This window comes from Acanthochromis polyacanthus, chromosome 20 (assembly GCF_021347895.1).
Source record: "Acanthochromis polyacanthus isolate Apoly-LR-REF ecotype Palm Island chromosome 20, KAUST_Apoly_ChrSc, whole genome shotgun sequence".
Lineage (NCBI taxonomy): Eukaryota > Metazoa > Chordata > Actinopteri > Pomacentridae > Acanthochromis > Acanthochromis polyacanthus.
The window spans coordinates 24,505,110-24,647,756 of NC_067132.1; the positions used below are offsets into that span (position 1 = coordinate 24,505,110).

The 142,647-nt window shown below is 40.5% G+C and overlaps 8 protein-coding genes across 11 annotated transcripts; 5 read left to right on the forward strand and 3 right to left on the reverse strand.

The window, feature by feature from the left end:
* Positions 1-2,330: 2,330 nt before the first annotated feature.
* On the reverse strand, positions 2,331-10,919 carry LOC110950937 (inositol monophosphatase 1). Of its 2 annotated transcripts, none has more exons than XM_022193806.2 (9): positions 10,865-10,919; positions 10,412-10,525; positions 9,566-9,699; positions 7,928-8,032; positions 7,629-7,674; positions 7,336-7,444; positions 7,062-7,170; positions 5,565-5,716; positions 2,331-3,892 (listed from the first exon to the last, which is right to left on the reverse strand). In XM_022193806.2, the coding sequence occupies exons 2-9, from the start codon at positions 10,472-10,474 to the stop codon at positions 3,777-3,779; spliced, it is 834 nt and encodes a 277-aa protein (XP_022049498.1). In that variant the 5' UTR covers positions 10,475-10,525; positions 10,865-10,919; the 3' UTR covers positions 2,331-3,776. The 2 variants fall into 2 exon arrangements, with proteins under 2 accessions (XP_022049498.1, XP_022049499.1); XM_022193807.2 differs by having other exon boundaries at positions 10,801-10,901.
* Positions 10,920-19,035: 8,116 nt separating this feature from the next.
* LOC110950930 (ADP-ribosyl cyclase/cyclic ADP-ribose hydrolase 1) lies at positions 19,036-25,946 on the forward strand. The gene is made up of 10 exons (XM_022193797.2): positions 19,036-19,332; positions 19,687-19,808; positions 19,912-20,035; positions 21,098-21,224; positions 21,315-21,450; positions 22,279-22,361; positions 22,507-22,580; positions 22,664-22,756; positions 23,204-23,290; positions 24,256-25,946. The coding sequence occupies exons 2-10, from the start codon at positions 19,703-19,705 to the stop codon at positions 24,353-24,355; spliced, it is 930 nt and encodes a 309-aa protein (XP_022049489.2). The 5' UTR covers positions 19,036-19,332; positions 19,687-19,702; the 3' UTR covers positions 24,356-25,946.
* A 1,051-nt stretch (positions 25,947-26,997) lies between these two features.
* LOC110950938 (ADP-ribosyl cyclase/cyclic ADP-ribose hydrolase 1-like) lies at positions 26,998-35,001 on the forward strand. The gene is made up of 8 exons (XM_022193808.2): positions 26,998-27,320; positions 29,113-29,239; positions 29,332-29,467; positions 31,558-31,640; positions 33,770-33,843; positions 34,291-34,377; positions 34,481-34,564; positions 34,656-35,001. Exons 1-8 carry the CDS (start codon positions 27,136-27,138, stop codon positions 34,711-34,713), a joined length of 834 nt encoding a protein of 277 aa, XP_022049500.1. The 5' UTR covers positions 26,998-27,135; the 3' UTR covers positions 34,714-35,001.
* A 7,774-nt stretch (positions 35,002-42,775) lies between these two features.
* On the forward strand, positions 42,776-48,006 carry LOC110950931 (TNFAIP3-interacting protein 3-like). Its single transcript, XM_051940396.1, has 10 exons — positions 42,776-43,127; positions 44,816-44,907; positions 45,007-45,091; positions 45,336-45,410; positions 45,498-45,563; positions 45,657-45,779; positions 45,877-45,993; positions 46,087-46,164; positions 46,940-47,065; positions 47,163-48,006. Exons 1-10 carry the CDS (start codon positions 43,089-43,091, stop codon positions 47,295-47,297), a joined length of 936 nt encoding a protein of 311 aa, XP_051796356.1. The 5' UTR covers positions 42,776-43,088; the 3' UTR covers positions 47,298-48,006.
* A 4,410-nt stretch (positions 48,007-52,416) lies between these two features.
* Positions 52,417-83,002, reverse strand: LOC110950940 (F-box/LRR-repeat protein 7). The gene is made up of 4 exons (XM_022193809.2): positions 82,505-83,002; positions 77,567-77,656; positions 55,428-56,042; positions 52,417-53,864 (listed from the first exon to the last, which is right to left on the reverse strand). Exons 1-4 carry the CDS (start codon positions 82,539-82,541, stop codon positions 53,128-53,130), a joined length of 1,479 nt encoding a protein of 492 aa, XP_022049501.1. The 5' UTR covers positions 82,542-83,002; the 3' UTR covers positions 52,417-53,127.
* Positions 83,003-83,652: 650 nt separating this feature from the next.
* Positions 83,653-91,400, reverse strand: zgc:111976 (uncharacterized protein LOC553663 homolog). Of its 3 annotated transcripts, none has more exons than XM_051940334.1 (16): positions 91,130-91,400; positions 90,229-90,320; positions 89,060-89,138; positions 88,898-88,952; positions 88,616-88,742; positions 88,503-88,531; positions 88,256-88,327; positions 87,209-87,276; positions 87,066-87,128; positions 86,849-86,972; positions 86,608-86,732; positions 86,362-86,483; positions 86,043-86,241; positions 85,810-85,905; positions 85,244-85,346; positions 83,653-84,471 (listed from the first exon to the last, which is right to left on the reverse strand). In XM_051940334.1, the coding sequence occupies exons 2-16, from the start codon at positions 90,316-90,318 to the stop codon at positions 84,129-84,131; spliced, it is 1,695 nt and encodes a 564-aa protein (XP_051796294.1). In that variant the 5' UTR covers positions 90,319-90,320; positions 91,130-91,400; the 3' UTR covers positions 83,653-84,128. The 3 variants fall into 3 exon arrangements, with proteins under 3 accessions (XP_051796294.1, XP_022049502.2, XP_051796295.1); XM_022193810.2 differs by lacking the exon at positions 91,130-91,400 and adding an exon at positions 90,518-90,689; XM_051940335.1 differs by lacking the exons at positions 88,898-88,952; positions 90,229-90,320; positions 91,130-91,400 and having other exon boundaries at positions 89,060-89,116.
* Positions 90,809-97,375, forward strand: ralaa (v-ral simian leukemia viral oncogene homolog Aa (ras related)). Its single transcript, XM_022193811.2, has 5 exons — positions 90,809-90,977; positions 93,117-93,361; positions 93,458-93,666; positions 93,885-94,059; positions 94,170-97,375. The coding sequence occupies exons 2-5, from the start codon at positions 93,248-93,250 to the stop codon at positions 94,290-94,292; spliced, it is 621 nt and encodes a 206-aa protein (XP_022049503.1). The 5' UTR covers positions 90,809-90,977; positions 93,117-93,247; the 3' UTR covers positions 94,293-97,375.
* Positions 97,376-99,969: 2,594 nt separating this feature from the next.
* Positions 99,970-110,100, forward strand: cdk13 (cyclin-dependent kinase 13). The gene is made up of 14 exons (XM_022193813.2): positions 99,970-102,092; positions 102,806-103,372; positions 103,463-103,621; positions 103,729-103,868; positions 104,048-104,218; positions 104,330-104,519; positions 104,640-104,696; positions 104,833-104,934; positions 105,035-105,112; positions 105,575-105,691; positions 105,787-105,918; positions 106,018-106,214; positions 106,848-107,342; positions 108,554-110,100. The coding sequence occupies exons 1-14, from the start codon at positions 100,945-100,947 to the stop codon at positions 109,252-109,254; spliced, it is 4,254 nt and encodes a 1,417-aa protein (XP_022049505.2). The 5' UTR covers positions 99,970-100,944; the 3' UTR covers positions 109,255-110,100.
* The last annotated feature ends 32,547 nt before the right edge of the window (positions 110,101-142,647 follow it).

Here is a 142,647-nt window from a genome sequence, read left to right on the forward strand (position 1 = left end):
TGTGGATCTGACCAAAGGACAGTCGATGGCTCCACACACGTTTGAATGGCCCAACTCAGCTCCTGACTCCCACCTATTTGCTAATTTTTTTGATTATCTGGGAGTTAGGAGGCATCAGGCACTGCTAAGATGGCACTACCACATTGAACTGCAAAACTGCCTTGAAGGAAACCTGTGTTTGAAATCACCAAGAGTTAGTCCATCTGTATATACAGTTTATGGAATCACCCTTAGGTTAAGGTAAACTTTCAGTGTCTATTTGGGTCTGCTAAGGAGTGGATGATGTAAATTTCAACATCTCCCTTAGTCTGCAAACAGCTCAAAGGCCAACAGTGCATATGCTCAGCAGTCGTATGTACACATGGTCATATGGAGATATGACCCAGTGTGCATGTATGCTATGGAGTCTTTGCAGCAGATTCCAATACAAGAAATGCAGTATCACTATAATCACACTGGAGTATAATCATGAGTTTCATCAGGTCATGAGACTTCATCTTCTGGGACAACACGGTCTCACGGGGATTCGTGAAACTGTTACGTAAATTTTTTGTTTCTTTTTCGTGCGCACCAACACGATTTCGTCATGTTTTTCGTGCCGCTCACCACGAAATGTTTTTCGTGTTGCTCACAACGAAACCCGCTGTGGTAATCACAGCTGAAAGTGGTTTATACCAGCGGATTCATGACGATCTAAGCTGTCCATCGGCGTATACTGCTTGTGTGATTGCGTTTGCGGCCGCCGGCCGCCGGACATTCTTTAAATTCCTATGCAAATTGGTAAGTGTACCACCGGGTTATGGTTAGGTTATGGTTAGGTTATGGTTATGGTTAGGGTTATGGTTAGGGACGATGTCATGCAAAATATAGCGTTGGATTCGCCATGGTTTTACATTAAAAATATAATACACACATTCGTTTGAAATACGTTCTGGGTGGCACGAAAAGTCCGCCGTTTAAAATACATTGGTGCGCATTTCGTGGTGAGCGGCACGAAAAACATGACGAAATCGTGTTGGTGCGCACGAAACCGAAACAAAAATTTACGTAACAGTTTCACGAATCCTCGTGAGATCGGGCTGTCTGGGAACCATGAATATCTGTCCCAAATTTAATATTAATCCAACAGTTGTGGGTGCATTCACCCAAATCTTAAAATGTCATTGTCATTATAGAGCTTAAGAAAACTGCCCAATGATCTGTTGAAGTAATACGGTTCATCTTCTAAAGATTATGAATAAATGTGAATCAAATATACTGCGAAATCATCTAAAAGTCAGTGAGATACCAGACCAAAGTTGCGGCTCAACTGTCCAACTGACATTGTGACCTCCCCTAATAAAAGCCTGTGATAAATAATGGAACTACAGTACAAAAAGACATGCTGGGGTAATGAAACAAAACAGAAAAAAAAATGAAACGAAGAAAAGCCAGAAACCCCAAACAAAGGCCAAAGTAAAGTTGTTCAAACTGTCCAACTCTCCGATCTCTGGGGGCCCATTTTTGGTATAGAGCAGGAAAACACAGCCTCTGCAGTTTTTTAAAGAACAATGGTTAGCACTTCCTTACTGGCAACCAGACCATAGACTGTAGTAGAAGCATGAGGGCATGGTTGGCTGTGCCGTTAATAACCCTGTACAAAAAAAATATTACGAGAACATTTAAAATCCAAAAATGCAGGGAATTGGCATAGCTGTTGGTGCAAAGGATACGACTCCGAAAGACATCCCCAACACTTAAACAAGTCTGCAGCCTCCTACTGCAGACAAGCTTGCACCATTGACTAACCATTTGTTTGTCATCGGCAAACAAGTTGAAAAAAGTGGTCCATGGAGAGCAAAACTCCGGACTATTTCATAGAGCGGATCAGGCCGGGGGGCAGTCCAGCGCTCCGCATGTGCAGGATCTGCAGCACGGACCGAAAGGGCAGGGGAACTGCAGCGGAGAATTTTACATGGTGTAATGGCTGTGAATGCTTTTATGTCTCTACTAAATCACAACGCTAGCAGTGTTTTTTTTTCCTCTCCCCGTGTTTTACGGAGTGTCAGAGGCCTGTTTACTGTTTATTGGGTTTCCTGTTTGCAGCAATAGGCGTTTTTCTTGCTCATGCTTCTACTTTATAGATTTATCATTTTTTCTAGGTCAAAGCAAATATGGACATTTATGCCCTGAACGCATCGCAGATTCAGGCTGCTGTGGAGATGTCCCTGAGACGTTTAGGAGCCTTTCTTTAAATTGGATACAGAGGAGCCTCCATTTACCACAATAGGCTGGCAATCAGCTTTTGTTCTGTTCAGGAATATTTGAATGAGGTAGTACAAGACAGTCTGTACCAGAGTGACAGATTTTAATGCGCATTCATGTTTTATAAGTGTATTCTCACAGTTCACAGGGGACAAGTCATGACACTGAACTCCCATATGGGTACTGAAATGTGCTCTGTTGCCAAGGTATTCTGCAGACATCCTTGCCAATTATTGCCTTCCGTTTACAACATGTGCATGCATGCCGACGCCAGACTCTGCAGGGCTTCAACAGCAGGATTTTATCAGTTTTAAAAAGAGGCTGGCCATGAGTAAGAGATATTTATGGTGTTTTGTTTTTTTTGCGGTCTTTATTACATACTTACAAAAACACAAAACAAGCACACTCAACACATGTTTGAAGCTGGAGTGTGGGACTTTTACATTCCAAAAGGAGGGGCTAGGCAGATCTCTGTGTTTTGTGCTGGGTACTGGAGTTTTATACCCGGTGTCTGTGGGGACACTCTTGGCAATGATCGGTTTGCAAGAGCTGAAGAAGGGAGCAACTGTAGCGATGAAGATGGATGAGGTGACAGCAGCTGAGAGTACAGTGGAGCTTATGGTGGGGGAAAGAAAAAAAAAAAAAAAACAGAAAGCATCCAAGAAAGGTTTAAGATGCTGGAGTTAAAAAAGAAAGTCAGCACTACGGTGTAAAAAGAAATGGACTGATGGTGAAGACAAACACGGACTATGATTGGTGTGAAGAAGAACATGGATTTAAGGTGGATGTGGACGTTGTCTTGCTGCTTGGACGGTTTGTAAAATATTTTATGTGTGCAGTGTAGCTCTAACATTTATATAACAAGCTCATGTCAGTGTTTGTGTGTTCTCACTGCCAAAAAGTGGGGGACAAAAGTTTCACACTTAAGATTTCAGTGTATTTCACTTCGTATTTGCTAAATAAGCCATTCTACAATACAGTACTTCTATGTACACAGCTACTGGTGTATATACACTTGCTTTAAGTATAGTGCAAAACCAGTCATGACACTAAATTCAAGAATTCACCAAATGTATAAGCACATGTTTAAAAACATGTAACTGAACAACAACAAATCCTAAATGGAAACGCAAAATTATTGGTCAAAACTTGCACACTGTGATTCTAAAGTAGCTTTCATGATGCTGTGTTGAGGTATTTCATCTGTGACGTTCCTTTATCCTGTTCTGGCTGCATCCTTCACGTCAATAAATATAAATAACACGAAGTGGCTAAAAACAACACTGTAAACACAAGTGTAATAAGTATTTCACCTCATCAATTACAACACAAAAGAACGAATGGATCAGTGCTGGAATACAACAGTGACGTACAAAGGAAGCAGAAAGAAGGCTGAAAGTTTTGATTGTTTCACACTCAGATGCTCCTCAGAGGTAAGTTGTATCGTTTTGGTTCTTAAGGCAAAGATGAACTTGAGACCTGTTACATAGGAAACAGCTGAGTGTGTTTACGTGACTTAAATTGGCTGAAGTTTACTCGGTGTCGTCCCTGCCGACCTGAAACTCTGTTATCTCCTTGGCGATGCGTTCTGCTATCACCCTGCTGCTGGCCACGATGAGCCTGCGAGACATCAGATCAAATGGCCCACCTGGTTAAAAGAGAAAAATAAAACTGAGCATCAGACGTTCGTTTTTTCTCTCTCATGTTGTACGTGTTTAAATTATTAACCGGTTACTTACAAACTCTAAGCAGTGCATGCTTCAAATAAGTGTGCTAGGTGCCCCAAATGCAGTTCTCCTGAAGTTGAAACTATTTATCTATTTGCTGACCAACAGATAACTATTCTGACTATTGGATTAGACATTAAAATGCCAAACAATATCTTGTACCATCTTCTGCAATGTGAACATTTGGGTTTCAGCTGTTTTGTTTCGTTTTTTGAAGAAAACAAGCAATTAGGAAACAAAAAAAAAACCTGATACAAGATAAGTTGGTTAAGAAAAATAATCAAGTATTTTGATAATTGAGTCAGTTTTCGAGCAAATGCTGTGGGAAAAAAATCTGAAATATTTGCAATATTTAGTGTTTTTAAAGAGAACAGTTGTTAGTTTTTGTAATGTATCATTGCATATGGACTATTTGGGGAATTTTGGGGCTCTCAGTCAAAAATATGATCTCAAGCTCAGCCATTTTTTGGCTCTTTTTGTACTATACAGACCAAACAATCGACTAAATCGTAAATTCTTCAGCCCTTATTTTTTGATAAGAAACTTACTCTGTTTATAGTAATGCACTTTTAATATGGGAGGTTTAAAAGTCAAATATTAAGGCGGGTTCAATCTGAAAAAAAATCTCAATTTGTACAGCAAAAAAAGCGGCATTTAGAAGGTAGTTTCATCTCAGTGTTGTCCGTATGAACTGACAATATCCCAATATAAGGTCATGTATGGATGAATATATGACTTAGATTGAAGGTAAAAAGCATCTACACCAAAGAAAAAGTATTATGCAAGACAGATATTGGCCTTCATGTACTTGTTGCTCATTAAAAACTGGAAATTATGCCTCCATTAGTCACATTTATTGCATCACCAAATTAAAACAAGTAGAATGAAGCTAGCAGAAAGACGAAAAATGTTAGATTCTGCTCAGGATAAAAGTAGATTGTGAAGGCTGATGTCCTTTTCTCATTTTCTAATATCCCACTAAACAGGATGAGATTCTGGAGAAGAGCTCATTAGTGAGTTATGACCTTCAGTCTTTGTCCACATAAAGAGCAAACCGGTGGACACAGATGAACGTACCTCATAAATCTGCTCCACCAACTACATGAACTCCAACACGGCTTTTTAAATAAAGTCTGCATGAATCAAGGTTGTGTTTACTCTTTTAATAGCACTGCAATTGCTAAAAGTGCATGTTTGACTAGACAAACACGAGAGCTTCCTTAGCATACTAAATGTCAGGACAGCTGTTATGTCAGCAGCGCTGCGGCCCGAATTTAAGATCAAAACTCTCTGTCGCGAGTACAAAGCCAGTAATTGCCCTTTCCTCATCTGACTGCGCTTCACAGGCATTTATGAGGCGAAAGAAGGATAAAACCCAATAACAAGAAGGACTGGTAACAATAAATAATTCATAAACAATAACTTGTGTTGTGTCCTCGCTGAAAGAACAGCAGCCCGTTCGCGCCGCTTTGTTCTGTAAAGCAATCTCCTCCAGCAATCCGTCCTCTTTTCATTTCATCCAGTGACTCAGCAGCCTTTGAAAAGTTTAACTGAAGTGTTGTTTGAAGAGCTCACGGCTTCTCAGTGACTCACCTGAAATGTCCATGATTACTCCGCCGGCTTCGGTAACAACCGCTGCCCCTCCGGCCATGTCCCAGCAGTGGATGCCCATGTGGTAGTAGGCATCAGCCGAGCCGCACGCTACCAGACACATATTGACAGCTGCACTGCCCGGGGAGCGGATTCTGTGGATGGAAATGGGATGTTTGCCTCCAACTTCCAGATGCTTTGGTGAGAGTTCAAGAAGATTTTCATGAGATCCAAGCTCATCTGGGATATTATTTCTATGTTTTTCAGCAATCAATTTTTTTTCTCCTGTAATAGCGGTTTCGACTGTGGAGCGCCAGAGAGCGATATTTCCATGTTGGATTCAAATTGTCTTGTTGCCGTTTCTATATTTATACTCTCCAACAGTGGAAGGACAGCTACGGGGTGGCTTTTGTGATAAAAGAGCCACGGGAAACAGAATGTTCTGGTCACAGAGGTCAGCACTGACCACATTCATCTATCAAAAAATGTCTCGAAAACAGGAAAATAGTCATTTTCAGCATTTTTCTCTATTTTGTAAAGGCAGTAATGGAACAAGTAGCTGCAGCCACAGTGAGCTTTGCCCTGTGGTTACGAGGGAAAATACATGCTAGCACTGGGGCTGTGGTCAACCAAGGAAAATCTTTAACGACTGAAATCAATTGATTTCTCACTCGGGGAAAAAAAATCTGCACTTTATCTCTCAATTTACAAAAACATAACCACAATACACTGACTTCATGCTACCTGCTAGCCTTTTTAGCCTAAAAGAATAATAAATAAACCTAAACATCTGGTATTTGCAGCATATTAAATCATTTTAATCTTGTTTTAGCTGCCCATATTCATATGGTTTCTGAAAATAGAATTATATCACCTAGTGATCCCAACGCAAGAACTCGTGAGAAGCTAGCCTGCTGTTTTTCAACGCTTTGCCACGTTGAGCTGTGACTCAACTTTCTGCCCATCTGTCTGAACAAAATGCAGCCGTGGGATAATAATAATAATAATAATAATGCATCGAATTTATATAGCGCTTTTTAGGTCACTCAAAGACGCTTTACAAGACAGACAGATGATTGTTTTGACACAGTGTCAGTGAGTTTGGAGCTGTGCGAGAGTAAACAATCAGTTATAAAGGTAAATAGCTAGACCTGTGTAGCTTGTTAAAAGCAGTCTCTGTTAATTTGCATGAGTTCAAAGCTGCCAAATGCAGGCGTGTTCACAATTATCCTGTTGAAAAATAACTAAAATAGTACATTAATCCTGTAAGGCAGTGCTTCCCTGCAGCAGAATTTACGCCACCAATGAGAATTTGGTCAGATAAGAGCTTATCAATGACCAACTAGTCAACATTAAGACTACAGCTCTAACTTCATGAATACAACAATTCACCACTTGTTCATTTGTCGTGTTTCTGACAAAGCATCAGCTCAGAGTGTTTGCTGTGGTATTAAACTACTAGTAAGGCATGTAAGGATTGAAGCTTAAGCACATAGTTACCCATGTACAGGGATGGTGAGGATGGTCCTGATGTTGGCCAGCATTGTTTTGAACTGCTCAGGATCTTTCTTGAAGCCCATTTCTGTCAGCACCAGAGACTGGCTGATATCTTGGAGGGAAACAAAAAAAAAAAGAAAAAAAGAAAATGATCATTCATCAAACAGAAAATTCAGAATTACTGTGAGTTCTTGTTCCAGGCAAAGAATCTTGGCTCCACCTGGTGGATTTCTGTACAACTGCAGCTTTAAAGTGTAGTGGGATTACAAATATTTACCCTCTTGTCCAGACACTTTGATAGGAGATCCGTTGCAGAAGGCTCCCTTTCCTTTCCGTGCTGTGTACATTTTGTCCTCGATGCAGCTGTAGACGATCCCAAACTCTATCTGAGGACAAGAAGCAGTGCAGAAAACAGCAGTAATTATGATGATGTGGGCTAAAAATAGAGCAGCAGCTGTTTAAAAAGGAGAACTCCCCTGTACTGCTCTGTGTAAATTCACAGGGCTGCTATCATGGTAATGTTTGTATAATCAAGATATCACAGTGCGATTAGCGTAGAATAAATCCTACCTCTTTCTTCACTGTGAAGCCGATTGATACGGAGACAAACGGGAACCTGCCCAAAAGAAATTTACAATATAAAACATCCAGTTAAAGAACTCCCTCTAGATTTAGGCTCAGAGGAACTAATTCCTATTATCAGTTCAGTTTCATCTGGGTTGTCTAATTATCCCTGACAGAGAGGACAATCCACAAGAGAACCTAATTAAAAGATAAAAATAGTGAAGGAGCGACAGAGATAGAGCAAATCTGGCGCGGTATCGGGCTTCTCAAGGGCTCTTACAGTATTTAATCTCGGGCGGTAGTACCTGTGGACAAAGTTGGTGGTGCCGTCGATGGGGTCGATGATCCAGGTGGGGTTGTCGGTGAGAGCGCTGGGGGCGCCTGCTGCTACCGACTCCTCACCTATGACGCTTCAAAACAACACAGGAAAGAAAGTAAAATCAACAAATGGAAGCCTTCTGATTTGCTGAAGAAAATGTGGTCATCTAAATGCAAACCAGTACCAGATTTTCTGGGATAGTTCTGTTATTGAAGTACACAGTGCACGATAATACATATTCAGATGTGGAATACAACTAGATCATGAAAAAATGGCTATTATGAAGGAGTCCAGAATTAAACAAGCGGATGGACGTTGCAATGAATATTTATGAAATAGAAAAGTTAACAATTCTTTGTCAATTTCTCACTGGGAAAAATGGGTCAACTATGCAGCATCTCTACATGTCCACTAGATCCGGCCATTTCCCGCATCCTATTCATTGTCCATGTGAAACGCACCGCGTTGCATGCTGGTCCGGTTGTGGTGCGTCTCTTCGGACGCAGCTCATTTCCAAAAAGTAGACTGGACTTCTACTTTCTGCAAATTCGATGCGGCGTGTGGAGTTCCGACGCATGGTGAAACTTCTGTCAAACGTCTAAACTAGCCATCGGTGAACTAAAATGAGGACAGATTCAGCTGCTGCACAGGCTATTTCTCGCCTCAAATGCTTTCAGAAATACTTTTCGCTGAAGTGTTTTTGTAATACAAGAGAAAGTTTGCGACCGAGCCGCCGTGTTTGCATGTTTGAAACCCAGGAGCAGACAGAACCCGAGTCGATGCGTTTAAGAAGAACGTCAGCAGGAGATAAACACCGTCTGCTGGTCTCAATTACATGCACACCAAGTGGAAGATTTTCAGATGTGGCGTGTCTACATGCAGGTAAAACGCATCCAGTGAACACGTAGCATTAGGTCTGATCATTAGTTTGTCAACTGATGAAGAAACTGTACCATCTGTGTGCATGGAGTTGTAGTTTTTTTTTCATGCATCACATGATCTCAACTGAACTAAACTCAAATTATTAATAACTTTACACTTTATAAGTATCTTGATTTTCTTTCAGTATTAGGTACAGTTTCGGCTACAATTGAGACACAGCTGCAGCAGTCCTCTCTATTTTTTCCTTTACTTCTTGGCAGTTTAGTGTCTATTGTGGACATTTATATTCTGCATTTGCACATTAGGAACATTTTACATGTGGATCACAATAATTTAAGACTTTCTAGATTTATATTTTGACAACTTTTAAAAATAAATAAATAAAAAAGTAAAGAATTCTATTTTTTAGCAGCAGTTATATCTTAAGATTACAAGTAAAAAAATGCTTAAAATTTAAATTAGCTTAACAATTCAAGGCACAATATTGGCAGCTGTTTTTTTTTTATTATTTCTTGCTTAATTTTGTTGATACTGCATCAGTATTTCCAATGCTAACATCCTGCCCAAAGTAAAGCTCGGAACAAAGCTATGAAGATGTTCGATTCATCCCAAACTACTATGCACACTGCCAATAAAATGAGCAAACTGAAAGAAACAAGTAAGAGAAACAAAGCACCGAATAACATGAAACACTTCCAGAACAGTATGAGAACAAGGACTGCGTTTGCGTTAGATCCAGTACCTGTGTGTGGGATACTTTTCCTTGATGGAAGATATAATGAGCTGCTCCACTTTCTGGTCCGTCTCGGTCACCAGGTCAACCGGCGAGCTCTTCTGCATGACGGCCATGTCCCTCTGGAGCGCATCACGGATCATCTGGCAGACACACAGCGAGCGGAGAATCATTGGATGACTGACTACATCTGCTGCTTTAATTAGCGTAACACGTTATATTGTTGGCAGCGATGGGGCCACAGATGTCAAGGTGTTGAGGCTCCAAAATCTGTATACCCTTATAAGTCGTCTCTGTTGTGTCTAGGTAACAGCGCTGCTCAAAAACTGAAGTAGCGCTGCAATTTACAATTATTTGTAATGTCGATTATCTTTTGATTATTTTCTTAAATAATTAGTTAGCCGTTTTGTTTATAAAATGTCTGAAAATATCTTGCTTTGTTCACAACAGAAAGACATCAAATTTCTGTTTAAAAAGGAGTAAAGAAAGCAGAAAATATGAAAATTCAAGAAGCTGGAATCAAACATTTTTGACCATATTTTCTTAAAAACTACTCAAACTAATTAACTGACCATCAAAATAGTTGACATCTAATCAATTTAGATTTGCACCTGTGTGGAAACTCTTCCACCACAGGTTTCATGAGAAATATTATTGTGATAAACAGCCAAACTCTCTTTTGTTTCTCAGGTTTTATGTCATTTAGTGATATGCTGTACGTCAACATTACATCTTTCGTTCTTTAGTGTGATTACGTGTAAGCTCCTTTTTTGTTCCACTCTGAGCAAGACTTCCTGGCACTTACAATAAAGTGCGTTTCCTCTATATTTTTCATCTTTAAGAGTGTTCTCTTACCTCCCCAGCCTTTTTGGTGACATCCACACAATAATCCATGCACTCCTGCCACGGGTCACTCATGTTGATGTGGAAGATGAGAAGATTTATTCACAAAATACGGGCTGAAGACACCTGCAGGAAGAAGCACGACTGTCCTGATTCAAAGTAACATCCAGCTCGCTTTGTAACAGCTCTTACATATCCAAGCCAGTGAGCTAATGGCTGAAAATCAGCTAGGTTGAGTAATTATGAAAGAAAATCAGTTAGTAGCATAAATTAGCTTCCTACGTTAGCTATTAGCATTTACAAGGGGACAGCATGAATACAAACGTGGTGAGCTTAATGAGAATAACGGCTACTAACACAGCAATAACATTTTTACCAGGCAGCTACATAAGGGATTTTACCTGCGCTGTTAAAAATAGATAAAGTACTACACAGTCACAATGAGCTAAAGCTAATTCCACCCACCTCCGGACTCAGTACCTTCTCAGTCAGTGATGACATTTGGCCACAAGTGGGTGGGACTAAAGGAATCGCTCACTCTCATTGGTCAATCAGTACAAGGAAGTTCAAATCTTCTCTCTCATTGGCTACAGGGTTGTCATGTGTCTTTACAAGAACCAATAAACTGCCTCCAAGAGAGGAAGGACTCTGAGTTTAATTTAGTTGTAAAACAACTTTTACTGTCCTGAATTTTGAAGAAGTGACTTCAAAAATAGGTAAATTTGTGCAAATAGGAGTTTTATATATCACTCATCAATGTTAGATTTATAAATAAGTCGGTACTTCTTTCCAGGCAACTGCCACAGTCGAGCATAAAATCTCTGCCTGTCTAAAACCGTTTAAATTACCTTAAATTTAAAGTAAAAGTGCCTTTTTCCTTGGGCACGAAGAAAACAACGTGCTAAATGAGCATAATATTTAGGGAAAACAGGAATGCAATTGATATGTATTAGTTGTCTTCCTGTGATAAGGTGGTAAATTGAGAATCTGATTCATATATCAGCTTGTTTAAAAATAATAAATTTAAGTTATGGGTGGTGTGTCGTTTATATCTGAATTTGTATGAGTGTACTGTGTGTTTATGTGTATGTGGAAGAAAAATCTACTGAGTACAGTGACAAGAAACTGTAAATCCGCTGGGGTACTTTAGATTTAAGTAATAAAGTGTCTTCAGGGAAATTTTACTAACTTATTGTGGTTATTATAAGGGCTCATTATGCATGTTTTATCATTTTCTTTTTTCAGAAACTATCCAGATCATTCATAATGTCATATTATAGCACATGCAGATTTTTTTATATGTAAGTTTTTACATGCAGAAAAAATCGTAATGAAATAGTAAATAAATAAATTGAATAAATTGGTTTCAGTAGAGACATCTTTTCATAATTGTGTAGGGGGAGATAAAAGGATACTGTATGAACAAGAAATTACAACAGAAATCATGTTATTAATAAATGAAGGACTCGTCTCAATGGCTCCTCAGGGTTGTAACTGTGAATACATTTGTTGTAAATACAAAAATATTTTTCTCGCCAACACTTAGTCAGACAGACAAACCAGTTGTATTGCTGCAATACAATTGCACTTGTATTGCAATTGTGCTGTTTCATTTGATAGACACTACAACTCACTGCAGTAAACACATTTAGTACAATTCAACTAAGATAAAGAGTTGTTAATTTGGACTCAACATGCCCTCTCTGTGCCTTTTTGGGCAGCAAAAAGCTCAAACTAGAGTTTCTGGTGGCTTTGGATCAGACTTGTACAACGTGTAGAAGGGAATTTTGGACTGTTCTTCCTCACCATGAGGCTTCAGCTCAGAAATGTTCTCATGGATTTCTGGTTTGAACGGCTCTCTTGAAGTGTCTGGGCTGCTCCAAAGGGCAGCTTTTCTCTCCCTGAAGTCACTCTGCAGCAGATGTTAAAGGGCATTTTCCTGCTGCCCTGCTTGTCTACTGAACTGACATTATGCTACAAGAAAAACCTTCCTCTTGTCGATGGGAAGCTCTCCAGAACCTAGATCACGATGCTGCCACCAGCATGCTTCACCTTTGGGATTAAGTTTTCATGTTGTTGTGTGTGGTATCCTTCTTTATACCTCACATTATGCTGCGATCAAACAATTCAATTCTTTGTTTTGTCATTCACTGAACATTATCCTTGTGGTGTTGTGGAGCATTAAGGTCCTCCATGTGACCATCCACCATAATTTTCATACTAGGGGGCGGCATAGCTCAGTGGGTAGAGTGGCCGTCTTGTAACCGGAGGGTTGCCGGTTCGATCCTCGGCCTGTTGTGCTCGTGTCGAAGTGTCCCTGAGCAAGACACCTAACCCCTAATTGCTCCTGATGGGGTCGTGGTTAGCGCCTTGCATGGCAGCTTCCGCCATCAGTGTGTGGATGGATGAATGTGATGTATTCTGTAAAGCGCTTTGGGTACCTTGCAGGTATAGTAAAGCGCTATATAAATACAGACCATTTACCATACTGTTCACTCCAGGGAGTCTTTTAAACCTTTTGCTGTTCCCTGGGCTTCTTCTTTTTTTTTTTCTTACCTCATTGAGCATTCTGTATTGTGTGTCATCTAAGCTGCACTTCAATAGAGAGTAGCCACAGTACCAAATCCTTTTATACACAGTTCGTCTGACTGTGGACCGATGAATATCTAAGCTCTTTGAGATTGTTTTGCAACTCTTTCCAGCCTTATGCAAATCAACTATTACTAATTAGAAATATTCAGAGATGTTTTTTTTCTTGGCATGCTTCACATCAGCAGATGCTTTGAATGCAGCTGTAACCTCCAGTCATCTGTCACTGACTGGACTCTTGCTTTGCCAACTCATGGCTCTAAATAGCTTTTTTTCCTGATGCTTTTAGGGCTGTGGATATTTGAATGATATATTCAGCATCGGCAAACAACACAATTTCTTGTGTGTTATTAGTTCAGACAGATTGTGATAGATTGTTCATAACTGTGATTTAGATGAAAGGCTAATAGACTCACAAAAGTGAAGAAAAAGGAGTTCAGAGGCTTCACATACTTTTTCAGGCCACTGTAAATGTAATTTTAAACGCCAGTGAAGTCAATGATACTGAGGTGTACAAATGAGTCAAAAAAAGAAATCTGTATGCTTCCTTTTCATTCAAACTGTCTTTTTCTTCTTTTCGAAGAAAAGAAGATCCACTTCCACTACTGGGAGGCTGTGCAGCTAGAGCCTGGACGGATGCTGCATAAACAACATTCAGTGAGCATCTTTGTCCTGTTGTATTTTGGGTTTATGCTACACTTTCTTATTTGATATAATTTCCTTCTTCAGATTTGTGTGGCTGCACAGTGACTCAGTGGTTAGCTTTGTCACCTCTCATAGGTCGAAGATCCCCGGTTTGCCTGGGATCATTCTGTGTGGAATTTTCATGCTCTCCCTGTGCATTAGTGGGGTTTCCCCACGTACTCCAATTTCCTCCCACAGTCCAAAACATCCATCCATTCTCTGTACACCGCTTTATCCTCACTAGGGTCGCGGGGGGTGCTGGAGCCTATCCAACTGACTCGGGTGAAGGCAGGGGACACCCTGGACAGGTCGCCAGTCTGTCGCAGGGCTACATATACAGACACACAATCACACTCACATTCACACCTACGGGCCATTTGGAGTCATCAGTTAACCTCAGCATATTTTTGGACTGTGGGAGGAAGCCGGAGTGCCCGGAGAAAACCCACGCATGCACAGGGAGAACATGCAAATTCCATGCAGAAAGATCCAAGGCCCACCCTGGGAATCGAACCGGGGATGTTCTTGCTGCAAGGCGACACTGCTAACCACTTCTGCACTGTGCAGCCCAGTCTGAAACATGCTGAGGTGAATTGGTGATTCTGAATTTTCCATAGGTGTGAATGTGATTGTCACTGTGTAGCCCTGTGATAGACTGGGTGTCCCTGCCTTTGCCTTAAGTCAGCTGGGGATAGCTCCCCCATCCCTAATGAGGATTAGGCAGTGTAAGTAGGTGTAATGGATGGATGGAGATTTCATGTGCAGAATTTTAATGCAACAGTATAAGGGTTTCCCACTGTTGTGCATTGTCCAAGTTAGATACCTTTTTTTTTTTTTAAATCAAATCACAGCTATACCACATTTGCATTAATTTGATTATAAAATAAGTTGAAATTGTTTAAAACTCAGTTATAGTAATGTAACACACCCTCTAGTTGGTGAAAGTTTAAAAAAAAAAAAAGAAGCTATGTCTCAACATACAACACAGCCCATGATGAAGTAGAGCCAGTTTGGCTTTTTTTGTATTCATTTTTTGTTAATAGTTACCACTTAGCAGTATTAATCTGCAAATCTACAGAGCAACATGTTACAGCAGATTCAGAGGCTCAAATGCAGGTAAATGAGAAGACAGACAAGATTTATTGTACAGAGTAAGCCAGAATCAAAACAGGAAACGGAATTCAAAACCCAGAGACAGAATTCAAGATAATGCTAAAGGCATAGCGGAACTAGACCCCCCCCCAGAGGGATAGCGGATTAAGTACAAGATTTAACAAAACCAAAGGTTATCCCACTTATGGTAACACCAAGGCAGGAAAACAAAGAAACATGAACCCCAAGTAACTAGTGTCCTAGTCTGGACAGAATCCAAACATTTCCACATATCCTAAGCAGAAAGGCACAAACCCATAATCAATAAACAACTCTATTGTTTCGCCTAGCTTGAGCGAGAACTTAACTGTCTCTCGGGCAATAATGAATCCGGAAACCAGCAACTCCCAGTAGCAGATGTTACAAAGCCAACTGATGGTATTTTGGCGTAGAGGGAAAGTGAACTGCAACGGTGGAATTCCAGCCAAACAGAATGGTGTCCTCAGTAGTATGCCAGGCGAGAATCAGCACTGAACATCATAAACAGGATTAGCGCAAGTATAAGGACAAAATGGCTCAGACAGTTCTGGTCACAACACTAACTGTTTGTAAGGAGACAGTCCAGCATCAAATGACGAGTTGAGTCAAGCCAGGCTGCTTGATTAGGCGACTCCCACCTGCACACAATCAGCTGATTGGAATCACCTCCACCTGCTGCCAGCCTCTGCCACACACCGAGAGAGAGAAAGAGACGAGCACTGCCACCGAATCACAGCCTCCAGATGTAACTGTAACACAACATCATGAAAATAACACAATTTTGTTTAACACTGGTATAAATTCAAATGTACACCAATCACCCACAACATTAAAACCACCTGCTGAACTTTGTGTAGGTTTAAGAGCTTTTTTAGTGGATGGTGCAGGTTAAAATAACCTCCACATGAACAGCAGGTTATTGCATTTTAACAAGATTATCAGTGATTAAATCACTTTGCCAATCAGTAGTTTTATCATTATATAACACATAGTACCTCTACTTAACGTGTTTTTTTGTGGAGTTTTAAACAAATCCTTGGTATCAGGATCAAATTTATGGTAAGAAATTTGTGTACGAGGGGATACCATGATGAAAACTCATTATAAAGGATCGCCTTGTTTTACAAACTGCTGTTGCACATATTAATAAACACAAAAAGCCTCTTTAGGCCAAGAGATGGCAGCAGCAGCACTGTAAGTGATTAAACATAGCTATGGTGGCTGCTTCTTCCTCAAATATGATGTTGTGTGGAGTTTTTTTTTAAACTGCTGCAGGCAGTTTAGAGTGTTATAACCTTTAATTGATGGTAAATGATCCGTGTCAAAACCTGTTCCCATTGACCTAAAAAGCTTGAGATGCACATTCTTTGATGTGTAATTACTCTTTACATAAACCCCAACACTAACAAGGTGGTTTTGGTTGTTTTAGCTGAGAATATTTGCTACTTATAGCCTGGCAAATGTGATTACCTCCTTGCCTGCTTTGTTTTTGGAAGCTGGTCTCATAAAACACTTCAAGGAGTGTGAGGCCTGAGTAGCTTGTGAGGGGATATCTGTCATTATTTTGTGCTAGTTTCAGCCATAAACAAAAGAACCAAAGATGCTTGAGAGGAAAACTTTAGACGACAGTGCAGCACAGATCAAATGTGACTGGAGTGTTGTGCTCAGTGGCACTCAAGCGCCACACAGGCTTCTTTCCTTCAGCCAGTAAATCACTCTACAGTCAGCTTATTGGTTCCTCTCTACCTCACAGTAAACTCCAGAGGAGGACAATTAATCGTAAAATCGTACTTCTCCAATGAAGGAAGGGGAAATTGCATCAAAAATGACGGTGAGAATCAAGATAGCGGCTTCTTGAGTAAATGCAGGATAACGTCCGTATGCGTGCAAACGACTTTCCCAGCTTCTCACTGTGAAATATTACACATTCTGCTCTAAACATAGACAGAACTTGTTTTGTTAGTGTGACATCGTCGCCATCAAGGTTGAACTAATGACTGAGGTGTTATCAGTGCTGTATAAATGTACTAAAAAGCTGACTTTTTGGAAGCAAAATCAAAGCAAACTTCACTCCTCTTCATGTGTCTGTTGAAATTGATTGGGCTATTGCTTAAACGTGGCATAAAAGCAGTAGTGTTTGGATATTTATTGTTAATGTCTCTCTCTAGGGAATAATTAAACCTCTAAAAACTCATATCCGTGTATCAAAATGCATATTTAGACTTTTTTTTTAAGATCCATCCTTCAAATTGTCAGGATTGGTTGTTTAGGTTTGTTACATATGAAACCCTGTAAGCACAGAAATATTTTGCTCATGATCTGTCTCCCAGCATACAAAAGAAAAACACCAATCAACATGTTAGCTAGATAAAAAGCTTGATTGCTTACTGCATGGGTATTTTCCCAGAGATTTCCAAGAATAATGGCACATTTCAGTCAATATTGAATTTAGCGTTTGCTCTCCTAATCTAACAGCCACATCTCTCACCTGAAGGTCTGTAGTAAGTTTTGTGCTTTATAAGCATCTTATTCTGTTGCTGCTTAACCTCAGAGCATTTTTTCTCTGGTCAATAAGCTCAGACAGTCCTGCGGAGACACTCTGTTCTCCTGTGCAGAGTGCTAATAACGTCATTAGCTTTAAAAACACCAGGGCAAAATCCCATCCATACTGTCTTACAGATTTAACCTCGAATGGCCTTTTTCTGAGAAATTCCAAATCATCATTTTCTTTAAGCAGCTAATGAGATGTCTGGCAACAGCGAGGCATGTATTAAGTCCTCAGAGCACATTATGCTGCCTTGTTTCTACAGGGCAGGCTAATGAGAATCACACCTCTTCTACTCTTTACGTACACTGATGAGACACAACATTGAAACCACCCGCCTAGCATTGCGTAGGTCTCCCTTATGTCAGCAAAAATGCTCGAAACCATTGGGCCTGGACAAGAGAACCTCTCTGGGTGTCCCATGGGGTCTGGCACCGGGACGTTGGCAGTGGATCCTTTGAGTGCTCTGGATTGTGCAGTGGGGCCTCTGTGAATCAAAATTGTTCCACTGCATCCTGCTTGGTCACATTGGGTCTTGGACGTTTGGAGGTCAAATCAACATCTTGGGTGATTATCATGTTCCTCAAGATGTTCTTGATTGTTGGATGTATGATTTTGCCATGTGGTAGGATGCATTTTCCTGCGGGAGTAGGCCAGTGACATTTAGGATTGCCATTTGCATGAAGGAGTGTCTAAGTCTCATCAACATGAATGCCAAAATCCAAGGTTTTCCAGCAGAACACCACATAGTACCAATAGTATCAGTGTGATCCACTTCACCTGTCAGTGGTCAATGTTGTGACGAATCGGTGTACATATCAACACAAACTACAACAGAATTCAATGTGTTGCTGTGATGAGAAATCCTTTACATTGCTTAGTGCACAAGAGAGCAAAGATAACTCAGAACCTTCAACCTTTTTGAGTGGAATCAGGCCATTACCATTTTTATTGTCAGGATGCACTCTTCTCACAGTCACCACTTTTCATGTATGCTGAAATGTTTTGACCGTTAATTGCAGAACACCGCTGCAGGGAAATGAATCATTTCCTCTATTTTTGTCATAACCAAATAAGAACCTTTGAGTTAAACCTGGACAAGACTAATCTAAGCCTGCATATCTGTGCTAGCACTAATGAAAATCACATCCTGAACCTTTATTTCTCCAGCTTGTCCCCAACAAAAAGACAAAAAAAAGCCTTTGAACTAACTTGACTGGCAGTAGTTTGACATTCAGGAATCAGTTTTTTAAGCAATGGAATGATCCATTATTTGAAATTCAGGACCTGCATAAAATGTTTTACTTAAAGCAGTGAAAGTATAACATTCCTTGCTGCAATTTTGTGCTAATTGCAGCATCCCAGCGTTGCGTAACTCTTTTGTTAACCTCTAACAAATTTCTGATGATGCCATTGATCTCACTCCACAGTACAGTGTTCTTCACATAGAATGTCTGTGTTTTTGCCAATAAAACCCAAGCAGCTGTTTTTTTTTATAGCTGACAAAATGTGCAATATCTTCAACATAAGACCTCGGGCTCATCTTGGGACAAACAAGAAGCCTGTGACAGTGCATCCATATCATAATTTAGTGTGTCCAGTAAGAAAAATAGAGGACATATATGTTCTGTCCTGTTGCCTACATAAGAGTGTCTGAGAGAACAGCGCCCACTCTGTTTAGGGAGATTCCTAGCGGCACCATAATGGGAGTCATGTGGATCCACTCTTTGCAACAAGAGACTGGGGGGAAAAAACCCATCTCACCCGTCCTTTAAGAGCGTCTCCGGGTTGGTAAGGAGACGTGTTCGTCGACCTATGACGAACGTCCTCTCGAGCGTGTCAACCGTTAGCCCCTGAGAGGAGGGTACACATCGCATCACACCACAGCGGGACTCCATTTAAGTTGAAGTCAGACGTGGGCCAAGCATTTACCATCACAGCCATGGAGCCCTTTGTTGCAGCTTAACCTTCTGCATGGAAAGTGGTGAGTGTTTGCATTTTCTTGCTGAATTCCAAAGCAGATTTTGATTGCATGTGTTGTCCTGTAACCTTGATAATACTTTCAAAACAAAAGTGTTTATTTTGTGTATATCCTTCAAATGCAAGAAGATATTGTGTTAAGGTTAACCATCTCCTAGAGGGTGTAGGAGAGTTGCCAAGTTTGACAGTTCTGGACAAATAAAAAACGTGGGAAGGAGTTCTGTACATGCCACAAGATAATTAGATTCCAGTAAGTCGCACAGAGCTAAACACCCGTCTTTGTGAGTCCCGAGGAAAGTACCTGCTGGCCTGCTGCCACATCCAAACCTGATGTAAAATCTTATTTTCTCATCAACAGTGAGGCGGATTAGAACATGTCCAAACACGCATCTCTTCAGAGGAGCAATGAGGCGGTCCAGGGTCTCCCCATCTCCTCCTCTAAAACATCCCTGTCCTTTGTCACGATCAGCATCACAATATGTAAGTAATTCCTCCTGACGTGAACAAATCTTTGCCCTTTAAAGTGCCACTCCCAAATGTAATAGATAATGTCTTTTCTTTTATCTTTGTGCCCATTTCAAAGGGTTTATCGTGCTTCAGATCTGCCAGGGTCAACTGAAAGCACAGCTCGGGACAACCCCCAACATTAAACACATTGTGGTGGGAAGGTGTTACACCTACATCACACTAGTTAACCCCAGCTTAAGGTAACACACTGTGCAGCCATTATTTATCATGTCCAGCCTTCAAATCTGATGCACATTTGATGCATTTAAACAAGAATTCATTTCTCTGCTGTGATTTGAACTGAGCCTCAAAAGTTGAGAGACTTGATCTTCTTCTAAAGCCCAAAGCAAAGAGAGGGAGAAAAAAGTTTTGGCGGGCAGCAGCTGCACATCATCAGGCCAGTATTGAAGTCCAGATGAAGGGTTGTTTTGATGTGGTGTTCAGTGAGTGATGCTGAATGAGTTTCTTTCTTCTCATGTGTTTTGCTTCTGTAGAAAGAAAGAAAGAAAGAAAGACAGAAAAAAGAAAGAGGTGGTTGCTGTGGAATGAGGGCATGTACTGATGTGCTTTTCATGAAAAGACTTTTTTTTAAAATTGGGAATTCTAACTTACATGATTTGACTTTATTTAATTAAGTCCAGTGGCATTTGTTTTATACGTCATTTTATGTTACCATACATCATCAGTCTAATTGTAATAACAAAAATATCCTTAGAAGAATCTCTGTTAAGGCTTTTCATGTGTAGAAATGTACAGGAAATTACTGGATTACAGTCCAGTAATTTCATATCCTATCAACTGTTATTCTGTTTCTATTTTAAATTGACATTGAATTTAGCGAGGAATATCACATTAAGTTAATGAAGCCCAAAGGGTAGTTTGAAATGCACTAGTGATCTGCATAACAGGGATGTTTTTCCCCAAACGTGGCAAGTTTGATTAAAACCCAAAGCTAAGAATTACTTTTTACGATCAATTAATCAATTGATTGTTTTCCGGTGTCATTTAGGAATCATTTTCTCAGTTAAATGCGAGAAAACGGGGAAAAATCCCAGTTTCTCTTAACCCAGAGGGGAGAAATGTCCTATTTTCCAGAAAATATTCATATTTCAGAAGGTGGTACACAAGAATATTTGCTTATTTCTCTCTATAAATGACATATGTCAAAGCAAATTGTTGATTTCAGAATTGCTAGCAATCCATTTTTACTCCATTCCACTTTAAATTGTTTAATAGTTGCACCTCTGTCTTTCTGTGTGTAGTTATGACTGTGAGGAGATCTGGAGACAGTTTGAGGAGGCGGTGGTCCATCAGTCTTCTTGTAATGTCACAGTGGAGGATTATTATCGGATGTTTAATGTGATGCCACAAATCTGGCCTTGCAATAGGGTGAGCAGTATTTGTGTTTTCGCTCATATTTATTTGATCCTTGAATCTTTCTATTGACCTGTTTTGTTTTCTCTTTTTTTTCCTGTTTAGTTCCTCTTCTGGAGTAAAACCAGGGCACTGATGCACAGCTATGCAGCTGTTTTCCGGCACTTCTGGACGCTGGAGGACACACTAGTCGGCTACATGTTCAATGACCTCATCTTTTGCGGCCAAGACGAGGATTCCGGTATGTTTTTTCAGGTTTGACAAAATAGGGACACTTAGAAGATCTCAAAACTTGAATATATACTGCTTGTTCTAGAAAAAGTAACTTCAGTTAGCATTGTATATATCTAGAATTTGTGAGCAGTTTCACCAAAGAGAGTGTTTCCACATGAAAATATTGCAATGAATGGAGAAAAGTCATAAAAAAGTAAATTTTTATGTAAGAGAAAAACAGCTTTCTTATTTCCTGTCCAATGAAATATCTTTCAACACCCTCATTTATCATGATTCTTTGACCCCTGGTTCAGCACCACTGTATTACCTCAATAATCAGACAAAATCATGATCTAAAACATAAATTCCCTTTTTTTTTGCATATGACATTGTCCATCAAAAGGGAAACATTTAAGTAGGTATAAAGGGTTAATTATTGAGCTTTACAGATGCATGTAGGTGGATTTTGCAGCTTTTTAGCAGAACCAGGCCAGTTGTTTTTTTCCGTTTCCAGTCATTTTCCAAAGCTAAGCTAGCTAGCTGCTGACCGTTGCAACATATTCACCATATAGACACAAGAGTGACATGAAATTATTGTTTTATTCCTATTTTAATCACAAAAAATATTGAATGATGAACATGTATTTATACTGTGAGGAAATGTGGAAGTTGCACAGTAGCTCTGGGATTTAGCTAAAACATCATCGCTCAGGCAGCTGCAGCTGTGCTCCCAAATGTTTTTCTGATCCTTTTGGACTTTTGTTGCAAATCTGCATGTCAGCACATCATCTAAACTTGTTTTTTTTTTAATTGTTTATTCATGGGTCAAGTAATGACAGATGTGAATTTGACACAGGTTTTGATTTCAACTCTTGCCCGGAGTGGTTGACATGTAGAAATCATCCCGTCTATTCTCTATGGAGGCAAGCCTCGCAAAATGTGAGTTTAACGCCCCAGCTGGAGAAATGCTTCCATCCTGACATTCTACACACAGTTGTGTTGTTTGTCATTCCTCTGCGACATGCCGTTCCAAAACCGGCAGCGGAGAATTGCTCTCCAGTGATTATCTCCATCTATTTGTTAGTTTGCAGAGATGGCGTGTGGAAACATCACTGTATTACTGAATGGGTCTATTGTTAACGCCTTCAATAGGAAAAGGTAAGAAGCGATGAATGATGTTGATGTGTTGTTGTCCGTTTGTTGAGTATATATTGACAATACTCTTTTTAAAAATCTTACAGCATGTTTGGAAGTGTTGAATTGGACAGCCTCAATCCTCAGAGGGTGGATTATGTCAACATTAAGGTGGTGACCAACCTAGAAGGACCCCATATGTGAGCATAACAGCGAACAATCTTTACACAAAACTTTGTGATAAGTTCCCCTTTTTCTAAGCAGTTATCAGTTATATATAATGACTTTACTGATGGCTTATAGATCGTTTACTAATACTTTAGGTTAATGTTTCACCAAAACATGAGTATTTGTAGCTCTTTTGGCAGGACTGTAGAGTAAAATCCTTTATATTATTACCTTATAATTTCAATAAGTGCTAATGTTATGGTTTATTATAAAGCTTAAAGCCCACAAATATGAAACATTTATGATTGCATTTTCTTGGTTAGTGACCGCAGTTAAATAGATTCATTATCAGATAAAAACATTTTCCATAGCCTGGAAGCACAAATGTTGTTTTGAACTGTAAATGATGTCTTATCAGTAATTAGTATCCACAATAGCATCACATTCACAGTTGAAATCACTGATTAACTCTTCAACAGAGAATCATGTAGTCATGGATCCGTTGTGGACCTGATCCAGATCCTGCAGTATAGGGGTTTCCACTGGACCTGCACAGACAGCGACCAGTAAGTGACATCCTGAGGCCTCTTCACACTCCTGTGGCTTTAGCAAGATTTATATTAGGAGTGTGGTAAAATGTTTAGTCATCAATTCAAACTAGTAGGTTTAGATTTGGTTTTAAACTCTGACATAATGTTTGATTTAGACTGTAGCCTAAGCTGTAGCTTGATGTGCACCTACCTAGAAATATACAGCAACAGTTATTGCAGCAACTGAGATTGGTCCACTTGGTGCCAGCACAGGATATTGATTTGGAAAGAGAACACCACTGTGAAACAAAGTACAATATGTAGTTGTAACTACATTTGAAAATGCAAATGCAGTAGCCAGTGTTGTGCTGAAGTGGTCATATGCTGTTTCCTTGCTTTCATAGCTATGTCTTGACTCGGTCATTTCCAACGTCTTCATGCTTCTCTCCATTACACTATTTTTGCTAAAAGTACTGTTCATTAGCGCCAACTCCAACATGAGCTACTTAATTTCAGCCATCAGTGTCTGAAGTACGCAAAGAAACTCAACACACCAGCATTAAAACCCCACAGCTAACTAGCTAACTCGTGGCAAAGCGACGCAGACACACCAGTATCCAAGTATAAATACTTACAAGGATCTAGGCCACCTGTGTAGGCTGCACGCAGGTTTAAGGCTGGAGAATAAATCAAGCCTTAGCACCAGATTCTTTCAATATGGCTGCTTCTGTAACCCTTGTATACAGCAAAAAAAGATGCAGAATTCAGTAGCTGTTGCTACATTGTGGGTATTTCCGCAAAAAGAAACATGCGCTGACACAGTTTTAAGCTTTTATTAGTTCCATCTTACTTTGTCTTCATTCAGGCGATAGATAGATCAATAGACAGACACACAGATAACAATGTCTTCATATGATATTGCATTTTTCTTTCTACTGATGTTGAAAGAGAAACATCTGATGAGAACATCCTGGATTCACAGTAATCATGTTTGTCCACAGGGCCTTGATGATCCTTCAGTGCATGCAGGACCCCAAACACTCGTCCTGCCAGACATGTGCAAACAGCCTCCTACACAGAAAGAGCCTGCCATCCAACTGAATCACTGACATGCTCCACATAGTGCGATTCTGGTATTTTTTACTGGCTGAAGGTGAAATTAAGTTCATGGTAAATAAGTGAACAGCCAACACTGTGAATGCTGACATATTTAGACACATGTCAGAGCTCAGCTGCTGAAAGGATTTCTTGAATGAGGAGCTTTTGTGTGTTCTGTACACCAACATTGATCCCATTTCATTCGTAGATTAAGTGTTTGCAGAAAGACTCTTTGAGCGCAGGTGTGTCTGTCTTCTCAAGGCCAACAGCTACGGGCTTACTGTCAGCAGGATTGTGGTCATTTAACTGAAAATTTACTTGGGAAAATGCAACAGTGGAGCATGAAAATGGCTGTATTTTGGCGGAGGGCCGTGCCTTGAAGATTATTTCAATATCGACCTTATCAACAGCTTATGAGTGGCCAACCCTGATGAGTGGGACTCCAAAGCATATTAATAATAATCTCAAAAACTGCAATGCAACCCCTGAACGTCTTGTGTAAATACGATATTATGTAATATTTTGGAGTACTGTTTTTGAATAATCTGAAATGTGTGATATTATTGAAGTTTTTGCTGCATTTGGACTGTCAAGATTTTGTTTCAGTGGCAAATAATGCAATACAGTGTGCTCAGTTTTCATGAATATAAAGACTCAGGCTGTTACACACCCATGCGGATATGAAACTTGAGTTGTATGCTTTGTTTTGTTCTTTCACAATAGGCGTGTCCTGGTGATATCAAAGTGTGGAGTTTGATTTGAACCATTTGAACCATAAAATATTTATCCCCATTTATACCACCATAATCATCAATTTATTTCTTTATTTATGGTGCAAGGTAATTTAAGTTTGACACATCTATGATACGTCTGTATTAGTGGATCATTAAATCGTTATAAAAATGGACATAAAGCTGTTTACTGGAGCGGTTGACCTTTAGTTTGACTCCTGCGTTTCTCAACATGTTCACTATTGACAGCTTTTCCATGACCTTTGAATTGTAGCCTACAAACATCCTGCAGCACATCTATTATTACCCCCACTTTCCTCTCGTACACAAAACATTTTAGACGTGTCTATTCTTGCAACACATTTGCATTTTTGTGATTTCTGAATAACTGTCATCCTGCCGTGCACTGCAGCCAAGTAGGAGGTCTCTGTAGCTGAAACTGTAGCTACTGTAAATGAATGAACAGCAAACATCTGGTGGATCGATTATGGGTATATTTTTTGAAAGTTTAGATCTAGCATTTTTAAATTTGACTAAATTCAATGCAACAACAAAAGATAATGTAACCTATTTAGTAATGTATCATCTAAAATTCATTCATGTGATTAAAGGAGGTTAAAAGACAGCATTAAGACTTTCAAAGAGGAAATGGGACAGTCAGAAAATGCAAGTAACTGTACTAAAAAGAGGTTTAGGCACTATTTGAAAAGCACTATTTATTTATTCATGAATTGTGCTGTTTATTATTGATTTATTTATATGTTTTGTTCTCTGCAATCAACTTAATGATTTGTAATATCCAAGATATGGACCTGTACTTTCCAGACTATGACTAATTTGACAATAAAACAGTATTTGTTTCACTTTGAGATTTCTTAAAGGCAGTCGGTAAAGAAGTATTGAGAAAATAACAGCATTGCACATATCAGTGGTATTGCACAAGTTCTTTCATGAATAGAAAAGTATTAATATTGCGCTGATTTTTATCTATATTATACCTTATCTCTGTCGTATTCCCTGGGCCATTCCTGAGCAGTTTTTGCAGTGTGTTAGGGTGCATTGCCCTGCTGAGGGTGGCAACTGGCTTTAAGCACTGCTGTTGCCATGGGGGTTGGATGGTTGGGGTGTTGCTTGACCTGGTGGTACATGTCAAACATCTACATGAATATCAGGACTCAAGGTTTCCCAGCAGAACGTTGCATTACAATAAGAAGATCGACATTATTGACTGGTCATAATGTTGTGCCTGATCGGTGTAAACATTATTTTAAAGGCGAAGGTCTGTTTCTCCACAAACAGGAATTTTATTGCTTTGAAATTAATAGTTCTGTACTTTCAGATTAGATTAGATTCAACTTTATTGCCATTACACAGAGCACTAAGACAAGGAAATGCAGTTTTACATCTTACCAGAAGTGCAAAGTAGCAGTAAAGTGCATAAGTTACAGTATGATATCTAAAGTATGATACAGTGTCAACAGAATTAGCACCATTTACACAGCATGGTGACCACACTAATACATGAATATATAGATATATGGATACAATACAAAAGTAGATCATGTAAATATACAAGTATGTGCAGTATGAACAGCATGAGTAGTATAAATTGTACAGTATTAATGCTATGGGATATATACAGGAATAGCAGTAAGAACAATCTATAGATGTGAGATGGAGTATATACACAGTATGAACTGTATTAACAGTGTAAGCAATAGTAATGTGAGACATTTTACTCCAGTAAACTTCTGTATCCATGACTTTTACTTGTAACAGGGTACTTCTACAATGTAGTATTACTACTTTCAGAACAGTAAAACTCATTCCTCTCTAAACGAGACCTTATCAGTGTCACTTTGACCAAAGCAGAGGAGCCTCCTGATTGGAGCAGTGCCTCCGCGGTCACGAGCCAGGCCCACGCGCACGGTGTTTGCGCATCTCCACAAATAGCAGCGGGAGCGCGAGACACGATCCCAGTGACAACAAACGGGAGAAAGTTAGTCAGTCGAACTTCTGCGCATATTTTTTGCACTTTTTAGGTGTGTTTAAATGGACCATGGAGAGCCTCGGCGGGCGGAGAAGAGGCGCAGGAGACGCCGCGTCGCTCTGTGCGTCGTTGCCGTCCTGCTTCTCGTTATTATCGTCGCCGTGGTGCTCGGAGTGACGCTGCGTAAAGAAACAGAAACGAATCAATTCCAATCTGTGTTCCTTAGCAGGTGTGAGACGTTTAAAGGGTGAGTCCTGTAATGTTTAACAGTTTCCCTGCAGTTTGTTATGCATTTCCAGTTAAGCCCAGCCTGGAGATAAACTGAATAACTGAAACATAAATAAGAAATAGGAGCTGTGTTGTATACATATATGGTGACATACATGGGCTGAGGTTTCATTGCAACACTGGAGAGGAAGTATATATTAAGCAGGGGTCTGGGTGACCTCATTTTCCTTCATCTTTTGCTTTCTGGTGAACTATTCTCCGTCAATTTGTGGCTTCTGTACATCAGTTTATGGTGGAAGTCTGTTTATTTATGTAAAGGCAAACACAAAGTTCAAGCACCAGCTGATAATTCAGAATGTTATAGAATATAATACAGTAATGCACATATGAAACTCCTGTAGATCAGTTTTTATCTTTCAATATAATGTAATTTACACCTCTGTGCAGTTTTGTGTCACTTTTGTCTGCAGAATACCCTCTTTTAACTGTGACATCATTTAATCTAAGTGACTGTTTTAATTGGGATTTAATGAATGGATCTTTTTATGCATTTACAGGTGCAATTACAGGTGTTCACTTTTAGGAGGGGTGGCGTAAAATAAAACTGCTATCCGGAGAGTCTCAATGAAAGACTGACATGTAATGTCTGAAAGTCAATTTACTGTTAAAGTTGAAGTTCAGGCTTTCAGATCTGGCCTCAGTATCACCCGTCAATGATCGATCAACCTGTCTCCTCTATGAACTCAGCTGGGATGTCTACCTGTCTGCATAGCAAATATTGATCAGGTTTCTGAAACACCCGATGCACTTTTTCTGCCTTAAGCTGATTTTGACTGAAGTGGTCATACTTCATGGGGTGTTTAGTTTCTTAATCATGTGCTTTATAGGAGCTTTTCAAAAACAAGCTGTAGAGTACTTCACAATAAACATAAAAACAGGTGTTACACTCAATGTCCACAGTGCAGTCCAACAACTGTCAGAAATTCTTTTTTTATGACATCTGTAATGACCAGCTGTTGTTTCCATCAGAATACATCTGGTCCACTGTAATTTAAACTCATACTGACTCGGATGATATGAAATCGGCTCAGTATGTTGTGTGTTTTTCCACCATAATCGCTTGTTCAGTCTTGAATTGTATTTGAGTTTCAGGGTGACAGGAAATTTTCACATATAAACTCGTTGATATGATTCATAAAAAGCAATTAAACTGTATTTTAGGTACATGCACCATTCTGCAGTCAAACAACAGCTCGCGCTTTTCGTTTTATCTTAACAATTAGAGCCCGTCCTGGAGTAAAAAAAATTCCAAAATTGATATATCCGCTGATATATCAATTTTATAAGTTTAACTTCAACCTACTCCTTTTCGAATAATATGTTTTGTAATCAGTTTAATTTCTGAATTGTTTTTATTTGTTTTATTAATTATTATTATTTATTATTAATAAACATTTCAATCAATCAATCAGTATCAACAAGGGAAAATGATAAGGTCATTTTTTATTAACTTTCCAGCAGCATAGTTCAAAAACTAGTTAGCAACTTGGCTTGAAGACACCCCTTGACTCCGCACCACCATCTGCTCAGCTACATGTGCTGCATATTGGATGAAAGTATTGTAAACATTGGAGTTTTAGCGCCCTCTGCTTGGCATACTAGTGTGAGTGAATTTTCAATCCAGCACTTTTCATGTGAAATATCAAAATGTGTCACAATTTGCCACAAATTTGAGCCTACATTTTAGCTTTTTCCAACAAAATGAGCCTTAACCACATTTCAGATATTAAAAGCTGTCATTTATTTTTCAGAAACAACTGTCAAAAGATATGGGAAACATTTCAACAAGCCTATGTAAACCGGGACCCCTGTAAAGTTCCAATGGAAGCCTACGACCCCCTCGTCACTGCAGCCCCCTTCAAACCTACATGCAACAGAGTAAACATCAATCACAACATCATGTGTTTTAACCCCTCTCTGACTTAATGAATCTGTTTAACACTGTGATGATAACTCCGTTTGTGGCTTAGGTGATGTTCTGGAGCAAAACTAAGGTTGTGGTCCACGAGTTTACTGAAAAGACAGACTGTTTTGTTACTCTGGAGGACACTCTGCTGGGATATGTCCTGGATGGGCTGACCTGGTGTGGAAAGGAGGGCAGCAGCGGTAAGAGTTTGGAGTTCATTATTTGCACAAATGCAGCATTGTGCATGAAAAGATTGGGGTCACAGACAAAAGAGTAGTAGTAGTAGTTTACTTTGTACCATGCAATGCTCTGTTGGCAACAACTCAAATGCATTTGTCATGCCATTCGTAAATGATGATGTCAAATGTCAGAGGTGTTGTTTGTCTGGGCTGCTACTCGTTTTATATTGCACCATAAAGCCAGTCAGGTCATGTCTAGTTTTTAGACGGAAGCTTGGCTCGTACAGAGAAAATTCTAAGGAAGTAAGCTTCAGAAACAAACAAAAAACCTGAAGAACCGGGAGAGAAAGGTTTTTTCTGATGTGATTACATAGAGTCAAGATGCTCAGTTTTTTTTAAACAGCTTAAATCACCTGTAACACTGATGTTTAATGCAATTAGAGCATCAAGCAACTGTGCTGATATTAAGAGCATATCCTCTTTGCAAAAACTATGAGGTGCAGCGACACTTTAGCTCATGAAGACCACAGAAGGGACCAAGTGGCTTGCTAGCAAAACAAACAGTTAGCTTCCAAGCTAAGTGTGTGAGGATAGCTCAGCTAGCTGATGCTTTAACGTACTTAAAAGTTGGAATATTTGGCGTTGTCAGTGGGTTCTTTAAAGCGTCTTGAAACGATTTGACTGTAATTGACACTATATAAATAAAACTGAATTGAAATTGAAAATAGAAGAAGAGACATACAGTTCTATAACAGACTTCTCTCTGCCTGATTTGATCTTTTCAGCTTTTCATTAAATTTACAGCCAGATTCTCTACAAGCATTTCAAAGTCAAACCACCATAATTCATATGGTACATTCAAATTAACAGACGCTGACCAAAATGTTTTCATATCGAGAAATACGATTATCGTTTCAAATTTACCTGACTCAATCCAGGTTCACTGTCACATCGGTATACTCAGCATGAAGCTGCCACTCGAAGCTGGTTTGCTTAGCTCAGCCCAAAGACTGGAAACACCGGGAGTCAGTTAGCCTGAAATTGTTACCTTATGACAATGGCAAGACTTCAGGAAATGTTTTTCTCCAAGTAAATCATCTGAACCATTACCCCCAGTTGTTTTTTAAACTGGTTTGGTGCAGATTTAACAAACCACCCCCGTTCAGACGTTAATCTGTCGGTAGCCAAGCGTGTCAGCTTCATGTCTGAATAAACACCCTGCTGGTTTTTCCAGAGACGGTGCAATCTCACTAAGTTGGACCTTGTGACAATTTATCGCTTTCAACAAAGATATGTCTGAACTGTATGCAACAGCACTACCAGATAAGGATGCACAGGCAACACACTTCATGTTGTATGAAATGGTTTTGGTAATCACAGAGAGCAACAGACAATTTGAAGGCCAAAATCACAAATCAGTCACTTTGCTCTACAACTTCACATCTGTTGGACTGCAAAATGAAATGTCAATAAAGATAAAACTCTACTGTGACGTCAACAGAGAGGAAAAATTTAAGTTCACGAGACTTTTTGTTGTTGTTTTTTAGTTATTTGGACCGTTTGATAAGCTTTCTCCTAGTTTAGATTGTTTTTTTGTGTTCATTATTGTGTTATGTATTACGCATCGCTTATTGTACTGTCCAATCTCACGTGAATCACAAATATTGCCTCATCCCCTCTGTTATGTCTGAATAAAGCCTTGAGGAACAATAATGTATGTCTGAATGAAAGAATGCCATCACTTTCATTGACATGATTAAGCCAGCAATCTTGCAGACCCCATGTCTAAAAAGGACTTTAGTGGGATTTAGAGATGTTGGTAGTTGGATTTTGTTGCCGTTTGTCTTCATGCTAACCACATCTATTGACTCAGAGTGGAATCAATCTTCTTCATGTAGGATTTGTTATTATCGTCATACATAAGATACTGTATTTCATATATTCAAAGCTGTACACGACATATTTGATTGGTGGCACCCAGTGGGACACGTTATTTAGTGCTTTCTTTTCTTTATTCTCCTTGTTTTCTGCCCAGTGTGTTTACATGACATCCTGTGCTTTCAGTCGTGTTGTATTCGCTCACCAAACAAATCTGTGCGTTGCTGTTGCAGAAACATTCACCACCGACTGCCCAGTTTGGACAGACTGTGAGAACAACACGGTCAGCTCGTTTTGGAAAAGAGTCTCAGCTGCTGTAAGTCATGAACAAGGATTGTGTAGTTTTTGCAGAAAACACAAGAGTCTGTGGGTCGAGCAGTGGTTAAAGTAACACAGATGTGGACCTGAAGCTACGACAGATCTCTCCTGAGTAGAAGTGAGTATGATGGAGAGGAGAAAGAAAGAGGTCACGCTGCCTGGTTTCTTTGTCAATGAGGCTTTGTGTTGGTCTCCATGGAGTCGCATTGCTTAGCTCTCTCCTGAGTGAGCAGCGGCCCACACATCCGGAGGAACTCGGTTTTATTCTGTTATGCAACAACTCACACATGACAGACTTCTGAATATATTCAAGAAAACAAACAAAAATACTATAAATCTATCATAAAGGAGTGGTAGGCTCAGACACAAACATAAACTGTAAACAGCATAAATAATGTAGAAACTGGTGATATAAAATAAGAAAACAACATAATAAATTGAAATAAAGATTCATAGTATCAGCTGGTGGCTTCATCAAGGTAAGCAGCATCACAGTTGGTATGATTTGAGGAAATGATCGATCGATCGATGTGGGTTTTAGGGGCCAATACTGGGGCTGATTATTGGTAATCAAGTAAGGCCAATTCACCGATATTTAGAACCAATTAAATGTAATGTTTTGACAGCATATGACAGCAGAGAACCAGTCATTCATAACTATTCTTCTTCATTAACAAGAGTGATTGTAAGTGAAGATATAAAATAGAAACAGGAGTGATTAAATTAGGATGCTCTCCTTTGTTTATGTGGAATCAGCTCACGTTACTGCAGTTACGTCTACTGTTCACCCTTCTATCACTTTAATAGCCCACTAAGGGCAATTTTTTTTCCCCAGACTCTGATTCAGGTTAATCTGTGGCTTCCTCCTAACTTAACCGCTAGCCGTTAGCTTAGCCTTAGCCACTGTGAAAGTCTTGAATTTCCTGGTTTGTGGCGACAGCTTGTGTTTCTTGTTCAGTTTTTGCTGCTTGAGAGACATTTCTGACACCACAGAGTGACCCCAGACAGAGAGAGGAGGCTGCATCAGACCTGAAGTAGCACATTTAATTTATTGGGAAATACTGATACCAATAATCAAAAAAAAATGCCAAATATCGGCCAGGATATTCAGCCAAGCCAATAATCAGTCTATCCTTAATGTGAGGCCTTATAAAGTTTAAAGTGCTGTAACATCATTTACTTCTGCAAAGTTTACAGATGCTTGAGACTATCAGTAATAATAATACCATTTTGTAATGAACATATACTAAAATAATATTCTAGTAAATTGTGCTGTGCTAAATAAAGTACCTGATCTCAATAGTGGCTTAAGGGTTACTTTTTTAGCACATGGTCATTGTGAAATCAATATATTTTCAAATATGACTTCAAGCATTCATCCAGAGAGCACTGAAATATTACCATGCAATATTTAGAAGCAAGGAGTACTCACAAATGAAATACTTTTGCAGTGACTTGTGACAGTAACTCTAACCCTCAGGGAATAAGCGTTCTTACAGGGGGTTTTATATATCAGCTACTGAACCAGAGAGTAAAGTCTCTAGAGAGTATAAAGGCGTTAAACCTTTCGTGCTTTGAATGTGTTTCCTCTCACCTCCTTGTTATTTCTGTATAGTGTTTCCTTGTGTGGGAAAGTCCTCAAAAAACCTGTTTGTTTTCCCAAACGGTACCAGATATGAAATCTGTGAGAGGGAATTTGGAGGCAGTGCGACTTGTTTTGTTGCTGGAATTGAGGAAATACTCAGGATGGATTACAGAACATTAAAGGAGGAATTCCCAGTCACATTGGTCTTTGAAATGGGTAGGACAGTAAGACAGGGTTTTCTTTTTATTGTTGTTATTATTTGGCATTGCACTGTAATGAAAAAACAGAGATAAAGCTGACCTTTGCATTCAACATCCTACTTATCATCTGATAGCAACAAACATTATATTGTTCGTAAAATAAACCTGTGAAGTGGTTTCTCAAAATAAACTAATCCATATGTGACTCATGTTTATTTCTAGCATCAATACTGGCTCAAACCTAAATCTATTTGACAGTGCGTCTTCAAAATCTTGGTTTTTTTTAGCTATATGATGTGGACCTGCATTCTAAATCTAAATTGTATTTTTCTTTGTGTTTAGTATGCAGATATTGCCTGTGGTAACGTCTCAGCGATGTTAAACGGATCCATCGCCGTACCATTCAGCCCCACAAGGTACGTTCAGTTCATGAAAATAAGCCACATAAACTATGGCTTTAAATCTGCTTCGACTCACCTTTGGCTTTTTGCATTTTATTGTAAGTTATATCGCATTATTTATATACTTTAATACCCACATTGCATTATTCTTACTACAATTGGGCCTACATTGGTCACGACTATTGTTTCTTTGAGTATTTTTTACTCCTGGATTACGAGATGTGACGCTTTGTTCTCAAATACTCAGTATGTGGAAATGTCAATAAATAAACTTGAATTTAATCTTGAATTCAATTGAGATTAGCATAAATCCTTCAATTAGCCCTCTTCGAGCAATTTCGAAGAGGGTTCTGAGCAAATTAAAATGGAACAAGTGCAGTGAATTAGAAAAAGGAGCGCGTTGTGGAACTATGATTTCATGTAATTGTTTTAAACTTTATTTTTTTTAATTTTGGCGGTCAGTATTTTTGGGAGCATCGAGGTGAAGGGGCTTAACGCCACCAGGGTGAATAGCCTGACTGTTGTTCTTGTCACGGAGGAGGAAAATGTGTAAGAATTTCTGCATGAACATTTTATATCTAGAAATAGGAAGAAGCTTAAGAAAAAAATGATCTTAAAGTTTCTTTACTCTTGGTGCATGTTGCTTCTTCAGGACAAACTGTACAGACGCATCTTTAAAGGTCCTACAGAAGGAGCTGCCTGCTGGAATAAATTATGGCTGCGAGGAAGTGCCTGAGTAAGTGCAACATTTGTGCGAGAGAAGCTGATCACATGTATGTTTCTGTCCTCACACAGTATTAACTCCTTATTTGAAAATCTCTCTGCAGATCTCAGCTCCAGGAGTGCGGCTCTGATCCACAGAGACCCTGTGGATCCTGCTGGTGAAAAGTATTTTTTCCATTAATTACTAAATGTAATTTAAATGTTTTTGTAACCGTGGGCCAGTAGAAGATCGTGAGAAATGTGTCTTTGTACATAAATGTTTACAGAATGACAATGCACCTTTTCATTTTGTCAGGTGTGACATATGGGAACTTTTTATTCTAACAATTGTGATAAATGTCTAGTAGTAACATGTCAGTGCTGCTATTCATGTTCATCTCACAGTCTCACTTGAACCTGCTGGCAGAATGTGCTATATTTTTTAAATAAAATGTGAATATCTCTCTGTGAGATTGTCTGTGGATTCTAATGACAAAGCTCCATTCACTGAATACTGAGGTGGGGTGGAAATCTTTACAAATTTGCATCATTTAAGGCAATATATCTAAATGATCAATCCCTGCTGCACTACCAGCATGAGGCGGTTATAATCCTAGATAGCGTGACTTTAGGTGTTAGACAGACAGTCTGAACCCATGAAGGACAGATTATGTAAATGTAAAGCAGATACCAGCCTTCAGTGAGGATAAGAAACATATAGATGATCTTACACTATACAGTCAAGGGAGCCTCACCCCTACTTCAGCACAACTACACCATTCCTTATCTTGTTTTTTTTTTTTTGTTATTTTAAACACTCTACGTGACTTAAGTGACCTAAACAACAACTTTCATCTTTCATGTGGTGCCACAAATGTCATTTATTCATAGGCTATCATTAGTTATCCTATGCACAAATATGTCTGTGCTTTTGCTTATGGACAGCAAAACACTATTATGAACTTGGAAAAAAAAAAACAGGATCTGCACTTTTTTTAATTACCAGATATTGTGCAATTCATCTGCATGTTCCTCTTGCATTTCTTGAAAAATTTCAAACAAATATATGGCTGTTAAGTACTTATTTTTGGTTGAATCGTGATGCCTCACCAAAGTTTTTGCTCATTTTCTTTTAATATAAACATGAAGGGCAACACCCACCACCAGTTACAAAAACTAATACAAAGTGGGCAAAAACAAACTGAACAAAACTGGTGCCTCACATTCACACATAGACCACACAGGTAACAAAGACTCAAAACTCGAATGGCTTCTTCACTAAGCCCACAGTGTCTGTAGCACTCACCACGAGTGTATACAGACCAAAGTGGTCTGTGGTACCCACCAACCCAACCACACGTACCTACAGACCAAAACTCATCAAAACACAAACAAATGATCACACACTGAGAGGCACCAAGGCGGACTGGTCACAGATACCAGCCACCCCAACTAACAGCATGGTTGCAGGTATATAGCCTGCAGGTGTGCCAGTGGCTGTATCTGGTTGGTCAGAGGTGGAGGGTGGCCCAATCAGGAAGGTCGGGAGGCGGGGAGAACAGGGCTCCAGTGTAGGTTGTTAACTCCAGAGTCGTCAGTGGGAATGGCTGGCAGCTGGGGTGCTGGAGAGACTCAAACAGCCACAGCTGAACCCTCACATGCAATCTCCCCACCAAAAGGCCCAACAGGAAACCACCCAAAACCAGACGGCACACAGATACCTGTGGCCGCAACAATACAGACACGGCTTTAAAATAACAATGATAACGAAACGGCCTAGTAGTCAGCTCGTCTGTTTAAAGAGTGGGCTTTTTAGGTAATTTCCGGCTTGATAACACCATGAGGTGAAGAAAAGGTTACTTCTAACTGGTTTTATGAACATGGCACTGACCTTTATGGCATTTCTTATCACCAGATCTAAAAATCGGAACAGAATACCTTTAGAATGTGGTGCGGTAAGGGATTGGCAGCATTGGCATGCAGTTTAACAAATATTGTGACACAGTCATGTCAACTAGAAGAATATGCTACGTACTCTGTAGAATCCAAGAGGGGCAGCAAAGGGAGGCGTAATTAAGTGTTTATGAATATGAAAAACATGCTAATTATACAAGTTTATCCAGATTTCTACTTCACTGTCAAGTCATTTTTCTACACCACACTTGTCTAAATTGGATATTTAAGAGTTCAGGACAGAGAAACTTTACTTTTTCAGTAGATTAATGTAAAAACAGTTGAATTTGCACATACACTACCAGCCAAAAGATTGCAGTCACTGAGAAATGTCCTTATTTTTGAAAGAAAAGCAGCTTTTTTCAATGAAGATGACATTAAATTAATCAGAAATGCAGTCTAGAAAGACTAAATGACTATTGTAGCTGGATAAAGCTCAATTTTACTGGAATATCTACATAGGGATCCATTTCCAGCGACCATCACTCCTGTGTTCTAATGCTACATTGTGTTAGCTAATGGTGTTGAAAGGTAGCCTAGCCACGCTAGACCCATGTTCTGAAGGCACAAGGGTCTAGGCACGCTCGACAGGGAGGGAGGCGGGCTAAAAGGTTGTCTATCAAATCCCTCTGCAGCAATTGGGTAGGTATACAACCAATCAACGCAATGAATAGGCTGACGTAGTTCCGAGAGCACCGGCGGATTGTGGCTAAGTCCCATTAGCTTCCCAACCAGCGGAGCCAACTGGTATATTAAGGATTTGCCATATCCCGTCGGCATAAGTCCAAATACGTCTTTCTTCTCAATGAAACACTTCAGTGCCGTCCTTTGTTTATCTTTCAAGTTGAATTTTAGCTTCAAATCTTTAAGGGCTGTGGGCAAAGCCGAGTCGAAAGATAACTGTTTATTGTGCGCTGGTTGTTTCTGTCAGAATCGTCGCGCCTCTGTCGTCACTTCGTTACGCCCGCCTTCTGACTCTACACTTCATGGTGACTGGTCCGGCCAGTTTTAGGAGAATCCAACCTCGAGCCTTATGGAGGGTAACTAGACCCACCCTGGCAGAGAATTAAATTTGTTGTCGTGGGTTGTCTAGCGCGACTAGGCTAGTTGAAAGGCTCATTGATGATTAGAAAACCCTTGTGCAGTTATGTTAGCACATGAATAAAAGTGTGAGATTTCATGGAAAACATCTGGGTGACCCCAAACGTTTGAACGGTAGTGTGCTTTATTCTGCGCTGTGAGGTTTAAACACTCACAAGCCTGTAAAATTAGTTACCTGAGCGTAAATTTATGTGTAGTTCCTAGTCAAAAATGTTGTCTGTAGTAGCTTCTAAATCTGATTTAAGTGAAACAAAACCTGAAAAGTAAAAGCGAGTCATGACACTCGATGAAGAAGTTCACCTTCAGCAAAACTTTCTATGAACTCATCCCTTTCGTTTGAGAGAAAACTTCCTCTGACCGCAAAATCCAGCGAGCGTTTTCTTATCCGATTATCTTTGGTTTCTCTTTTGATTCACGTGAAACTGGAACCCGCTACCGAAGGCTAGATTAAGGTGTATGCAAAGCTGCTAAACCACTGAGGAGAAAAGAAAGTGCTCCTTAAAACATATCACGCCCGCTTTTTGTGGGTTTGCAGTGGCGTGGGTGTCTGGCCGCAGGACGTCTCATCCAGCATGTGAGCTCAAAGGCAGGTTCTTAAAGAGCGGCTGTGGCAGGAAGGAGGCGGCTCGTGAAGCAGAGTCAAAACCTCCTCTTTCCTTTCTTGCTGCTGTGTCACACGTACGGTAAACGGGGCTTGTGTCGGGTGCTGGGAAGAGGTTTCTCGGGGATGTCGCTGCACAGGTGTCACATGAAGAAGGCCCCTTGTGTGAAACCACAACATGGGGCCACTGTGAAAAGCACTGTAATGTCGGTAAGCACGGGGGCAGTTTGAGTCACTGCTGCTGCCGCTCACACCACAAGATTAATCTTAATCTTTCAATAGCACTTTAAGGTTAGCAGAAGTGTGGCGACAACAAATCTTTAGAGTGTTTTTTTATGATAAAAGCCCATTTACACGTATGATTGAAGTGATCTAGTTTGATTTTGGTGCCACTTTTCAGGTGCTTCTCCACATGTTGGCCTATGTGGTGAAGTATTTGCTTCATTTTAACCTCAGCTAGCTCTGATGTTTAGCATTTTTTAAAAGTGTAATCTAAGCTTTTCAGGGTTTTTTTCTCGGGTGTAGGAATGTAAACATATGTCGACTGTAGAGCCGGGAGAAGTTCCATTTGTTGGAGCCAACTGTAAATAGATCTAAGTGTGATAAAGGAACTTGGCAGCTCAGCAAACTTAATGTCCAAGCTGAGTCATTTCCAAGATTAATACACTGTAGAAGTAAGCACTGTAGAACTCCTCAAACTATTTCTTAATGGATCCATCAGCAATATGTGGAATTCCCAAAATGACAAACCACGCCTGAGAGCTCCGTTATGACTTTCTTTAGAAGAATCTCACTGCTCTTGCCCTATAACGACATTCTTGAAGACACCCTCTATGTGACAAATGCTTTTCTTTCTTTTTTTCGTGGTAGGATCTGTGTCACTTAAAGCATTTTACAAGGAATTTCATGAGTCAGAAAACAGGTTTGTCATCGGCTTCAATATAGGAAGTTACCAGAGCTGGAAAATTAGCATTGGTTGTGAGTGTAAATGGCTAAAAACTTTTGTCAGTCAAGTGGAAAAAGTCCTCAAGCGTAGCTGTTTTCAACATTAAAAAACGTGTTTAACCTTTTAAGGCCAAGGTTGGGTTTTCACCTGTTTTTCCACCTGAGGAAAAAAAAAAATGTCCCCAAATTCAGACCACACAGCTGTCAAGCCAAACGGAGCAACCTCAAGCTCTCTGTAAAGATATAGTATGTTAAAATATAAGTCTCTTTTTCCACATCACCAGCCCAGAGTGAAAAACTCCAACAAAATCTGACTTAATGATAACTTTGCGCAGGCATGTTGTTGGTTGAGATGTCAGTTAATTTGTTAACAAAATGACGTCAGTTCTGTTCATTGTCTTAAATACGATTTCGGCAGTTTTTAAAGTCAGCTTTCACCAAAATGAGACTTTTTGAAATTTGATTAAAAGCAGGTGAACCCCAAATCCTCCTGTCAGTTTCAAAGGTGTATTTTATTAAAAGATATCACCGATTGTCCTTGAGCTGATCGTTTGTGACGGGACGTTTCCTTGAGGAAAATTAAATAATGATATTTCGTCCGGCCAGCAGCAGATGGGTCCCCCTATACGAGCTGGGTTCTGCTCAAGGTTTTTTCCTGTTAAAGGGGAGGTTTTTCTTGCCACTGTCGCCTTAGGGCTTGCTCTGGGGGTTCAGGCATATGAGGTTCTGTGAAGCGTCTTAAGACAATTTGAATTGTAATTGCCGCTATATAAATAAAATTAAACTGAATTCATTCAAACATTCATTCAAAATATATGCTGTAAAATGAGGCTTTGTTGCTGTTTTTCATGACATTAGGTATGATTTTACATAATTCAAGTTAATGGCACGTATACTTTTAAAACTTGTTGGTAAGTTGGTTTGGAGTTTGTTCAACATCCCAGATATGTCGCCAAACACTGTTTTGTGCTCTAAACCAATCAGAGCTGTGGGTAAATTCAAAAGCCAATGACACTGATATCATTATTGATCCTGGGTTTTTCTGCCAAATACAACAACTTCTCCATCCATTTAATCCACAGTGGTACCAGGTGACCTCTGCAAACTTTAAAATGCTGTTTTCATAATGGATGGTTCCAGTGCGGGGAAATCCAGGGTGGAAAGAGTTAAACAGCACTTGGCTGACGCTGTCTAGTCATTAAATCAGTGGTTAGCATCGTCACCTCAAAGCCAACAGATTCAAACCTACAAACATCGGGTCATTTCTGTCTGCAGTTATGTGTTTTCTGTCTTTATTATATAGTAATTTTGCTCTTTTGATGACAAATACACGCTGTTATGCTACATCGGTGCGCTGAGCTGTCACTGCTCCCAGATTACTAATAATGAGCAGAGCTGCTTTGAATGCAGGACTTTCTGCTACATTTTGGTCTGAAAATCTTTCCACCCTGGAAGTTCCTGACCAAGGATCAGATGCTATCTGTCAATAAAACATGACCCATGTGGGGCATTTAATACAGAAGACACATTAGATTCAATCATTTATGAGTAGATAAAACTCAAAAATCTCAGATTCTAGCCTCTTAAAGTTGAATATTTTTCCAGTTTCCTTACTTCTCTATGACAGTAAACAGAATATCTTTCAGTTGTGGACAGAAATGAGACAATTAAAGACGTCATTTTGGACTTTGGGAAACATCGATTGACATTTTTTTCCCCCCATTTTCTGGCATTTTATACACCAGCATTTGAGAAAACCATCATCATGTTTAGTAAATCTCTACTATTGGCTCATTGCTATAAGGCTGTTATTTTTGTTGGAGTTTTTCCAATCTCACTCTGATCTGATGCATAATAGAAGATTTATTTTGTTTCTAAAGTTGCCTAAGTGTCTTCTGTCTTTAGGTTTTCCATTTGGTTTTCCAGTTATAGAGCTGGTACTAAGACTTAGCGTGGAAATAAAGCAAGCAAGCAAACAAAAAGACAGTTTCAGCCTTTAAAGGAGTTAAAGTGGTTTTCTGGTTGGTGTGGGACATCCTGCAAACCTTCCCAACATCTGCCAGAATAAGTACAAGTGGAAGCTCCCACTTCAGCCAAATAATCCAAACACACCAAAACTGAAATGTGTTATTTTGGTGTGAAAAGTGTCCCTGGGAAAAACACAACTTAGTATGTTTCAGGGAAGTTTTGTCCACTTGAAGGATGATGAGCCCTCAGTGAAGAGGTCAGGTGGTCCGGCTGAGAGTGGAAACATGGAACATGTTAGACTCCAGTAATACAGGTTTCCATAAGAAATAATAAATGAGTAGCCCCGAGTCCCCTGCAGCTGAGTGCCGGTTACTGGAGGAGGAGCAGTGGCGTATTTTCCCCTGACCTCCTTCCCTGAAACAAGCCGGCTCTGAGTCAACACCTTTCAGAACACACTGTCACCAGATTGTGTAAGAAGATAAGCCTGCGAGATGTGTGACTTTCCCATAACCCACAGCCCATAACATTTACATTTTTTTGGACAGTTTCATTTCGATATTAGTGGCTCTTGAAAGCTTGTTTTGGGTTCTCAGCGTGCTGCAGTTAAAACCACGCAGGAAGTCACAGGCGCTGACAAACCGACACGCTGTAAAAAGTGACGAGTTTCACACGTGTGAGCTGCACCTCATTCATTGTTATTATTTATTATTTTAAATAATATAAAGTAAGTTATATTTTTGAATTTTTAAATCTTACTTTGTTGCATTTAAAAAAAATAAAACAAGGATTTAAATCCGAAAATAACTGGATTTAGCTAATTTCAAGTTTTACAATTAAAATTATTTTTTACCGACTTTATAGGGACTTACTTAGTAGGGGATACATGGGGATTGTAAGACATAATTTAAGTTATATATTTATATTAAATGTATATTTGATTCATAAGAGTATTGCATTTTTCAACTTTTTTTGGTTTTATGTTTTAATTATATGACTATTAGTGTATTTATTATCTTATTTACATTAATAATAATAATAATAATTTAAGTATGCATATGTGTAATTAAATACATTTTAAATTATATGTGATTATTTGGCTTCTGCTGCTTTATTGTCTGGATGAATATATGTGAATATAAAGTTAAATATTTTATATGTATAAATAAAAATAAATTCTTTAATTTTATTTAATTAGATTTTTGTACAATTTCATATTTATTTAATTTATAAATATTTATAAATAAATATTTATATTTATGTGTATTACAATTATGTTTATATATATATATATATATATATATAATTTTAACATAAATATGTGTGTACACATAATTTTATACATATGCATTTTATTTTGTTTTTTGATCACATGAATATTTATTTTTTAATTTATAATTAATTTATTTTATGTTACTGTTAAAAGGTGAGCTGCATTTATATTCTAAAAAATAAACAAATATATTCATCAAATATAATAAACAACATCTAATACATAAAACATATTGACATTTTTAAAATAAATTTTACGTATTTATTTAATTTAATGAATATTTATGTATGTATTTCCCTATACATAGCAGTCAATGCCTCTTCTTTCCTTTTGTTATGATTATATCCATATGTATACATTCATTTTATTAAGAGCATGAGTTGAAATCTGTCTTAGAGGAAATGCTGAAGCCCACACAAACATCGCCCACCTGTTCACCTTGAGCTTGGTGGTGTCATTTTTTGCAGTGCTCATTTTTCTCTTAGTCATCTCTTCGTCCCATAAACTGTCAGCTTATTACCGCTCAGGCTGTTGATCAACTCATTGTACTTTCCTTTCCTTCAACAAACCCCGTCAGCGGCTGCGGCCTCACAGGCAGCTCGGCCCCCCGGAGGGAATCCCGGCCGCTGATTGGTCAGTTCAAGTTTTATGACGTCACGGGGGAGCCTCGGTAAAAAGTGAGCATCGGAGGAGTCAGAGCTTCATTCACAGCCTCAGTGGATGTGTACACACCGAGCAGTCCTCCACAGCTACAGCATGGTGAGTCTGCATGTGGGGTTTAGCTGTTTTACAACTTTTAAAAGTGATAGATTCATGTTAGGTTTGGGGACAGTCTGAGATTCTACTGAAATTACACAAATTAGCTTGATTTGTGGACATTTGGCTGCATATTCTGATGAAATACTGAGCTGGATTCACAAAACCAAGAAGAACAAGACTCATTTTATTTTATTTTATCTATTAAAACTAGTATTTGTGCTTATTTTTAGTTTTATTTAAATTTTTGTTTTATTTTATGTTTCATTTATTTTTACTTTGTAAGTGTTTTTAGTTTGTTACATTTTTTTAAATTCTATTTTCCATTATTTTGTATTTATTTGAGTTCTTTTAGTTTTATTTTTGTTTGTTTTGTATTATTTGTTTGATTTATTTTTTGATTTTTTCTTTCCTTTAATTTGAATTGTTTTCATTTAAAAAAAAATTATTGGCTTTGTTTTATTTTATGTTTTATTTATTTTTGACTGTTTTCTTAGTTTTATTTTATGTTCCATTTAGTTTGTGATTTTTTGTTTTATTTTCTATCATGTTTTATTTATTTGAATTCTTTTAGTTTTATTTTATTTTTGTATGTTTTGTATTATTTTATGTTTTATTTTATTTTATATTTTATTTATTTATTTAGGTAAATTTTGTTTTTTTTCATTTTCTGTTTTCTTTACTTCTGTGAGTTTTTTTTGTTTTATTTTCCATCAGATTTCACTTATTCATTTCTGTTCTTCATTTTATTTTTTCATGTTTTATTTATTTGTGTGAGTTTTTGATGTATTTTATATTTTATTTATGTGTGCGAGTTTTTGTTTGATTTTATTTTGGTTTTATTCATTTATTTGAGTTTTTAGTTTGATTTTATTTTGATATTTTTTGTTTATTTTATTCTATTTATTTGTTGAAGACAGGCTATTTGAGAACCCCGTACTGTGCAGCTGGAGCTTTTGTGACCATATGACTGTGTGGAAATAATTCACACCTTTCTATGAATTTGAGTCAGCTGTCACATCGCGTCATTTCATGCAAACTAACCCCACTCCGAAAGAAGCCAAACAAAAAACACCCCCGTAATGTACCATGAGATAATTTCGGAGCTGCGACAACTCACTGTTTTCATCATGTTTGACTCAATTATTATTATTATTATATCACTTGATTAATCATTTAGCGCAAAAAACACACCACAAAATCATGATCAAAACTCCTGTACAGCATTTAATTGAAGTAAAAACACACCTTAACCAGCAAATCTGACATTTTTTATTATTTTATGATCAAATTTGCAGTTGATTTATTATCTGTGAATAGATTATTCAACTCAGACTTCTTCACTGGCTTGATTATAGTATAATATTTGTCATTTCACAAGCATTTTATATATTTTTTTTATCTATTGTGGAGTTTTACGGTGTGATCTAATTACATATCACTGTGGTTGTTTATTGTGTGCCACTTACTGTAGGTCAAATTGCCCCTTGGGGCTAATAAAGATTACTTTAACTTCTAATGTATGCTTTGTTTGATACTTATAGAAGGGAAATGACTTTGGATGAGGGGGAAGAGATAAAATCTGAGGATGTTGTGGTTTGTGGTTGGCACCTTTAACCCTTAAACCACGGCAGGCTGGCAGGAAGAGGCTTTAACATATAAAATGTATGTTCTCCTTTGTGTTTTCACAGTCTCTGCATGAAAACCCAATGGACAGGCCGAGCAGAAAACCTGACAACAAACCAGCCCACAGACTGTATCCATCACTGCCAAACACAGACAGGTGAGACGGCATATCTGTTGCTTTTTGTAATAAAATAAAACCGGCATTAGAGTCAGTTTTCAGGAGTCTGAGGCCCTCATGCTTATCATTTCTTTCCAGGTATGAATTTTGTTTGCCTGTTCGCTCCGCTGGAGACAATCCCCAATCAGAGCTTCACCCTGAGAGTCTGCCAGAAGACACGCAGGTAATTCTGATAGACTCATGATGCCATCGTCTGATTCCTCTAACCGCGAGGAAATGCGCTGTTGTCTGCGTTACTAGAAACGGTGCACAGCAAAACTTCCAGAAATGTACAACAGGAAGTCTGTGGATGGAGTCGCATTGCATAATTGCCTATTAAGTCATGGGCATTTTGGCTGCTGTTGGATATTCTGCATGCCACATTTAAGAGCTTCCTCTTTTCTTTTCTTTTTTCTCATGTGCTTCAGCTGGAGAGTTCGAATCCCAGCAGTGATGTCAGGATGAAAGCACAGATTCTTCTCTTGGAGGAGCAAAGAAAAGAAGTGAGTGTATTCCAGACATGAGATTTGCAGTCACAGAAAAATCTAAATCACATCCATGTACTCATAACATGCTTTCTGTTTGCTCAGCTGCTTTGTATTAATGAGAGATGGGCTAAAGAGTACAGGACAATGGTGCGGTATTACAAAGAAAAGGTGAGAATTTGATTTTTGTTATTTTATTATGAAGCTCTTGCCAGTTATCATTTTTACTTTCTTCATATTAACGTTGTTTGCACTGCTTCCCAGGTTCAAAGTTTAACAGCACTGCAGCAGCACGAACACCTTGAACATTATGAAGAAGGAGAAAAACACGTCACATTATATAAAAAAATCCAATTCAAGACTTTAAAAGACAAACAGAACACTCAGGTAAAAGCTCCGAGCACACGTTAAAGCATTTCCATTGATTTGCTCATGTGATTTTTCTGGGTTAACGGTTGGCTTCCTCCTGGGAATTTTTCCACAGACAGGAGAAGTCGAGTTCCTCCGAGCAGAAAAGGAAGCTGAAGAGCTGCGAGTGCAGAACAACACTTTGACCCGCAGAGGGCAGCATCAGCACGAAGAGATCAAACGGCTCAACAAGGTGAGGAGTCACATCGGCTTCATGTTGGAGCGTATTCTAACCGCCCTGCAGTAACAGCAGTGTTCTAACAGCCGCTTTGATGTGTCTGTTCAGGCCTTACAGGAGGCTCTGCAGAGCTCTCAGCCTCTCGACTGCAGCACTGAAACGCTGCAAGACATCTGGAAACATCAGGTGAGTTTAGGTCGTCATCAGTCGTTTGCTTTCTAGGCAAGAGTCAGATGAGGAAGGAGAATTTTCTGACAGCTGAAGCTACATTTAGGCTGTTTTAGTAGTGAAACAATACTTATTTAACCATCATTTAAAAGGAAACTACATCTACATTTTAGCAATGTTGAACTAAAAATGGCAAAATATTGAATATTTATTTGGTGTTTTGACATATTTTACGAAACATGCAAATAAAATTACAGAGATAAACTCTTCCTAAGTTACTTTTAAAGCAAGTCTCATGGGTTTTCTTCTGAAATACGTCTGAACAGCGAAAAAATTCAAAATGAAGAAAAACAGCATCCCTAACATGCTATATATGAAGTATTAAACTGCATATTATCGGCAGATATTAAAAGGAATTATGCTATTAATGCTTTGTTCAAAATTAACGGTGCACATGTATTAATATGAATAAGGAAAGAACAAGAAAGTACAAAAAAAATCCACTTAAAAATGACAGTAAATGTGTATTTTCTGTTAAAAATTCCTTTTGACAATGTACAAACAGCAACATCAACAACAAAAATAAAAGGAAAGACAGAAAATGTCAAGATCCTGAGCTCTGGATTGTCTCTCGTGTATTTTTATGCTTTTATTTGTACAGTCAGACCATTTCTAAGCTAAACTAATCAGCTACTTTGACACAGGAGCGGTGCCAGTGTTTTCTGAGCTAAAAGGTAAATATACGTAGTTTTATGCAGTTGTGTTCTCATGTTATTCTTTCTTCCATGCTCAGGCTGAAGTCTACAAGGAAGACTTTCTGAAGGAGCGTAAGGACAGAGAGAGGCTGAAGGACAAGTATCTGGAACTGGAGAAGAAGTATAGAAAAGTTCACAGCGAGCTGCACGTCCTCAAGTCTCAGGTACTTACTGAAGTGTTTGTGCTTCCAAATGTCCCACGTTTGACACCGTAAATATAGAATTCATACGAGAAGATCTTAACATGGCCTGTTCTTCCAGGTGACTCGGACTCAGCAGCCTCAGCCTCTTCAGTGCGCCTGCACGAACCGAGTCAAATGTGCAAACTACGAGGTTCGACCGGTGAAGCAGCACCACATCCAGCTACAGAGGCGATACACTCTGGATAACAAATAGGGAAACTCCTGAGCTGTTGTGTGGTAATGTTTCAGTGCACTTTATAGAAGTATCCCCTGGAGTTTATCATGAGCAGAGTGACAGTTTACCAGTTTATTAAGCAGGAGAAACTCAAAGAAGTGAGCTCGGTTCTGCTGTTGGTTGAGCTTCAGGTAGTTTTCTCCACCTATTTGAGTCCACTTGGTGACTTATATGGAAGAAGCAAAGAGAAAAGTAAAGCTGGACGCTTCCCAAGAGGAGAAAAGCAGCAAAGCGAGCAAACATTTCTATGTAGACGTCCTTTTGTGACACAGATCTTTGGGGAAAGACCATTTACTGCACCGCCCAAACACTATTGACACTGATAATATTGATTAAAAGTGCAAAAAGAATGTAATCACAGTCTGTCTGCTACAAAGGGAAGCCCAGAGGAAGAAGAACCGAGCCCAGTATCACATGTGAGATGAATGTTCAAAGAAGGGCCACCATTTTTCTGGCTTATTACACACTATATTACCTCACGCTCTCTGGGCAGGAAGACGTAGAAACATGTTGCTCAGGATCTCTGAAAGTATCATTTCATTTGTACCAGAGACAGAAATCAAGTATGAAGGAACCTCCATTGTGTACAGTGTATTTATATACATGTTTGAATGTATTGTTGACACATATTTTCTGTTTCTTGTTAATTTATCATTAAAATAAACTAAATGAGTGAGTTTTGCTTTGACATTTTGGTCATGATCGTGTCCATGGTTAATGATTCACACTGATCCGTCCTTCAGCTGAATATAGTGACACCAGAGCATTCTTTTTTGAAAATGTCCAAAAACACTAAAGTCCAACATGCTGAAACACACACTATATTGCATGTATATATTCATGCAACCTTAACAGGAAAACCTTCATACATATTATACATTAAACTGGTGCTTTATAGATCACAGTTTATCAAAGAGAGCATCAATCCAAAGTCATGACTGGATAGATGAGCTTTTTAGGAAAGCCAGAAAACACTGAATATAAATAATTCTGATAAAGATGACCAGATTTGATGATAAAAGAGGAGAAAATGAACAAGATCAAGAAACAATGTGAGGTTTTGTTGATGGCTACACTGATAATTTTGTACCAAAAGATGGTAAACAGAGCCGACGTGCGGCAGACATTTAATCTTTAATCCCTTTAAATGCCGACAGTTACTTCCTATGGAAGCAAACTGGAAAACTCCATTCTCAGACCTTATTTATATGAATAAAACGGGTGTATTTTCACATCATATTGTGTCCTGGATATCTTCAAACAGGCAGCTGATAAATACCACTTTAATGTCTTTAAGGCAAACGTAGCCATCAGATGAAAGACAAGCCACAGTGCAATTAAACCAGAGCAGTTAGCTTCATTATAGCTACTTTCCTTTAAATATTGTTGAGTGTTTTTCCTCAGGCTTCCCTTTGATGCACTGGAAACATTTCTTGGTGTTGTTGGAGTAAAACTGGTGATTATCTGCATATGAAGTCTGCTGTGAATAAACTGAATCTCATTATTTTTACTTCAGAATACATTGGTACCTTGGCTGTGGCCCTTTAGTAAAAAAAAAAATGCGGGAAATGCTTTAAAATTGTATGTAAAATTGAAAATTAATCATCTAATGCCCTTCATAGCCACACTGATACCACCAGTAGGCTGTCCAATGATAGTAACAGAGTTTGAATCTCCATTATTATTAACATTACCTCACTGAGGACTGACTCTCTGATCCATTTACATGCCAACCTCCTGTACACATTAAGAAAACTGGAGGAAGTCACCTAGTTTGAGTAGAAAGATAACTTAACACCAATATCACTGGATGCTGAAGAAGCTGTGAGAAATGTCAGAGCTCTAGTGACCTCTACTGGTGATCAGCAGGAACAGCAACAAATACCATAGCAACACAGACCCAATGCCCTGAAATAAAGAGTGTGTAGTTAACAGATGCAACTAAACTACAGAGGAAAAGATAAACCAGCACATTTAATCTAGCTGCTGTAAGGAGAATTTGCAGGATATCAACAGTGTAAAAGAGGGAACGTATTGGTGCGTCCTGCAGTATACAGTTTATGAATGACTAAATATAATTATGTATATCGAGTAGTTAAAAACACAACATGAAATAGGTTTAAACCTGCTAAGTCGTAATCTCCAAAAGGTACCTCAGGAATCACAGAAATACAGAATAAAATTCATACCAGAAGGTTCCTTGTGTGGAGAACAGAACAACTTTTCACTTAACTGACTGCAGTTTGGATTGCATTTTCTAACTGTTTCCACCCCATATGCATAGCTTTGTTTCTGCACTCTGACTTTTATTTAATCATTTTTCCAGTTCAATAAAAATCTAAGAAACAGAGCAGACACATAGGATCAGGCATCTGTTAAAATGTACAAGTTTTAAATGATAACTGCTCAAAACATTAAAACAGATGAGTCTAAAGTTGTAAAAAAAAAAAGTTTCACATTTTGGCACCATAAAACTGCTGAAAAATGTCAGAAATAAAACTCGCACACAGTATACTTGTTTTGTTTTTGTGCCTTTGTGTACCAACTATTATATGAAATTTAGCTGAAACTTGCAGATTTTATACATTTTTTTTTTGTTGTAATTTCCGGGTCTCGTTTTCCTGGTCCAGTTAAGATGTTCTTGTATATTTTTTTAGCACATCCTGGCTTTAGTTTTATTTAATCGCCTCACAGCTCATCATTATAGGTTTCCATTTTAATGCATATCTAAGCATGTGTACATTTCAAACTTCCTCCACTGATGCTGTATCCTGTTCAAGCAGAAAATAAACTCAAACATGCAGAAGGATGCAATGTTCCCTGGGTTTGCAAATTTTTTTTTTTTTTAGTCAGCTAACCGCACTAAACACAGTGATGCTGGTGGGAATCTCATGAGTTTTGCAACCGCAGAAAACCAAAGTGAAACTTGCGGGTTCTGTTTATCCGAACGTGAGAAAAACCTTGTTAAACTTCCCGTTCACATTTGCAACAACAAAAACCCCAGACTTGGAACACAGCCTTGATGTTCATTCTGCATGTGCCATTTTAGGCACTACTTAAAAAATATATCATTGTTTATTCAGTGTTTCAGTTTTTGCAGCCTTGGATGCATCCGGGTTCCATCAGCTCCAGACTTTAAAAGGCTAAAGGTAGCTGCTCAACTAAAGTGGGAAATCTGTGGTTGTGCTGAAGGACAAGCGTTAGCTCAGAGCTATCTGTAGCAGCAGAACAGAAAGGATTGAAAAAGAGAGCAATGATAATAGGTAGAAAGTTGGAGAAACTGGCTTTGAGATGTGCAGGAAATTCTATGCATAAGAAGTTACAGTGATGGTTACAATGGGAAGCTGCATGTAAACAATTAGACAAAGTTGTGCCAGGCTTTAACATACTGCAGGTAGAACTTTTCAAGTTTCAATCTCCGATGGTCATTTTTTTTGGTCAGTAGTTGCTATGCAGACCTACATGACAACTCAAATACAGTATCGCAAGTTTTTTTTTTTAAAGCTACCTTCAGTGGATTAAAAATCTGGGACACCTGATTAGAATTAAAATTACACAAGAAAAGTATACATTACACTCGTATGGTAAAAGTTTTGGGTCTTGATTCAGCAAGAATCGGGCCAAGCAGCAGCCTGAAAAGATAGACTGTATATAAGGATGGACGTAGCATCTGGCTCCAAAAATGAAGCCCACCCGGAAGTGTGAAAAACTTGCAATATCACGCCGTCCACTAGGGTTGGCTCCAAAAAGCTTTTGCTCCATAGACCCCAATTCATCACCACAAAAAATAAAATTTGATAGACTGATTTTCTACAGCTCAGGATTTTTTTCCCATTAGTTTTCATGGTCAAAATGAGAGATCAGGTGGCCGATCTTAAAATAAATCAATACTGAATTTAAAAAAAAACGTTAAAGTTGGCGGAGCCAGGGGGCGTGGCTGTACTTGACAGACAGTCTTGTCTGGAATGATTGGCAGATCCTTTAGGGCGAGGCTTTCAGCAGTCTGGCTTCAGTCTGGCCCGCCCATAGACTGGTCCTGCCCTGAGTTGCTCTCCGGTCCAGTCTGTTTGATGACGCTTTTTACGTCACTGGCTCCAAAAAATCCAAAATGTCGACCAGGAAGTAGCAAAATCCGGGCATCATTTTCTCGGCGTTGAAACCAACGGGTGAAGTCACGGTTAGTTCACGCCTGCCTGAAAATAGAAACCAACGTGGAGTTTCCCTAAACTGCAGTTCCTCACATGACCACTCGAGGCTGGTTTCAAAAGTGAGTCGATCCCCATAGACCATGCATGGGACGGTTGAAGGTGCTATTTAGGAAACCTATGGATAACAACACAAAGGGTTAATGTCTTGGTCAAATGAGGATCTAATGATTGCAGTAAAGGAAAAGTTTGTTCTTAAAGGTATTCTCATAAACTCATACATTCTTTTACTTTTTTTATGGATCCTCCTTTTCAACAAACCAACAACATCACTGAAATTTGCCTCGTTAGTACCTGCACTGTGTCCAAACCATACATCCTCAGCCAAAGATACAATTAATTACCCGCTGCTTGGAACAAGTTCAGTCAAGTTTTAAAACACAACTCAGGGCTGCAACTGATTTACAGGAAATAAGCTGTTTGACAAGAGCCAGAGAGGCAGTTTGATGGCTTCCTTCACCTCTTCGTGAGACTCCGAAAAACCACAAAGGCCTCGCAGATGCACGAGATGTTCAAACGCTCATCCACCTGCTGCTTTGCACCCTTTGCCCAACTGGAACGTCTTTGCTGGTTTTAAAAAGCGAATCCAGAAGAGAAATGTGCAAAAAAATCGATTCATTAGCAGGTCATATCAATTTGGAGATGTTCTACTTCCTGTTGTATTCTATCACATACACTGTAGGAGGACAGGAAATGAGAGCAGGAGGAGGAGGTTTCACACAACAGACAGATTCAGAACAATCTCAGCCAAACATAACATAAAACAAAGTATAAATAAGTGCTTCTACTGCTGTGTCAGGTCACAAGTAGGTTCAGCAGGAAGCCCAAGCCTCACAGACTCCTCCATATTCTCCGTTACCTTAACGACTCTCAAACATGTGCAGACTTACAGATTGGATTTTAGAAGATTTTTATTGGCACAGTTATAGCAGCAATGTGTTCTTGTTTATCGTCAACAACGATTCCATTACACGTTGTTTCTATCTGCCAAGTAAAAGCCCTCTCAGGTAAAAGCAAACCTTGAAATAGCACAAATGTAATTGACAAAAAATGTGACATATGACACCTGGAGCTCAGTTGAAGTGATTGTCAGTACAATTGCATAAAGTGCATATGCACGCTAACACAAAGAAAGTGAAACTGAGTATATTTTCTGAAAATCACCGCTATCGGCTTTGTTGCTGCTACATTCTCAGTGGTTTACTCTGAAAGATACTGTTTATAAATAGCAATGTATGATAATGATTATGCTTCAGGGCCTTAAGGTGAGGACAACTTTCAAAATAAAATATATATTACAATGCTTCTAAATGGTAACGCAGCTGTACCCAGTGCTCAGTGTCGTAGCATGTTGTTACAATGCAAATGGTGATGCTGCAGGGGGAAAAGTAATATACGGAAATACTGTACGTCTCTGCCTTTTTACAGATAAATATGTTAAATACATTCTGTGGAAGGATCTTCAAAAGCACGGCATTAACAGCCACCGAGCGGATTTTTAAAAAGACAGATTCTGGCCAGTATTGTGCACCAGTTCTGACTCTGTAGCAGGAATATTAGAACATCCGCTTGTCAGAGGACCGGTCCAAGAACTCCCCACTGTCTCAGTAGAAAGCGGGGTTCGTGTGCTCGATGACGCAGCGCCGGCAGTGGCGCCTGACGAAGCGCAGGGCCTCCGGCGACACCTCGCAGTCCTGCACGTTGAGAAGCTGCAGCTCGCAGCAGTTGGCCGCCAGAGCTTTGAGTCCTCGGCCCGTCACGCTCTCGCAGGCTCTGAGGCTGACTCGCCGCAGGCCTTGGCAGTACATGGCCAGCTGCTCCAGCCCGCTGTCCGACACCAGCGGGCATTTACCCACGTCCAGGGACTTGAGTTTGGGGCAGCTCCTGGCCAAGTGGCTCAGGCCATGATCCGTGAGGCCCTCGCAACCCCTCGCGTTCAAGTAGCGCAGTCTCGGGCAGTAGCGGGCCACGTAGCGCATCCCGACATCGGTGATGCGGGTGCAGTGGGCCACGCTCAGGTAGCGCAGGCAGCCCTCCAGGCGGGCCACTTCGCGCAGGCCGAAATCCCCCACCAGGCGGCAGTCACTGAGGCTAAGCTCCCGTATTGAAGGGCAGTGGAGGGCCAAGTGGCGCAACGCTTCGTCCGTTAGTCTGGTGCAGCGGCGCAAGTACAGATGCGTGAGGCGGGGGCAGTGGGAGGCGATAGTTCGCAAACCCTCATCCTCGAGGGAAAAGCAGTCGGTCATGTCCAGGTAGTGGATGGAGATCTGCTGGCCATGCAGGGGGGACAGCTGGAGGGACGCCTCCTGGGTAAGACTGATGCACGTCACTTTGGAGCAGCCTGGAAGGAGACAAAGCAGGAATTAGAGATTTCTCACTCCTGCAGCAAAAAGAAAAGGTCTTAATCAGCTCTCACACGCCTATATGAGTTTTTAATCCTTACTGGCTTTGAAGAAACACCTTCATGATGCAATATCAGGGTAAGAAACATGAATCTTGTTCCTTATGCTGTTTAAAAGGGATTTCTTAAAGGACAACTGAAGCTAACAGGTGCATTCAGGTATCTCATTTATTCGGAAATAGCAAGAAAAACAGGGAATTTGACACTAGTAACACCATAACCACTTCATTTGTCTAATTAGACTATCTTCAGACACATTTTGGAAGATATTTAAATCAGCCATCCATTCTCTATACACTACTTTTATCCTCACTAGGGTCATGGGGGGTGCTGGAGCCTATTCCAACTGACTCAGGCGAAGGCAGAGGACACCCTGGACAGGTCGCCAGTCTGTTGCAGGGCTACATATACAGAAAAACAATCACACTCACATTCACACCTACGGACAATTTAGAGTAATCAATTAATCTCAGCATATTTTTGGACTGTGGGAGGAAGCCGGAGTACCCGGAGAAAACCCACACATGCACAGGGAGAACATGCAAACTCCATGCAGAAAGATCCCAGGCCCAAGCCAGGATTTGAACCAGGGATCTTCTTGCTGCAAGGCAAAAGTGCTAACCACTGGTCCACTGTGCAGCCTTGATCTGGAAGTTGTAATGTGTAAATCATAAACTGAGGCATAATGTTGCTGAAATTGAACTCATTTTTCTTAAGAAATTTCAGGTTGTTCATGAGGTTTTCTAAAAGACAGCTCCTTAAATGTAAACATTTTCAGAACGCACTTTTTTGCACTAAAACAAAGGAAACATTGGGGTTGTTGTTTATAAGTTATTATGCTCTGATTTTACTGGTCTGGTCCACTTGAGATCAAATTGGGCTGAATGTGGCCCCTGAACTAAAATGAGTTGGACACCCCTGCTCTAAAAGCTTATGTTTGGCCACTTGAGGGCGCCACAGTAAAACCTGCTGCCACTAGAGCAGCATGAAAATGTCTCAGTGCACACAACTCCAAGGAAAACACAATTGCGGTAACTTTTTAGGCAAATAATCAAAGCTTGCTGCCCTTAACAGTCAAAATAAACTTGATTTCATTAGTTTATTTCTTTCAAATGAAAACCCACAATTTTTTTAAAAGGCTATTTTAACAACAAAGAGCTGGCTTCCTGATGCTAACGGCGCAGACACTGGTCTGCCACCAGACTCCAGTCCAAGTCAGTGTTATTTGTGTCACTTCCTTAATGAAAGCAGCAGACCGCTCCTCTTACTCATGTTGAGGTAAGTTCTGCTTTCAGCTAAAGAAAGCCTTTCTTCTCCCACATGGGAGCTTAAGGTTGGCAGAGCTTCTCCTGCTCCTCTAATGATTTTACCAGAAATAACTGAAAAGGAGCGAGAAGGAATTCTTTGAGGTAAATCCGCACATGTGTGATGTAAGGTAGCCTCTTAATAAAACTGAGCGAGTCTACTCAAAGCTTATAATATAGAATGTGGTGTTTGTTCTACCCGAGAGGTTCAGGTGCTCCAGGTTGGGGCAGCGGGAGACCACCTCGAACACAGCCTCATTGGAGATGTTATAACAGCCGGCGACCTCCAGGCGTCGCAGCTCGGGGCAACACTGAGCCACCACGTGCAGCCCCCGGTCGGTGAGCCTCTTGCAGCCGTTGACCATCACTGTCTCCAGGGTCAGGCACACGTTCGGGGTGTCCTGGCACAGCCGGTGGGTGAGCACCCTGATGGCCCGGTCGGCGTGAAGCAGCTCCCCCGTTAGCCGGACGGTGCCCCACAGCCTCGGGTCCCACGCAACGTTGTACCAGCGGCGGCACACCCGAGCGCAGCGGCACAGCTGGTTGGTGGGGAGGTGGGAGAAGATCTGCAGCAGGGCGTGGTCGGGGAGGAGGTCGATGGGTGCCAGGTGGTGGGCCTTCTGTCTGGAGCGGGTGTGAGTGCCGGGCTGAGGGTGGATGACGGCCACCGTCTCGGCGGGGGCAGAAGACGAGGATGAAGAGTTGGTCTCATGGCCGTTGCTGGAGAGGGCGGGTGAGGAGAGAGAGGAGGACTTTGAGGGGAGGATCAGACCTGGGCTGGGGGTGCTCAGCGTCCTCGTACTGGAGTCTAATCCTGAAGAAAGAAAAGTAGGACAAGATAAGATAAATCTATTTTTGAAGTGTATGTTTACGACCTGGAAGCAACAAAAAACATGACATTTCCTTTGCTGAGGGAAAAGTATGCCGGTGTTATGTTGCAAAAATGATTTCCAACCTTGATAATCATCTATCATTTATCTTTCAGAAGCTCCTGAGGTCTCCAAAGCATCTTTTCATGCAGAACAGACTTTGAATGAGTTGTAGTAGAGACACTTAACTAGCTCCATTTTTGCAAAATGGCCAGAGAGCTGTTAACACAAAAATAGTATTTAGCAGATAAAATGAATACCCATTAATAAGCCCATAACTCATTTTTTGTTGACATTATTTTCAAATTAACTGTTTAGTTTACCAACATGTCGGTAAACTAAACATGTTGTAGTTTTGGAAGACAAACTGCTTCAGTGACGTTATTTCATCCTCCAAAAGTCAGCTGATTTCCGTGTGAAGGTGCTAAATTTACAACTAGCTACTGGACCGGATCAGTTGTGGTGGATTGTCATTTCAAAACAAAAGTCCAGCAATGTTTCTAGCCTCTCCAACATGAAGATTATTTTTGTCATAAACGAGGAATTCTTCTGTACTTCCTCGATAAATCAAGAAAAGGTTGATCAATAGTGACAACCATTATTAGCTGCAGCTGCTAACAGGAGATTTCTGCTGTTTGACAGGAACAAATGATGGAAGCGATGAAGAAAATCAGCTGGTTACTGTCGATACTGGTGCTCTCCTTGATTAACTTTAGTGGAATAGCCTCTGGACAAACCTGACTGTGGTTTGTGTTTGCTGGATCAACAGACGCCTGTGGTTAGCTTAGGTTAGCACAAAGACTGCTAGCCTAAGCTAGGTTAGCAGTCCTTGACCATTTAACTATAAAAAAAATCCCACTTAAAAACACTTGGTGGGCTGACCAGCATCATATAGCGGACAAAACTGGGTCTAATTTGGCTTAAATAAAGAAAAATATGTGGAATTGTGATTGTATTGTCTTCACAAATGGCCTAAGGTTTCACAAATTTACAAGTGTCTCCTAAACTCTGTGTGGGGTCTAACAAACATGCATGTAGTAGTTTTTAAGCGAATGGTTGAGAATAACCTTTTGATTCTCAGTGATAAATATGGAGGTTTTGGCTAATTAAAAGCAGATTTTAAGCAGTGATCAGGCTTTTGCTAATACTTTCTGACAACAACAAATGGTGCGAAAACCCAGACTCAGTCTATAATTGTTTACTGATCGACTGGGAATTGTGCTCAAATTTCAGCATCATCCATGACTGGATTGCACCAACATCCACCCTCGGATACACTGTTAATTTATTCCAGGAATGATTTTGCAATCAACGTTGTAATTTGACTTGTTGTACTTTCCGCAAACATGACTCACTCGCTTCTGCTTCAAGTAGGCATTTCCAACACTTCACAGAATTACTTTTGACAAGTAAAAGAAGAAAAAAAGCCCTGTATGCCTTGTTTCCATGCAAGAACAAACTAGATTTCCATTTTGAAAGGTTACCCAGTGTCGCATGTCGATTAAGTTTGTCGACTTGCAAGAGACAGATTCAAAGCCAGACTGGTTGAAAAACTGAGCGTGAACCTTACAGCATCCTGTTCCAAAAATAATATTTCGTGAAACCCATAACCTCTGTTTGTAACACATGTCTGTCTGATAACCCCCAATGACACCATCAGGGTTATTTTCCTCTCCTGAACAAAGCTCCTCCAGGGCCACAGAAGACATGATACTGGCCTGGAAGTTCTATTAATACTCACTTTTATGTGTATCATTCTTAAAGACGAACATCAAACCTGGCCTGTGCTGTTAGTGAAATGTTTTTTTATCCATCATTTTGCTGGAAAGGGTTGGGGTTAGAGTCAATAAGTGCAGAGTTCATCACGATGTCGCCACACCAGCTTTTATCATCAGTCAAGAGGAGTTTCCATGGATCTCGTTATCGTGTTTTGGGCTGTTTGGGGGGAAAAAATGTGTCACGTTTATCTGCCAGGCACTTGAGCAGCAGTCGCAGGGCCTCTTCATCAGATGAACTTTCGTGGCTTCAAAGCAGAGCAGCTGAGGAGTTTAGCGCCGGGCCTGACAATGTACGGTTATCCCTGAGTAAACACTGAGGCCCTTCTGACAGATGTGCGCTGATTGCCGCCATGTCTGAAGATGCAGCTGTGAGAAGCTGCTGGCTGGATCCCATCGCCATAGCGTGAGACGACAGAATCCCTCGTCGGGTGGGGCGTCGGATCTGATTCCAGGCGTCGACCCATCGCGCCGGTACGCTCTCCCTGATTCTATCGGTGTCCCAAACATCGCCCCTCGAATCAGTCTTGTGCAATTGTGAGGAGTTTAGGTGGACTGATACTCATCACTAAAAGCATTTCAAGAGTATGATGTCACATTACAGCTGTCCAATGTTGAGTTTCCAGACTTTATTGGCAAAAAAATGAGGTGATTAATCTTGTTGTTTGAGACAGTAACAGTTATGTGATGATAAGGACACGCTAGAAGGAATTCCTCCAGTGAGTCGTACTCGCGAAAGATTCACAACTGTTGAGGCGATTATTACAAAATGCAGTTTATCAGATTTGGACAGAAGTTTTCACTGAAGTATGTGGGCCAACTTTACTAAAAGGGAATATGCAGATTCAATTTTGGTCAAAAAGGCCCTTTAAAGCACAGTGGACACAACAGCAATTTGACGGCAAGTTTTCTAACAAACTTTTGAGGAACTGTTTCTGCTTTTCGCATTCAGAAATCTACTTGGCTCCTGGTCTGAAGGTTCCAACCCCAAAATGTTCCTGCCTTTTTTCCCCCTGTAGAGATGTACGCATACCTTTTCTGAAACCGTCAGTGCTGGATTTTCCAGACATGTTAAACACAGACATATATGATTTGTTTAGATTTTAAGTAAGCTTTGGTTGATGCTTGCGTCCGTATTAAGATTTAAAAATGTCAAGTTATTTTTGTGAGGTATTTGAGGTTTAAACATTTTTTTTTTTGCAAAGGCTGAATGTTGGAGCTACCTGATAATCTATTCATTTTTTTTGTTATCAATTCATCAACAGCAACTCTTTAAACATGTACAGAAAGTATTAACTTTTGAGGTACCAAGTTTTACCTTATGATTGTAGGAATGTAGCCACTTCCTGGTTTGTATACTTCCTAGCCCTACAAATGTGTACTCTAATGCACCTTCGGATTGAAATACAGAGCAGAGTAACGCTTGACTGGTCGAACAGAAGCCACAAGTGTACAGAATTAGTTCATACTTCAAGCAGGCCACAGTTGTTTCTGGGATCAATATTGGGACTCTGGATGAGAAACAAAATCATGGGTCCAATTTCCAAACAAGTAGAAAGACCAAATGTCTTATGTTGATGTTAATGCCATTGTTCTACAAGGCAATTAATCAACTTTGGTGAGCTATGTCACTTCCCTTCTAACTATTAAAATGTCGTCCAGAGAAGAAGGAGAATATACAACAGACAGCAGATGGGCAAAATCAAAGTCAAATGTGTGGAGCAGAGGGAGGAGAGGTTGTCCCTCAGAACAGATCATCATTCTTTGTTAGGAGGCATTTTGGATTTAGGGGGAAGTAAATGTTAATAAATAAGGAATCATATGCAAACAGTATGTGGGACTTGGGTCTGTGCTGAAAAGCAACAAGCCTGACTTGTTCACCACAAACTGCATTATAAAGACAATCTCTAATGGGAATCATTATCCCTGTCCATCAACTCAAATATCCGTTACACTGATGTTATACAGTATTAGGGATAGACAGATATTTGGCATTTTTATGATTGTCTGTATTTTGTTGGCCGATCATTGTGAGATGTGCTACTTAAGGTCTGATGCTGCCACTTCTGTTTGTAGTCACTCTGTGGTTTCAGAAGTGTCTCTCAAGCAGAGATTGCAAAAACCGAACAGGAAACACATACCAGGAAATTAGCTTCTCTCACAGTGGTTAAGTCTATGCAAATGGCTAACGCCTAAGTTAGGATTCAGCCACAGATTACCCTGAAACAAGATTACTAAACAATAAATAATGCTTTAAGATTTGGACCTTAGTGGATAATAAAAGTGACAAAACAGTGAAGGATTAAGAAAATGAAGAACAGCAGATGTAACTGTAAGAGAAACTGATCAATCTGATTGGATTCCATATAAACGGAGGATAGCATCCTGATTGAATCACTCCTATTATTAGTACTCCCATACGACCACACCATCTCTGCCTGAATTCCATCACGACTGGCAGATATTTCTTCATGGCTGAAAAGATGCCATCGTCAACTCAGCCTCTCCAAGACTGAGCTCCTTGTCATCCCAGCCAGTCCCTCTATTCAACAAGAAAACATCCAACTTGAATCAACCCAACTCAAACCCACAAAGTCGGTCAGAAACTTGGGTGTCATGATTGATGACCAGCTAACCTTCAAGGCTCACATGGCCTCTGTTGCTCCATTGTGTCAATTTGCCCTGTACAACATCAGGAAGATCAGACCCTTCCTGTCTGAAAATGGTACACACTCTTGTAATATCACCCATTGGCTACTGCAACTCCTGACTGGCAGGCCTCCCCTCATGCACTGTCAAACCTCTGCAGATGATCCAGAATGCAGCAGCATGTCTGGTTTTCAACCAGCCAAAAACATCACCCCCCTGCTCAGATTGGTTCATTGGCTTCCAGTTGCTGCCTGCATAAAATTCAAAACCACAATGAAAACAGCTCCCTCGTACCTGAACTCTCATTCAGGTCTACACTCCCTCCCGCTCACTATGCTTAGCCAACAAAATACACCTGACACATCAACCACAACAGGGCTGGTTGATAGCTAGACTCTTCTGTGGTCCCCGAGCTACTTTGATTTGCAGCATCCCTCTCAGGCTTTAAGAAAAGACTGCAGACTGCAAAAAAAATTTAAATCCTATTGCGCCTGCACTGCCTGTACATACCACAATCCTATCGCACTTGAACTTGTTTTATGGCACTTATCCAGGTTGTTTTCTCCTGAATAGACCCTTGCTTGTGTTGTATCTACTCTCGGATGTATGTCGCTTTAGATAAAAGTGTCTGCCAAGTGAATTTGTAGAATTTTATTTGCACTGGAAGTTGTAGCTTGTGGTTCTTGGATTTTAGTTCCTCACCCCAAAAGGTTCATCTTCAATTATTCTTTAAAGGCCAAGAAGTTAGTGAGGTAGTTTTAGCAGAATTCAAAATTCAAAACTGCTGATTGTACACAAGGCCTGAGTGTATTGAGCTCAGTCAGGTTTCAAAAAAGACTTAGTTGTCACTAGTATTAACATAAAGGCTACACTTAGTAGTTGACATCATTGAGCTGAATTATCAACAGGTCCAAAGAGCAGCGGGATACAGAAAGAGAAGGCTGTGGGAGCAGCTAAAGGTGACTGTATTTGGTAATTGTTTCAGTGTGTTTATGTGGAAAACAACAAAAAAAGTCACTACTTTGCAGACAGGACCACGATTACCCCGTTGTTGCCTCATTGTGTGCCAAAACTGCAGCTAAAAACAAAGCTGCGACTGTTTATGGGCTTTTGGTGCTTTTTCTTGAGTGTCTTGGGCTCTGTATTTTCAAGGTTTCATTTGGTGCACCAGTTGTAACAGTGAACAAAACCTACAAATCTAGTCTTAGTCATATAGACTGAACCGTGTTGGTTAACGGATGCTTTTGGACCAACAGTCGGCTGCTTCTGCACAGACCGTCTGCATCTGCATGACGAATGGACAGCATCCTGCCTGTCATGTGGATTTGTGTGCTAGACTGACAGCTGGGAAGCGACAGCGTCCTCATGGCCGTCTTGCAGATCTGTATTCCAGACCTTTCGGCTAGCTCAGCCTCCCGCCTTGCCTCTGATGACATCCACAGACTCATCCTCTCGGGAGCATGTCCTCCGATTCACGGCTACTTGAAAACCGCCTCCTGTGTGCCTTTAAATTCTCACTAGCATGCAAATTCAAGCGAAATGAAGCGATCCACTGTCAAAAAAATGCATCAAATATTAGAATTCTGCTTTTAGGAGGATGTTGGGTACAGCTGACCTCAGTCTGGGTTGAAGGCATCACATTCTTGTGGGTGGTCTGTCTATGATTAGTTCAGGTTTCCCTTTAATGTGTAGGATTACTTCCTTGAGGTCACCCAGCTTATTTTGGCAAACATACCTTTCCAATAATAACCCATTTTTTAGCTTAATACAAAAGATTTAATGTTTTTTTTATAGGTCTGAGGTCTTTTTAAACACTTCATCTGTTTGAATTTCACACATCTGTCCAAATATATCATGACAATAGTGCAGTTTTTTTTAATGTTTATTCAAGTACATTATGAATATTATAATTTCCCTGAGTTAATACCTAGTGTGCTATTCATTTCCACATTATGCAGCACAAAACAGGTGGAGATCAGTGCATTTGACATCTCTAAAGAGGCCAGTTTAGTTTCACAATTCAAGTTTTGCTGTTCATACTGTAGTATCACAAAATCTACACAAGTCTTGCAGGGGAAGATCAGATTTTCCACAAAGCGCTGTGCAGGCAGTCTATGCAGTCATTAGCTGAATGAGGCACTGCTATACTGTCCAATTCGGAGCTAATGCGATGGGTTGTGCATGCAACTCATCTGTCACTGGTTAAGGAGCAACTTTCAAATTGCGTAATTACATGTGTCACTGATCAGAAGAGTGCTCCAAGCCTGGAGAAGCACGGTGCTACTAATTAGACTACACCCTCCACCCCCTTCATTCGGAGACACTTTCACACAGCTGGCGGGGAAACTTAAGTGAAGTCAGCTTTACAGACGCCGGGTTTTGGAAAGTTAGCACCTGGACGACTTTAAGGAAGTCCAGGTGCTAGGTTTTCCCCATCGAGCGTGGATTCTGTTCGGTCGGTTACTAAAGATCTCATGATGTCATGTCTACATGCTTCCGTCTTTTTCTTCTGGACATTTTTCACATGTCGCTACATTTTGGAATTAAAAGAAATTGCTCCCGTAGCATCTGGAGAGTCCATTTTGGGGTTTTGCCTCCAATGTAATGGGCCATTTCTTTCTTACAATGCACTTCAGTTTGGATTTTTGTCATGGCTTTACTCCCTGTATCACACTTTCCACCCACCAGAGGTCCCTCAGTGCATAGTCTGCTGCCTGCCACGCCCACCTCACCTGTTCCCACTTCTCCACTCGCCTTCCCTCTTTCCTCTCAGCATGTCAATCCCTCAGTAAATATATTCCTCCAGCCTCTCACATATTCATTTGCCAGATTGTCTGTGCTGCTTTGTGCCAAAGCTCTCCAGCAATCTGTTCCTCAGCTCCTGTCTTGTTTTGTTTTATGATCTTCATTTCCCTGCTCCCCGTGTTTGTTTGCTTGCCTGATTTTTGTCTGTTAACCAGCTTGTAGCAAGTTAAGCTTGCTGCTTGTTGTTTTCACCGGCCTCCTGTGTTGCACATTTGGGTCCTCTGAGCTGAATTCTAACAGTATATTTTCCAATGCAAGTCTTAAAAACAAATTAGAAAATGTACATGAAGCCCAAACTACACTGACAGTCATTAAAAACTTTGAGACCATATTTTTCAACATAATTTTTTATTTTGAAGCCCGAAACTGGATTTTCTTCATATGAATCATTTGTTTAGCATATTGGCATACAGAAACAAAAATCTAAAGTTTCAAGAATGATTTCAAAATAAAGAATTTCACAAAAGAAAACGGCACCTGCCAAACACAAAGTCACAACAGTCAATCCCGAGTATGGCCTCCATTTGCTTCGATGCAGGCAGCAATCCGTCGGCGCATGCTTTGGATTCTTCTGATTGTGGGTTGGGAACAGCCCATACGCCTGGCTACATCACTGTAGCTCAAACCGGCCGCCACCATACCCAGTGCCCGGAGACGTTGTTCATGTGATAGACACGGCACGATGCTGTTCACTGGACTAACAATGGTGGCCTTTTTTGGGCCTTTATATAGGCCTTCAAAACCCATTCTCAAATTGTGCAGATACTCACTGAGTATTGCTTGGTGTGTATTTGGTTCACTTTTGCAAAGTGACCAACCCATGTGCAATGAATCATGACAAAATGACAACTCATCATTATCTCAACTACCAGGGCACTAGATCATCAGTAAATCCACAATGAATAATTACACCCCCCTTACAAGCAGAATTCTGCGTACATTTCTACCTCAAAGTTTCTATTGACTGTCAGTGTACATTGTCATGCCTCAGAAGCACTCTCGCTTTGGAGTCTTTACATTTTGAACCTTAAACCACATGTACCTCCCAAATCTTCTTCTAGTACAACTACTGTCAGGGTCAAACTATCCATTTCCTAGAAGTTAAATTTATTCTGACACCAACTCTCATATATCTTGGTTGTCAACTTAACAAAAGTTCATTCTGGACTTAATTAGCAGTTTTCTATAACAGTCACAGCTCAAGGTTCAATTACTAACTTTGAGTTAGCCTGGAGCTTTCAACACAAGTGGACCAAGAGGTGGAATTGTTTTGTCAGTCTTTCATTCCCAGGGTCAGAAATGAACTTTATGCGTAACTTGTAAAGCCAACAGAGGGATGAGAAGTTCTAACAGTGTTGTGGATGAAATTATAACAGCTGCTGAGCTCATATGATAACAAGAACACTGCTCATTTGATACAAAAGACAGCCTCTAGTAAAAGCTAGTCACTAGATCTTCAGTTAGGAATGTTCAAAGAGTTTACTTGCAACTCCAAACTCTTGGCATGAAAGAAGAACCTTTCCTGTAATTTCCAGTTGCTGCAAAAACCTTTGAGTTAACCAGCGGTGTCGTGTTTTATATCTCTGCATCACTGCAAACCTATCATTAACAGAACAAATACAATGCAGCTGTTAAAGTTCTCTTGAAGGCTCTGCAAGTGCAGATGGTGGAGGATTCAGTTTGGTTTAGGAAATCAGAGGAGAACACTGGAACATCTGTTCATTACTCTGGACAAAGAGCAACTGAGTAGTGGTGAAATGAAAGAGAAACTCATGCATTCTGAATGCACATATAGCCACAGCAAGGCATACTTGGCTGAAATCATTTTGCCACTAATACCCAAATCTGAGCTGATCCACAGCAGTGCCGCAGCAGGATCCCATTAACATCGACTTAGCCTTACTTCTGAAGCACATCTGGATCGTGCTTTGATACCAGAAGTTCAATGTAAATCAATGGGAGTGATCACGGCAAAGACAAGATGCCCGAGTGATGAAGAGGTGCAGCTGGATATTGGCAGTGATGTCGTCTTAATGACAAAATCCTGATGAAGTTCGAGGGGAAAAAAAAAAGTAGCACAAAAACAGACTTAAGGGAATCATTTGAAGGAGAAAATAGGGGCAGGAGGGAAGAAAGAGGGAAGATAAATTGGCAAAAGAGCCTGCAGACTTTACCAGAGACAGAGACAAGTGCACAGGCAGGGTCAATCCAGACTTTGACGCAGTCTGGTCATAAACTAAAGCTATAGGGATTCTACTCAGGATCTTGCAGTGCCGTGAAGCTCTGCTAAGACCCCGTCTGGGGCTCGCAGGATTATTACCGCTGCATCTGGCAGAACAGACCAATCCATTACCTCAATGCCATTAGCCCCGTGACATGTTCCTGCTCTGCAATCCTTGCTGCCAAGAGTGTGAGGGAATCAGAGATGCTCATTTTCTATCCATAAATCAGGAAATCGCATCCAAATTTAGTTGAAAAGAAGCATCAGCTAATAAAAAAAGAAACAACAACCAGGCAGCAGGGACCTGACTGAAACTAAATCAAAAGCACAATTGATTTATCAGCACTAAACGGTTACGTGCTCCAGTTTTTGAAGGGAAATATCCGACTGAGAGGGGGAACTGCCGGGATAAAAACATCTGGGTCGATCTCAGGTTTTATTGAATACATGGAAGTTGATATTACTGTACAGTGGGGCGGCTGGGCTATCAGCAAAGCCTTCACTACAGGAAGGTGTTACGTCACCGCACGACCTGAAAGACAATAGGGCCTGCCGGTTCCTTCACAATGTGCACACTTGGACAGGAAATAGACTCCTTCACTCCACACATCCCCCATCACTCCTCGACTTCTGCAGCTATTCTCACACTCACTCAGTCTCAAGATTCATTTTTTTGAAGCTCGCGTTGCAACAGATTTGGCTGCACACACAGGCCAGGAGCTGTAACACGTCCCCCCCTCACAATGCGACTAATTTCCTCGAGGGAGTTTTCCTCCTATTAAAGCCCTTCATGCTCCGCTCTCGTCACTTTATAAATCCTCCGCTGAGGAGGACAGCAGACGCGGAGATATCCTAAAGCCAAAATTTTTTAAAGGCGAACTCGCTCCTTCAGAAATGAGCTTTTGTGTTTGTGTGTTCATGACAGCACAAATTTTCCAGAATATAGATGACAGTTTGGACTCCAAAAGTAATTTGGCGTCACGCAGAGCTGATCTGGCCTTTGGCAAATGATTGAAATTCAAGATGATGTCATGTTTTTTTTTTTCTGTTGTTTTTATTTTACAGGTTGTTAAATCAGGATGTCAAAGATGGGGTGACCGAGTTTGAGGAGTCGTGTGCAAGACTGGCCTTTCTGTACAGTTTATCCTTTTTGGCAGTGTTGTGCGTGGAGGGCGAGAGTGTGGAGTGACAGTCATGTTAAATGACTGAGGAGGGTAACGTGGCTACACAACTGCACATCAGACAGGAATGGAAAAGTGAACGCAGGCCCAAACTTTTCATTCGGCTGTGATGAGGAGCAAATGTAATGATCTCATGTGGTTAAAGCAACAGAACAAGGGAAGTGCTGGGACTTCTGCGGTTATAAGCGCCTGACAAAGTTCACTTCAACTCCAGAAAGAGGGTATTTTGACTCATCTGGTAGAAATGAGTTTAGTGAGAAAAAATGTTTCATAAAAACTACCTTAAATACGGCTGCAGCTACGCACTGGATATATATTAATGCTTATGTACGAATGCAGCCACCTCGAGGAAAAGAGGTATTTTTAGTGAGTTGGCAATGTTCGTCAGCTTTAAAAGGCAACAAAATGCACAAACTGAATTGTAACATCACTGTTTGTGTTTGTCTACACAGGTACATGTAAAGCATATGGAAAAAATAAAAATCACATTGTGAGCGACTTAAAACACCAACTGCATGATGTTAAAGTTTCATAGAAGGGAAGATGCTTGTTTTGCAAAATATCTACATTAGTGTGTGGACAAGACTGAGGAAAGTCACCTGTAAAAACCAAAAACTAGTACAAGGATGGAGGTTTCAACATGCTGCAGTCTTTATGCGAAACTTTCAGCATGTTTGGTGTAATTTAACTAGCATGCAGATGATTGCAAACTACTAATTTTGAGCAAGAAGGCAAGAAAGCATATCTCCCAAAATGTCCCACTATACTTTTAGCACACGATGATCCCCTAAGAAAGAATGAATTTTTTTTTTTTTTAGCCCTTTACCAACATGGAATAAGGAACATTGCTAGCTTCATCAGTCTGTTAAGGTGATAGCATTCAGTCATTCAGATACAGGCTGCTTTTAATGTTCCAAACAGACGACAGTGACGGAAAATTTAGATGCAATATTTGTCATTCAGATTCAGAAACTTTATTTGTTCCCAGGGGGTAATTAAAAATATATGCGCAAGATTGAAAAGTGGATCGAGTGACGTGCAGGGCTTCCAGTGGGATTAGGATGCAGCTTTTACAGCACAATTTCCTCAATGATCACATTCCCAGCTACAAATAATGTTTTGCATCTTAATTGTGTGCATGCAGTTGCATTAACAGACAGGCACATGTGGATGGGTGGTTTTAGATCCATGTTGAAACTGATACGCAAAGGTTCAAGCTAGTATGACTGCAGTCAGAAAAGTTACCAGGATTCTCATTCAGACATCAAGCTGAAACTTTCAGAAGCTGTTGGACTAATGGAAATTACTACATGTCTGAAATGAGCTTTGCTTGTCCTCGTTAGGTCTGCATTTATACTGGTCAAATTTTGTGGAAGAGTCAATTCATCCCAATTGAATCATGGCAAAGAAAGTCCAGGCACGATATTTTCCCTTGTATAAAAAGCCCTCTGTTAAGTTTCCTCCTCCTAGAACACAATGCAAGACATCTAAGGTTATAAATGGGGAAACTAACAAAAACTGCACAATCAAAATAAAAATGGGTCTTCATTTCTGAAAGGTAGTGTCTACAGATACGGACCCATACCCGTAGCCTGTGGCCTACGGATACGGGACTTTCCATTTGCCGACAGATACAGACCCGTATGAGAGTCTTGCAAGCCAAGAAGCTGCTAACCACTGCAAACTGTTGAAAGGTAAGCAAAGGTTAAGGTTAGGGTCTGTACCTGTAGTACTGATGCTACGGGTCCGTACCTCTAGTGTCTACCGGGAGTCACGTGACCAGATCTCGCGTATCTGATTGGCAAATGGAAAGTGCCGTGTCCGTAGGCCACAGGCTACGGGTACGTACCTCTAGCAACAACCTTTCAGAAAGGGGATAGTGAGATTTGTCCCAACTACTTCAAACCGAATTAATCAAAAGGACAGAACAACTAAAATGCACCCAAAACACAACTAATGTGGGAGTCACTAGTTTTGGAAGAGGTTGTTTGAAAAAAAGAAAAGCAAAGAACACCTTCATTCTCGTGTGACAGGGTTGGTTTTATGGACAAATGCATGCTTTTTTTTCCCCACGCTAACCTGCTGTGTGGACTTTAGTGGCTTTTATTGCATGAATTGTTTTATCTGCATGATCCTGAATGGCTCACAGACATCAGCAATCAGCAGCATTAGCATTAGGTGTGGAGACAGCACTTTTTAAACATTTTAGGCAGCGCGGGGGGGGGGGGGGGGGGGGGTCCTAGGCTCTTTCTAACCTTGGTGGCGTTTTCAGCTTTTATCCTATTTCAAACTGAACTCTAAGTTTTTCAACCTTGCCAAAGCCACATTCATTCAGACACTCAAGTTCCCAAAGAAAGCCAGCTGATGGTGCTGAACCTTCTGAACCACCCTCACCATGTGACGCGAGAGCCAAAACCCTCTCTTCATATAATCTCCCAGGCAGGCTGATCACCAACAGCCCACAGCTGAGCTCTACTGCACAGGTGCAGCTGATCTACCTGATGAGCAGGGTGAGCTGTGACCTGGTTTTTGTCCAAGAAAGAAAAACCTTTTCATATCAATCCATAACACATCTTGACAGGGTTGACCTCTGCAGGAACAGAGACTTGGAGATACCTAAACATAGGAGGCTATTGTAGCTTACTAGCACCACGTCACCATCCAGGTTTATTTAACCTTCTTTGTGAGTGTGTATAGTAAATTGCTCCACAAAAAAAGCAATAACTAACAGGAGTCAATATTATATAGATCATTTGTAGAACAGCCTGTGCCAACTGATTGTCCCATTGACAAATAAGCTCAATTAAGTAACTTGTTTCCATCTTAAATAACTTTTTTAGAAGGGATAAACTGGGATAAACATGAAAATCTAAGCGTGAGTGTGTTTCTGGCAGGCATTTTGACATGTTTAATGTTTATAGATACATTTTGCAATGTCTTTCCAAGTGTAACCAGGCCTCGAAAATCTCAAATTTGTATTTTTCAGCATTTTCCCCATTAACAAGTTTCATTCAAGGCTTCAGATTAGGACTATGGTTGTAGTTGAGTCACAAATGCCGAAGTTTTGACAACCAAAACTAATTATTATATTTTCAGCTATCATTTTGCTGTGTATGACAGAGCCATCTGTTATTTGCAAACATCATTTCTTCAAATAAAATAAGGCATTTATGTGTTTTTTCTGCGGTTTCCTTTAAATTGTGGTTATATAAAACATAATTTATCCAACCAAGACTCCTCGGAGAACACTGTCTGGAGAGAAATGTTCCTCTCATTTTTGTACCATTGCAGCTTCAGCCACAACTGACACTTCCCTGCTTACGTAATGAAACAAACCACAGCATGAAAAGAGGGGAGGGGAAGTCGAATGTGTCAGTTCAGCTGGTCCACAACTGAGGTCATATTGCCACATAAAAGCCCAAAGACCCAGGTGGATCGCAGTAAAAACATCACTCGCGAGCCAAAATCCGACAGGAAGCAAGCCTTTCAGCCAGGTGGCGTCTTTCCCAACTCCTGTCAAGCGGGCTCTTGTAGTAGACCCGAAAAAAAAAAAAAACGTGACCCCGTTGAAGAAAATGGCAAACGCATTCGAAACAACAAGGCCAACAGTTCCTCCCTCTGCATGGAGAATGAGAAGACCGAGCAGTAATCAGAGAAGAGTTATGAGATGGAGAGTTGTGCTCACTGAACTACCTTTTCCTTCCCCTCCTCCTCCTCCTACTTCTTCTTCTTCGGTAAACTGCTTTCACTTGTTTTTCTTTTCTCTTTCGCCGCCTCGTTCTGTGCTTCTTCGCTCAGATTTCCTGCCTCTAGGAGCGATGGAAAGGAAAGGGGAGGAGCGAGGACAGCTGATGGAGAAAATCTGGGGAAAACAGCATTGGCATTCTTATCCTCCCTGTGTTTTGTCTTCACATCTCCAATGAAGGAAGGGTTTGGAAGGAAATCAGTGATATTTCTTCTTGCGATCGCTGTAAACTGCTGCTGCTTTGCGTCAAATAAAACCTGTGAAACGTGGCAGAAAGTTCTTGTGAATTTCTGTGTGTGAATTGAAAGTGATCTCCATAAAATCTCTACGCAAAAACGGACACTTTATCATCAAAACAAACTTCTCTTTCTGTTTGAGAACACAACCAAAGAGCTGCGAGAATGAACGCAGCACTCAGTTTCGAGAGATAAAAAGTTACAATCGCAACTCAAGTGGAGGATAACAACTTAAATCTTCCCTCCGCGGTTAAAAAATGTCCCAAAGGCAATGACACATGCAGACGTCTCCGGCACAGCAAAAATCAACAGTGAAACACTATATATCTGGCTGAGTAAACACAAGTGAATGGGCCATCGGCGTGTGAGCAGTTTACAGATGAAGTGTGAGGGATTTGTTGCCCCTGGGAAGGCAAAGAATATTAACATGCTGGAGACAGGAGTTTTCTGAGCGGGGCTGTTTAGACTGCACATCTGACCCTCGCAGTGCCTGCAAGACAGCGATGTGGGAATATGTGGAGTGTGTATTATTTTATTGGAGCATGTGACTATCAGTAATATTGGACGACACACCAGTGATGGAAAAGGGTAGGCAGATGAAATTTCCATTAAAGCTTTCATCTCCCATAGATTCAATGGTGGTTTTTAGTTTTTAAAACAAACTCTAGGTGATTGGCTCTCTTCTCGTCTTGCTGCAGTGATGTAAGGCTGCACCGTTGGGTGAAGACAAGGGCAGATTTTGGGAGGGACTTAGATTAAATTAGCTGCATTTGTCCCCACCAGTAAAAGCATAAAAGAAGCAAAGCTGTCAGCAGGGATAATACTAGATGAAAAAAGCTGCTATATTTGAAAGTAAAACAGAATGCATGACAGCCTTACTGTATTATATTCCATTTCATTTTTGAAATGTCAGTTCCTCCATTTTGTGTTTTCTTTTACACAAATACAGATATTTCCACCATAAATCAATGCAGAAAAAGTAAAAAGTGATGCATGAATATGACATTCAAACAGATAAACAAGCACTGTGCTCACTGCTGGGTTCAGTGCGCAGAGCAAACACACCTATTTAGATAGAAACAGGCTCCCAAGGTAGAAAAACAACACAACTGTTTTTGTATAGCACATTTCATACACAAAAGTGATTCAAAGTGCTGTAAATGAGCAATAAAATGTCTGAAAACAGTGCAAAATGATAGGGAGGTAGGGCTTTCTTCTTCAGGGCTCAAATAAAGGCAAACTTGACATGCACAAGTTCCTGGCTTGATGCTTTATTTCTGTTGGCCATACTGTATTCTTCACAGAGCGCAGCTACGCCCACATGAGCTTGCAGAGCAACACACTGCTCATGTACTTTACTTAATGCAGCAATAAACAGTTGTGCAGTAAAAGCCATTGGAAATAATGGGCTTTAGAGTGCACTGGTGCCACTGTTGCATTAATGTCTGAAAGCCCCAAAAAGTATATCAAATCAAATCACTAAAAACATTATTTTGACACAAAAAAGTAGCAATAAAAGCGAGCTGTTATCAGGTTTTCTCAATGGTATCCAATGGAAACATTTGCTGATTTCCAGAAAATGTGTACATTTTGATGGGAGTAGCAACTTAAATTCCTGCCATGACTTGCCTGATGGATGTATAGAGCCACACAGAGCCCCAACCAATCTTTGCTAGTGTTATTTTGGCATTGACTCCTATAGGTAGGCTATGCCGACCTCATGCAGGAAGTAGAACTACAATCTAAATTACACACTGCTTTTGATAAGCATATAGAGAGCTGCATATAAATCATGCCGTGTTTACAGTGCAGCCTTGTACTACGGTGCTGGAAGCGGTTTGGAAGGGCAGATTAGGCTTTTCCTCATCACTGTTATCACTGTTGCTTTGGTCCTTGGCAGACAGGCAGGAAGTCGGCATGTTCATTGTTCCCACCGTTCTCCTGTGTCTGAGCCACCTTCCTGGTGCCATTATAAACGGGTGAAGGAACTGACCCCAAAGCATGGCTGCTCCGATGAGATCGGCTCTCTTGTGAATCTGTGTTACCTCAGCGGTTGAGGCTTTGGCTCCAGCTGATACGACAGGATCAAAACAGAGTCACAACACACAGGCCCAACATCTCGGGGTGTTGTCGGCTTAGTTTCTACTACGTCTGAGCTGCATTCCTAAAGCACCCAGAGCTCTGCTGTGCCAAAGCAAACCCTTGAGGCCCAGACAGGGTCACAGCGTAACCCCTGCTGGGAGATACTCAATTTCATCCCACAGGAAGGATTTACTGTCCTGGACTGTGCCTTTCAGTCTGCAGCTAATAAGCGACTCAGCTGGGTCAGGCCACCACAAACTTGTCTAAATAATAACTGAAAACAGAGACAAGTCGCAAAATCTTGCCAGACGACTGCCCACCTCGGTCTGTTCTCAGGAGGAGAATGATTCTAACTTCCTCATGTTGATTTTGTGGGCACACATGATGGATCAGTGAAAGAAGACAGGCAACGGTCTACTTTCCATCTGATATTAAGGCTGGACCATAATTCACTATTATGGGTTTTATTGAGTTTTGAGGTGATTATGAGATCTTTGCAATTCTTGTGATGATACTGGTTTTTGTTTACAGGAAACAGATTCAGTCCTGGTGAATGCTGGTGCAGTCTCCAGCCATTCAGAGTCTCTGGTTTGGATCCTTCACACAGGGCCTTTAAAGACAAACTGCACCACAATAAGCATTTGTAATCTTACAAATACATTTAATACAGCCACCGTGAAATAATAAGAAAATTATTTGCCGTTTACAGTAAAGCTAACTTTACGTGGTGCTAACATCAAGCTAACATTTGGGAAACTAGATGGTTAAGGCAACATTTATGTAAAAACAAGTGTTCTGACCAAAAAGCTCATATTAGCGACCTACTTAGTGGTTGTTTCCCTGACAGATACTTAAAGATAGATTGATTAATCACTCGGCCAAATAATCAGGCTAATTAAATGCTATTTTGAGATCATTTGTATTTGTAGATTACTGTCGATCAATGTCAGTACTGGAGCTAGCTAGCTAATGCAGCTAAACAGTCACTTTCCATGTTATGCAGCCACAATTTCACTTAATTTTTCATTAATAACTTTATGCTTTGATTACATGTCAACATTTATTCAGCTGATGCAGTTTTTCAAAATATAAAACAAGTGCAATGTAAACAATACCAATCTGCTAAAGCAAGCCTATATTTAGGTTCAGTAATTTTGTGTCTCATTTGGAATTATTATACAGTTGTTGTATTTTATGGGATGCAAAAATGAAAAAAACAACAACATGATATTAACATTATCTATGAACCATCAGCCATTCTGATTGCTCAATATTGGCACCAGTCATTAAAATATCCTAATCGGTTGACAACATAAGCCGCACATAAGTCGCTCTAGCTACTGTTTATGCATGCTCGCTTTAGTGTGACAGTTACATTTAGCTTATTTGTAGCGTAAATGTGTTGTGGATTGATTGTAGCATAAGAACAAATTCATTTTTAGTGCAGTAGAAGGTGGAAAGCGTGCATATGTGAATGCACTTCCTGGGAATTTTGTCAGCGTAATCTTACTTGGTCCCGTATGTCCACTATGTTGCTTTGAGTAACTGACATTAGATTAGAGTTTGCTAAGTAGATTTTGTTGCTTAAGTAACATTATTGAGTCAGATTAGTGACTTGTTGGCTGGTCAATACTCTTACTGTATTTCAGAATCAACTATTATGTTGTAACATGCAGACTCTGTTCAGTTAAACAGCAGCTTTAAGTGGAATCATAGTGATCACATCATGCTTTCCTTTACACAAAATTCAGCTGTCTGATTCTATTTATACTAAAAAAGAATTTACGATTTAAAAATTTTACAGCTAGTTAACAGTTTACCTGTGCACAATTTCCTGCACTGCACTGCTTTTTGTTTTTAATTCAACAATACCAGTTTCAACCACATCAACATGCCTGCGTCTATTCGAATGCATTTATTTAGAATAAAGTTGCATACCTTTACAATATATTTACAATGTGGACATTGCAGTCCGTAATAAAAAATAGTGTCTTTGTTCATTGTGCAACCTCTCTGTTGCAGTAAATGACTTTAATTCTGTTTGCTTCAGTGCAGTAACTTGCTTACCCTGGGTTGGATTTTCACATTTAAAACATTTCAATTGGTCGGTTTCCTCTAAGCAAACATGATCTAACTGCTAGCTGCGCAACAATTAAAGAAAGTTTGAATGTTGCGGTACAACTGATGTTTTTCTTTTGTGTTCATATTACCAGAGTAAATCTTGTTACGTTCTGATGTTTGATACAGTGGCTGAGATCAGAACTAACAAACAGCAGTGACCCTCCAGCAGCACGGGGACACTGCAGGCCTCAATATGAATACTCCCAGTGTGTGGTGTGGAAACAGGCCAGACTGCTTCCTGATTAGTTTAGTGGACCACAGGACTAGGTGGGCAAGGCCTGTGTGATCTGCCACTGTGTGCAGGTCTGCATGTGTGCGTCTTTGTGTGTGTGCATGCATGTGTGTGTCTTTCTAAGGAGGGGGGATTTGACTGTGGCTGTGGCGGTTCCAGACCATGTAATTACTCCCACTTAGCATGGAGAAAAAAATAACAATTTCAGTCATAACACAGGGGGGGAATTATGGTCTGGAAGCCACTGACTATGGCCTATACTCTGTCTATATATTTCTATCTGCACAGGTTGCGCTCCAAGAAGACACATTCAGGACAATTATCAATTTCCCCAAAATAGCCCGGATTTACTTCCAGAGGCTCCACAGCGGACGGATCCAAGTGAGTCAGCAGTTCCAGCGCATGAGTAATCCGCCTCGACTCAAAGCACACATACATCTGACTCTGTATTTAGGTTAATCAGCGCATTAACCTCACTGAAACAAACTAACTGGCGCATATCTTATGTGAAGCCGTGCTGTCTCGTGACAAGTTGGTCTGATGCTTTCCGTCCGTCCACGCCTTCTGTCCGAGAAACACCTTGAAACTTTCAGCTGAGTGACGTCTATAAACACAGGCTGTAGCTGCTATTTGTTTTCTTGTGGACAGCGCCGAACCACAAGAATACTACATTTACCGTGCCAGAGCAAATTTAAGATTGGTGATGACAATGCAGGAGAGGAACGGGGTGTATGTATGCGAGTGTGAGCATGCAAAGGAGTCAGCGGATCACTGGTCAACCCAGAGAAACTGAGACAGAGACCACCGCAATGTATCTGTGGCAGCTTTTGATAAGGTTTTTGATTAAAAAAAATCATAAATAGTGAGTCAGTGATTACTTCACTAGGGTTTAGGATTTCATTTTTACTGCCTGACTCATATCCTTCCTGCCCAGTAGAAGTCTAACACATTCCTCTAATCTGTAAATCAGGTTGAGATGTGCTGTAAATGAGCCATAGCTAACTATATATCATCGTGATTTTACACATAGGAGATAATAGGACGAGGTGCTGAAAGGTTACTGTCCACTATACCAGTGTCTGGCTATGTGAAGTGCGAAAAGAAAGAATCATCACCCAATTTGCAGTTTTCGCTCAGCTCTGTGGAGCGATTTACCATCTTCAAGCTCCTTGTTATGGTTTAACCCACAAAAACTTAACTGCTGGTTCACACTCGCAGCTCTCTTCGACCTTATTTCCAGATGGCAGCGGAGCGTTTAGCGGGTAAAAAGCCAAATATTTCCCCTCAGGAGTTGGTTGAGACCAAATAAAGAGCTAAAAAGTGAGTCAAAACTCCAAATGAAGGGTCTATTTACACAACCGATCACTAACACATTGACCGTATCAGATTTATAAGCTGATACTATGGTGATGTCATGTTTTCAGCGTGGCCCCCCCCACCAAATAAATCCAACTGGTTCAGGTTTAAATATAGAATTTCTGCAGATATATAACTCTCTCGAAGACATATAAATTGACATGAAAATGAAATTGATCGGTCGGGTTGAGATCATGTGGGCAGAAATTCTTCAAAATGTAAATCCACATATTTTTAGAGTGCAGAAAAGCTCAAAGGCTTTTTCAAGACACTGAGATCACAGCATCTATATTACAGTACTTTTGAACCATAACGCTAGTCGACATGAAAATACATTTTTTTGTGTTATGTTCTGTTCCTCTGTAACAAAAAACTGCTGCTTTGACTGACAAATTGTTCAAACTGTATCAGACCGATCCGCATTAGAGGCAGCTGTTGACAGGAGGCTTCAAAAGCCATCTGACAGCTGCAAAGTATTTCTGAACCATTACAGTGAGCATACAGTTTACATTTGCAACACATACACTCCTGACAAAGAGTTCCCTGCAGTAACTCTGCCAGGGCTGGAAGGCTGCCTGGGTAGCCAGAAGGCCGAGGAGGCGAGAGGGAGCCAGAGAGCTGCATGGAGAAGCAGTAACGACGGCGTCTGAGCAGAAGGTGAAGCTCTCCTGCCCCGTTTTCACTCCCCACAACTTCCTCGCCTCCAACAAAATCCCTCTCGCCCTCCTCTCCCGAGCGAACGCACCTCCCTCCCTCTCTGGCAACGCTTTGAGCCTGATACGACCACAGTTTAGATAAGCATTCTTCCACAATGAGAAGCCAGAAGTGTGTTTTTTTTTTACCCCCCACCCCCCGTCTTCTAAAACAAAGCTCAAGAAATGCCTTTGGTTTTCTGGGTTCTGATGAGAGCCGTGAGTTTGTTTTCAATTTAAGGTTATCCCAGGAACACACAGGTTTCTCTACCAAAAATAGGCAGCAAAGAGAGTGGATGAGGAGAAATGAGGAGAAGAAGAGGGAAAGAAGAAGAAGGGAGGGGAGTTTGGTTAATGAGCACCAGATGCCTTACCTTCGGTGGTAGCCACATTCTTTGGAGCTTTAGTTGGTGTGTGATCTGTGCTCGAACTTATGTCAGAGGAGATGCTTGAGCTCCCTTTACCTGCAGGGAAGAAAAACAAAAGTGCTTGGACATAACAGAGCAAGGCTCAGCTGACAGAGTTCCTTTTAATTTATTAAAATGACGTCTTTTTTTTTTTTTTTTTTTACCCTGCAGCCTTTAAAAAGCTAACATTTTTAGGCTTAATCCCTGAAGAGGGCCTGTCAGAGATGAGGTGGGATCACACTGTGATGATGTATTTAATACGGTAAGGAGGGAAGACATGCAAGGAAATATGAAGCCCATCACTCACTGCTTTCATGACTTTTATGTTCCTCAGGTTTGGATGAATGGTTAGCCTTGGCACATGCACAAAGTCTCTGCTGCTTTGTTTGAGTTAGTGTCCGTTTTTGATATTTGGAAGTGGAATAAAGTCTCCTGAAATACCCTTTCAGCCTTCACTTCCACTGAAGAAGAGCAAGGAAGCACCCCTGAGTAACATACAAGTGCTTAATAACCTCAGAGGCGTGCTTCTTGGGTCAAAGAGTTTGTACTTCATTTATAAGCTGCTTGCATTATTGGATTTGGGATTTTAATTTGTAGTAAGTCAAACAGGAGGGCTGAAACTCAAAGACGTCTCTCTTTTTAAATGTGTGCCTCTCTGCTGCCAGAGTACAACAGGCTTGACTGCCATGGTGACTGCAGGCTTCCTGTGGAGAAGTTGTTTATGGCATTTCATTCCTCTGTCAGATCATAAATGCAGCTTTGTGGCTTTCCTGAGAGTGAGTATGCGCCTTTCACCCAGCACGACAGGCCGGAGAGGTATTCCCAAACAGTCACGCCCACATGCACATCAAGGGCAGCCACCTAATCGGACCAGACAGTTCCCAAAATAGGCAGAAAATACAAAAGCTTGAGAAAAGAAACGCAACCTGAACAGACACATCTAAAATAATAGAAAACCAATGCGGCTCATATGGTACGAGTATGACTGACATTTTGCGGTGACATCACTGAGCCGGCACATCTGCTAAGGATCCTTCAGGCCTCAGAAATGACTCAGATATTCACGAAGCGCTTGCAGATGTCAACATGAGAGCACTTTTCTGATATCTAAGCATAGCATAAAGCATAAGGCTGGCAAATGTGTTTTAATATTATCTGGTTGCAGGATTCCTTCCCTCAGCGTGAGGAACTCTGCAGGGCTGCAGACCCATGTGGATGTGTGCGGGTTCGATTGTTTTCGGTCTCTGGTGGAAAAACAAGTTTCAGAAAAGCTCCTGCTTCCTGTCTTATGCTTATATAATGTGCTGGTGGATGGCTGCTGCATATTTGCGACCAGTGTGTAATTAATCATGGAGTCACACTTGAAAACAGATGTGGTCTGATTGACCGCAGAATTCTGCACTTGTATTAAAGACACTAGTGAAAATTTTCTATCAAGACATGAAAACTTCAATGCCATGCTATACATTCAGTAATTTGCATGTATAACAGCATCAACATTAATAGTAATATCTGTTAAAACAGCCCCAGTATCAGATAACACTGTTGGGCTCAACAAAAAGAGAATCAGTGCAGCAAAAAGCAGACATATTGTCTTGTTTATTCCATGCATTAGTCATCTGTGACAGAATCCAGTGCCTACATTACAGACAAATCCACCACTGACAGTTGGAGTGAGGAGTTTCGTGCAAGTAGCAGCTATTCTTTCTGCAAGGATCTGCTGCTGATCACATTTACAAGGGCAATAATGTGCAAATTCAGCAGTAGTATGCACCACATCCTCCACGCAGACTAGAAAGCAGAAAAATCTAGAACAACAATGCATCCATGGTGTCCTCAGGTGTTCCTGCATATATCCACAAAGGGCATACTCCCGGCTTTAATGTATCCTTGGCCACAAGCTTCAAGCAGAAGAAGAGTTATAGAGGTCTATAAGCCCCCCTACTTTGAACACCACTCCCCCAGTTTTAGTCTTCTGACCCAGCTGACATTACTCGAGGAAATTCGTCAGATGTATTTTATGCAGCCTTTTCTGGAGATGCAAATGCCTTAATACAAATTGACGTCCATGAGAGAGACCTGTAAACACACCTAGATGTGTCCAAATTTCACCTGTAAGTACATCACCATTCTATGCTTTTTTATTGTTAGCACTGGACGCTATCATGCTATCATTTCTGCTTTTTGTCTACTTTTTTACTATAGCTAAAGCTGATGTATGTGAAGCATGTGATCAGATTATGGTTGCTCATGGTATGATGGAAAAATAACCAGTTGCTGACTGTTATTAAAACAATGCAAGTGGTTAGGGTGCAGACCCTATAGGTGCTTATGCCTTGAGCAGTGACCATTCTGGCGCTTCCTTACTCTCTCATCCCATATTTTTGAATTGTCGCTGTCAACATAGGCCCAAAACAACAATCAAAAACAAACCTATGCGTGTCTGTTTGGCTGTACTGTAAATGGATGCACCAGTTACTCTTCTGGTGTGTATCTAAGTTGCTTAAAGTAGCCAACAGTGGCCATTAGAGTCACCAAATGGACCAGGGCTGAAATCTTAAAGGGGAACTCCATATTGATTTTGCACATCAAAGCCATATCAAGCCTTCTGTGGCTCCACAGGGAGCTCTGCGACGTCTGATAAATTGCCTGAACCGATGTCCTTGAGGCTGCATTGGTTTAAAAATGAAAGAAAAAAGATCTTGGGGTCTAGAGCAAGACAGAAGTGGCTTTACCAGACTGCTGAAGCTGCCTGCTCCTCTTCTGTGCTACTAGCCACCAGCTAGAGGCGGGATGAGTTCTTTTTAAACTGTCCACTATGTTAAAGGAGTGCAGAGCTAAAATGGATTTAAAGTTAAAGATGCATCTTGTATGTGAAGTGATTCATCTGAAAGCACATAATGCTACTTTTAATGCAGTTAAACCAGAAGTTTGAGCTCCAATAATGGTGGAAACTCATCAAATACATCCTGAGCATAAATAAGATTAGCTTAATGAAGGGAAATGAGACACCATCATCATCAATAAGCTCAATCCTATGACTGTCGTGCCTGTGTTTGTCAGACATTAACTACATGCTAAGACAATCTTTAATGTTGTTATTCAGTTTTGCTGCTGCAGCCTGTGATAGATTATGTTCACCTTAACAGGCTGAATTCCTAGGTGGAGCTGGTCCACGTGTTATTTTTAACATCACGAGTTCCAACCTTTTTTCTGCAGTTATTGACTTAAGAAGAGAGCTCATTGGAATGTTATTTATACAAACACTTCTGCTCTGGAGGCCGAAATCCTGTGTTTGGGAGAGTCTGCGACGTTTTCTGCACAAGTAACGCTGAGGATTAGGCCTCAGATGAAAAATGCATGCGATGGATGAGACAGGTGCTAACACGAATGTTAATATTTTGGAATAAAATGCAGTCAAACCGCTGCTTATGGCTTTAACTGTCCTGCTGAGCTGCTTCCAGGATCATTAATGCCACATGTTGGAGATTTTATCAGCATCGTGGTATGAGAGTCAACAGATTCTGATTTTTTTGTTACCGAACGTCATAAAAAGGTACATTCAACGTTGCATTTCAGTGGCTTTGAGCTGCATTCCTGTTGGGTGAAACAACTTATCTGCCGGCCTCTCATTTGTGCATCCACACGCCAACACTCTGCCTAATTATTGATGCTGAAGCTAAACATGGTGCACGTTGTGTTGCAAAAAAGTTGATGCTGTGCAAGAAGAATCTGGCATTTTGTTTACTTGTCCTCTAAGAACCCTGAAGCCGAAGCTCCACCCAAAAAGGCAGCATTTTAACAACCAGCAGCAGGAGGGCTACGTAAAAGCACAGATTGGAATTAAAAACTGCAGGAAATCATCAGAAATCCATTGATTTTACGGTGCATGCACAAAGAGAGTTGTTTCAACAGAAGCTGCAACATGTGTGACTGCTGCATTTTGCACATTTATGTCTTTTCATGGTCTCTAATGCATATTTTCATGCATACAGATCATAGAGCGTTCCACAAAAGTGCTTTCCACTTCAAATCACATCAGGCTGTGGAGGAAAAATCTCTGGAATTGGCTCTTATCAAGATAAGAATGACTGAGTGCCCACAAACACTCACATCCTTTGACCCACCTCTGCACAACCTGCACAAATACACTATCTCTCAAAACCAGCCATAAATTAAGCTACCAGGCGTTGTCTGATGAACTTGTTGCCCTGCTAAGTCAGCTGCTGTTGACTGATTATGGCATTTTATTTAAACTGACTCTTTTCTGCTACATTTCAAGCTAATACCTGTGCTAGACATGGAGCCTCCACTTCACTTTTTACATTTAAAAAAACATGTAAAATGCTTTTAAATGAAGCTAAATTGACAGTAAGCTTTAGAGGAGGTGAAACAGTCTTAATACCAGCATTTAATAACGTTTTCTTTCAACTTTTAAAGAGTTTAAAGTGTGTAAGCACCACCAGCAGATGTCACCCTCCATCTCGCATGAAGAATATAAATGTAGCACATCTTTAAAAAGTATAAAAAGTGAGCAAACATGAGTCAAAAGTAGCGGTTAGCTTAAAAAACACACATCCTGGACGATTTATAGACTGTTAAATAACGTTTGGAATGAGTTAAACTCCACACAAAGGGAGAAAACAGTTAATTTTAGACAATTAAAGCTATAAGTTAGGAGGGAATGGAGCTAGTTTGAAGCTAGCTAACTGATGTGTAGGAAGCTACACATACAAGAAACTATTTTTAGTTTACTCGGACACTAAAGGGGAGGAAAAGTCGCAGATAACGGGAACATAATAGCGACTTTTTAGCACGAGAGATGAAGAGGTTGGTGAAATAAAGACGAACTTCAAAGTGGAATTCAAATAAAATGAGTTATAAAGTTATTATTGCGGCACTTACCCTCGCTTCCATACTGTTTTCCATTGTTCGCACCCATTTTTGGGAATACATAATCTATTGCGCAAAAAAAAAGTTAAATTCCAGGGTAAAAGGCAAGTCTTTCCATAAAGAGACGCTACACAGTCAGAGTTTTGTGCAGGGCCGCTAGCTCCGACTCCAAATAGTTAATCCAGATGTTGAACAGAGGACGCCTGAGCATTACGCAAACCTCGAATCCAGACTCCAGCGGTGCAGACTTTTCTATATCTGAACATCCACTCGGAGCAATGTGCGCGAAAATACACAGACACACATGCACACACAATCCAAATTCGAGGAGTTTTGGACCAAACTTTGTGTGCGTGTGTGTGTGAAAGTGGCCTAAATAGTAAGCAGCTGTTTATCAGGGCTGAGTGCGGACAATCATAGCGGCCAGACAACTTGGTGAGGACGCGCAGCTCTCCTCCACTGGATCTGGATTTAAAGAGACCGCAGACCAGGGAGGGAGATGTGGATATTTAAAAAAAAAAAAAAAAAAAAAAAAAGAAGAAGAAGAAAAAAAACAGATTAGCATAAAACTGACCAAGATTGTGGCTCAGAAACACTGAAATGACAGCATATTACAATGCATTTTTGGAGAGATATGCACTTTTTTTATGCAAATCCTCTCCAACAACTCTCCACATATATCCTTAATACCTCTCTAGGTGTCCAGATTTATTCTTAACCAACACATTATAGATTCTGCCCCCACTGAAAGCAGAGAGCAGTTTCACCACACGTGTTGGAATGTTTCTATGAATAGCAGCCATACAGGTCATTGGATATCCAGGAGTAAAGGCGCAGGACAAAACCAGTTGTCTGCTGATGACAGTTGACTTAATATTCTAAATACATGTTGAATTCCTTTCTAAATGCACACAGCAGACAGATCTTCAGCACTAATGGTGGATCTATATCCCCTTGGAGTTCTTTTAGAATGCACGAAATAAATTACACAAATTCCTCTCTGCATTAGGTGGCAGAATATTCCTAATGATCTACAGACTTGTCACATTTCTGCTTTATTGGTAGATGTCTTGGCTGACACCCAGAGAAAGCACTACCGTGCTCGACACTAATCAAGAGATTTTCCACTCCACAGAGGTATTCCACTCCCACACCAAAAGTCTTTATTGTGAAAAACTTTATTTTCTTAAAAGGAAAAAGTGACTGAGAGCGGTTAACAGCTACATGATACATTTTGGAGCTGTGCACGCATTCAAGCCGTGTCCTTGATGATATTTATGTGTCCTCAGGAGCTATTTTTTATGCGTAGATCTCTAGTTTATTCTCACAAGCCATCGAGAATGCACCACGGACTTTAGCTATGTTTGATTGGCTCACATGGTACCAATCAACTGGGCTCTTGGCTGGCTGAGGTCAAATGCCAAACCTCAAACCTTTACAGCCAGCAATCTCTGCCACACTGGAATGCATAGTAAGAAACACTTGGAGATGGATGTGATCATGCACTCACAAATTCAACGTTGTGCAGTCACAAATCAGCATCTCTGAGCCAAAACGCAAGTTATGCAGCACAACTTTGCTGTGTGTACTGATCTGCTGTGTGAAGAAACTGCATTTTTGGGCATCACATACGGGTTCAGATCAGATCTTGCTTGTCAAAGGTGGGAACACCTCCCGCAGGAGTAAGTGGGCGAGGGTTGACAGGAGGGCTCGTGCTTATTTCAGGAGGAAGCTCGGATGTGGCTACAGATGGCGCAAAGCAAGCCGAAGCAGAGACACTGAAGCCGTCCTCTGGCACAGCTGAACCCTGAGAGAACGTGTCCGAGCCTCGGTTGGTGTCCGTCGCAGCTGCACTCGAGGAAGCCGAGTGGTCATTTTCGGCTTCTGTGGTGGCCGGGCGCCTGGGAGAAAGTGGGGCAGAGGTGATCTCCTCTAGCTTGCTGTATAATGTCTTCATTGTCATGGGAATGGACATACACCTGAGGAGGGAAACAAAACAAAACTGTGTCTGAGGAAATCAGGCCGAAGTTAAAATGGAAACATGGCAGGGTTTCCACATTTACTTAGGCTACATCCAAGCTAATTTTCATTTTGAAAAACGCACAACTTCTGCCACGTTTACCCCTGGCGTCCACACTGCTCTGGAGTTTGAGGATCCTTAAAATGGAGACGTTTGGAAACAGTGCTGACCCTATTTTAGTTTGAAAACTCTGGGGTTGCATTTCAGTCTGGATGGAGATTTTAGGAAACGATGACGCAGACACCCATGTTCACTTTCTGATTAGGCCTTACCGTCAATACATTCGCTTCCAGATTCATCATGGTGATATCACAGGGCCAATTTATAGAAGAAAATAAAGGCATCAACCTCGACTACCAGTTGTTACTTCAGTTAAAAAAAATGAAGCTTCAGGTTAAGGAATCTGTGGACTTAATTTTCTTAATTGATGTTCTTCCGTCTTCATCTAGGCAACCAGTCTCTTCCTTACTGTAAACCAGCACTGACATTCCATGTCAACAGTTATGTGATAAGCTTTTTCTTGCATGTTAGTATAGATTGAGATTATTTTTGAAATGGAGTTAAAATGCTCATCTGGATTGAGATTGCTTTCCTTTTAACCCACTGTTAAACCACTTTTCTGGTGGAATTTGCATTTTTAAACTATTGATTTTGCCATTGAGGCCCATTATTTCATCCGTATGTTGTCGCCTTCTCTGAACTGTAGCGCAAGTTTTATCATGTATACATACCTGTTCATAACAGTGGAGATGTGTTCATTTATGGAGGGATCAAATGTTCCTCCTCCAAACAAGCTGCAGGTAATCTCATGAGGACTGGATACGTTCACCAGCACTGTGGACACAAATACATGAGTATGTCCTAATACAGCTGCCGGTGACATCATCTTTTTAGTATGACCAATTCCTTAAAACAAAACTACATAAACCTATGCTGTTTTTACAGAATCTCGCAAATTGGCATTCAGGCTGCATCGAAAATTTCAGCAGATTCTTTATGTGACTAATAAGTGCATCATTATGTCACTAGAAAATAGACTTATTTATTCAACTAACAGTCTGTAAACCAAAGACGTCCAGTTTATTGTTAGAAATGACAAGAAAATGCATCAGATTCTCCCATGTGACCAGCTGGAATCAGTTTGGTACCTGTGCTTGACCACCACAATTGATGCTTGTACTTATTTTTTGTCAAATAACCAACTAATTATTGCAGCACTAATTGATAATTCTCAGATGTTGAAGCTCAGAACGACCACGATTCTTTGCAATAGTTGACGAGTATAAAAACTGCTTACAAACAGCAAGGGAGTCAGTGATGGGTTGGTGGAAGGTCACAGAAAAGCTGCTGTCAGACTCTGGCCGGACTTCGAAATGCAGATCGCAAAACGAACCTGATAGGATTAATCAGTTAAGTGTTACATAACAAAACAAAAACAAAACAGCAACAACAAAAATGTTGGCTGCCCACTTTGCAAGAAAGATCATCTCCATATGGGCTACGATTCTGTGGTGTAAAAACTCCTCCTACCTGGACCGGAGCATCGAACGGAGAAACAGCTCCTCAGCAGGGTGTTAATGGCACACTGGTGACGCAGCACATCCACGAGTGCCGAGACATGAGCGGGGTGGGTGAACGCAACCCCGTCCACCACGATCCCTCTGTGAGCAGGCACGTCCCAGGCAGCTCCAGGAAGAACGCAACTGTGCATCATACCACCAGGAAGAGGCTGGATGTGCAGGAATCGATTGATTTGTGAGTCATTAAATCTGAGTTTGCATAATAAGCTAGCTTGAAACAAACCCACTCTGGCTTATTCTTTGTGTTAATGCAAAAAGCATGTACATACCACTGCGAAAATACTCTGCCGTTCATCTAATGTCTCACAATGGGTGTTTGCATTTAGTGCAGCTCCCATCAGAAGCTTGGGTAAGGGTGCCCACTGCAGGTCAACATCTGATACAGCCACATCTGTTAAATATCACAGGAGAAAAGGACTGATGGTTTGGTAAAAGAAAAATTAAATCACTTTTACATTGTATGTTAAATGGAAAAAATGTGTATTTTCTATGCAATATGTACAGTGAAAAGTTACCAATAATTTGGTTGAGTTTCCTCACAAAAGACAACATCACTGGTATCGCTGGCTGCAGTCTGAGCAGAAAACAGGCCGGCAGCATCTCATTTGGCACCTCGCTCAATGGAGCAAACACGGGATGGCTGCCACAGGACACAATTGCACGCCATTAACACCACTAGCGATGACATTCACACTCGTTGTGGGATGCGAAATGAAAAGCGTCCTGCTGGGTGACAGATTAAAAACAAGAACACACTGCCCCTGAGGATCCAGCTGTGGAGGCTGCGGGATCAAAGACGCCATCTGAAGCTGGCGAGTCACGGCGCTGGAGCCAACGGTAACCTGGGCTGCCTGGACAACCGCTTCCAAATCTGTCGTTTCTGTGAAATGCAAAAGAGGTTTTTCGAAAAATCATAACTCAGAATGGAAATAAAGTGGCCTATTGGCAAAACACTTTAACAACTGCAACTTACGTGAATCTGACGTCTTCATTGAATCCGTTGGGGGCACATAGAACTGAATAGTTACAGGATAATCTAAAATAAAGACATTTTATCAACTTAACATTTAAAAACAATTAATTATATATGCATGGTTGATATTTTTGTATCTTTACCTTCTTTTAGATATCCAATCCTGCCATTGTTAATCATGTCCATTTTGGGGTCACAGTATGCCGGTGGCCTAAAAGCAGAAAAACTGTGCTGATTCCAATTTGTATCAGGGCTGCTACTGAGTCATTTACATTATCTGATGGTATCTCAAATGTTTAATATATACAATACATAAGAAAGTAGTGAAAAATGCCCTCAAATTGCTAATTTGAGGGCATTTTTTAAAACTTTTTTTGCCTGAAAAATTGCAAACAATTTGATTACTGACATAAACAATAGTTGTTGTTTTTTTTTTGGTCAGATCTGTTTCTTTGCTCAATCCAATGACCTGAATCAACTCTCACCCTCTCTGTTGATAGCTTAAATACCACCATAAATCGCACCTTACTTAATTTTTTTCATGTAAATCCAAATGAAACTCAAATTCTTTTAACTGGACTTGAGAATTTGATGAGTTTATCGATCCATTTCACCAAAATATCAAAGCCAGCACTAAGAATCTTGGTAACATCTTTCATCCTTCTAAGCTCATCCAGCTCTGTTCTGCATCTTGGGTTCCACAGATCTCAAAACATTAATTTGTTGTTTTATTTTCTCCCATTTAGAGAGTTGGAATTCCCTCCACACTTCTCTCCATCAAGCTGCTCCAAATCAATTGCAGTTGGTTCAAAATGCAGCTGCCAGGTTATTAACTACAATTAGTTGCACCGCTTTGTTGGCTTTTTGTAAAAATTTTAAATAAACTAGAAAAATGAGTACTACACAACAATATTTGCTTGTGTGTGTGAAGCATTTTGTAAGTGTGTTTTAAAAAGTGCTAAATGAGTGAAATGCTTGAGTAACACACAAATCAGCTAAGCTTTCTGTGTTCTTGTTGTTTTTTTGTTTTTCACTCACCTTGATAACTGTGAAATTTGCTGCAAGTCTTTCCCGAGGTGTTGTAGAGATGCCAACAATTTAAATTTGATTTCACTGAGAGAGGGGGGGGGGAAAAGTGATAGAAACTGCTAAATTACCACAAGCGGCTCAAATATTTTAAGAGCACGTACTTGTCTCCAGGGATGCTGTAGTGGGCGAAGAGGCCACCCAGCTTCACGGCGAAATCAGCGAAACATTCGCACCTGTGTGTATAGCCAGAAAGCAATCCCAATGTGAGGCTAAAATAATTCACCTTGAGGTAGCAATTTAAATATTAAATATAATACTGTCGTTTATCTCTATAGTTTGGGGGATAGCTGTACTGCTTACCGCAAGTGAAATGTCAGATTTTTAATTTAGCATCGCTCCACCGCTTACCTCAGCAGCTGAAGAAGAGACTCACTGGGCTGCAAGACAATTTAATTTTATTAGCATGCAGAGAAAAGGGGAGAGCTTGAAATGGGTTGTTGGAAACATTACAGTCCACTTACAACAGGGGATTGTCCATGTGGGGCCACCTTTACCTCCTCCACTCCTCCACGCGGCAGCAATAAAACTTCCAGGTAGAATAAATCAGCAGTCAGGTAGCACGTGGCCCCGGTAGAGTGAAAACCCATTCTTGAGGGGGAAAACACGAATATAGATTAAAATGTATCACTTCAGGATATTAACAGAATGGACAAAACAAATGACAAAGATTAAGCAAATTAACACATGAAGAGACAAGACTTTTAATATATTATAATATATTTAATGGTTTAATAAATCTTTACCGTTGTTGTCTGGCAATTATTTCAAGGCGGGACCTCATGGTATTCATAGAGGACACTGAAATGCATAGAGGTGCAGTTGTTTACATCTGCACCTCTATAAAAAAAAAAATAAATAAATGGACTAAAATCCAAAACAGAATCATTGGTTTATTGTTTATTTACCATCAAACTCTTCTTGAAGTCTTTCCAGGCATCTATCCAGTAGTTGCTTACAGGGTACGGCTTTAGCTCTGGATTTCTCCTATTATGGGACAAAGAGGAGGAAAAAAAAACAACAACAATGGGCCAGTTGTGTGTCAGTGTGAGTCTTGTGTAAACACTCTTTGGTCCTGTCTGCCCATGCCGCCAGGCAGGCAACACAAACTGCATGACACCATGGCAAGCGAAGTGTTGACTTTTTAATGCTTTGCACTTTGGGATAGGTTGCATTTATTAAAACAACCTTTCTGGACGTTGGTGTGAGAAAATATGATGCGTTTTGCCCTTTTTGAGCATGCAAGTTCTATAAAAGTCCATTTTAGACTCACTGCTTGCATGTCTAGCCCTGGATGTCTTATCCCTTTGGACCACACATCACTTCAGACCACCAAGTAATCAAGTTTCTTCAGCAGACTCCAGAGACTGACCACTGCCAAGCTCCACTTTGTATTAATCCAAAAGTATTATCTACCCCGCTGCTCCACCCATGACAAATCTTAAGAAAACTAACCCACCCTCTCCTCACAGAGCCTTAGCACAGCAGTGTTAAATACACACTAGCTTTTTTTGCTGCATGTTTGACATTGCATGTTTCGACCAACAAAACTTTAGCCCAAAGATGTACATCTGCATCTTCCAAAGCATGAAGAATAAAGATTTTCAATGTAAAATCCAAATAAGAAAATGGCTAAATATAAAGAGAATACAGTCCAACAGCCATGTTTTGATTCAAAGGCCTACTACACACTCTGTGCCATGTGGCTGATGAGTGAATCCGAGTCAAGATGGGATAACCGTCAATGCAAAAGCTGCTGATCAAACAACAAAGGCTTGTGTGTTCCAGGATGAATGATCTCATTCTGAGAGCTTCACCACACCTAGTTCCTGATTCACACCACATCATCACATTAGAGGAGCAATCCAGTGACAAGTCTAATAACTATTAGTCATGCCATCAACACTAGTCTGCTCACACAAATGAAGAGGAACACTTTTGAACAACCCTGCCAATAGAAATCCTGGGTGATCTCAGTCATTTGCATATAAACTGAGGGAGTTAAAACTAAGTAAATAATGAAGGTGATAAAAACAAATAATGGGAATAGAGGAAAAGAGGTGTTGAAATGTCTCACCACGAATCTTCGGACAAGCTGAAAAGTGTCCTTCCAAGGCTTCTTTGCAAACTTCAAGTGCAGCTTAGAAATTATGGCTTCTTTCTCCATCACTAAAGCATACAAAAAGAAGAAAAAAAATGGCACACACATTAAATCTTTAATGATTTTCCTGCAGTTTTAGGCTATTTTAGCATATTGTCTGAACACTAGAAAGCCATTTTTAGAATTAAAAATAAACAGTCAGTTGATGGTTTAAATGAGAAATATGTCATTTAATTAGGAAAATAAAACTTGAAATCTACATTACCTGGCTTCTGAAAGTGTATTTTATTCCTCTCTTGAGCAAACGTGCCACCATTTATGTGGATTAGCTAATTAATCAATTAGCTGACATGTTCAATCCACTCCCCCTAATCTAATTTGTAAGTTCAACTACGAGGCTAATGAGCTCAGTAACTCATGTTATTATCATTGTTCACGACTGTGTGCCTTTTAAAAAAAAATCAGTCATAAATAAGTGTTACATTCGTGGACAAAAGTAAAACTGAATGTTGTCTGGTTCTCCCAGGCGGGCGGGCGTTGTCAGACGGAGCCAAGCCCACAGGATGTGCAGTCAGTCTGCTGCTAACAGCTCCCAGCCAAGTCTCTGGAGTTAGCAAGGGAGCTAGCCATGAGCTAACACGTAGCTAGCTGAGTCTTTTCATCCTGCCACCATAATTCAGACTTCGCCAAGCGTTTTGCCGGGGGGAACACGATTTAAATTGCCGGTAGGTGATGTTATTTTCCCAAATGGCGTCGGTGTAACGGCTCTCACCGGCCACGTTAGCTCCCTTTTCGCGTCGCATCATTTAGTTGTGATTAGCTGCTTGTTATCGCTAGCTAGCCTTTTCGCCTGTGTGTGTGTGTTTGGTCAGCCAACCTTTAGCCTGCTAGCGAAGAGGAAGCCGCTGAGTTTCAAGGCATTGACCGATCATCTGTTGCTGGATTTCCTATGTTTAAAAATCCGTCTTGTGTGCATTATTTGAACCGCCGCCTTACTCTTCAACGTTAACTTAAGGCGTTCACCTGCTCGGGAGGTTAGTTAGCTTGTTAGCCACATCGCCCACTTGTCAACCTGCTAGCTAGTTTACTGGCAGTTAAAATGTCAGCAGCTAACTTGCTAATAAGTTAACATAATAATTACAGTCCGTGTTATTTGTGATCGTGCTTGCCTGTTATCGTAACAACTAGGTAAAATGGTAGCTAGGTCAGCTAATACACAGATAATATTGTATTATTAGCGTGCTTGTCTTACTAGCATTATTTAGTTGCCAGATAATGATACGCTGATTAATTTGTTAGTTGTGATGACGTTACATACTGACATTAGTGGCCATGATTGTAATGTAAATGCGTGCTATTCTCATTGGATTCACTTGTCCTTTTATTTAGTCAAATTTACCTTTTTTTTTATTGTGTAACTTTGTTTCGAAATTGTTATATTTTAAGCGTTTCTTCATGGACATTAGAAGCCTTAAACTGTCACCAGATGTCCAGTTTCACAGCTGCTGTTTTCACTTTTACTTAGAACCAGTTGTTAAGAGATTTTTTGCTGGTTTAAATGGTTAAAGTCAAACGACATTACCTTAATTACTTAATAGTAATATCGACTTTTATTGCATAGAGCCATTTAGTTAATTTGTGTAATGAGGTACTGGCTGCATTCCCGTGTATATCCCTGATTCCCCCCCCCCCCCCCCCCAGCGGTCTGTGCTGGCCTCCTGCAGGAAAAGGCCTTAGCACATCATGCTTTTCCCATAGTCGTCTTGGACAGTCGGGTTATAGGAAACTGACCACTAAATCGCTTTAGCATGTGTCACATTCTATCCACTCCTGTCAAAGATTGGAATATATCGCCAGATGTTACCTAGAAGCTTTAAAAAGTTTTATGTCTTGGCTAAATGGGTTTAACATGTCCCTGGTGGGTTACTGGAATTTGCCTGCTGTTTGTCACGATGTAAGGTAGTTAACTTTGCATATCCAGATGTCACTGGTTGCTAGAAGCAGGTTGCAAATATTCTTGTGGTAGTTTGACTTCTAACACGTGAAACTTGGCTCAAGGTAGCTTATTGTTTGCTGATCTGTAAGCTTTTTCTTTTCAAACCTTCCTGTTTATGCTAGCGTTGCAACAATTAGTCTATTAGTTGTTAACCATTCTATTAATTGTGGGCTATTTTGTTAAATGAGATTTTTTTTTTTAAGGAAGAAAAGTCACAATTCTCTGATTCCAGCTACTTAAATTTGAAAACTTTCTGGTTTCGTCCTTCCCCAGCAACAATAAACTGAATATCTTACAAGACATTTGAGGACATTGTGTTTGTCTTTGGTAAAGACTAATCAACATTTTCTGACATTATATGAACAAAACAATCAGTTAATAAAGAAGATGACTGACAGATTGATCAATGATGGAAGTAAATGTCGTTTAAGACATCTGAAAGTATCCCAAATTATTTCTGTTTATATTGTGTTGAAATGCTGCTATAGGTACAATTTCTACTACTAAAAAAAAAGAATATTATTTTTTTGATATTGCAAAGAGCATAAAGTGAAGGGATTGTATTTGCCTTTGCTGAATTAAGGTAATATTTGTGCAGAGACAAGAAAACTCGCTTTACACTAATCTTCAATCTAGTGCTAGTGGTTATCACATTGCATTTGCTGCAGTCTCAGTAGGGTAAAGAGAATCACTCATTCCCTGCACTGTCTGTAGTGTGATGACAGTTCCTCCTATTTAAACATTTTACAGTGCTAGAATTTATTGCTTTGATGGCTGTGCAGTGTAACGGCAGAAATGGAACCTGAAGGCTGCGGAAATTATGATGCAACGTCTTAGGATTCTTTCTCTCTGTTTTTCTTCTCCGCAGGAACTCTCATTCAGCCCTTTGTTTCACCTGGAATCCTTGGACTGATTTTTACGGTCTTCATTTCACAATCCCTCCCGCCGCCTTGAACTTTTTTCCCCTTTGACAGTTAACATCTCTCGGTACACAGAGCCATGGCAGCTGCGAAGCCAAAAGGGCAGAACTCCCTAGCCCTTCACAAAGTGATTATGGTGGGCAGTGGAGGAGTGGGGAAATCAGCCCTCACTCTCCAGTTCATGTATGATGAGGTGGGCAATTTACATCACAGCAGTCGAGTATATTCACTGATGTTAAGATGAAAAGTGTCTTATTTTTGGCTGAATGTGTTTTTTCTTTCTTCCAAGTTTGTTGAAGACTACGAGCCCACTAAAGCAGACAGCTACAGGAAGAAAGTGGTGCTGGATGGAGAGGAGGTGCAGATTGACATCCTTGACACAGCTGGGCAGGAGGACTATGCAGCCATTCGGGATAACTACTTCCGTAGTGGCGAGGGCTTCCTCTGCGTATTTTCCATCACAGAGCTGGAATCATTTGCAGCAACAGTAGATTTCAGGTGCAGCAGCACAGATTGTTGTAATGAATCACTCGCCCATCCATTAGGATTTAACGACAGCTCTTCTTCCTCTGCTTGACATTTTGGTGCAACATCACAGTCGAGCTTTTTTTTTTTTCTCTCTACAGTTTGGATTTCATTGTTTGAAGTCGACTTAAAGAAACAGGAGTGTGTTTGTTTACATAATTCATGCCTGAGTGACGTTTCCTGTTTCGCAGAGAGCAGATTCTGCGAGTGAAGGAGGACGAGAACGTGCCCTTTCTCTTGGTCGGTAATAAGTCAGATTTGGACGACCGACGGCAGGTTAGCGCAGACGAGGCCAAGGCACGTGCAGAGCAGTGGGGAGTGTGCTATGTGGAGACTTCTGCCAAAACCCGTGCCAATGTTGACAAGGTTTGTTTAATTGGCTAAGCATAAGCGCGCCTGGCTAAATGAGTTTACTCTGCTGCCATCGAGCAAACAGAGAAGCATGAACCTTTGCCTTTTTATGTGTGTTTTAACAGGTGTTTTTTGACCTGATGAGAGAGATCCGGGCACGGAAAATGGAGGACAGCAAAGAGAAGAACGGGAAGAACAAAAGTAAAAGTTTGGCCAAGAGAATTAGGGAGAGATGCTGTATTTTATAGTCGTGAAAGAAAGCAGGCTAGCTGCTTATGTACATATGCATTTCTCAGACTTTTGCATTTATTTTGTGCCCATACCTGACCATGACTTTCTGCTCCTGGCTAACAGGACATCTGACCATGTGTCAGGAAGTAGTAAGGTGGCACTCCATACACCATTTATAGCTCTAACTTTTTATGTGCTGACACTCCAAATAATTTATGTACTCTCTCTCTTACTCTGACCACATTACAGAGTGTAATAAATGGATGGTGTTTTAATTTAGGCCTAAGCTTGACAAGAGGCTAAGCCCTGAAATGTTCCAAAACCTTTTATTGTAAAGTTTGATGTGTATAATATATTCAGACAACTGTGCAGTGCAAGTTTCAAAAGAAAAGAAACTGAAAGTGTCAGAGCCAAGGTTTAAATGGGGAAGATGTTAGGTGAGCTTAATGCTGGAAAGACCCAATCCATGTAATTAATCCACCATCTTTGTTAGGGGAGGTAACAGCAGTGTAGTGTCAACCCAGAGTTCATCAAGTGCCACCAAGGAAATGTACATTGCACTGGTGAATCTATGAAATCTTTTGATTGAAAGAACGTTGCATTCTCTAAGCCAGAGCCGAAATTTGATGCCATTCCTATTTGTTGTTTTTACACCTCAGTTTTATTATATAGTATGGTTATGGACACTTATTTCTACCTGTCACGTCAAACTTTTTCCTTCTTTTCCCCTCCCCTCTCACGTCCACCGGTGTAAGATAAGTGCACTATGTCTCCATGTTTTCCCCCACATTTCAGTCACTTTGTTGAGTCTTCTCAAATGCACAAACATCGATCATTACCCTTAAATCTGCGAGGGATTTTACTACACTTGAACTTTTTTTTTTTTCAATTCTAACATTTCAGAAATTTTACCTCACTTGGCTAATGACTTTCCATTGCCTTGTTTTGCGATTAAAAAGGAATCCCTGGTGCTCTGATAAAAGGTGATTCCATGACACTACATCCTTTACATGCTTTTCTGACATCTGAAACAAATTTGCTTCCAGACATGTGAAGGTTTCTTTTGCCAATTTAACTTTACCTGACTCAGACTTTTAATCACCAACCTTGTATTCCCTTCCCTTTTTTATTTAAATGTATTTCTTAATTAGGAATAAATTAATGGGTAGATAAAGGTCAAGGCTAAAATATTAACAAAACAAGGCTGCAGGCTGTATTGAAGTGCGGTGGAACCTGTCCAAATAAAAGTTGCTCTCAGTCACCAAAGAAAAAACGCTAGCTCGTACAAACAAGTGCCCACTTATCAATTGAAGTGAATGACAGCTTGCTATAGTGAGCATCAAAAGTAAGCACTACGATGTTTGTGCGCAAAAACTCTGTCAAAGCTATCGAGGCAAAGGTTGAAAAGGGCGCCAGGGGAAGGAGCGGATTTTATTCTGAATCACCTGGAAAAGAAATGCGAGGTTACGAGGGCTTTAGTAATTCTCGTGCAGTGCGTCACCGTTGCCTCTCTGTCCATTGTGAATGTGAATAATCCCCACATACTGCTCCTGTTTGCCTGTAATGCTGGACTGCAAATGATGTGCAGAGTTTAGAGGTCACTGACATTCTACTTTGCTTGATTTTGCTCCATTCTGTGCAAGGCTACCCTGTGTTACAACGCTGTAGGAACATCTCAGTGAAATACCCTGATGTGTTCATTTTCTCTTGCTCTTGTAGTTGGATCACTTAAGTCAAGGTTGAATCGGTGTAAAATAAATTGGAAAAATATAAATGCAATATATGACTAACGACTAAATTGCATAGACCAAAACACACTGTGAAACCTGCCCCTTGATTCTTAGTTTACAACTGAGCCACTTTTTTTTTTCCCCCCCCTATAACTTAGTTTACATAACTTTTTTTTTTTCAGTTTTGTTTAATAAAGTCTGACAACCCTCCAGAGGTTGCTGCCATGTTTCACTCCAATCCAGTTTAAATCATTAATGTACAAATAAATCCGTGTGTGCATACTGCTCACCATTTACACTAAAGGATTTCTGCCACCGGTCGAATGCCCAACACTGGAGTCTATGCAAAATGGCAGTTGTAATTACAAAGAGGAAATGTGAAAGTTGGAAACAGCTCAGAAACACTGTCTGTAAACTACTATAAAAAGATAAGAGTGTAGAAGAAACACTTAAGCTTCATCGCTGTGGGGAGATTTGACCACAGCGTCATCTTTATCACTATTTTTTTCCCTTCTTTTAAGTGCTAAACACTCATTATTCCCCACACTTAGTGGGAGTTAATCCATAAATATTTCAGTGTTTTATGAAAAAAAAGATCGCGCAAATGAATGTCTGTGGGATTTCTTGTTTACTGAAAAGCACACAGCAGAGTTGGACTTTAAAAATGAGACGAGCTCGAATCCCAAATGTCAGGAACTCAGAATACACGGAAAGCAGTTTTAAGGTTCTAAGGGCTAACCTCCAGTACACCACACAATGATTGGAACCCCCTGAAAGTTAAAGCGACAGGCACAGAAACAGACATCCAGTGTAAGGACCCCTTCCTTCACTTATCAAGGCCATTACATTAACTACTGTGTCTTTATTGTTGAGGATTGCAGAAGCTACTCTACTTAACGTGACCACCATAGTGCTTGCTTACTGTAACATTGGCTTAACACAGTCTCATTTCAGTGCTTTTTCAGAGGCAGACATTGTTCATAACCATTGTACTTGTTTTTTTTTCCTTTGTTTTCATGTACACTTTAATAGACTTGATGGCCCAGATATTTTCAGCAGCATACTAAGACAGATGTTTGTGTGAAAGCTATGAGCAAACTGTCCTACTGGGTATTCAGATAACTTGTTTTGCCTTTTATAAACATAAATACCCTTGGAATAATAATTAAAAAAAATCTAGGTATCTATGTCTTTGATTGGATGGTTGTATGTATGCCATCAGTTCAATGTTTCCTTCATGTTTACTTATTTTGAACATAACCACTAATGTAGCCTATCTGTTTGTGAATGCAAGAGGTGAAGCTTACATTTCAATTCATTTTTTGTGAGTTATTTGGAAATGGCAAATAAAGTGGATATTACTAATAACATTTTCCAAACGCATTTGTATAATCTTTGTCAGTCTTGGCTTATCTTTTTTGCACCGAGCAGGCAGACTTATCTTCAAAAGGAGGGCTCCTCTGGGACGGGGTTGAGCTTTTTTTAACGCGCCTTATCTCGACCAATGCAGGACTTCGACCTTTCTAAAAGGGCCAGGACTATCTGAAGATCAGAAAATTTCCAGTGAGTCGTATTTTCATCAGATATTGACCGTGTACGTCATACAGATGTGAAACTGCATCACAGTGATGTCAGCTGCATAACTTCCTTTGAAGTCTGCTGCAAATCAGATGGAGCTGAATTTAAAGACTGTTTTATTATTAGTTACACTATTCAAGTAGTAAATGCATTGATTATTGCTTTCGCTTTATTGTTTAATTGGATTATGCCTTCGTCTTGTGTCTGCAGGGAGTTCAAAAGGCACAATTTGATGGCGCTTTATTACTACAATGAGCATAGAAAGCTCACATCACATCATTCTTTGTGTTGCATATTTGATGTCTTGACTGCTCCAGTTTCAGTGGATTGAAGAGGGAAGTATTGATTTGTCATGGTACAGATATAGCTACTGAGCAGTTTGCAGATGTTCTTTAATGAAAAAAAAAACTATAATGTTTTGTATTGCACAGTTTACATCAGTAGCAACATATTTCCTGAGAATCCATCGTTTTATACACTAAGTAGGGAAATGGAAAAACAGGATAAGTTCACTCATTATTTTTGTAAAAATTACTTATATTTTACGCCTCAGTTTTACCATGTAGAATGGTTATAGACACTTATTTTAGCTAAAAAGTCAAAGCTTTTTCTTTTATTCTCCTCTATCATGTCAGCCAGTGCAAGCTAAATGCGCTATGCTCCCATTTAGAGTCAATTTGTAAATGCACAAACAAGATTGATCGTTAACCATTAATCTGCGAAGGATTTTACAACACTTGAACTTTATGAACTCTTACATTACTATTTGTTTTACCTCACGTGGCTAATGATTTTTATTGCCTTATTTTGTGATAAAGGAATCCCTGGTGCCTCGTTGATACTTTGATTCCATAACACTGTGTCCTATACGTGCTGTTCTGACATACTGATAAAACAAATTGTTTCCAGACATGTAAAGATTACTTTTGCCAGTGTAACTTTTCCTGGCCCAGACTATCAGAATCATTAACCCTATATTCCCTTCTGTTTTAGTTTAATTTATGTATTAACTTGGAATTAAGTGGGAATAAGTTAAAGACAAATGAATTTTGAGTGTTCTAATTATATGATATCAGTGAATAAATCTGCATATCACAGCTTTCACTTGTAACTGGGCCGAGAGACCAAAATATAAATAAGTTCTATTACCTTATAGAGTTTTTATCCTTTTAAAAAAAATCCACTTCAAATAATTCCGTAATTAATGTTCAGGAAAACATGAAAAAGGTTTAGATGGCATGAAAAAAGGTGCAAAAACTGAGAAAAATCGTAGACCTACTGTAATATGCTTACTACATAGTAAAAAATGCACTACTTTTAAATAATACCTACAATTAATACATTTGGAAGTCATAACTTTCACTTAAGCATGTAAACTTGGCTTAGAGACCCAAAGGGAAATAAGTTTTATCAGCTTTGACAGTTTTTATCCATGTTTATGCTTCATCTTTATCTTTCTTTCCTTGTATGTTTTTTTTTAAAAATTTTATTTGATATATTGTATATTTACACTGCATAAATGTTTTAGATAACATGAATGAAGTTAAGATCACATGAAATAAGGCGCACAAACTCTTCATGCCACAACATTGATGGCAGAATATGTGTAGTACGTAGTAAAACTGTGCTGTTTTGTGATAAAACCTACAATTAATAAATGTGCAAGTCACAACTTTCACTTAAGCCAGCAAACTTGGCTTAGAGACCGAAATGGAAATAAGTTCCATCAGCTTTAGAGTGTTTATCCTCTTGCACGCTGCAGCTGAATGCATAACACCTCATTTGTGTCACATGCTATAATTTATTTACCACACTATATTTAAAAATATGTGGATATGATAGTATGTCTTGACTGTTTTGTATGATAGAATCAAATCGGATAGTTCCTTGCTAATATTTAGAATTGGAATAGGTGAGACACATTCCCAGATAACATGAAATAAGGTGCAAAAGCATGGAAGGACACATATCTTTACTACCTAGTACAAATGTGCTGTTTGTGTGATTATAAGTCACAACTTTCACTTAAGCCTGTAAATTCAGCTTAGGGGCCAATGGAAATGAGTTCTTTCAGAGTTTTATTTATATTTTATGCTTGTGTTGCACGATATAGTATGATCCATATAGTAGTAAAGTATGTTTTATATGCTGCTAAAAATAAAAATATGTAAACATGACAGTGTGTCCTACATATACTGTATGAGTTCTAATAGAAAGACAAATGATATAGTGTGCCGTTTACGTGATGCATGGAAAGAACAGTTTTCTTTAATGTCACATTTTGTATTTGATTTGATCGTGGTGTTATCTGTATATTTTGAAGGTAGGGGTTTCCCTTCGTGTTGACGTAACCGCTGATCTGGATTACGCATACGGGTACCATTGGTTGACGCCGACGCACAAGGCCTGTAGTTTGAAAGCTGTCTGGGCCCAGGCGAGCTGTACCGTTAGCCACATTGCGAACAAAGTTATAATATTTTGAAAGAAATTCCAGGGATTTCGGAGCCATCTTACGCGGAGGGATGTTTGCCACTTTTGGATAATGCTGTTATCAGGGGGAGAACCGGCCAGGCGGGATACGTGAGAGCAGACGTGTTTTTGAATGGCATTGTTTTCCTGCATATTGACTGAGTTGCCTTGAACTCCACGCAAGGAGAAAAGAAAGCTGGCTGGCTAAGATGCTAAGCGGCTAGCTAGCTAGCGGCGACTATCCAGCCAACTCGCGTGCTATTCACTTCCTTGTTGCACATTGGAGTGTGATGGAAGGCGAGAAGAAGTTTGTGAGAAGGAGACGGAGTTTTTTACTCACACTTTAACACTATCCGGTGAATGGATTTACATGCTTGGACTGACTGTGACATTATAGAAAAACTGGATTTAAAATTTGGAGCTGCTTTGGGCCTGTGCTTTGACCATGAAATGGAATGCGACTGTCTAGCTGGACACAGTTAGCTGGCGGAGACTAGCCGGCTAAATCGACTAGCACTAGCTAGCAATCCTGGGAGATGTCCGTCCTGGAATACAATGGTTGAGTATCGACTGCCTCTATTAGTAAGCAGCATATTGTGAATTTTGTGCGACGGAATCTGCTGGCACCAAGTGTCATGAATTACCGTCGGGAGTAACTCACTTTATCTGGAACCTCAGACGTGCTAGCTTTGTAATGCTAATGTTAAGCTTGTGATCTAGCTAGCTAGCTGGCTGGCTGTGTAATTGTGAATTTGCTGTAACGTTAGCTAACTAGCCTGTTACACAGCTAGCCCAATGTTTTGTTTCACAACACAGCAAGGGACATAGCTTAGGTGAAATACATAATATAATATTATTCTCGACGTGGTTATAGTGTTTATTTGGTAGATAAATGCCTAATTCAGAGGTGCTTCGTGAGGGTCGGGGACGGAGCCCCTCTGCACAGAGAAATGCTAATAGGCAGGACAGGCGTAGTAAACCTGGGAGCGGTGCCGCTCAGCGAGAGAGACACCGTGAGAAGAGGCGGTCATCTGCTTCTAGGAGAAAGAAACGCAGGCAGCCGAAGGAAAGAGACTTGTGGCACACCGGTACAACAGGAGATGCTGACAATGACCGAAAAAGCGTCTTTGAAAAAGAGGTTGAACTTCGGACATTGGTGGAGTATGATGACGTGAGTTCCCAGTCAGAGCGGTTTTCTGGGAGCCCCTCTCCTAAACTTGACCCCCACGCTGACAGTCTCTCCGTGGACAGACTCAGCGATGTTGACTTTGGTGACTATAACGGACCAGCCACTCCGGACAGAAGTCACCCGAGAGACCGGGAGGCTCTGTGCCTCAGCAAGGACGAACAAACTAGGGGACCATCCGAGAGGAGCAAGCCAGAGAAGGAGCTGAGCAGGAAAAAGGACCGTCAGAGTCGTGAGAGAGACTCTTCAAAAGCCAGGAGTGGAGGTAGCCTAAGTGGCTCTAAAAATCACAGAGACACTACAAGGAGCAGTGACAGAAATGGTAAAAGGACATCTACAACCCAGTCCTCACAGTCTGCAGATAAAAGGGATTCAAAAAGGCACAGAAGTAAAACAAGATCTGACAAAGAGCCCCCGTCTGCATACAGAGATGCTCCACAATCCTACAGAGATGACCGAGATGACCTCAGGGCATACAGGAGAAGTCCTGGTTTTAAAGCAGAAAGTCCCTATGGGACATCATATTCATATAACTACCAGTCTCCTGGTAGTTATAACCAGCTGATATCTAAAAGAAGTCCAACTTATGGGAGCAAAAGACTTTCTCCCAGTTCCACATATTACAGTCGGGATGCAGATATGTATGGGGCCTATGGTGTGCCAAAGTCACCCAGTTCATACTCAAGCAACAAGCGGAAGCGATCCCCTACGAGCCCGGTGACCTGGCGCAGGTCACCAAGTTATGGCCGACACAGTCCATACGAACAAGGCGAGTTTGGCTCAAGTCCTTATGGAAACCGCAGGAGATCACGAAGTCCATATAGGAAGTCTCTAAGCCCAAGTCCAGATGTCAGGTGAGTACTTACAGTGCAACTAAGAGGATGATGTATGTGCAGTTTGCTCAGTGTCCTCTACTGGCATAGTGAATTTATTGGATTTGTTCATCACATGCCAGCACTGCTTTAGATTTGACCAGACAGGACTTGGGGTTTTTCTAGGAGTCTTGCCTCATAATGAAACATTTGTATGCACAAACTCCACCAAACTCAGCACAGATTGAATTTTTTAATGCTTTATGACCAGCTGGGTATGAATTCCCAGCATTAGCTGTTTGGAGCTACAGTAATTAGCTGATTAATTGTGTAGCCGTGGAATTTACTGCCACATATTTTGATAATCTGTTTGAGTAATTTTAAAAAGTCAATCGTCTGAATTCCAGCTTCTTAATTTTGGAAATGATCATGTTTTGGTTAAGTGCAGAAGACATTTGAGGCTCTTGGGAAACGTTTGTCATCATGTTCTGACCTTTCAATTTACCAAACTACAATGACATAAATGACAAATTAATATTTGTTATTTATATAGTTTGAAACCCAACTCAAATTCATTACATTTTTATTTGTGGTTTCTTACTGTATTTATTGGCATGCCTGGACTACCTGGTGTGTTAAATGACCAAAAGAAACTGCATATGAGACTTCAAAAGGTAGACCGGCTGGAATACCTTCCCATATATGTGCTATTCTTGGCAAAATTTAACAAGTAGTTAATGTCCTTTTCTTTTCAGACGATCTGCTAGGTCACGTAGCAGAAGCCCATACTCCACCTCAAGACATTCGCGTTCCCGCAGCCGCCACCGCCATTCCCGCTCCCGCAGTCGCCCCTCTAGTCTTTCGCCGAGCACACTCACCTTTAAAACCAGTCTTGCTGCTGAACTCAGCAAGCAGAAAAAGGCTAAAGCTGCAGAAGCCGCTGCCAAGGCCAAGAACTCCAGCAACACTTCGACTCCAACCAAGGTTCCCTCATCCGCTCATCAGCCGAGCCCGAAACCAAATCACACAGTCAGAAAGGGCCGCCCTCCCTCTCCGCCTCAGCCTGAGAAGGGACCCAGAACTCCCACATCGAGCCAGCCTCAGTCCCCCTCTGACAGGTCGTCAAAGAGGGCCGCGGATCACCAGACCAGCAGGGACAGAGAAGGAAAGGGGAAGGACGACTCCGTGCATCGAGACAAGAGGAAAGCACCAGCACCCGGACAAGCGAAAGACAAAGAACGAGCCGCTGTTCCACTCATCTCCGCTCTGTCATCACTTCCATTCCCCCAAACAGTTCTTGAGCACATGGACAAAGGAGAAAGGTACAGGTGACGTCGAAGTTGTATGCATTTGTCATTCTTTTTACGTAATAGTTTTGTGTGCTCATGCCCTTTCTTGTGTAATTTTTGCAGCTTGAAGGACAGCTCACTCTCAGGGAAGAAAAAGTCAGAGAGGAAGTCTCGTCCACTTCTGACCGACCTGCCTCTGCCCCCTGAACTTCCTGGTGGCACATCTTCCCCGCACAGCCCACCCGATGATAAAAAGTCCCAAACACTTCGCAGAAGACCCAAGTATGTCATAGTGCATTTAGATTAAATCCTTATTTCCACTGCTACTGTTTGTTTGTTTGTTGTGCTGATGTTGCTTCTTCTCAAATATTGTTTTTTGTAATTCACAGAATTTGTGGGCCAAGATATGGTGAGATTAAAGAAACTGAGATAGACTGGGGAAAACGATGCGTGGACAAGTTTGAGATCATAGGAATCACGGGGGAAGGCACCTACGGTCAAGTATACAAAGCTAAAGACAAAGACACTGGTAAGTTTTTGTTCTCTTTTCATCATTCGTTTGTAATGTTTCACTGTGATCTTTAGAGGTTAAAACAGGTTGATGATACTAATGTTTTTAAAAGTTTTTTTATTTAACATAAGAGTCTGGTTAGGATGACACCGGCTCCTGATTCTGTCTCGAGTTTCACTTCTCTCTTTTGCCCTCAGCTGAAATGGTGGCTTTGAAGAAGGTTCGACTGGACAACGAAAAGGAGGGCTTCCCAATCACAGCTATCAGAGAGATTAAAATTTTGCGACAACTCAACCACAAGAGCATCATAAACATGAAAGAGATTGTTACAGACAAGGAGGACGCTCTGGATTTCAAGAATGACAAAGGTACTGTATGTTTTTGTTCACATATATATGACTTCCATTAGCATGTAAACAGTGCTGCTAAATATGACAAGTTTTGTTGGATAATTTATGTCTTTTTTTCCTTCATCTCAGGTGCTTTTTATCTTGTATTCGAGTACATGGATCATGACCTGATGGGCTTGCTCGAGTCAGGCCTGGTACATTTCAACGAGAGCCACATCAAGTCTTTCATGCGACAGTTACTGGAGGGCCTCGATTACTGCCACAAGAAGAATTTTCTGCACAGAGACATCAAGTGCTCCAATATTCTGCTCAATAACAAGTGAGACTGCTGGATTGTTTTTTCACTAGGCCAGAATTAATGCTCTTGTTATGCTTATTACACTGTCAAGGATGTTTTCTGAACTTGGTTTAATCAGTGGTGTTCTTTCCTTCCAATCAGAGGTCAAATAAAGCTTGCAGACTTCGGTCTTGCTCGGCTGTATAACTCTGAAGAAAGGTGAGCATTCTGTATTTTTGCTACATGTATTTCACCTGTAAATCTTGCCTTATGAACGATTTTAATGCATTACTGCTACATTATTGTGTGATTATATGAACAAACAGATGTTGTCTTTTTGTGTTTTCATTTTCAGTCGACCATACACCAATAAAGTGATCACACTATGGTACCGTCCCCCAGAGTTGCTTCTGGGAGAAGAGAGGTACACGCCTGCTATTGATGTGTGGAGCTGCGGGTAAGAGCAGGACGGACATTGTTTTTAAACTAACTTATGCTTATGATTGTCTGCCAGATCACTTGTTAGCATAATCATGATCTTGCTTTGTCTGCCACAGATGCATTCTTGGAGAACTGTTCACAAAGAAACCCATCTTTCAAGCTAACCAGGAGCTTGCCCAGTTGGAGCTTATCAGGTAAATGTAGGCTAAATTCCTGAAGCAAAGATTGATTCCCATGCAGCAATGAAGCGATTTCAACCAGAGACATAGATTGAGAAGTTGTTTCAGCTATCTAACACAGGAAGCAGAAGTGGCGCTAATTTTCCCCACTGATAGTCCCCACTGTTCTTTGATTAAAAAGCTTCACTTGTTTTGTCATGACTCCCTTTGTTAGAGGAAAGACTAGAAGACTTAATGCGGCGGAGGCAGGCCGCCTCTGCAGCTGGAAACCCTGAAATTTTGCCGTGAGCTATGAAATTGAAGAAAACACAAGTGTGACATTTTCCTTGTTTTCTGATTTACTCTCCTCACTTCCCACCACTTATTGGAAGGCTGGAGAATGAGTTCTAGTGGAGGCAGATGCGATGCACCGTTCCATAGCCTATTATGTCCACATTTGCTGCATTCTGCTACAACAAATGCTTGTCTTTCTTCTAGCCGAATATGCGGCAGCCCCTGCCCCGCTGTCTGGCCAGATGTAATAAAGCTTCCCTTCTTCAACACCATGAAACCAAAGAAGCAGTACCGGAGACGGTTACGAGAGGAGTTTGCTTTGTAAGTCCATTTTCGTGACGTCTAATTGCATGTTTATGGAATCAGTTTTCCAGCATTGCATTTCACAGTGACCTTGCACTGCTGTTGTCGTTCAGCATCCCTCCATCTGCTCTGGACCTGTTTGACCACATGCTAAACTTGGACCCCAGCAAACGCTGCACGGCTGAACAAGCACTGGGCAGCGAGTTTCTCAAGGACGTGGATCCAGACAAGATGCCTCCACCAGAGTATGTTATGGTTCACGTTGCATCAATCTATTGATCCTATAGTGTGTAACCATGCGTATGACTTTCTCCTGCCCGCGTTAACTGTTTCCGTCTCGACAGCCTTCCACTGTGGCAGGATTGTCATGAGCTGTGGAGTAAGAAACGCAGACGGCAGAAGCAGATGCCTGAAGAACTCGCAGCCCCTAAAGCGCCCCGCAAAGAGCTGGGCCTCGATGACAGTCGCAGTAACACTCCACAGGGTTTCTCTGCCCCTGGAGGTATCAAAGCCCAGAATGCAGCTGCTTCTGCGCTGCTTGGTGAGTTTAAATGCTATTTGTGTTTGTACCGTCTTATTGTTAGCTTACTAGTAACCAATATAGAACTTTGTGCAGCTCTGTTCTCAGTGAAAGCTGCCTGCAGACGTGTTGTTTGCAGTTAATCGAAAACTAGTACAACCAGTGCACATCATAAATGAGTAACTCCATGTATTTTTCTATGATTTGCACAACTACTTTTTACCTCTATGATTTTTGAGGTCATACAAAATCGGCTGTTTTGCAGAGAAATAGGATGAAATCCTGTTTGATCCAGAATGTAAACTCATCACTCACTTCAGTAATTTCCCTCCATTGTCCTGTAAAGTTCATAAATCTTTGAAGACACACCTGCAAAGCTGTAGTCATCTGCTTTCTACAATACTGTTAGGTGTGTAGTACATGGACACAGTTTATCCCCATTCCAATGATGAATCAGCCTAGTTGGACCTGTTTTGCATAACTGCTAATCATTTACTTTGGAGAGTGGTGCTGGTATTTTACAAGTGTATGCACATTTTTCTTTCTGTCAGTGACAAAATTATTTTCAATTTGACCTTTTCATTGAGTCAAAACCTACACATACAGCTGCTAAATGAACCCCTATGCTCAGGTTAATTATCGGTCTCCTTCCAGATCCAAAGGGTCCAAACTCACAGTTCACTCAGGAGCAGCTTGCAGTCCTCTTGAACTTCTTTGGCCAGCCCAAGAGTTCAGCCAACACAGCCCAGTTTGTCCAGTCTATGAGCACAAAGGTCAACCAGGAGACGTTACAGCAGCTCTCTAAAGCCTTAGCTCCCTCTGACCCAGCCGAGCCGCCTCCCCAGCCAGCAGCCGCCAAGCCTCCCCAGCCCACTGCCCCGGCAGGAGTACCTCGCACACCTCCGATGCCCAAACCTCCTTCGCCCCCGATGTCTGCGCCGTCGAGTATTCCAGAAGGCGAGGCAGCAGCTGCTACACAGACAGCCATGACTATGCTGCTAGCTCAGCTCCTGCAGGCTCAACAGGCTCAGAGGCAGGAGGCGAGCGACAGCGGAGATGGAACAGAAAGCACCAACCCTGCTGGAGCAGCAGCACCGCTTCTACCTCCAGAGGTCAAACAGCCTCCAGAGCCCAGCCCAGTCTCTCCAGGTGAGCCTTCATTTCAGCATAGGTTTTCTTTGTAACTCCAGATCAGCAAAACGGAAAAGAAAAAAAGATGCGTTCAACTAATGAAGCATAATGAAGGATTCTTCCTGACACTCATTTAGACCAATAACCGAAACTGATATATGCACATATTTTCCCCACCTAATTGCAGACTGCATCAAATCTCCCCTGGGTGGAATTAATATTATTATGCCTTTCTTTTTCTTTTTAAATTTTGATGCCTCTCTGGCAGGTGCAGACAGTGCTTTTCAAAGGCACACATTCACCGAGCAAAATAAGAAAACTAACTCACAGACAAATGAATCCTGCCATATTTATTTTAATGCAGCATGTTCCAACAAAACCAATATTTGAACCTGATAGGTGTTATCTTTCCCTCCATGTTTATTTTGGATCGATGACGATATTTCTTTTAAAAGCCTTTCAACCGTTAGTAATATCATTGTGCATTTTGTTCTTTGTTAGAGGTCAGTCAGAAAGCTTATCAGCATTAGTTTACTGGATGGAATGATTTATAAAGAAAACAGTCTTTGGGAAGTTCCCCAGTAAATGTTAAGTGAAGGAGAGAATTTATCGAATCCAATATGGAAAAAAAAATCATGTACGTTGTTAGAAAGACTGTTAATTAGTCTGAAAGAAACCAGATTTCTATATTAAGATGTCATTTATTAATATTTCTTGATCCCTGTATCCTAAACAGCCAGAAAATAGATAAAGAAATTACGGAAAATACACAAACAACTGTTTTATTACCAATAAATCCGCTGTTTTCTTATTACTAGATGTCGATTCGATACAACATTAATAATCTGAAAAATGTCAGTTGTATTCCAGAATCTGCAGTTTTCTACAGTAACTTCATTGAACATGTTTTGTCAGACCAGTGGTCCAAAACCTAAAGATTCAGTTTAAAATAATGTTGATCAAGAATTTTTTTTTTTTACCAATGTTAGCAAAATGGTTGTTTGATATTTAGAACTTAGATGCATGAGTGGGTCAAAAATGACCCGGTGAGGTCGTTTTCTTGCAGGAAATTTGTAATGACAAGTTTTTAGCATTTCATATTCCAGCTGTTCCTCAAAAAGGGGTTAACTAACTGTTCCATCTCTATCCAAAAGCTATATAATTCTGCACATAAATGAGACTTTACATTTGTGTTGTTCCTAAAATTACAATGCAATATTGTTTTTCAGTGTCTGAGGTAGGTGGAGTTTCCATCTTACCCCCCGACCAGAGACCACCTGAGCCTCCAGAGCCACCTCCACACGCCGACCTGGACTACCGGCAGCCGCCACCCGAGCCCAAGACGGGCCACGCTCCCCCTATAGCATCTGCAGGTGGAGGTGATGGAGGGAGACCCCCGGAGCCGGACTACCCTCCTCTCCCTACTGCAGAAGGTTCTGGGTACGGGGGAGAATACAGCCATCCGCTTCCTCCACCTTTTACACCTGCAGGCTTCGGGGACAGCTACATGGGCCACATGCTAGGTGGAGGCCTGCCCCCTCACACTCTCAGAGAAGTGTTCAGCGGGCCCGGCCAGGCTGCCAGCTCCTCCACCGGCGCTGGGGTTCTGGCGCCGGCCCACCCGGACCCTTTCCCGCCTGTCGCTGGAGCTACCGGACCCGGCAGTATGGTGTTCAGCGGGGACAAGGATCACCGCTTTGAGTACAATCACAGCCCTTTACCGGTGGAGGGACAGCCCAACCCCGGCGCTATCCACCTGTACAACCACGCCATGGCGAGAAAAGATGGCGTACCTCCTCCACCGCCCATCCCCGCACCAGGACAACCCTGGGGCTCCCCTTCCCAAGTCGGGGCTCCACCACTACCCCTCGGCTTTGTTCCACACGTGAACTCGACGGCAACAATCAGAGGACGAGGGCTGCCTTTCTGAAAGACTGGAAACAGTGAAATGTGACAATGAACAAAAAAAAAAAAAAAAAAAGGCTTGGGGACTCGGTTACGAGCCTGAAGCCTCTCAGGCCAGACAGGACGGATCTGGAAATGCACATTCAGTTTGTAATAACTTAAATCTGTGTAAGGCATTGTATTCCTCCTCAGTCTGGAATGTGGAGTACGTTGCAGAAGGACAGTTGAAATAACACCGGGGGAGCTTTTCTTGCTCATACCATTTTCATATTTTTTTGTAATCTATTCTGCTGTCTTTTAAATTAAACTTTTACCTTTTTTGAGTGTACATTTATCAGGCCAGGTAAATTTTAAAATCTCTACCTTAGCCTTTCTGTAATTTGCTCCAGGGCAGACTAGTATTAATGTTTTGCACTACTGACTGAAGTAGGCGGAAACTATTTTAGCTACGAAAGGAAATGGATGATGTGCTATATCAGCACCATTAGGAATATGACCAGTAATGTCGTGTCCTCTTCTCTTTCCCCTCTATTTTTATTTTTTAAATGGCCAAGCTTATGTTGAAACAATGTCAGCTCATTTGATTGGGTTGATGGATTAGGCATCAGCAAAGGGAGCTATTTGAGGAAAAGGACTGGTAGCGCTTGGACTACTGCTGCAAATCTGATCTGACTTAATGGAGAAAAAGGCTGTTATCATGCTAAATTCCACATGCCTTTTGTTGCTGGTAGGTGTTGTAAAACCATGAGTAAAACACGTAACCCCGAGTTTGACAAGGAAACAATGTCTTTTTTTTTTTTTTGTACTAAAATGATTTGTCCCTTTCCCTCCTCCTTTGGCAAATGTTTATTAAAGAAATGCCAACAGTGAATCATTGTTTTGTTAAATTACTACATCGATTGTTCGCTACATTGTGTTTCAGGAATAATAGACTTCGCAGATCGCACCACTGGATGGCAGTGTCATGTCAGATATCAACCCCGCTCTCACCTCCCTGCAGTGTGTGCTCATTGCAGCGGATGAATATGGTTTCTATGATGCAGATTGGCATTCACCGCTGCAACTCCGGGCAAATGTACCCGCTTGTCAGTCTCACTCAAAACCAATAGACCTTAGCCGGCAACTACGATTTCACCGGCACTAAATCTTGACTCCTTGAGCATGTACACCATTCATAAGTCGACGAGCTCCCCGAGCATGCCGGCATAATGAAAATTGACATTTTGGCAGCGTTTGCAGCACGAAAACACCTTTTTTAACAGTAAGAGTGACTTTTTTTTTTATCTAGAGTGAGATAGCGTCAGGCAACATAATACGCAACCTCAAATACAGATGCAGAGCAGAGCGACTGTCAGGAAGAAAGAAAATGTTCCACTAGATGACAGCTCCCAGTGGAGTCGGTCTTCAAGCACTAAACTCACACTTTGAACCTGAGTGGAAAAACAGTTTCTCAGAGATCACAAACCAGTCCTCCTGAATGCTCCTTCCTAATGCCAACTTTGATATCAATTTTTCCGGGTGTCAGTAGACCTTTTTGCCACTTTCACCTTTGGAAAAACAAGGTGCTGCACTCGTAATATCTGCCTTTTTCCTTGCCTCAGTGTTTAAATGAAAGGATTTCTCCTAAGCTGCATTGTTATAGAGCACAGCTAAGATGTTTCACAGCTATTCTGGTGGATCCAAGAGCAGGAACTTGCACTAGAAAACATTAAAATATCCCAAGAGTTGCTCAGCTGACCTTAAATGCAACGACAGACAACATAGTGGAGCAGAAATCGAAAAACCAACAACAGAAGGATCATCCCCGGAATGCCATTCTACACGCAGCTGAACAAAGAGACATTTTCCACACACATCTGCCCTTTGTTTTACCGATCGTACCCACATCTGAATTTGTCACGTCGCTGGTGATGAAAAAGCGATTATCTCAGAGGGGTTCCATTCTGCAAAGCTAATTCACGACGAGGATGGCAGCACGTCTGCGATTAATACGGCGTGGATGATGGATTGCTGAGAATTTACGGTGGCTTCAGTCAGACTGGCAGCATCATATTTTTTGAGAGTGATTGAAACAACAGTGAGTACAATTTAAAGAGAAGACGGAGACAGGAAAAGGAATTTGCGGCTCTTAATCAAAACACTTGGTCAGTTGTATTGATCGAGGCCAGTATCCAGCTTGAAAAATGACAAAAATCCTACTTTTAAATCAAGTTAAAAGCAGATGTGACACTAGGGACACATATTTCATCTGCTCATTAACTTTAACTCCAGCATAAATCACAAAAGCTTTTGTTTGCCCCAAATGTTGGTCACATTCCTGCACTCCAGCAACTGCTCCTCATAACATCCTCAATAGTTTAGGGTCAAATTTGCTGAAAACTGGAGCCAAACATCCAGCACATGTGAGGCCTTAATCGGTTCTGAAAACCAAACAAAAGAAATACAGGTGAGTAAATTATAGTCACATGGCCTCCTTTCAAAATAAAGGATACATCTATGAAACCTGAGCAATAAAACCAACAACACTTATCCACTTCAAAAAGTTTTAAAGTCACATTTATATGCAAGCACATGTCTTTGTCTGCCTATTCCTAATTTTAATGGAAATGCAGTTGCTCCATTTCTTTTCCAGGGTGTCTTCAGTGCTCACCTGGACTCCGTGTCACTAAAAATTACAAATCAAGCCAGAAACCTCGATGTTATTATTGACTCAGACCTGCTATTTAACAACCACTTGAAAGCTGTTGCTAAATCTGCCTATTACCACCTGAAGAACATTGCTAGAATCAAGAGTTTCCTGTCTAGAGGAGACACACAGAAACTTGTTCGTGCTTTTAATTTCAGTAAGTTAGATTATTCTAATGGTGTCTTTACAGGTCTGAACAAGAAATCGATGAAGCAGCTGCAGTAGATCCAAAACGCTGCTGCCAGAGTCCTAACTGATAGCAGGAAACTGGACCAAAATACAGATTTATTAGCTCCATGTGCAGCATCCAGAGCCCTCAGGTCATCAAGGACAGGTTCACTGTGCGTCCCAGAACCAGAACTAAGACTAGTGAAGCAGCATTCAGTCATTGTGCTCCTCACATGTGGAACAAACTTCCTGAACGCCAGAGGTCTGCTCAAACTGTCAGCTGTTTTAAACCAGGCCTGAAAACCAGACTGTTTACTGCAGCTTTCTCTTAGATGCTAAATGTATTTTCTTGACTTTTAATGCACTTTTTTTCTACAATTTTAAAGCATGATCTTAATGTCTGCTTTTAAATCATCTTTAGACTTAATTTTCTGAATGTATTTCTTTGCCATTGTAAGACACCTTGAATTGTCTTGTGTATGCATTGTGCTATACAAATAAATTAGCTTAGCTATTAGCTTAGCTTTGATGAGTATCAGGAAGAAGCAGTCCAAAAGAAACAAATTCCACCTTAACAATTTTAAAGTTCAAGTTTGAAGACATTGGTGGGATTTTGAAACATAACCTAACCCACAAATCTTTAGATTTTAACCTGGTAATTGCACCATTTTTAAGTTATTTTCCGACTAAAATAAACACAAAATGTGAGACATTGTGCTTTCTGCAAAATACCACTTTCTGCTTGGCCCTTGTTCCAAATTATATTCATTTTCTCAAACTGTGTGCCCTGGAATTAGTCTTATTTATGATGATTTGCTGAGCTAGAATCACATGTAAAGATGTGTCTTGCAACCAAAATGTATGAGAACCACCAGGCTCTGAGACTGGCGTATGTGTGAAATTATTAATACTCGTTTTAATTTTAAATGTGGGTGAGCAGCCCTATAAATAGTCAAGGAGAGGAGATAGAGGTGGAAAAGTTCACCCATAATGTTATATAACACCAAAACAAATAATTAACAAAACTTAACTGAAGCTTTATTAAGTATAATTTCAGTTCCTGGGGCTGGAGGCGGGGTTGTCATGGATCAGTGGGTAGAGTGGCTGTCTTGCAACCAGAGGGTTGCTGGTTCAATCCTTGGCCTGGAGAGCTCATGTCAAGGTGTTCCTGAGTAAGATACCATCATGGGTGGTGGTTAGCGCCTTGCATGGTGAATGGGTGAATGTGACATATAACAAAGCGCTTTGGGTGTCTTTCAGGTATAGTAAACGCACTATATAAATACACACCATTTACCATTCCCTTCAGTAAAACTAGGTGCTATCAATGCTGATCAGTTCTTTTTTTCCAACAGGCCTCCCTCAACTGAAGATGCCAGCTTTATCTTAAGTCTCTTCTCAAAGCTGTTTTTGTAGTTTTCTTTCTTGAACTTTTACCTTTTATTATCGATTTTACTTAGACTGTCTTCTACTCCTCTCCTTTAGTGCTAATAAATACATCACACCTGATACCAGGGCTTTTATCTTTATCAATGTATCAGATGACAGCATAATATAAATGACTGCACAAAGTCTGAAGGTAGCAGAGACTCTCTCTCTACTACCTTCAGACTTTGTGCAGTCAGCAATAATGAGATTTAGATCCACGGATATTCATAAAACATTCCCAGGCATAATGACACAGCAGCTCATGAATTTTTGCCAGACAAGATTTATTTCACTTTTGTTTAACTTCATATTAAAAAAAAACTTTAAAAATGAAAGACTCTCACAAAGCCAGACTAGCTATTTCCCTGTTTTCTTTTCTAGTTTTTCTGCAAATGTGTCTCCATTCAGCTTCATATTAGGGGAAATTTAGGGATCAAAATGGATATTCAGCATTACAAAAGTAACTTTGTGCAAAAAAAAAAATCAATGTAAAAGAGCATTTCCTATTTCAGTAACAGAAGTATTGCATAAATATTGACCAAACTGTCAAAAATGAATACTGTTTAAGAAAGTTATCTCTCACATTGAGATTTCATTTGCACCACAGAAACCCTCCCCAGGAATTAGCCTGATTCTGAAACCCTGTCAGCATTTCTGGACCATATACCGGAGCACGTAACCTCTGTTCCAGATCTGCATTCATTAAAGCCTATGGATTAACTTATTATTCTTATCACTCCTGCCATGAAAGCAGATAAGTGTGTTTCCCAAAGATGCCAAGCTGCTTGTTTTATTGAAACCATATCGCAGTGAATTATTTTGGCTGACGATCCTAACAAGTTGAAATATTTGTTTTGTGCATCCATTTAGACACATTTCTCCAAATCTCAGCCTAATTAGGAAGCTTCAGCGTTCAAAACAAGCTTGCAAAATGTGACTCTGAGGTTAACTTGCATTTAAAAGCAAGAAAATCAGCTTTGAATGGGAACAAGCTCAGTAGAAACACTTTTGTTTTGTTCCCCCCTAAAGTGTTCCTCAGCGTCTTATTTTGATTTCTTCAGTCAAAAAACTCTCTTCAAGAAATCAAATTAATTGCTGATGAGGTTAATATTTTTTTTTAAGTGGTAACACAAGGGAACACAAGAACTGCGCTGACAGCAAGAAAAGTGTTTACTAACTGCCTGTTTCTCCCAACCTTACTCGCTCACAATCACACATCTATTACTGCTCTGGAGAAGGCCTTAAATTGTTTAGATTCACTCACTAACCATGTGCCAGATGTTTAGCCCCCTGAGAAAAAGAGAGGATCAGCAAAATGCCACAGGTACTTAACTGGGCACACATGCACGTGCCAGGTCTTTGCCGTGAACGCTCTTACAACCCCCTCCGTCATGCCCAGTTCGAGGCACAGTGTGGTGCTAAAGGACTGGAAAGGAGCAGGAAAACCAGAAGCTTCTCAGTGCATCAACAAGATTTCATAAACCCCACAAAACTGAAAATGATGACCAGTACCGTTCATCCTTGAACCAAAGCCCCATAAATATGGACACAGGCCCATTAAGGAGTGATGTCTGACAAGCCGAGCTGACAGAATGAATTCAGTCAAATGGCTCATCGGGTGACTGACTCTCTAACGCTGGCAGACGGGGGGATGAAGCCTCCCCTTAACTTCCTTAGCTGCTGGCTCCTGTTGAAAATGGAATCCAGCCAATTTCATTATGATCCACAAGCTTATCATATTTGGCTAATAGACTTGCCTTGACTTGAGCTTGTTAACTCATAAAATGCTCCAAGGTGGCTCGAGGACAAGACGGGGAGCTACCTGTGCCGACTGTTGACTGTGGAATGTGGAGGGAAAACAATTAGCAGTTCAGGATGATTAATCGGAGAATTAAAGTGTTGGCTTTGAATTAACCTTTGAGATCCTGCAGTAACTGAACCATAATGCGACCCAGAGTGCATCACTGCGCCTTGGGCCACGCTGCTCCTTGAAGAAGGTTAGTCAGCCGAACTAATGGTCGAACCTTGTCTTCTTTTTGTTTAAAAAGAGAGAAAAGTGAACCGAGGCGACGCATGCAATATTTTCTTTTCAATTTTTATTTTTTTCTGTCTCAGTGATTCCCTCCTGGGGCTGCGTTCAAAGTAGTTTTTAATTAAAATGTGAAATCTTAAGGTGGTGGCACCGAAAACAACGGCGGTGCACTCTTCTGGTGAAACTTTCACGGCGTCGGTAATTGCGCCTGCTGCACCATATCCAAGCTCAGGTAGAACAGCGAGCATTAACGGGACTACATTACAGGGTGTTAATCTCTTCTAATGAGCGGTCTCTTTTGAGAAAGACACTGCATTAGCTGCGTAGCTGATACCCAGATGGGGGTTTACTTAATATTCTCCGAATGAGGAGGCTTCAGAGCCGATCAATCACGATGGAGTGCTAAAGGGCAGCTCTCCCCGTCCTGCTGCTGTGGATCAGATCTGTGTGTTCAGCTGCAAGGTGACACTTCTCCAAAGGTTACGCCGCACTGACCTTTATTGTGCTATTGTCACACATGGTGGCAGAAACGGCCACTGGTTAGTGAAACCATCGCATCAACCAAAGGTCATGATCTCCACAGCTGTCAATACGGTTAACTGTAGCTGCAAAACCGCTCTGTCTTCTGTCTTTTTTGGGGGGCTTTTGTGCAGAGAGCGATGACTATGTATACAAATTATCCCTCAATAGGCTGGTGTTTTCTTCACTCTGTGAGATGTGGCTTCCCCCTCTCTCCCCCTGACATCTCCATTAACTCCAGCCACGAAGACAAAGGGCTCTCCAATCATTTACAGCAGATATGAACCATAAATGTCATGCTCAACTTCACTTCACGCCTTTACCTTTGGCATGTAAGGTCAGGCTTCAGTAAGTCATTATAAAAGGGAATCTGGCAGTCATCTTAACCCACACACTCCTATGAGAAGGGCAAAAATCGTCGGTGAGCTTCATTTCAAAAAGTTCAGAGCTTAAACTGCATTTAAGGCGACCAAAGCTTGAAGTTTCATTGAACTTAAATGCCTTTTTCTACCTCCATGCACATACATTCACGTCAGCGTGTGTGTTTACAGTTCGCTAGGGGGCTCACTTTTTTCTATTTTTGGAAAGATTCAGTTTAAATTAATGAGAGCTGTGCATCTATTTTTCACATTACACTTATTACATGCAGACTAAGCGAGGATGTGGAACTGACAGCCCTCTATTCATTAGCACTCACGTTGAATTGAATATTTAACGCAGGGCAATGCAAGTTTTACCGACAGCCGCCTCCACAAGATCATTAATAATAAGTTTAATCTCTCTACGTTTTCTCAAATACGTCATGAATTTGTTGCCTTAAATATAGTTAGATACAGGAATAACTGGCAACTTTAGCTCATCATATCGGAGTTTTTTTTTTAGGTCAAAACAGCCTACTGACAAAACTTGTTAGCATACTGAAGTGGTCAAGGGTGTGTTTTAATGCTCATTAAGTCAATATTTCATTTGCGACTGTGTTATTTTTTTGTACAGTGGTTTAAATTTTGAATTAGAGCTCATATGTTCGCTGTCAGCTCAAGGATATTTGCTCTTGTGTCTGTAACTGGACAAATTGCACAGTTTCGAAGGTTTTGAATGAGCTTCTGGAGGTTTGTTCAAGAAGGTATTTTGTAGCTGAATCATTTTCTGCATGACTCTTATTTAAATTCTTCCACTCCGTACTTCTCCATTAACACACCATCCTCCTTCAAATATGTTGGATTTTTGTTATAATTTACGTTACATTAAATTCACTAACAAGCAAAGTGAATAGCATCGATCATCTCATCACAATGCCATGTTTTTCTTGGAAACCTTGGGTGCTGGTATTCATGTGGATGCTGCCCAGTTATACCCCAAGATGTTGACCACATTGATGGAGCAACGTCGACCCACACAGACGCAACTGTGCAACCCACAAAACCCGAAGGGCATCCCAGAAGTCTTGCATCCGTAGCCCGACAGGTCAGAGCTGATTTTGAAGCACAAATGGGGCCTGCACCATATTAGCCAGGTGGTTTTAAAGGCTCCATATGGCGAAAATTCATTTTTATTGCATTTTGCATGTCTTAAAAACCTGGAAGTGTAAAATTAAAGCTGTGAAAATATTACCGCTATTATCTTTAGCCTCTCCTGACAAGGTAGCCTCCCAGTTTTACAGACTAATTTCAGTTTTATTCAGTTTTTAAGTAGGAACTGAGGAACTAATTCTAAATGAGCAGCTGGCTTGCAGTTCACCAGGTTTATTCACTCCCTGAAACTGCTTCTTCTGACTCCAAAATGTCTCAGAAACGAGCAAAATGCAACAAATGTTCTGCTGTTGGCTGCAAGAGTGAACACAGCTGTCTTCATGCACTCCCAGCACCTGAGACGATATAGTGGTTTACTTATAGTTTTGATGACAATATGACCACAATTCCGAAAGATTTTATAACAATGTTGTCTGACAAACTCATCATAAACATGAATTCAAAACAAGGGGGCGTGGTCAGTGACAGCTTAAATGTAAACAAACACTGAAATGGCCTGTGTAAAAGACTAAAACCAGACATTATGCAGCCATGGTAAAGTGAACCATTTTAGCAGTGTTTTGAACTAATAAATCAAAAGAAACATTCTGCTAACATGTGAAACTTTGATGAATTTGCTGAAATGGAGCCCAGCATAGGTCCTTTAAACTGTGGTGTACATACAGTCTGCATATATCTAATGTGCTGCCCTGTTTACTGTAGAGTCGTTCGGATCAATAACAATAAAAAGGCACAGTGACTCAGCAGTAGTGGCAGCAGCGCTTTGTTTTCCCATTCGTCATGGTCCACTGACATGTATTTAAAAGGATTATGGGAATAATGTCTGCGGAGTGGACAGAGTAATACTGTTATGTCAGGAAATCCCTTCTTTACGCCATGTAAAATCTCCTATCTCCAAGGTGAAGCACAGTCGTATGATGCGTGAAAAAAAGCGGGTACAACTGTTTTTATAAAGCAACTTCCCGCACATTATGGCTGTCCACGCCGTAGCAAAAACAATCTCCGGAGCCATTAACGTAAATCGCGTAAACAAACACACTGTAAACGCGAGGAGAAATATGAAATCAAGCGTGAAATGTGAGAGTCGCAATCTTCAGAATTATTGTGGCACAAATTGAAATGGCGTAGGAGCCGGGGAGGGGATGGATACAAAACCGGCCACCACTTTGACGTGTGCAAAGGTCGATAAGTCACTCAGACATCTTGTTTATGTTTCATTGCTTGTTGCGTAGATTAACCTTTGCCCGGATGGTATGTGCTCCGTGCTCTGCGGCTCTGTCTGCCGTCCTGTAAAGCCTTGACACTCCACTGGAAGTCGTAGCATGTACAGTAAGCGTACAGTACATCTTGTTCTGCAGCTTGTTTCTCCAGCAGCTCCTGCAGAAACGCACTGTTACCGTGTCGGGTTTTAAGTGTTATCTCGAGGTAAATATGCTGCGGATGAATCGCTGACATCTTCCTGAGCAAACAACCTGTCAGAGAAAAACCTACCAGCTCACACCCAGGATGGATATTTACCTGGAGGGAAAACTCACCTCACAGACTCCTGAACCCATCAAAATGAAGAAATAAACACAGTCTGCAGCTGGTTGTTTATGATGAGGGGGAAAAAAACTGAAATGCACAAACAATGATGATTGACACTGCTTTATATAATGATATTCTATCATGCTGTAGAAAGGAATTTAAACACATAGCAGCAGATGTTTTGTTAATGGCCGATGCATCATAATCATAACGGAGAGTACATACATTTACATTTTTTGAATTTAACCAACAGGTAAAACAGGAAATGGAGCTTTTAGTAGAAAGAACAAAGAAGAATGAATTTAAGTGCAGATCAGACAAAAAAAAAGGGAAAAAGAATGCAAAAAAATATCAAAATTGTGGAAAAACTTGAGCTTGCGGCAATAAAAAAAAAATCACCTCGTGGAACCTGATTTTGTATGAGATTTACTACGTATTATATGAATCTTTCATTTTAACATATATGTATAATGTGGTTTAATGTAGACTTTTGTTGTGTTAATACAATAGCACGTCTCATCTTTTCCTGGTTTTCTACAGTTTGTTTAAATGTAAGAGTGTCTGAATCAGCAGTAAACATGGACCAAATGAGCCGTGTCTGCCTCGGTTTGGCCCAATCACAGGAGATGTGACATTTGTGGTGTAATCAAGCATCAGGGGTCACGCTGATGCCACTGACTGCAGGCAGGCAATGCCATTTCTGCCACGAGGCTCCGCTGTTTTCCGACTGTCTTGAATGTATCTTAACTGACAGTTGTAAGTGAGTTGATTGTATGGCATTTTGTTATCGCCAGTTGTTCCATTTCTCTGACCTTGAATAAAATGCAGACGTGCTCCTTTGTGCAATACATTTGAGAACCCCTGGTTTAGACAATGTTTGCTCATATGAGTACCAAGAGACAAACAAACAAACAAAAGCAACCCCAATGCAGCAGAGACTTAATTATCCTGAATGTTGGCATCAAGATCGGTTCCAAAAAACACTTCAACCTGCTGTGCCCATAATGCAACATGATAGTACCTCAAACAAATGGGCTGCAGAACAGGAACAGATATTAGAGAGGCAATATTTTTCCCAAGAAAGCAAATACTGTGGAACTAATTAGCTCTAAGTTGTCTTTTAGCATCTGTTTAAACTAAATTCTGAAAGGGAGAATGCCGTTTTGGACCAAGGATTGAATAAGTTAAGTTGTTGTGCATTGATGGTGATATGCTTTGTGTTGTGCCTTTGGCAATGCCTTAAACAAATCAAAGATTTTTTCTGTGATATTCACCATGCAAACCATCTTACGTCACCCATAATGCAACTTGATAATAACCTTTGCTCATTTCGACCCTCTAGCTTGGTAAACATGTATATTTCCAAGTCCATAATGTAAGTTTTTAGAGCAGGCTTAAAGATGAACCAAAGTTTTGTATCTTGTTACTGTGTCTGTATGTTTTTTTCTTTTTTATATACTGGAAGAAAAATTAGGAGTGAAATAAGCAGTCAGTGCTGTGGTTTAGCATTTCCACATTGAATCTGTGATTTTAAGACTTTCATTGGTGTACTGCAGTTTCAGACAGCTGGAGTTTTATATCTAGTAAACCTAAGAAACCAATCCTGTCAACTTTGGATGGTGGACTTTCCATATTCTTCTTCTTCAGAATCAGTCTCTGGTTTGAACATATGTAGCTGAAGTACTCTAATATTTGAATTATTTGAGCAGAGTTTAAGGTGAGCTGGTGTTCTAGAGCTGCACATTCTAAATGAAACGATGATATAGAGCTACATCTAAACCATTTCAAGGCAGGAGCTCGGGGAATTGTTTGCATGGAGAAGAAACTTGTTTTGATACACAGAAATGAGTTTTTAGGGGTTTAATCAAAGTCTGAAGCGGGACTTTAACAGTTTGGACAGATTGGACAAAACTCCTCCACAGCTGTGAAATAGATTTTACAACTGTTTTTACAGCCTGTGTAATCCTCCTCGTGATGTATAATTGATTATGACGTGTTAAACTGGTGGAGCGCACTTTGAAGGATTCCCAGATTTCCCAGCGGGGACAAATCTCGTCCCTTCCCCTGAGACGCGAGGATGATTCTTAAAGACAGAACCTATTATCAAATTTGGGGATCGCACAGCAGTGGAACAAGATATTTATTCATGTGGAGAGCAGACATTTGGTGATAAACATGCAACAAAACAATATGCATCCTCATCCTCTGCGGGTAAATCCTTAGACGGCTAACAATATCTAAAAAAGAGAGCTTTGTTTGGATTCCATTAAAGAAGCAACCTCATTATGTCTGACTGTGAATCAAGCAGCAAATAATGGCTTATGGGTTTAGGTTGCAGGTAAATGGCTGCCCCTGGGCTGGTCTTTGAATGAGGAGGCCCATTAAAATAGAATAATTAGAGGAAAGGAGAAAATGAAAAAGGCCCTTATTACAATGTCCTTGCGTTTTTGTTATATCCTTAAAGTCACAGGACATTATATAGCAGTTGGTTTCTTTTCAGCGCAACTTCACCCCAAAGACTTGATCTGACTTGGCGTTTGAGTGATTAATGCATTAGGCACATTGTCAATTTATTTGAATTTCCTACTGTGCATATCAGCAATGTGTTAACCGATGAATGTTCTCTTCTGAATCACAAATATCCTGCTTCGTCTTTAAAACTGTCGTAAATTATTAGTACGGGAGAGGCAAAGGGGGAAAATGACGTCTGCTCTTATTACAAAAGCTGCTTTTTCCCCCCATGAATCTCCATTCACATCCTTTGTGACCTCTGTGTGCTCTGAGTCTGATGAAAATCAAGTCCTGGAAATGTCAAGCAGTTGGATTCCTTTCAGACGCAGAATAACTGAGTATATACTGTACGTTCCCTCTCAGAGAGAAGGAGGTGGAATTATGTGAATTAAGAACACTAAGAAAATTAGATATTTATGTTCATTCTTGAGGAAGTAGTACAAGTTTATGCTTGAATCATCAGTTAAACATTTTTTTCCACAGTTTAGATAAAAACATCCACACCATAAACATACAGTGCAGTTGTTTACATCCAGGATATGGCTAGGCTAGCTTAGCATAAGGCCTGAAAAGAAGGATAGCAGACATCTGCTAGAAACAGCTAAATCTGCCTACTGGCCAACATAAAGTTCACTTTTAAATGCAAAATCTTGCTTTTTTCTCTCGTAACAAAACAAGTGTCGACATATGAGTCTATAAGGGCTTTATACATTCACATACAGTAAATTACAGTCAAGGCAAGGTTAGCTTAGCTTAGCATAAAGCCTGGAAATAAGGGTAAGCAGCTAACTAAATCTGCATCAGCACGTGTAAAGTTTAGCATTTAATTAATGTCTTTTCCCATTTCTTTTACACAAAAGTGAAATAATTTTGCACCAGACTAATTTGTGGCTGGTAGCCATATCTTAACATTATCAAATATAATGCAGACAGGTAGCTGTTTACCATTGTTATCTAAATGCTAATGTTGCATTCATGCATCGTCAATTGTAAGAATGTTTTTACAAGTTAGTGTAAACTGTATTTTAACACTGCTAACAATTATTCAGCTAACTTATACAATGTAAATTAGCTGCTTTTTTAGTAACAGAGAAAGACTGCTGCTTTCACATTACAAGAATCAACTCTATTAGCGATAATATTGAAACTAATGGAACTACCACTGACTGCAGGTATGGAGCAATGTTTGCAGCACTTTGCAGACACTTCTGTAGTTCTTCACGCCTACTAGAAGTTATTATCAATATGGGAAATGTCCAACATCTCCAACAATATCGTCCAGATTGGTTGCATGGAATTATGATCCAAACAACACGACAAGAACACAACAAAAGCTAAATTCATGGCCATTTGACTGTAGCCTGATTTAAGCTGCTTTTTAGCACCCATTCAAAGTAAATGCTGGAGAGCAGAATTATTTTTGTAAGTAAGAGGAAGAATACTGTGATTAAATTTCATTTATTAATGAGGAGATCACTATGTTGTATCTTTGACAATACTTTTACTCAGATTTGTTAGTTTGTCAGGAGATTTCCATTTGTTTCTCTAAGATTCACCAACTTCATGGTTTGAGAGACAATTTAGACTGAGATGCAGATTAATAGCATGTACAATCCTTTTTTTTGTAAAATAAAAATATTTTGCCATCAGGGTTCGGTTGTGCAGCAAAGATCAAAAGCATGAATGTCTTTGGACTTGGCTGCTAGAGTTTCCCCAATGGAGCTGGTTACCTGGAATTATGTTTTCGGGTTGTCCGTCAGTCCATCCCCTGAATGCTGAACCTGCCAACACATCACATGCTGTTTGGCCACTTTGTCTGGCCTTGGCATCACATTTGAATGCACCCTTGAGGACAGGGTAGTTTGACACATTTATAAAATTCCAGGAACTTCAGAAATAGACGCCATGAGATGGTAAATAATGAGAAGTTTGCTTTGTAACATGTACTGCAATGGTGCTAAAGGGTGTGTCTTAACCCAAATCAAGACCTTTTCTTGAATCTAACCAAGTAGTTCTGGAAGTTTGATCAAACAGAAAGTCACAAAGCAAAACTAAGAGGAAAAATAGTGGTCCAGTACAGGACACAAACCTCCATCTCTTGGGCAAATATCCTGTGGCTCCTTTCCTTTCTGCTGCTCTTTTACACTGGAAAACCTCGGTGTCAAATATTGATGCACTGACGCAAAAGGACATTTTGCTCTGTACCTCTGTGACACCAGTGGTTTTGACAGGACGACACTATCTGATGCCTAGAAATAAGAACTAGTTGGAAAATGCTGCTGGTCTCCATCAAATTAAATGAGTGTAAGATTTAACACAAATGGTGGTAGCCACTTCAGACCTTATGTGTCGGTAGCGTTACCACAACAAGATCAAGCCAACCTGCACAGCCCTGCTTATGAGTCATTTATGACCCTTTGTGGTTTTCTGCTGTAATGGCACTTTGTGTGGAGTGCTGAGATGAGGACGAACTGTATATTTAGTGCTCGGCCCAGTCTCTCGCAGTGTGATTAATGAGCAAGGAGACAGACAACCAGGGTGCATTCTAATCACCCACAAGGACAAAGAGTGATAGAGAGACGAAGGGTGTGAAGAAATGCCAGCTTACTAATGGCTTCAACAGCCTGCAATCTACAGGACATTTAACAGGAACCTGTTAATGAAAATACCACCTAATGATCATAAAAATGTCTGCAGCAGGGCTTGTAAAAACCTTATGAAACACAGTACATGTCCATTTTTACTTTTCACCTGCAGCGTGCTGCCCATTCTCGATCCTGGAAGGGTGAGTTTGACAAATGAAAAAGGGAAGTGGATGAAGTCTGAGGTTATATCACAAACTCCAATTTTAGCCCATGAGAAATAATTGAAAGTCTACAAAAAAAAGGCCAAGAAATGGATCTTTTCTTTGTGTTTGCAACAGAATGAGACAGATGCACTCTTTTTTCACAATAATAAAATAACATCAATGTTTATTTCTGTACATTTAATTGATTGTGATTGGTAATACGTATATTTTTTTTGCAATTGTATTATCATTTATCCGTTGTTTTTGTCCCATACTGTCCATGTTTGTAGTAATAAACTTGCATTAAGTTGCATTTTTTGCACCTCTGGGGAAGCAAAACTAGCTGGAAACACCACACTAACATATTTTCACCTTGTAAAGTTGACTTAGAAGTGTTAGCACAGTTGTCACCAGTATTTTTCTTTTAGTGTTTGTCTATAGTCTACATGGCGTTTAGTGCTCTGCAGGTGCAGTACATTGGGCTTACCAAAGGGCTTTCAAATGGAAGACAATGAAGAGAGTGAACCAACAACAGCAGTAACCATGACAAGATGCTGAAAGCTGCTAAAATGCTAAATAGAGTCAAGAGTGATTCCCAACACAAGCAACACTTTTCATATTACTTTTTGTTTTTCTGATGATACAGTGATTTTGACTTGTGCAAGCCTGGTATAAACTGTATTTTACTTTATATATATGCAGCATTTTGGACACATTTTTCATTCCCCTACTCTACCTCAACTTTATTTTAAAATCAGCATTGCCATACTAGCGAGGATTGACAACTGCCATCCATCATAGTTTGCAAAGCTGCAGTATAGAGCCAATATCAGGCCAAACAGTTGAATATTTTTTATTGAAAAACTGCTCCAAATTAATGTGCACATTTGGGAACAGAGTGAAAGCCAAAGGCATCTTACTTCCAGTTTCTGCTTCCCTGACTTCCAACATATTTTGGCTCCAAGATAAATATTCAACTGTCAGTCACAATCCAGTGACTGAATCCAAACCAACAAATCAAACACTAGATGCTTCCAAAGCTGTAATCTGCAGGATAAATGTAAAATACAGCAGGAGTGCATGAAAATCAAGCCAAAATTGGTGGCCTCTTACTTACTGTGAAGCATTGTCCTTTTTTTTGGCAAAATGTTCACTTTAAAATATGATTCACACGAGAAAATGCCGTGTGATAAAAGCACTGGGAGATAGTAATGCAATGCAAATCAGCACAAGGATGCACCAAATGAGCTCCATCAAGCTGAAAATGTGCTTTAACAACGACAGAAATGACAACAGCAAGGGCACAGTAGCTGCAAATATGTTTGTGTGGACACATTTTTCTCATCTTAAACCCAAATGTTGAAGTAAAAATCCCTTTCTTTGACTCAAATTCAAAGTCTTGAGATGTGTGTTTTTAAATAAGCAAAATTAAGACAAAGTTAATGGCAGACAAATTGGATCTATGCTTAGTTTTTGATATTCTGTATATTAGAAAGAATGGCTGCACTCCTCTCTGTTAGTCTTCTTGTTTAAAACCATTACCAATTAGAAATCAGCTTCCACTTGCAGAACCTCTGTCATCACTCCTGTTTTGTCCCAATAAAAACTGAGTGTCCATGTGTAGGATGTATTGCCAACAGTCACCATAGATTTAGATGATGCATCTGCTGTCACTTTGTGAATTAACGCTCTGACCTTTTCTTCCTATTTCAGAGGCAATGTGGCCCAAGCTGGTAAGAAAGATGGATACACACAGGATGAAATCTGTCACAGGGAAAGAAATTGCCCAGACGGATTCTCTGTGGTTGTGGTAGCACATATAAACCACTCTCTGATGTGAAACTATCACGTGTTATCACACAATGATACACTGCAGTTGCACTTGAAAATTGACCTAAAGTGATCCGGAGGAAAACAGAAGAGAAAGCGGAAGGAACATTAAAAAAATGAGTGCGGACGGACGGGGAAAAAAAGAGTCAAAAGGAAGATGGGCTTCAAAGCGGAGAAGAAATCGACTTCTTTCTTCATTTGTGCTCGTCTGTCTGAGCGGTTACACAATAGATCAGGCCAAAATGTGGATTGATTACGCTGTCACTGCCAGTGTTATCCCCTTTTGAATGAATTTAATATTTGATTCAGTTTGTTATTCATGCTCTCGCTTCTTCGCAATGCCATTTGGCTCCACTGTCAGTGTCAATTCATCTTGCACTGTCCTCACTGTCATTATCTGAATGCAATACTGAAGAACAAGCTTTTTTTTAAAGGATCGTGCACACAATTACTCTGCTTCATAATTGTGTTTTGATGTTGTTTTTGCTTTATCTGCACTTATGTGGAGTACATTTAATTTACTCCAGCTTTGACAGTTTTACTGTTCTTGCAGTTTACTTTTATATGCTGCTTTAACCTCCCACTTCACCACTTTTCAGAGAGAAATATTACACTTTTTACGCCTCTATATTTGTTTGAATTATGATTACCGCTACAGATGAAAAATTTACATTAAAATAACTTATAAAAAGCTTACAATATACATTATGCCAGTGATTCTCAACCTTTTCAGCTTGTGATCACGTTCTGAAAAGCAGCGTCTGGTTGAGGTCCCTTGATGTTTTTCAAATGAATACGTTTCTTCATTCTTCTTCTTACTAGTTCTACCAAAGCCTGATTGATCAAATATTTCATCACAAAAAGAAAGTCTTACAGGAAAAAGAACAAAAATGTAACTGTGCTAGCAGCAAGGCAACGTCTGTCTTCCTGAAATGGTTCATCTGCCTTGAAATTCAGCACAAATATTCATCTTTTCTCTGCAATGAATCATAATCACCTAAATATTGTGGACTTCTCATCAAGCACCATCATTGGTTCAACATTACGCTTTGATTAATGAGCTAATACCTGCAAACCTAATGACATTTCCATCTTTCTTAGCTGTACCTTGTGTTTAAAGCTAATCAGCAAATGCTGGCTAGCATAACATGTGAAACATGGTATACATTATGTCTGCATAACATCTGTATGGTACCACTGTCACTGACAGTGTGTTCGCATTAGCATTTAACTTAAAGCAGTGCACTGTGAATGCAATCTGTGAGTGTAGGTCCTTAGTCTTGCTTACTTGAACCCAATCAGAGCCGCCAGCATTCACATTAAAAACAGCATTGGCAGTGAGAAAACTTCCCACCAGAGAGGCCTTGACCCGCAGATTGGAAACCACATGGACTGAAACTATAGATCTGAATATAAACTAGAAAAGCAGTGAGTTACTTTTAATGATGCATTGACTCATCAGTATTAAAACTTTTGTTTTATATCTGCCACCATGTTTCCCCATTATCCTCACCCTAACCAGTCGAGGCAAATGGCCGCCATCCCTAAGCCTGGTTCTGCTGGAGGTACTTTCAGCCTGGTAAAGATGATTTCTTTTCCCCATGCTGTTACCAAGTGCTTGCTCAAAGAGAATCCAATGGAAACTTTGGATTTGTTGACTTTGTCTGTATAATAGAGTAAACTTTTCTCGCCACAATATGAAGTGCCTTGAGGTGAAATATATTGTGAGTTGGCGCTGTATGAATAAAATTTAATTTTATGAGTTTGGATATCACCTAAAAGGTCAGCTTTTCCTTTTATTTTGACATTTCAAGTTGATTCTGCAAACAGTGCAGCTGCACTTTTAGAGATTTTGAATGAAGAATGTATAATAGAGTATGTTTACGTTGTTATAATGACACATTAACCAAAGGAAAGTGACTGCTTTTGTCCCAACATATGATACAAATACTGTAAACTCAAACCTAGTATCAGATGGCCTTGTGAGAAACACTCTTTCAAATGGCAGCTACCCAATTTCACTAAATTCTGTGTCTTTTATTACCAGAGAAAACCATGAATATGTTTTATTTTACAGCCAAACACTATTCTCTCTGGTGTATTATCCCTTTCTGTACATCACAAACAGCCAAGCACAGACATTTACTGTCCCTCAGCAGCACACAAAGAGCCACATTACAACATACAGTAGCAGCAGAGTTAAGTACCACTGACAACAAAAGAAGATTTATGTGGGAGCATCATGAGGCCTTGGCTAGTTCAGTCTGATAGACAAATAAATCATTTACATTAATGAAAAATTCGTGTCCCAGGTGGTCTGGTCCAAGATACACTCTGTGATTACAAAGTAAGACTGATTCAGACTAATGCAATATAAATTAGTCTGGTTATGTATCATGGGTCTACTGTTGCCTGAAAGTATAACCCATGAAAATCCAAGCATAGCTGACATATTTTACACAAAAACACAAACAGATAAATCCTAAAAAATCTGCTAGTAACTCCTGTGGATTTGAGAGGATCAGTAAAAGAAACCAAACCATAAAACATCCTGTTGATGCACACACACAGATATGGAATCTTTACTTTGTGATGAATAATGAATGTGTTTTGATCATTTCATGCTGTGGGCTACTTGCCAAATGCCGGAGAGTGCAGAATTTGTTCATTGCAGCAGTTTCTTGTGTTTTCTGTTTTATTTCTAGTGGATTTCTACACTGAGCAGGACTGTGAAAAGCCCAAAGGACTTGGATGTGTGAGAGATGCAAGCACATGTTGTGCTCGTCTCTTGGAACCTGAATTCTTCGGCGTGAGCATATGTATGTTGGAACGGATGCCTGACTCCAGCTTGCTGAGAGGTGAAATGCATGCTGGGAAGGCTGAAGGCTGACAGAAGTCTGTCGGCTTGCGTAGCCATGTCGGCGGTGGCGGTGGCAGCCGTGAAGGTAACAAGTAAGGGTGCCGTCTCTTCGGATGACCTCTATTCGCTGCGGTGGAAGGCACGGATGCCACTTGTCGTCATGGTATCCGGCGGGAAACTTCCCCAGTCAGTTAACAGCCGGAGGGGAGGAACCGTTCAACAACATGAGCTGCAACGAGAGGCTGAGGAGTAGCTGTGAACCATCCACCAAAACACACTCTGCATCAGGCTGCTTAAACAAGATATGACACATGCCTCATTCCCTTATGCCAGCCCATGACAAGTGATCAGGCAATCTCATAACTCATGCAGCGCCCGGGTAGTTGATGCGCACATTTAAATATATCTCCATATACACTAGCTCTGCTTCATTATTTCACCATTTAAAACTGTGATAGCTTTGTTTGTCACAGTCTACCTTACCCAGCACATTCGTAAGCTAGCTCCATCACACGGCGTGTCAGGCTCCCGAAAAAAACAGACAGCGTTACCAAAAAATTATTTGGGAATGCATGAGCTGTGACCTGGAATTTCAAATGTGATCTTATAAACTGCAATTCATATTTGATGGGGTAATAGAACATGAATTTTTTCACCAAGCAGATAGAGGGTGGGGGAAGTAGTGAAGAGGATCGGTGTGGTTTGTATTCATGTCACTCTGCATTTCACATTTGGATTTCAGGGTTACACAGGTGCATGCATCCTCCTATGCACAGACATACACATGTTTGTGTCTGGTAGCTGTATAAGCAGGTCCTTCCTCTTCTGACGCTTCGGGAGCTGTTCTCATTGACTTTCTCACAGAGAGTTAAGCCTTACACATGGACAGTTGCAGACACAATGGAACCAAGTTGATATTATGCTAAATTTGTGGTCCATAGGAGTCTGCTTGGAGGACTCCATTCTATACATACAGGAAGTCATATCTACATAGTTGATGCAGGTGCACAACTACAAACCATGCTCACTATTGCCCTTGTCCATTGGACTGCACGCAGATGTCTGCAAATGTTGTCCACACAAAGTTGGACTTTGGAGAAGACCAAATCTTCATCACGTGGACCCTCACGGACCCTGCTGGACTCATGGACATGGAGAGAACACAGCTTCGGTTAGACTTGCTTGTAGAGTTGCTCAAGTATGTGCTGCACAGCTGCATGCAAACTACTTCTCATTATACTACTTTTCTAGCAGACTGAACTACAAAATATTAGGCTGCATGTGGACAAATTTGAGATTGCATGCAGACATGTGTGGAGGTGTTCAATTGGAATCTCATGGACTTTGGAGATGATGTATTTTTACATCATGTGCTGCAGAGCTGCACAAGTAGTAATTGTTATTGTGCTACCTTTCTACTGGACTCAGGCAGAATAGGACATTTTGGGCTGCATGCAGGCTATGCTACAGGGGCAATAGTGCAAATGCGCAGCTGTAGTGTGTATGTGCAAAACACAAAGATGCGACCTACTGTGGTGTAACAGAGATTGTCTGTGTACAATCAAGGTTAACACCATCCTCAAACACTGGCCTTAAATGCGAATGTCAGTACCCCTTTCATGTCTGTGCAGGAAATACTGTGTAGCTTGAGCTAGCTTAGCTTAGCATGGAAACAACTAGCCTAGCTCTCTCAGCTCTAACAACATCAGCAACTCCAAAGCATACTAATTAGCATGCTATATCCCATCAGTTAATGGGGATTATTATAATAAGGATGAAATCTTACATTGAAAACAGATTTAGCAAATAAATGACGTACATAAAGGACGTGACTTGAATGTCAATGGATGCTGTCTTTCTATTAAAAATGCAAAAATTTTGATGGCAAAGGAAAATGTCTCATTTGTCCCTCATATTTATACATTTATTCATTATGTGTTCAGGTTTGGCTCTGTTATTCTTGTCATCTTACGCTGGTTTAATGGCACCTGACTGAAGAATTTGCATCACCAACTGTTTATCTTGCTGTGGCCGGTTCCTCACATTTGCATAACTAATGAATGGAAATGTGCATTAATTCACATTTTCTGCATTTGCATTAAAGCTTTTTAAACCCTGGCATTTGACAGCTTAAGTAAATGAGGGAAGTGTTACTAGAAAGAGATTTAAAAGTTCTGGTAGTTTTGCTACTTTACAACACAGACAGACTCGCTGCTCTCCGCCGTTTCCGTCTTTATGCTTATGACAGCTCATGTTCATCACAAAATGTCAAGTTATTCCTTTAATTGCACAGGCGAGACCATAAACTCTTAACATACCGCACTTAACTACCTCTGCTTTACCGCTGTGTGGTGATGCATCTAAAGGAAGTGCAGGTTACTGAGGACAGAGCATTTGTTTTCAGATGCATGTCCGGGAAAGGAAAATAGCCAGAGATTGTCTTGGATGCAGAAGCGGTGTCAAAGTGATTTCATAAAAAGAAATATTTCTACCCAGACTCCTTATCACCCAGCAAATGTCGAGAAGTATTAATATGTAACATCTTGCGGGGCTCTCCAGGACACTTGCCATAGCTCCAGCGAGGGAGAGAGCCCGGCGTTATCGAGGCTCGCCAGTGTGACTTGATGATAGTATCGGCCATGTTGACTGGATTCCATTAGGCAATGCCCACATCTATGTCTACTGAACATATTGGCTCACACTGTGGAGAACACAACGAGCGATAGGCCTGCAGTCATGACACATAAGCTATCATCCACCATCCAGGAAGGCATATCAGCACATGCACATAGTTTACTGCAGACCTGATGCTGCACTGCAGAGATTATGGGCAGACTCACTCTCTCCCAACTATAAATCATACTTTGGTCAAAAAATCTGCAGCTAGGATGATGGGAAAATTCCTCAGCCTTTCTTTACTCCCCGACTCCTTCCCCAAGTGCCCAAATTTCTCTTCTCTAATAGGATGAGTCATTTCATTCCTTCCCTTTGTATACACAGAGCAGCTGATTTAAGCAGCAGATTTGCATTGCAAAGACAGCAATAGAAAAATTCAAAAAACAGAGCAGGGGTATAATGAGACAGCCGATAAAGGATAAGTAATGGGGGGAAGTTCCCCGTTAAATGCAGCGGTCCTTGGAGGTCAGAGATGCGAGTTTGACGGCGCTAAGCTGTTCATCTGCATCATGCTGTTGTTTTAATGAGCCCCGCATTCACAGAGTCATCAACAATTAAATGAAAATCAATGGGTTTACATTAATTCTAGTCTCCTACTGAAGTATGGCTGGATCAAAGCTGTTACATGGGCAATGAATATTAACAAGAGGTTTTATAAAAGTGTTTGGAACTATGTTTAAATTTAAATATTTGCACTGGTATGTCTTTATAGGTGTATAAATAAGTGCCTAGGTAACATGTGAATTATGCAAAATAGAGATGAGATGATTGATAAGACTGTCTTTGTTACGTACAAAGCTACTAGGAACATCATTGGCTTAGAATAGAGACTAAAAAGACAGAACTGCAGGCGCATATTTGACCAAAGTTAACATTCACAAAATCTGTTGCTCAAGTTATTCACATAATATGTTCTAAGTTTGTTTTAGCTGTTCCAAAACCAGAGAACATAAATGTACAAGTTGTGATACTAGAATTTCTGCTGATAGCAAGAAAAAGCCCAGAAAATAACTCTCATCAAGGCAAAACTTTCAATTTTTATAGTGAAAAATACTCATCTGTGTCTACCAAAGTTACAAATTTAAAAGTTTCTCTCATGAAAATAGTCCCATTCTGCTGTAAAAGAGCTTAGATATAAATCTAGACTGTTGTGTTCTTTTGTCCAATCCTGTCTCTTTATCTACACCTCCCAGCAGCTCAAGCACACCAGCTCACCTGCAACTCAGGTGAGGTCAGACATTATGAAACGACACAGCACTGTATAACACTGGGGTGGTGTAATATTGGATTTATTCGACTACACATGGAACAGAAACAGATCCTGAACAAGAGCACTGATACAGAAAGCCCCATCCTGCATGTTGAGGGAATGATTGTGACATATGAAACCTCAGAAATCTGAATCTGTCCACTGCAGTTTTTTTCAAAGCACACTGCCATTGCAACGACTGCTTAATTTACTCATGAAGTGTCCTCCAGGATATAAAAACCTCTATATGGACATGTTCCAAAAAGACTTGATTTCCACCAGATGAAGTCTGGTTTGTTTCTTAAGTTACTGTATGTACCTTAAGAGATGCTGAAACTTTTTGGCAGTCTTAGGCTAAGCTAAAAATGACTTCATGTGTATACTACACCAGCCACTTCATCATACCACCTGCCTAATAATGTCTAGCAGCTCTGACTCATCTTTGCAACTCCAGACCTCTGAAAGTGTTCCGTGATGTCAAATATCAATATGCTAACAGCAGATCCTGCAAGTGTTAGAACTTGTGAGTTGGGACCTCTATGGATCAACCTTACTTTACCAGAACATCCTACAAATGGAGATAGAATCTTTAATTGAGATTCAGGAGCAGGACCACACCTCAATCACTCCCTTTCCTGTCATACGCCTATATATACACCACTCTGCTCTTCCCACTTCTTCGTTCTTGCTTTTCATGCCTCACCCATCCTCCATATACTTCTACCTCCATTTCCTGTCTTCTCCTTTTCCTAGAACCGCTGCTGACCTCCGAATAAGCTTTATTCCCCCACTCCGCATCAGCTCAACTCAGTCATCTCCAACATAACAATCAATCAGTGTAACATCCACATGAATGCAAGACCCGAAGTTTTCTAGCAGGACATTACTCAGAGCATCGTCCTAGCTTACTATGTTATCATAGTGCATCCTGATGCCATCTCTTCCCGAGGTAAATGACGCCAATAGTGGACTGTTTGGCCAGCTGTAGCTCATACGATAGAGCTTGGTCTTTTCCAAGGTTGTCTCTCTGCACACTAAAGCGTCTTTAGACAAGACATGGAACCCAGACTTGCTCCTGGGTACCACTCAGGTAGAAAAACACTAAGCGCAAACTACTGACCATTTGTACGTGCTCAGGCTTCTTTGGTAGGTTCTAACCCCTGCATACTGAAAACACTCCACAAGATCCGTCATTTTCTCGATGCTCTGACGTCTCGCGTTCACGATTTTTTTTCCCACCATTTTTCCTGCCGACAGCACATCAACTTCAAGAACTGACTGTTCGCTTGCGGCTTATTGCTTCCCACCACTTGACAGGTGCCATCGTAACGAGATAATCAATGGTTTTCACTTCACCTGTCAGCGATTTAGCATCACGAATGAACGATGTGCATTACAGACGAGCGAATAACGATCTTCTCATCATCAAGTGAGTGTGGAAGTTATTCATAGCCAGCTAATGAATCATGCGCTATAAGTACTGCGATTCCTGCACTGCGCTTCGAGAAACTTTTTCAAACTACAGCTGCTGGACAAATGGAGGGCTGATTTCACCCACCAAACTTTTAGCACAACAGCATTGTCTCTGCTGTAGACCGGAGCTCTGCTATATGTCACTACTCCAACAGCTACCTTTTTGCCTCTGTTTTTCCCCTCCCAGCCTTTCTCTTCCCTTAAAGTCTGCTTTGTTTTCAATGTGGGTGTTCATTCATTTTCTTCTGTGGCAGCTTACAGGCTCAGGCTTGAGTTCACAGTTCTCCCATAGCTCAGACAAACACATTGTGTAGCCTGTTAGGATTATCTACAGAGGCAACAAGCTTTGGAGACACTGCCAAACAAAATCCTAATTACGCAGACTGCACTGTGCTTCTCTTGCAGTATGGTGTCTCCAAAATGTTCCTACATGAGCAACGAGGCTTTGTGAAGTGTTGTCACAGCAGACATGTATCTTGGTGGATCATTAGCTGTGTGTGTTTGTGTCTTTTTAAAAGATCAACCTCCTTAATTTTAATGAAAAATACAGTTTGGAAAATAGCAATAGCCTGAAGGATGAAATTGTACACATGAAATGAAAGCAATCTGCCTAATATACAAGTAATAACCTGCAGAAAAGTGGTAGAATAAGGCTGCATCACACTAAAAAGCAATATCATAGTCGTATTCAGACACAAGCAAAAAACAATGCAAAAAAAAATGCACTGTGCTTTTGAACAAACTGAAACTGCTGCAGTCAGGGCTTAGTGGTTATAGCAGGTGATTTTGTTTCTTCACACTCAATATAAGCAGGAAGAATCTGGTCAAATGTGGCAGATAATGCCATCCCGTGAGATGGGCACTGCTTCCACAGATTGTGTCTATTTGTATGACGGGATAGGACTGAATAATACACCTTTTCTTGGTTCAAATGTGTGAATGTGTACATTTTCTAGCCAAAGCAGTGACAACAAGTGGCAATTTTTCATGCAATGCAAATACTTCTGGCATACAAATGAGTAGAAATGCCTGTTTGTGCACCAAGTTGACCTCAAATGGAAGATTGTAGCATTTAATCAGCATCTATTTTGTGTAATTTTTCTTTCAGGACTCCAGTACTGCATGAAAATACAGTTACAGCATTGTTGGACTGTGTTATTTTGTGGCCTATTGCAAGCAAACTAGCCATAATATGATATATAATTCTGCAAAATGCCAACAACAGCAGTAGGCTGTAAAAACCTAGCCTCTTGGGACACACTGAGAATAAAATGCACCTCGTAGCTGAGTCTTCTAAATCGTCTTCACATCCTTGCTGCATGTCATTTCCCTGTTCGCTTTCCAGATGTGTCTTGTCTGTCTTCACTCCGCCATCGAAATAAAGGCAAAATGCCAAATAAAACAGCAGTAGCAGAGCATAAATAAAAGAGGAGCTGAAGAAAAGGTTCACTCACATGTAGAAAACAGACAAAAACACCCTTTGCAAATATTTTATGAGGTTTGTTTTCGGGTGCAGGTGGCTTTAATTCAGTGCAACTTCAGAATCCCTATTCCAAATGCATTAGGAGCATGTTTCCCAGCTGCCCTCTACCTCCGCTCTTTCCTTATCTCTCATTAGGATGGTCTCACTCGTGTCCTCGGACAGTCTGGCAACCAAGCACATCAGCCTGTGGCAGGTCTGGGTGGAAGGTAACCGATAGTGTGGAGGAGGACAGGCAGATGGTGTCGAACATGTTATCCAGCACGCTGCACATTTGCAGCCAGACGTGATGTGTCTTGCAAAGTTCTTTTTTTTTTTTTTTTTCGAAGTTGCTGTCTGTAAACATCTGATGCAGTGCCTCGAACTTCCCCTTTGGTCTGCGAAGAGGCTAAAATAAGACTGATAGTCGATATTTAAAGAGCGTGAAGAGTTTTGCTGGTGGTTCTCTTTGCAAAATACAAATGCACAAATGTAAGGAATGGATTGAATGGGGTGCTTATCAGCTGTAAGCCTCGATTCATCAGCAATTTCTGTTTGATCATCAGTAGCTTAAATTTGAGTGCACTTTCAATCAAAACATTCAAAGTGGATTCAAGCATTGCATACTGCTTGAAAGCACCACGCTCTTATATAACTATGATAAATAGATACATAGGTAGATAGTTCGAGCACTTTATTGCAGTATTTTATCAGCAATTTGCAAAGCACACATAAAGAAGACCATGCAAACAAAGCAAGAAAACAAAACAGAATAAAGAGAGACTTGGACATGAAAGAACAGTCACAGTGCAAATTAAAGTTGAATGTGAACAAAAGGACTGTTTGATCTTCTATTTCTTTTATCAAAACCAGGGCTAACCAGCTTTACTCCGGTTCAAGCAAAGTGTTTCTCTGCAGTTTTTTTTTTTCATACTGTGACCAAAGAGCCGCTCAGAGGGAATCTTTAGATTTGTTGGGCTTCTGTCTTTAATATAATATTGTGAGATCTTCACTTTACGATGCAAAGTGTTTGGAATGATAGCTATTGTTGAACATAATATAAAAGTTCATTACTCAGAGCACATAAGCAACTCATTGTAGTTCAAGTTAATGCTGCTCTGCTTGTGTTGTTTTTCTGGTTGCTTTGTGTGGACAGCAGCTGACAATCACAGACAAATACCATTTTACAGATGTTAGCAAAAGTCTGTTATCAGCCCAACAGTTACCTTCAATTACCATGGTTTGGTATATATAACAACAACATCTTTGCACTAAAGTTTTCATCAGCATCCAAGTTTTTGTCCAGACTTTTTGGGAAATTATTTTTCCAGTTGCTCTTTCACCAAATGGATGCACTGTACTAGCATGTCTTTTAATGGATGGCAAACTGCTGAAGGTGCTGATTTTTTGCCTGGAATATAGAACCTTAACTGGCATCCTTTAAGTGCAGATCCATCCATCCATCATCTATACACCGCGTACTCCTCTAACTTTGCACCGGGGGCTGAGATCTATCCCAGCTGACTCAGGTTGAAGGCAGGGGACCTACGGACAATTTAGAATCATCAGTTAACCTCAGCATGTTTTGGGACTTTGGGAGGAAGCCAGAGTATTCAGAGAAAACCCACGCATGCACTGGAAGAACCTGCAAATTCCTTGTAGAAAGATCCCAGGCCCAGGCAGGGACGTGAACCAGGGACCTTCCAGTTGTGAGGCAACAGGGCTAAGCACTGAACCCCTTCAAGTGCAAATAAAAGTCTTAAGAGTAGCAGTGAAACAAGTTAGATATACAGTTGTGAACAGAAGTTTACATACTCTTGTAAAGACCGTGTTTATCATGGTGGTCTTGAGTTCTCTATGACTCCTGGAGCTCCCAATTTTCTATAATGGAATGAATGAAACCCATGGGTGTTTGTTACGAAAACAATCGTGAATTTTGGTTCTTTCCTTGATTTGTTTGACAAAATCTGCTCAGTCCAAAACATGCATACAGCAATGTAAATATTCATTATTTATCTCGACCAGGGGTCGGCAACCCGCGGCTCCGGAGCCGCATGCGGCTCTTTCGGCCCTCTGTTGTGGCTCCCTGTAACTTTGGAAAATAAATTGTTCTGCCTTTCAGGCGCGTTTCAATGCATTTTAATATAGAGAGTTTTATTGTGAAATTACCGCTCTTATTTTGACGTGTCACTCCACCGGATGTGCTGCTGGGGTTTTCCCCTGGCTGGGACATGAGAGCGCAAGGTTGATGCAGAGGAGATGGAGAAGCAACACCTGTAGTTTCACATCGTTTTGTACTCAAGAATGGCAAACCTGTATATTAAAGCTCCACTCCAAGAAAGACACGTCTTGTCTTTGAGTCAAAAGTACTCGCGATAGGGTAATACACGTTACTCGCAAGAACACGGCAGCAGGTCAGAGAGTCAGAGGAGTGTCGTGTTGGAAAATAGGGCAGCGACTTACCGGAGAAAAGTTATTAGCTCAAGATAAATAGATAAATAGATTTTACAAGTTAAATAGACATTCGCAAAATATTGATTTCCAGCTAACATTACGTAACATATGAGGTCCAAGAGCAAAAATGACATTAACCAGGTAAGATAAATATTAGTGGATGGACACAATTTAAAAAATGAATCTAATTAGAGACTTTGTAATTGATTAATCACGACTGATTAAAAAGGGCATAGAAGTAAAAAAAAAAAAGCGATATATGCAGTGTTGTCTTCATTTTAAATGCCAAAAGGATTTTGCGGCTCCCGGTGTTTTCTTTTCTGTGGGAAACGGATCGAAATGGCTCTTTGAGTGTTAAAGGTTGCCGACCCCTGATCTAGACTGCCAGTTTGTTTCTTTTGGTAGCTCATCCACGAACTTCTGGTTTGATCTGAAGGACAGCTGGGTCATTTCAGCTGGTGAAAAACACCCATATATGAATATACAGCAGAAAAATTCCAACCAATTCATGATGTCTACATCTGTACGAGTGTGTGATATAGGTTTTTTGTCACCTCCCCCTGACCACAAGGGTCCATGTGCAGTCCAACAGTGGAGGCTCATTTCATGCACAATATGCAAGTCTTTATGTTTGCACTGTTTTTCATATCATTGGTCCTTTTCTAGCTTAGCGGCTGCACATACAGTGTTCTCTTGACTTTCTCATGTGTGCTGTTAGTACGTGGCTATCATGCTTGTGTGTGCCTATGATTGCAGTACAGAAGTGTCTGACTGTGTCCAAGTCAGGTGTTTTCAGTCTGCAGCTCTCCACAACAAAGACGATACGAATTTGCCATAAGGTAGAAGTGCATATGAGTGTGTTCACCTTGTTTTATACCAAAGAACACAGTTTAAAAACCAATAAAACAAAGTTCTGTTTCAAAGCAGAAAGCTAGACAATGCAGAAATGTTATCATGTTTACAAAGAGAGTGTAAGATTCCATTAACTCTTCCAGCCTCATAAAGTGCATTTGTTGCTGTGAGCGGGAACCAAAAAAAAAAAAAAAAAAAGACAACAGGACATAAATGTGAGTTACCACTGACTGACTGGCGAAGTTTTCCTTTCAAAAGTTGCTTGTTTTGTGCATGGCTGAGGGGAGAAACTGTCCAGTCATCCAGGAAATAAGAGAGCAGCCATGTGATTTAGAGAGGCGAGTGTGTGCCAGGCATCCAGTCCACCTGAGACTGAGATCATTCTAGGTGTTCAGCAGCCCGTTGATGGATAGACACACTTCTTTTATTGCTTTTTCTGGCCTTTGATCATCCCATTGTGAACATACTATTTCATGTTTTATCTTTGCTGCGAAAATTATTTGCTATATATTATATTGTGTACTGAAGAGACCCGCAACTCCAGAAGGTAACTTCAAGGAGACTGTTCGTCTTTTCCCCTCCTGGTTCATGAGTAAGTGCGCATGCGAGAGAGGGAAAGATCATCCCTTTGGTTGATTAAACCACCGCAACTCACATCACCTCGTGGCCTTGGTGTTTATTGGCAGGCACTTCAGAAAGATGCACTCGCAGGTGCAACACACACACACACACACACACACATATACAGTACGTACACACCTACACAAACCATACTAACACCCCCAATTCTATCGAGCTCTGCTTCGTAATGAGCATCTAACAGTAATTTAAGGCCATAACACTGACACCCATATTGATCTAGGTGAACAGGGCATGAAGAACACCCACAAATCTGCGAAGAACTGTTAAATTGCCTCTCCTGTCAGATAAATCAGCGCTGTAGACCGGCCATAAGTCGGTGTATTCTGCATTTTATCTCAGAAACGTCATGTTTTAATACTGTGCATCAAACTCCCACGCTTACTTACACAACGCATAAAAACCGCACGTCTCGTTTTTGGCTTGGAATATGTAATTGTGACATATCGTTAAGAGGTCGAGCAGGATCACAATGCGTACAGAGGCCGTGTTTAAAATTCTGACACCGGTATCGATTTCACAGTGAGCTGCAGTATTCATTTGAACTTTGTTGAACTGCTCAAGCCAGAAAAAAACTATAGTACAAGTATAGTGTGCTTTATAAAAAGTGCATGAACAATACAAAGCAGTTACACATTTGAGGCCGGCGTCCGGGTCTGACATGCAGAGTCAGTTTGCCACCAGTTTGCGCAAACAAGGTTAAACAGCTAAAACTGACATTTCTCACATATATTAAAGGCTCCAGACAAGTTTTTCTCCAACAAATATCATGCAATCAAACAAGAGCATGCAGACTGTAAAAGGTTGCAGTGCTACATTTGACAAATTATTTTCAGTTTGCAAACCGCAGAAAAGCTGCAAATCCTCCAGGATTTAGAAAACTGAAATTGGAAGTACAGCATTTGCTTTGGCTACAGTCAAACATGCCAAAAATATGTAAAAGGAAATGATACCAGGCTGTAAATCGCAGGAGGAAATGATTTGATTTGGAGTTAAGATGCTAATCAGAAGCTAGACAATATCTTAAACAATGACTTCAAGGAGTTTTTGACCACTAGTCGTGCAGATCAATGGTTTTAACAGTGGGATGTTTGGCTTGGAGCTAGGGCACCTCCGATTCACAGTAGGTGACTTACATGCCAAAAAAAAACCCAGCTAAAACTGACATTTCTCATATATATTAAACACTCAAGACAGGTTTTTCTTCAATAAATATCATGCAATCAAACAAGAGGCCTCTTTTACGAAAGCATGCAGACTGTAAAGGTTACAGTACTAAATTTGACAAACTATTTTAAACTTGCAAACTGCAGAAAAGCTGCGATTTCGGCCAGATTTCGGAAGTTGAAAGTACAGCTTTTGCTTTGGCTATTGTCAAATGTGCCAAAATATGTAAAAGGAAATGAACTCGTGTTGCAAACCGCGAGAGGAAGTGATTTGATTTGGAGTTAAGATGTTAATCAGAAGCTTGACAATATCTTAAACAATGACTTTAAGGAGTTTTCCACCACTAGTAGTGTGGATCAATGGTTTTAACAGTGGGATGCTGTTTAGCTTGGAGCTAGGGCACCTCTGATTCACAGTAGGTGGGAGTTACATGCCAAAAAAATAGCAGCACATCAGTAGTACTGCAAACGTCTGGCACGCAACCGTAAAGGTAGAAGACAGAGGTTTCAAATGTGTCCAAAAATCTCCTTTGAAAGTGTTTCAACAAACCTGCAAGCCTTGCTAAGAAACCCCAAATGCAAACAATAACATACTTGCTTCCAGAAAAGTCCACTGGGCATGAAGCTATTTGGGTTGCGATGTCTAAAATAAAGGTTCATCAACTCTGTAATTGTGTTCTTTAATAAAAGCCTTTTGCCTTACCATTATGTGAAGCATCACAGGCTAACTAGTAGCACAAGTGTGAGTTTCCATCGTGAATACTCACATTCACAACATCGTACCTCCTGCTGCGCTGTCAGCTGCCTGTTCGGAGCTGCTTTGTACAGATTTACATTAAATCGGGTGGTGAATTGACAAGTGTGATCAGAAAAAGGCTGCTGCAGGTGAAGCTCCAAATATAGAATTAAATATAATGACTGCAGGAGAGGAGAGAAAAACAACAGAAAAAAACCACATTTTTAAAGAGAGAATGGTGAGGTTTCATGCCAACAAGCTAATTAAGATATTTTTTCCAAACTGCTGAATGGACTTCCCGTGTACCGCTGCCTGCTGTTTTTCTAACTATCTTGTGCCCTGATTATTACTAAGACAGCCTGCCAGGAACACTGAGGAAAACACTGCAACGGAAATATAATGAAGCCCGAACTCACGTCAGAGAAATGTACTCATTTTCACCACAGGGTCCACTGAGAGAAAAATTAAAAATAGAGTAAAAACAACAGTATTTGAGTATGTCACTATATTAAAGCCACTATTACACCCTTTTTTGTAAACTAGATGGTAGTTCTAGATTTGTGCTAGCCTGGAATTGGTTCTAGGGGGTGGTTTGCTTTAACCATTTAGTCTCACATCTATACCTCATTATAACTCTGCTATAGATGAAAAATACAGTCCAACTTGTTTGTATTTCTTTAAACTGATCAGAATCCTGTTGGGTAGAGTTAAGCAAAGAGTGTTCCTGCAAAATTAGGAATCGGGGACTTGTTATGGTGGAGCATTTGCATGCAAGTAGGCGAATTGTTGTTAAAATGGTGGTGGTGGCTTAAATAAAGTCAGTCTTACACCCACAG

What these genes read in the sequence shown, in the direction of transcription:
- cdk13 (XM_022193813.2), top strand. Translation starts at nt 100,945, where the DNA reads ATGCCTAATTCAGAGGTGCTTCGTGAGGGTCGGGGACGGAGCCCCTCT. An exon ending in AGCTAAAGACAAAGACACTG is followed by an intron (nt 103,869 to 104,047) that starts GTAAGTTTTTGT and finishes TTTTGCCCTCAG; the next exon opens with CTGAAATGGTGGCTTTGAAG. An exon ending in GCCCAGTTGGAGCTTATCAG is followed by an intron (nt 105,113 to 105,574) that starts GTAAATGTAGGC and finishes TCTTTCTTCTAG; the next exon opens with CCGAATATGCGGCAGCCCCT.
- LOC110950931 (XM_051940396.1), top strand. Translation starts at nt 43,089, where the DNA reads ATGTGTACACACCGAGCAGTCCTCCACAGCTACAGCATG. An exon ending in TCACTGCCAAACACAGACAG is followed by an intron (nt 44,908 to 45,006) that starts GTGAGACGGCAT and finishes ATTTCTTTCCAG; the next exon opens with GTATGAATTTTGTTTGCCTG. An exon ending in TGGAGGAGCAAAGAAAAGAA is followed by an intron (nt 45,411 to 45,497) that starts GTGAGTGTATTC and finishes CTGTTTGCTCAG; the next exon opens with CTGCTTTGTATTAATGAGAG.
- LOC110950930 (XM_022193797.2), top strand. Translation starts at nt 19,703, where the DNA reads ATGTCCAAACACGCATCTCTTCAGAGGAGCAATGAGGCGGTCCAGGGT. An exon ending in AACGCCTTCAATAGGAAAAG is followed by an intron (nt 22,581 to 22,663) that starts GTAAGAAGCGAT and finishes AAAATCTTACAG; the next exon opens with CATGTTTGGAAGTGTTGAAT. An exon ending in AACCTAGAAGGACCCCATAT is followed by an intron (nt 22,757 to 23,203) that starts GTGAGCATAACA and finishes ACTCTTCAACAG; the next exon opens with AGAATCATGTAGTCATGGAT.
- ralaa (XM_022193811.2), top strand. Translation starts at nt 93,248, where the DNA reads ATGGCAGCTGCGAAGCCAAAAGGGCAGAACTCCCTAGCCCTTCACAAA. An exon ending in TCCAGTTCATGTATGATGAG is followed by an intron (nt 93,362 to 93,457) that starts GTGGGCAATTTA and finishes CTTTCTTCCAAG; the next exon opens with TTTGTTGAAGACTACGAGCC. An exon ending in GCAGCAACAGTAGATTTCAG is followed by an intron (nt 93,667 to 93,884) that starts GTGCAGCAGCAC and finishes CCTGTTTCGCAG; the next exon opens with AGAGCAGATTCTGCGAGTGA.
- LOC110950940 (XM_022193809.2), bottom strand. Translation starts at nt 82,541, where the DNA reads ATGGGTGCGAACAATGGAAAACAGTATGGAAGCGAGG. An exon ending in GAATGTGGCTACCACCGAAG is followed by an intron (nt 56,043 to 77,566) that starts GTAAGGCATCTG and finishes TTCTTTCTTCAG; the next exon opens with GATTAGACTCCAGTACGAGG. An exon ending in GGAGCACCTGAACCTCTCGG is followed by an intron (nt 53,865 to 55,427) that starts GTAGAACAAACA and finishes GTCTCCTTCCAG; the next exon opens with GCTGCTCCAAAGTGACGTGC.
- LOC110950937 (XM_022193806.2), bottom strand. Translation starts at nt 10,474, where the DNA reads ATGAGTGACCCGTGGCAGGAGTGCATGGATTATTGTGTGGATGTCACC. An exon ending in TCACCAAAAAGGCTGGGGAG is followed by an intron (nt 9,700 to 10,411) that starts GTAAGAGAACAC and finishes TGTGTCTGCCAG; the next exon opens with ATGATCCGTGATGCGCTCCA. An exon ending in ACCACCAACTTTGTCCACAG is followed by an intron (nt 7,675 to 7,927) that starts GTACTACCGCCC and finishes TCTTTTGGGCAG; the next exon opens with GTTCCCGTTTGTCTCCGTAT.
- LOC110950938 (XM_022193808.2), top strand. Translation starts at nt 27,136, where the DNA reads ATGGACCATGGAGAGCCTCGGCGGGCGGAGAAGAGGCGCAGGAGACGC. An exon ending in AGGTGTGAGACGTTTAAAGG is followed by an intron (nt 27,321 to 29,112) that starts GTGAGTCCTGTA and finishes TTTATTTTTCAG; the next exon opens with AAACAACTGTCAAAAGATAT. An exon ending in GTACCATTCAGCCCCACAAG is followed by an intron (nt 33,844 to 34,290) that starts GTACGTTCAGTT and finishes TTTGGCGGTCAG; the next exon opens with TATTTTTGGGAGCATCGAGG.
- zgc:111976 (XM_051940334.1), bottom strand. Translation starts at nt 90,318, where the DNA reads ATGGAGAAAGAAGCCATAATTTCTAAGCTGCACTTGAAGTTTGCAAAG. An exon ending in TCTCTTCTTCAGCTGCTGAG is followed by an intron (nt 88,328 to 88,502) that starts GTAAGCGGTGGA and finishes CTATACACACAG; the next exon opens with GTGCGAATGTTTCGCTGATT. An exon ending in TACAGCATCCCTGGAGACAA is followed by an intron (nt 87,277 to 88,255) that starts GTACGTGCTCTT and finishes TTCTGCTTTTAG; the next exon opens with GCCACCGGCATACTGTGACC.